This window comes from Glycine soja, chromosome 8 (assembly GCF_004193775.1).
Source record: "Glycine soja cultivar W05 chromosome 8, ASM419377v2, whole genome shotgun sequence".
In the NCBI taxonomy this organism is placed as follows: domain Eukaryota; kingdom Viridiplantae; phylum Streptophyta; class Magnoliopsida; order Fabales; family Fabaceae; genus Glycine; species Glycine soja.
The window spans coordinates 13,774,981-13,918,518 of record NC_041009.1 but is presented as its reverse complement, the minus strand read 5'-3'; the positions used below and the strand labels follow the sequence as shown (position 1 = coordinate 13,918,518).

Genomic DNA, 143,538 nt, shown 5'->3' with positions numbered 1-143,538 from the left:
AGATGTGACTTTTATGGTTAATGATTTCTTCTTAGTTATTTTTTCTTGCTGAAACATCACCATTTGTATCAATATTTTTTAGATTTGACTACTAGCGAATAAAAATTGTTCCTACAATCTTTAAGTTTGAGTATCAAATCAATTAAATTTGTTCCAACATTTTTTATGAAGAGACATTTTTAGAATCTAGCAATCAATCGTCACAACAATGACACAAGACAGACATTAAGTATTGTCACCATGTGTGACCCTCTAAGATGTTGGTCATAAATTGATGGACATTTTTATTTTGATTTATCACCAAATCGAAGGAAGGACTAAAGTATGTGTTAGATTAGAGTTGTACAAAAGCATCAAATGCCTTGTAGCGTAAAAACACGAAATGCAACCTACAAACCCTATATTATAGGCATGAAATGCAAATTAATGAAACCAAATAGTAAAAAATAGGATTGGAACAAAGATGAATAAGAAAAAAATCCTATAATACTTAGATGAGAGAGTGAGAAAGACTAACCTCTGAGATACAGAGAAGCTATGTTTCATATAAAAAGTTAGAGTCCTTCAAGACAAAGATTGAGTGTTGTTGCAAGAGAGAAATCAAGTGTTGTTACTAGAGAGATCCGAGAGTGAAATGAAGGAGAAATCATCGTTGAGAAAAAGAAAAGTGAGAAACTGTTACAAGTGAGGAAGGAATGAGACAATGAGTAGATTGTATCCTAAGTTCACAAAAGAATTTCAAATTCATTAATTTTTAAAAGAATTTAAAATCCTATTATTTAAGATAATTAAAATACCTGAATAAAATATTGAAATTTTAATTTTTTTTTCAAATTTTTTATTCAAACACCTTATTTAACTAACAAATAATTAAAATCTTTTAAAAATTTAAATTATCTTATTAAATTTCTCATCCAAACTGACCAGTTTTAATCATAGAGAATGAAAATTCAATTCCTAATTGAAATAGAGCAAAGTGGACTTCATTCATTGTATTTTCTGAGTAGGACCAAATTCATGACCCAAGTTTCCACACGATACAGATTCGCACCTAACTCCAAGTGTGCAGTCTTTTCCAGGTGCCTAAATCTTAGGTACTAGGCGGTGCAGGACAAAAGAACTTAATTCAAATTCTTCTTCGTCGACCCAATAATATGGATACAGGATTTCTCAAAAGTTATTTTATTATTTGTTTTAAATTCTCAATATTTATAAGTTAATTTACTTTCAAACTAGTATAAGTGTTGCCAAATAAATAGATTTAAGAGGACGAACTTTAAATTATTTTGTTTACCTACAAGACTTAAATTTAAAAAGCTTTTAAAAAAAAATTCCTTAATAATTCTTCTGATATTTAAACTACCTGCTGTGCATCTTATTCTGATACCAACTATTTGTGAAGAAGTCAACCCATTAAAATGCCTCATAGCTGCACCAAAAATGTTCTTCTTAATAATTAACACAATTAAAAGTAAAATAAATTAAAATATTGATCTCCCAATAATTTTAAATTTATAATTTTAATTTTTTTATTTTTAAATCAAAACTTTTAATCTTCTTATTCTAAACAAATAAATTATTTTAATTATTCCCTTAATTGATTTTGATGTGAGATATTGATACTTACAACTCATAATCTTTTATTCATAAATAAAGTAATAAACTACTAAGACATTTGTTTTGTTTAGTGAATCATATACATATTATTTTCTATATATCACTAGTCAAGAGTTATTATTTTTTTTTCAAATTATCAAAACTTACAAATTAAAGATATTTAATATATAATTTTTTTAATTTTATGTATATAATTAGAATAAAAATGATTTGTATATTAAAATCAATTTATAAACAAAAATATGTAAATAATTTACATGATAATTTATGAAATTTAATTATAAATTGGTAAATAAAAAAAATGCATAAGTTATTCAAAATAAAAACATATAAAATTATATAAAGTAAAATTAAAAAGATTTATATATATATATAATATTTTTTAATTATAAATTTTGATAATTTGAAGGAAATAAATTAATAACTCCTGACTAATGATATATAAAAAATAATATTAATTTAATTAATTAAACAAAACAAGTGTGTTAATAGTTTATTATTTTACTTATAATTAAAGAGTTGTGAGTTCAATTCCTATTAAGACATTTTTTATTTTTTGTTTTATTTAATCTTTTTTTAGGTAAGTATCATGTTAATAGCATGCATAGTTAAATGTTATGTGAGATTTGTTTGTCCAATAAAACTTGACACAAGTTGCATCCACCACATGTAATAACAACACAAATTGCTTCTTCCTGAGCTCCAGCAACCTCGAACTAGTTGTGTTCTCTGCATCCAAAGTGGCAATTTCCTTCTCAAACTCATAAATAACCTTAATTGTCTTGAACTTGGATAGTTGTAGGGTAGTCAACTTCCTGATAGCCTTACACTCCACCTTGTGCATTTTCTCAACCTTACTTGCTTCAAGTTGCTTCGTCAAATCCTTGAACGTGATGAACTTCTTTTGAAGATTATTCAAGGGAGGGTCACCCCTAGTGGTAGTGTGTGTGAGAACTCGTCAAACTCACTAAAAAAAGTTGGTGATATTGGCTCCAAACTCGTCGCCACCACCCTTTCCAACGACGACAACCCTTGACCTAATTCAAATCTAAAATGGTCAAATTCGAGCCTTTATGTCACCTTCGCATTGCCTTCATCCAACTCCGACACCACCACCATTATCCAGACTCGAGGGTGACAATATCATTCTTGCAACTAGGCTCCTCTAACATTGGTTTAATATTGGTGTTTGTTATTTTCAATTTATGCTTTTCATTGTTGTGCTCGTGTTTATTTTATATTTTTGAATTTGAGAAGAGGTTCCATTCTTGTATTTTTTTGTAACTTGTTGCGGTTTTTAACTCTATAAATAATTTTTTATATAATTTGTAGTGGTTTTTAATCCTATAAATTATATTTTAAAATTCAAATTAAAAAATAAGTAAGTTTGGATTCATCCAAACTTAATTTCAGGCTAAAAAACATTTTAATTTTGTGAATACCAAAAATGGGTAAAAATTTCACATGAACTAAAAACAAATTTTAGGTATTTTATTGGGATAAAAATTATATTTTAGCTTTTTTTCTTGTAGAATATTTTTCTTATTATATTATAGATAAGATATATTTATTAGTTTTACTTGATGATTAATTTTTAACAAAAATTCTAACCTTTAGTGAAATCTCTTTTATCAATTGCATTATTATTGCTGTGGCGAAAAAGTGCATGGATCGAAAATACTGAATGTATATACAGTTGGTGTAACCTATTTGAAAATATGTAATTGAAATTGAAAGTGAAAATAAAACTGGAAAGATGTAACTAAATGGGAAGTTTATAATTCTTGGGGACAAAAATATCCATCATAAAAGTGGACGCCAAATCAGATTTTATTTAGTAGGCTTCAATACAAAATCTTAATCTTATTTAAGAGATCCAAATTAAAGTCCATGAGAACTAACATAATGTCAGTTATTTAAAATGAATATAATTAACTCTTACGGATAAAATATAATAGTAGTCGTGTAGTTAGAAAAAAAAATATAATTAATCAATTTATTTAAACTTATTTATTGAAATAAAAATTTATTTTAATAAAATAAAATAAAAATTCTATTTCTCAATGTTTTAGTCTAAATTATTTCTACTTAAAAAAATATATTTTCTTTTATTTATTTTAAGAAACAAATCATTTTTAGTTCTTAAAAAATACATCTTTTAAAATTATTATTTTTAAGTTTAAACAATCTCATCCAATATAATAGTCACTAGTTAGAAATAGTTGAGATTGTATTTTATTTTAAATTTTGTTATATATATATATATTATTTATCAAAGATTCAATATCGTTATTTGTTTAATAAATGATTTTGAGTGTTTATATTTTCTAATTACATATTCTCACTTTAGGAAGCTAAATTTCTAAATAAAATGTCGATATTGTTTGTTTTTCTTAATAAAATAATAAAATGTAAATGCTGTTATAAAATAAACACAACTAGATCACATTAATCAGCAGAATAATAAATTTGAACTAAAAAATGTTATTTTTATATTTTAAACAAGTTATCAAAAAGTAATGTTTAAAAGCTACAAATCTCAAAAATAATAATTTAAAATAATTTCAATAATTTATCTATATATACTGCAAGAAATTCATATGACAACATATATAGTTCCGTGATTCTGTCAAATTCTTATTTTCCCCTTATTATTATAAAATCTTATTTAACTATTAACAACCATGTTTTTCGAAACAAATTTATATATCAGTTTTCATATTATATATAACTATTATATGATAATGTTTTTTTTTTTTTGCAGATGGCATTACCACCTTTTAGCAGCATTTATTATTTCAAACTTAGTTTGAAAATCCTTTTTCAACGAGAAGTCCCTAATAATCAATAAAGATAAGTATTTTTCTTTCTGGAATCTTATTCCAATAGAAATTTGATGAGTTGATCACTTGATCTACTTATTCATCTAACTTTTATTTTTGTTGAATAATTTTTGTAACTTTATAGTAAATAATTTGATAAACTAATGAATTTTTTCCATGTTTCATACTATGGGTTAACCAACACGTACGTGGAGTAGATGCAAAGAAGAATTGATTTAGTTAGCTGGATAGGTCATTGATTTTTTTAGCGGTTTAAAGTCAATAAATGGCTAAATGGCATTAATTGGATCATTCAATGAATGAATATGATTCCAACATGAACATAGAATATGACTAACTAATTGTCAATATTATCACTAAATCATTTAATAAAATTTCAACTTGAAAAATAAACATTTACATGCAATAGTCAAGATGCAAAATTTAGATTTATCCTTATTCAATTGTTTTTATAGTACATATGTGTGGAGTATTTCTTTTATATTTTATGAGATTACAATTTTTATTGGGCTAATTTATGTAAATTATTTAGATTTTTTCAATAGAAAATTGTACTTAGGTTTAGATAAAAAAAAAAAAATCAACGGCAAAAATACTTCAACCTAATCCTATGGCAGCACTAATTAAGACACCATACTAACCATTTCCCTCATTTTTCGTTTTTATATATACGGAAGGCAAAAACCAACATTCTCAAAATAAGTTCATGCTCACATTCTCAAAAGCAAGTATTGTACTAGGACTAAATTTTTCATTATCCAAAAAAAATTGTACGGTACTATTAATTAAAATAAGCCTAACAAAAAAACTATTAATTAAATTAATTAAATGTCAACAATTTTTATTTATGTACAATTTTTCTTTTGTTAATTAGGAATAGATATACAAATAAATAAGTTGTGATACCATCAACAACATGAAAACTCATATGAAATTATTTCATCAAATATCTTACATTCGGAATTATACAACTGTATTAAATACTTAAAAAAAATACTTTCTTAACCAGAATTTAATCACCCAATCCTTTTGATTTCTAAAACATGCAAATGGGGAGTTAACCATTTTTTTACGGAACATTAATAATATTCATATATATAGTCAGACTACTTGTGTGTTTATGGAGCTAAGAGCACAAGCCTACTAGCTATCACTCCAACGAAAGTTTCCAAGATTTCTAAAGATACACATATAATAATGATATTTTAACTTCGTGATCGCAGATAGTTTAAGCATTGGTGGTCCAATCTTTGAGTTAGGTCAAGAGTTATTTTCAAAGAATCCCATGCACTTGATGCATATAATACATACAAGAGAAAGCTTAGGTTCTAGTTAGACTTCGAGCTTCACATACCTAATCTAAGTTTTACTTTCAACGTTATGTTACAACTGCTCACACATGCTATAGGAGTATATCCTTGTTTGACATCAAAATCATACTAAGAAAAACCTTATCTTATACACGTTAATTAAAAAGTTTGCAATCACTACCAATCGTGCGCATTGAAAAAGAAACTCACCTCATGCTCTCATGTCAGACTGGAAGGACTTGACATTAATCTTCTAATGTTATATGCACAAGGAAAAATCGTGTGATATATGAACTTTTTGTTGGAAGAGCCAAGTATTTAGCTGTGTTTGTTTCGAAGGTTGCTCATGATATATGTACAGGAAAAAATCGTATCTCTTGAAAATAGAATTTCAGTCCTTTATTTGAAAAGTTTCATTTTAATTTCTTAATTTGAGTATTAAGTTGATTATTCTTTAATTAGTTTATCATATTAATTTAATAAATTTAGTGACACATGGCAATAATATCACGTCAATAAAAATTAATATCGTTAGCGTAAAAAACTAAAAGAAAAACCTAAATTTAGTCTAACCGATGATTTAAGGAACTAAGATTTTAAATTTTGAGAATCAGCAGACTAAAACCAAAATCTCATATGAGGAACCAAAATTTTATTCTAGCCGTTACTTTATTCTTAATTTTTATGCACTATTTGTTGGAATTAAGACCCTAACTCCCTAAGTATTTGGTTGGGTTTGTTTAGAAGGCTGTTCGTGCTGTAAAATTATATAGAGAAAAAAAAGAATGTGGAATTCTCTGCTAATGGTACCTTCATTTTATTGAAAAATGATGTTAACTTTAATAAAATTAATATTGGTAGTTTCAAAATCGATTAAAAATTGATATTGAAAGTAAAAAAGAATCAATATTAAAAATATATAAAATATAGTAGTGAGATGACAATCAACTTATTAATTTTTTTTTCCTGATGAATTTTATAATGAATTATGTATATATGAGGCATTTGATGTCAACTCATGAGACATAATACACTTTAGAGGGGGTTTGTACCTAACACTCATCCACTTGCGCTAAATATGGGGGATGTACATGGAGATAAGAATTATATTTTGTACGGACTCTAATGCGAGTGTAGAGAGAAAAATAGAAAATTAAAGAAATTATAACGCGAATTGATTATAAGTGTAATTCTTTTTATAACTGTTTTGCAGATTTCAATTAATTTCTAACTCACCTTTAATGATCTTGCTGCGATATATGTATACTCTTCTTTTTGTCTTTTTTATTCTTTTGTCACATCTTAATATTATTTTTACTTTAAAATAAAAAGAGATAAAAATTTTATGTAAAAAAACCATAAATATATGCATGTAATGCATTTTATAAATTTTAAGAAAATTAACTATTTTTTTTCCTGACATTGCATTCTCATGCTTTAATTTAGAACATGAAACCCTTGGAAGCAATCCTATGTATCTATCTTCTCATTCCAGCGTTCGTAACTAGAAACTTGAGATCCTTCACTTTTATTGCATTTTCACCTCACATTCAATATCCATTATCCATCCACTTGTTTCTTAACACTGTTTGAAATTTGGAACATGATTAATTGACTTGAGTTTATTTATTTATAGCTTGAAAATATTAATGGTCGAGGTGATTGGGTATTATTATTCTAAAAAGGTGATAACCAAGTAGTCTAAATTGTCGGTGGCAGTAATAAATAACTACTTTAAGAAATCTGACTATCGAAATAACACTGTATAGTACTTGAATTCTTCGCTTATCCTATTTCATTCCTCGTACACCATTTGTAAAACAAGCACATGATCGTTATTTTCAATTTCGTTAAATTATCAATTATAATAACTATATAGTATATGAATGTGTTTATGTTGATATGTCAGTTGTGTGAAATTCCTTTCTAGCTATACTTTCCAGTTTCCTCAAAAGGTATACGATGTCGATCGGTGTACTTATATATTGTTTAAAAAAACCAGAATTAGACTTTTAGGTGTTTTAGTACCATTTTTTAATTAAAATTAGAGTTTTACTTCAGCAACTTATATTGATCTTTAATGTAAATTATATTTTTAGTAATTACAAAAACTACCAGGATAAAGTTCCAATTTAAATTGAAAAATAACACGAAAAATATAGTACTACATGGATCTAAGTTTTATTTTCGATCGTTTTGTAAATTCTCAACCAGCTGATTCCTTTCTTGGGCTTATTAGGTGAATGTTATACAAAAATCATTTTAAGATATGAAAGTAGATAAAGTCTGACAATTATTGAATTAATTGTAAATTTTTATAAGAAAATTATATGATGCAGAATATTTAGGGGAGAATGGGGTAGAGAACAGTTAATAAACATTTGTAATATGTACATTACCCTGAGGCATTTTGTAATCTCGAGCGCATGATCCCAAATACCTTAGATATCCGAATACTATATATGTCCATTTGATTCATGCTTATGAAATAATCACAAACATATATCAACATCAAACACCTACTATTCAATTTATTAAAATGCTTACATATAACAAGAGCATCAGCATATTACATAAATTTAAACCCATAAGAGAATGGTAGATATCTAGAAATGAAATTGACTACATATTATTATTCATTATATAATTTCTTTTATTAGTATATCCTTTGTCTTTGTAGATTTTGATTATATATCCTTTCATTAATTTATAAATTACGATATATAATTTTTTGTATTTGTCAAGAATACGGTATGTTAACATTTTCTAGTTATTGATACATTATTATTTATATTAAATTGTTGAATATGATGTTCTGGGTTCTTGCTAGGTTAATCTCAGTCTATATAAGTAAATAAAGCAAACATGCTGATCCAGTGTCACGTAGGTATGACGCCATATTATCCATTATACAACCTCAACCAACACTTTGCCTCATTCAAACATGGCCCTCAAAATGTATTAGATAACTCCTATAGGCTCAAAATATTGGGTGATCATGATTGCCATCCGTCAATAAGTGACATTGTAAATCAAGAGATTCGACTTATAGGCACTTCTTAGTTCTCACACATCGTCACGTTTGAAACAACATTTTAGCTCAATAAGAGTCTTATAATTAAGTAATTAGCCTAATGAGCTTCAAGTGACCAAACCAAAATTTGGTTAATTTAAAGAGGATCGCCCAAAATTCTAGATTTTGCTTTGAATATTCCCCACTTTTGAACTGGTGTTGAACATACAATTATGTATATTAATTTATATGCAATTAACAACTTATAGTAATTTTGCTTATTTGGAAAAACTTTAATACAAAGCGTGTTTAATTAGTAATTCAAGGTGAATACCAGTATACCAAAATGGAAATTAAAAATCTACAAGTTCAATTTTAATGCATTTTAAGTACAATCTATATCTATAATCATATAAAAACTGTACAAAGATTAGACACATGTTACTATGCTAACATTTTTCATCCTGTATTTTTTTTTCTCTTTGCATTTTGTAATTTTTTAATATATAAATATATTTTTAGTCCTTATAATTTAATTTTTTTTTTTTAGTCCTAACAAATTATATTTATCTTTATTTTTATTCTTATGCTGTTTTAGATAGTTACTTTTCATCTTATAATCTATATCTATAATAATATAAAAGTTGTTCAGAGATTAGATACATGTGTGCGTTATAAGGAAAAATAAATATAATTTGTAAAGATTAAAAATAAAAAAAATATATGAAAAAAATATAAAAATTTTAAGGAGTAAAAAAGACTTAATTAAAATATTGAGTTACTTTATTGGATATTTGCATTAGATCAAAACCCTACGAATAGGAAAAAAATTTAAAGAAAATACCAAACAAGTCAGCGAATCCTTAAGCTGAGGTCATAGTGATTTAGTCTCCTCTCATTTTAATTGTCTCTTCCAATTAATCAGCCCCACGAAAACGACAGTTTCAAGATGATTAACTTTCCTTTGTTTTAATGTGTTTGATATTGCACTTAATACAAACTTTTTCACCTAAACAAAAAGTTAAGAACATTCAAAGGAAGCGCTATTACTTGGGATTAAAACATTAGAAGACAATATTATGGTTGAGGAAAATATCTTCTATGATTCCATTGCTGAACCTAAGAAGAAATATATATTAACATTCTATGAGCAAACGTGAAATTCATTATTTAAATTTAATTATTTTCTGTTCGTCTGAATGATTAAATTATATATAAAACGTCCGTGTACTACATCAGATTGGCACATTAGTTTATTTAATCATATTATATGAAAGCCTGACCTAATATGTTATGATTCATTTCCGCTATACTACTATTTTGAACAGATAATTACATCAAAGATTTAGTATATGAACAAAAAATTTATAGCTTACTCTTTATTAATTTCCCTAGCTAGTCCATTATTGTGGTGGTTGCGGAGAAGATTTCTATAAGAATTATAATATATTTTGGTCCATTAAAATGTGGCTTACATGACATATGATAGCTACTCCAACAAAATATGCATTTTTTTTTCAAAGCATTATAAAATTTTGTACACATTATACGTTTCTAGTATTTAGTGTATTAACATTAATTTATTCCGATGTTGTAAGGCTCACCACATCTAAAATAATGTTTACTTTAAGTGAAGAGAAAAGAGAGCTTAGACTTAGCAACTTCACGAGTAATCAAGACCCTTCATTGTATTGTTAAACTCACTGTATATGTATACGAGGTATTATTCGTTTTTATTCTCATAAGCCTTTATAGTTTTATTCTTTATAAAAAATCTTGATAGGTTAAATAAAAAGTGTTTATAAATTATAATTTATTTCGATTCCTAAATAATGTAAACTTATAATATGACAGAATAAGATTGTCTCGTGAAAACTTCTTCAATATAAAGATAGAGATTTGATTATCTTCATAACATCTCAATCCAACATCTAATTTAACAAAGAAGAAAAAAAAATCATCCACTAAATAAAATTAACTACAAATATTTATAAATTTAAATTACAAGTCCCATTTTCCTAATATATAGGGACACATCATGGATGGGTATACATTAATAGCTAAAACACCACAGGTAAAACATAAGTACTCACCATGACTTAAAACAATGGATTGATTTTATCTTCCCCCTTATACCTTTTTTTTTTCTTGTTTTTTTTTTTAAAAAAAAAATTTCATGGTGGCATAGGTGGAGGAGAGGGTTTAAGTACTAAAGTCTCACATCAGTAATTCCACACGTGGGGCATCCCCACTTCAGATAAATAACTCTCTGAACTTCCTTCTCCTAAGCTTGGTGACCCTTTTAGACTTTGGTTAAGTGGATTCCTTTCCATCTTTGTGATTTGATTCAAAACAGCTTTTAACATTTTTCTGTCACAAGATAAAGGGTCTAAGCAATAACCCAAATTTGGTGCTCCTCCATATGTTGTAGTTGCATGGTTGAGAGGGAACTTAGGCTCCATAGTGGTCATGTGGTTGAAAATGGGGTTTGTTTGGTTCTGAGAGAAAATGGAGAAGCAGGGCACTTGCTCAAACTCATCTGCATGGGTTTGAGTTTGGTCAAAACTTATGTAAGAGTCCATTAACGCAGGAAGAGATGAAGATCCCGTGTCCTCATAGCAGCTACCCATGCTAGGTTTGGCTAAAACTTCACTGTTTTTGTAGAACACCCTACACAAAACCCAATCTTCCTGCATGTACACAAGGTGTAAACATTTTAAGCTAAGGTCCTCAATTAATATTTGGATGAAGCAAAAAGTTAAGCAAAAAAACACTTTTTGTTTGTGTTAAGAGCTGACATAGCATATACTATCTCTCTCTGGTTCTATATTTAAGAAATATGTTATGTCTGCTTTTGACACAAGAAAAAATACTTTTTTTTAGAGGAGAAAAAAAAAAACTTTACACTTGGAAGAATGGTGCTTTCATAGGCTTACATTAGTATTCAATAAAAAATTCTTAGAGGATCTTCTTAGGTAAGCTACCCAATATATCTTATGTAGTCACATTTTAGCCAATAGTCAGGTGAGACAAATTTAGTTTCCGCACAGAGCAAAAACATATTCCATAAAGTCAAAAGTCCTTAAATTTTTTATTGCAAATCACTAGTTGCCTCCCTGATTCATGCAAAGGAAACCAAACAAGGCTAGTACCAAAAGTCTATTTATAAAGTAATATTCTATATATATTGACCATTCAAAGTGGTTAATGGAAAAACAAATCCCCCATTACTAACTCGTTTTGGTCCAATACACGTCGGAATATTATGCTATCATAACATATCATAAAATACTTTGGATAAATGTCTATATTTGAAATATGTTTAAGAAACAGAGAAATTAAATCATAAGTATATAAACAGTTTTTATATTATTATCTAATCACAATCTATCATATCTATCAGATTATTAAGTTTTATAATAATTATTTTAAAAATTATATGATGGATGATTTTTAATCGAATGATATTCATCATGCATAAAAATTAAACTTCTAAATGCTTTTTTTATGTATACCTTGGAAGAAGAAATTTTAGGAGGTCCATGAGGTCCTTCGATACGAAACTCATGCATGACCCACTCAGTTTTTCTCCCTTTGGGTGCCCTTCCTTGATAGAACACCAAAGTCTTCCTCATCCCTACATGGGTGCCCTTGCGGAGGATAGGCCTGTCCTTCCCTGTGGCCTTCCAATACCCTGAGGCAGTGGCACGATTTGTGCGTAACCCTGTTGCATACTTACGGTCTCTTTGTGTGTAGAAATACCACTCCTTCCCTCCAACACATGCTGTTTCTGCACAACCATTACAATACTATTAAGAATCTTGTGCTTCAATTATATATACCATTGCTTAAATTAAGATACATTACTATGTAATTAAGTTGCAGAAGAAAAACTGGTATGTTTTGTGTTCTAGTCAACTATCACTAGTTAAAGCAACGGTTCATATTAACAATATTACATTACTATGTAAGTTGAAGAAAAAAGTGATTCAAATATATCATATATATAGAAAAGAAGGGTCTTATTAATATTTTTTTGGGTGATATACAATCTCTTGTTTCAGTAAGACGAGGAACGTGTGCAGTTAGGACAATTAATTTTTTTTGGGTGGAAGTCAACTATGACTAGTTAAAAATAACTGTTAACATTAACAATATTATCTCTTGTTTAATTCAATCCTAAAATTAAATGTTCATGGCTTTCTTTACTTTGTCTTATTAGAAGAATTGAACATTTTGATTATGGAAGAACAGGGAAAGAAAGAATAAAGAAATTAGATTATTTTAGAAATGCACATATATAATAAGAATCAGAGTACAGTTTAAAGAAAAATACAAAAAACAAATAGTTATTGATGGGAAGCAATTATTATTATTTGAATGCAAATTATTCTGGTTACTATTCGGATAGGCCCCTATTTATAACTAGCTTAATTCTTCCTTTAATTGCTCTTGTTTCTTCTCATTCGCCTATTCTTATCAGTTTCTTTTCATATATGACATGCTTATATAAAATACAAAACTAATTATGATGATTTCATAATCAAACAGTTGATATTATTTCCCAAATAATGTAAACTATGAACCCATATGGCCCAGCACACCAAAGCAATGTTGACCCATCCTATCAGGCCTAGAAATCTTTTTTTGTCCTTATTGAGATAAAATTGTTAATAAGCATCTCAATAATTATGCAGATATTTTAAGTATTTTTTTTAAAAAAGTAAAAGAGAAAAGCATTTAAAAATTAAGAATGAAAAAAATCCTAAAATAGTTGTTTCAAATTATTATCCAACCAAGGAAAAAAAACAATAATCAATAAGACAAGATAGTTAAACAGAAGGTGTAAAAATTTAATTGTCTAGCTTATGATGAGTCAAATCTCACAGCATATTTGTTTTTGACATGAAAGTACGATAAACATGGTGAGATCCAGCTAGAATAGTGATAAGGCTTGAGAGTTCCATCACTTTAACATGACATGTAAGGGCATGATGTTCATGTATGTGCAGGCGTGTTGTTGCAATGAAAATCAATATTTTGAATTATTTTGGTGAAAATCACTGTCAAACCCTTCATAATAGGACAAAATTCAATGAGTCAATTTATTCAAAACTGAAAAAAAAAAACTACGAAGGTGATATATATATCTTTCATTAACCGTTAGATAATATTACAAATATTATTGCATATAACCACATGTACATGCATATACATGATTTTTAGAGCTTCCCATTCAAAGTTGCCGACCTAACTTCGTAGATCCCTTTCAGGAGTACATGTATCCATATTAACATTTCATAACATTATTAATTATTAATTACTATTAAGTACGGATGACAAATTCAATTTTTATTTTGAAAAAAAATCTAATATATTTATCTTTATTAATATAGTACAGGAGTGCAGCCACCTGTACCTTTCTGTGTGAATGTGACTGGGGTTGGAATTAAAGTTATGACCCACATGAAAATGCAGACTGAAAATTATGATATCTGTTCTCAATTATTCAATTACAACGAAGAAAATATTCAATTATCATAGATCATACATCATAGATGGAATTATTGATCCCAGAAAAGAAAGAAAAAGAGGTGAAAGAATAACGGTTTTGATCTTGCTCCTTTCCACTAATTGGCATATGTATATATAAAACAGTGGAATCAAAATATATCATATCATATCTAATAATTATTGGGTTCAAGTTCAAAGGGTCAAAACTTCATGGACTCATCTCCATGACATATATTTTCAAGACATTAGTATTGAGGTATGGCATACCCAAAAATGGAATTCAACTTAACTATCAAAGTTGCAATTAATTTTAATTTCGGATGAATTGATAAAACTTCTATAATGTCTCATTAGTCAGAGAGATGACAGGTACCATAATTTCCCTATCAAAGCACTCAGAAGTGCACGTATAGATTGGGATCTATACTAGCCATTGCAGTTGCTATCATCACCTCACCCCCACATAATCAATTTTACCCCTCATCATGCTTTCAAACAGAACAAGAATTCAACACAAACGAAAGTAACAATCAACTTTGTACTTTGCAATCCGTAATAGGAAACTGAAATGAATCAAGCATGCTGCATGTCCATTATTAGTATCATGTGGGGTGCCTTTGGCTCTGAGTGCAAGATGATTAAAAAACTATAGGAAATTTCTGGTTCACTTACCCCCCACCCTAAATTAATTTTATTTATTTACCGGAAGAGAATTTAAAGTATGAATTGTGTGATATTCATTTCTAAAAATAATTTTTTTTATCTGTGAGAATCAAAAATAATATCAGAGAACTTATAATATTCACGAGTCAAAGATAGTGAACTCTAATGATCATATATAGAGAAATTAAGAAAGATGCATCATGTACATATAAAGCAACAATTAAATTTATATTAGAGAATGCATGATATGAGGAGAAAGAGTAAGCACTACATTACTTACCAGGAATATCCCATGGCTCACACTTGTTAAGGTCAACATCTATCAAGAGAAGGGAATCATTGTGTTGCACCTTCTTCATCAAGTAATCACACACAAGCTCTTCATCTCTTGGATGAAACCTGAATCCTGGTGGCAGCTTTGCCTCTACCATGCTTATGTTGCTCATTTTTTTTTTCTTTCAATAAAAAGGTGAAGGAAGATAAGAGATGAAGAAAAAGAGAAAGATAATAATAATAGAGAAAAGAAGTTCAAAGTTGAAGTGAGAAATTTTGTGAGGTGTAATAAAGGGAGGAGGAGAAGAAAGGAGTATATATATAAATGTTAGAGGGATCACAAGTGGGTAAGTCAACATGTAATTGCTTGCAAGGAGGGAGGGTATGATTGTCATTTGGTTGTGTTTCTCCAGTGAATGATGACGTGCACAAACCAATCACTACCAACTCGTTGATTTGTACTCTTTTTTTTTTTTTATATGACTTGTACCTCTAATTCTATGGAACTATATGTTACAAGATTAAGATAAATATTAAATGTTATATATAAAACAGGATAAATATTAAAAAATATATATTTTATCACAATTTTTAAATATATTTCTAATTATGGATTAAAATTTATTAAGTAAAAAAATGATCACATAATTTTTTTTTAAAAAATCATATTTTATATGAAACATAATCTTGTTTGAATCAAAAATAAATATTATGAGTAATTTTTTAAATATTTAATGTAATTATATATTTATAACTTAAACTCAAAATCATAAATTAAATTAGAATAATTTTTTATTTGCATATTTGTAAATCTCTCAACATTATTTTTAAGTTAAATTTATAATCTGATAGTTTTTAATAAATTTTACTAAGATTAGCCTAATAATGAGAAATTTAGGTAGCTTGCATGGAATTCTAGATTTTAATCTCAACTATAAAAAAATGTAGCAAGATGTGTAGTTAACAAAAGTAAATATTCTTATATATTTTTTTATCGACAAACAACATATAATTATCATGTTAAACAAAGGTTAAATTTTCTTTTATATATATATATAAATGTAGATCATGTTAAAAACTATGGTAAATATCTCTCCCTTAGTATGTCCCCTTAAAAATATCTCCCAACAAAAATCTCTCCCTCACTCAGAGAGATAAACATAAAATTTCAATAAGACTTTATCATATTTAACTTTAACACGATTACTATTACGCTTACATTAATTTGGGATGGAGAAAATATGATAATAATTAGAGAGTGGGCACACGAAGCAGCCAGTCTCAAATCAACACAGGGTGATGAGAGCTGACATAGTCATTTATTTTAATTTTGTCCACTTGTGCATGATCTCTCTCCATTCTATTAATTTATTTATTTTATTCTCTGTTTTGTTATTTATCTTCGTCATGAATTAATACACTTTTGTACATATATATGCTTTGCCCAAAACTAGTACTAATATATAATCTCTACGAGCCTCTCTCTCTCTCTGCCTTTTACTTTTTAATTGTATTCGTATTGGTTGTTGATAAGCTGGCATCCATAAGAATTTTCTTGAATGGCCTTTATTTGGAACAAAACTATGAGTCATTATATTCATTAATTTTGTTTATGGGTTATGGTGAATAATTTATATATAATGAAGACAAATTAAGGAAACGCATAGCCTAAAGAGTATTTTGTGCTGAAATGTGATAGGAGGGCAGGGGAGTTAGGGCGTTAGGTGATCAATTTCGTCATAAGATTAAAATAATGGGTAAACACAAACACTAATGGTTTGATTGATTGATTCATTCAAATCTTGCTGTTAATTAACCCAGCAGTTGAAAAGGGTTACTCCTCCTAAATTCTTTAATTCAACTATTAGAAAATGTATTTTTTATCAGGTTAGAAAATGTAATTTAATTAGGCATGTGATATTAGTGGATTATAAATTCAGATTCTCTTATGAAATGGAATAGAAATTATGTTCTCCATTTTCAAATATGTATCATTTATTCATTTTGGTGATTTTTCAATTACATGCCACTTTTCAATAAATGCGTATTTAGTTCCACATATTTTAAGGAAATAATTATTGTTTTACTAGTTTTCTTTAAAAAAAATTAAAACAAGTACTTATTTTTCTTACAAAATAGCCCATACATCCATTAAGAAAATATTTTTGTTGTTTTTTTTTTAAATTTTGTCCTTCTCTTTCTCTAATCTAGTGTTCCTTTACCAAAAAAACTAGTGTTCAGTATTTTTAATTCTTTAATATATATAAGGATAAATTTGGTGCTATGGTCATTTTTCTTTAAATTTAGAATTTCTTTAATCCTTGTGTAATATTTTAAATTGAGACTTATTTCAAAATGAAAGTAGTACTATTTTGAGCAACTCTTGGGAACGAGAGAAAAACCAATACCTTATTATGACTGAGTTTTTTATTCGTAAATTAAATAAACTAATTTGCTGATATTACCCACCAGTATGTTGAATAGTAGAAAACCTTTTGTTTCATTTAAAACTTAAAAGGAAGAAGATTTGAATATGTTTATATATACATGTTATTTTTTTATAACAAAAATGTTCTATCAGAAATTTTAAGGTAATATATGGAAATAACCTTTTCCCACTTTTAATATTCACCATAAATTAATTGAAATTTAAATAATTAATGTATAGACGTAGAAGTAATTGGAAAAATTAATTACTGAACTAGTTGAGAAATAAAAATTGATGTAAAGTGACTGGTTTATATATATATATAATATAAATTGTATTTTCTTGGACTAAAATATATTTTAAGGTAATTAATTTTAGATTTTTTAGTTAACTTTGAATTCTTATCATTATTACTATATTTCAAAGACCAAATCATTTATTAAAAAAATAAAACAATTAAAGTAAATAATTAATTAAATGTATAGGAAGGGATGATGGTTTCTTGAATTAAAATGGGAGGAATTTTGTTAAAACTTTGAAGAAGAAAATGAAAAGAAAAATAAGTTTTACAAAAATAAACACTATAAGTTAGTGATGAAAAATTATTCACTAAATACTTTTATTTTAATTGAATGAATTTGTAAAAAAATGTCAACACTTGTTATCACAAGTGGTAGTAATTTGGATTTATTAATCAAATGATCCACAATTCAAATCTTGATCGTATGTGCATTCATAATTTCTTATAGATTCGGAGATTAATTACTATCGATAATGAATATTTTATCACAGTAAAAAAAAAAGTATGTAAACGAATTAAATAGTTAAAAGATAGTTGAAAATTGAAATGCATGGTGAAGGATAACCTTCATTTTAACCCTTCGTACATGTTAAATACCTCCTCATTATGTCATTGAAGGTTAGATGCCAACAAAACATATAGTATATATATATTTTCTGAATAATTGTAGATAAACTGGGCTATGAGGGCAACATTTATCCAATGCATAAAGTAGCATGTGTATCGTAACCATGAAAGGAAAACCCTACCATGCATGAATAATCCAATCTGCAGAAGTGACACCTTGACAATATTCACTTGGGTAGTAGATTCAAACCAAATGAAAAAGTTCCTTCATATATGCTCTCAAACTAGCTACTGGCTAGCTAGTACCTTTGGTGTAGTAGGGGATTGTGATCATGAACATATAAGCCAGGTGGATCCAGCCACACGTGAATTTGATTGTCAATGCAACTAATTTTTATGTGTTCCTCCAAGTCAACCTAATTGACAATTTCCTTCTACCGTGATTTCAAATTCAATCCATTAACAGTTAGAGGAGAAAATTGCATGTAGGTATTATAATTAAAGTCATCAAGAAAATAGGGATATTGATGGAGTAATGTATAATAATAACAATGGTTGAAAAGAGGCACACATTCATGGGGTAGACTAAAACCGTGTGGGATGTCACAATCATGTAAAAAAACAAGGAATAGTGAAGGGTAGGGAATTTGATGACAACGTTTGGCAGATGAGGCAATTGATGGAAATTTTGACTATTTCAAAAAAAAAATATATCTTTTTTTCTGGTTAGGTAAATACAGGTTCCCCATTTTTAGGTATTGAATTTCGGTGAGAGGCTCACGTGTGTGCCATAAATATCTCCATGGAAAGGGGGGGTGGCGGCCAGAGTGGCCTTCTTGAGCAGTTTAGTGTTGAAGAAGAGGAAGGGTAGCCTCAAACCTTGAATTGCAATAGTGATCATGTTTTCCCCTAAGTGAAGATATATATGATTTTCCAAATACCATATAATTGACAAGGTTTTAAATTTTTTTTTTAGTTATAAATTTGTCACGATTTCTAACATGGAAGAAAATTGTAAATAGATGCAACTAATGTGTTCGCAATTATGATCACAGAAACTCCAAAAACCTTGACAGTACAACTATAATTGTGAATCATGTTTTAAAAACCTTGGAAACAAATAAATAGTTTGTTATATAATCATCTCGATTTACTAATTTGCTTATCCTATTTTTTCCCCATAGATAGCTAGGTATCATTTTTTAGCAGGTAATCAAGTTTCAAACATTGTCAAATATTAAATGTAAATTATCTCCCCGGACAGGAATTTGAATCTTGATTTATTATGTTGTATTTTTACCGCCTCATGTTAAAAAAGAAAATAAAAAGTATAATTCTACCTAGAGTTTGAATATAATGTTGCAATTGCATGTCTTGGTTAACTAAGTACTAGCTGTTTCTGAAGTGTTGAATTGAACTTTTGACACATTGAACATATTTTCTCTGACTTGACATCAATATATAAAGATCCAAAATTCGGTAGTCGTACTACAATGCATTTTAGTATAGTGCACACGTTTGGCTAGACTTGGCCTATTAATTATACACAGTGGAACTACATTTGCCATAATGATTCAAGAATGCTGGCTTGGTGAACTGTTATAAGGGGAAGAAGATATTTGAACACAAATACGGAGTTTAAATTGTAAACATCATCTGTATGGTACTATATATGAAGAGTAAAAAAAAAAAAACTAGCTAGGCCTAGTTTTAATTATATATAACCCTGGTTAAAAGTACTATGGATTTGTTTATAAGAATTTTGAACACACCAACCTATTCTTAAATCATATATAGGCTACACAAGAAACCAAACCTTTGTCTCAGCTAGGAGACACACCCCTTCATAATAATGTGCAAGCAAACTCATCATCAATGTATCTGTCTTAATTATGTCAGGCCTACCATTTGCATGCGAGCATTATCAAGATGGGAAGAGGAACAGTGGTTTTAGTTTTGTCAAAGAAAGTAGGACATGGCTTCATTAAATTAGTGTATATGTGCGTGCACATGACTATATATTATATAGTCCATAATAAAATTACATATTACAAAAATGAAGCATGTTCAACGTTCTGATATTTTAGGTGAAAGACTGTCATCCCACTAGTTAAAGTCCAGAGAAAAAAAAAGTTATACAGTCTAAAAAGTTTTATATAATTAGTTAATTATAATTTATTATATATGATAAATTTATTAAATTTTAAAATACTTTAAATAATAATTTATGATTAAATAATAATATAAAATTGAGGAGAGATTAAACTTAGCCTAATGTTTAGGACATAAAAGTCACACGCGTACATATAAGAATCTCTTGTGTACTTGGATATTTGCTGGGAACCGTGCACAATATGAGTTAGCACAAATCAAACTTACTAATATCTAATAATCTAATGATAAAATGGGTTAACTTTCCATGTTAGGGGGAAAAACAGAAGTGAGTTAATTTGAGCCTCCCTTGTTCAATACGACTCTTGTTTCAATGAATGGTGACTGAAGTCAAACCTCTGAACAAAGTTCAGATATGTAAGAGTGTTAGCCAATCAGAAACTGGCATCCAATACAAAGCATGGTGCTTTTAGGCCAAAAGAATCTTGGTTTAAACAAGGTCTAGATTCTGGAATGTGACAGAGGCAACAATGTGAGACAAACTAAACTCCCATAATAATGATTTGATTTCAAAGTAATCACGAGTCAATGCAGTATTTGTGTAGCCAACCGTGAATAATATTTAGAATAAAATTTGAATACAATTTCTTGTGTGTTTCTAGAAGTGTTTTTCAATTGAAATTAAAGTTTCACGTACGTAAATACATGTCTAAAGTCGATTAAGATATTTGGAGGAAGTTCTAGTTAAGTTAATTTAACAAGATAACTGAGTTTTTTTAAAATTCTCTGATATTTATTTTTAATTTTTATGGATAAAAAAAATAATGCTTACACATGTTTAGTTAGTTAGTATAGTATACTCTTTAGAGTATTTACTCTATATCGTACATAGGTATTAAAACTAGGTTAGTTATCCTAATGCAAATTAAGTCTCTGATGAACGATTATATATTGTTTTCATGTGAGAAAGGAAAATGAAATTGTCAACGTGAATCTTTGTGAGTGTATTTGTGATGAACATAAAACATAAATAAGATACATAAAATGATATGAAAGTATAAATAATTTTAACATTTAAAAATATAAAAATTAATAATATATATTCAGTTTGATTTGGTTTTGAAAATGTACTATATAATATCCAAACCAATTGACATCAATTCTAATTGCTTAGGTTCAGGATGAATTCGAACTAAGAAAAAATTAAAATAAATTAAGTTGATTCGAACTCATGAACACCTCTAAATTTTATTTTTAACTTTGGTATAATTCGTTGTATACAAGTGCATGTTAGTTCTTCTATTTGTGTTAACTTGGATGAATACTTATGATTTTGGGCTGGCTCAATATTTATTTTGGACTATTCTTAACAACTTAGGTAATCTGTATAATAAATATTTTGTATTAAATATTAGCAATAGTTATCAAAATGAAACTCTAGATTAAAAGCACCCAAATTCAAGTTTAAAAGGTTATGACATGATGCTAAAGAAATTTAACTCAATTAATTAATTAAGTATGATGTGTGAATTATTATAATTTTTTTGATATTATTTTTTATTTGTAAGAATAAAAAAAAATTATGAGATGATGTCCAATTTCCAGTTTTGGAGAACAACGGTGCACATTTATCTGGGAAATGATAAGAACATGCTAATGTGTCCAAATCCAATCGCTTTATTTTGAGTTTTGAAAGTCTAATTCACTTGGTGCTCCTCCAAACTAAATCCATTGTCTACAACATGCAAATACGGTTACTTTCCATTCAAATCACCATGATGAAAATTTGACCAATTCATGAAAGTGATGTCGTGCCTATCTGAAACCACTAAGGAGCCTTTCTAGTATATATATATGGTACTGTAGTTTCTGTCACTCTTTCTTTTTGTTGATAGTAACATTTCAATGTCATTTTGCATCGAAATGAAAGGGAAAAACATTCACCAAAAGCCTAAAACGACAAGTTTGGAGCACGTGGCGTGGCTTGTGGCAAAAGGTTCAGTTCATCAAAATCAATGGCTAGACGTTTAAACTTTAAACTTGGTGTAATACCAAAACACTTTGTTTCTTTTCCTTAGTCTTGGTCTTTAAAATTGCCTTTCCAACATTACAACCACTATTGACAAAGAAAACACTTAATAGTTATTATCACCCCAGCAATTACGTCTTTTGATAGAGAAACACCACACATATTAATAAACCAAATGGGGTTTAATATTAATGTTTCCTAATTGGTTTGGATCACTTAAACACGAATGTATAAACAAGAAACTGACGTGGCTAATCACCACGCGCGCGCAGAGCACATGAACAAATTTGACTGGCTATTGTACCACCTTGATAGGGAGTTGATGAGACAACTGTTGGATAGGATGAATGGACATAATTTGAAGAAGGATGAACTGGTCAAATTGTGTAGGTTTAGAGGATAGAATGAAAGTAAACTAAATATGATAATATCATATTTTATTGTTTATCTTAATTTAGCAATATGACCTTCGTTTACTAACATGTCATAATTGGTAGATAATATTTTTTTAAAATATGTGATCATGAATTTAACGTCTGTCTCATATATGAAAAAATATTTATTAAAAGAAATTAACTCCTTAAATGAATATTGATACCTGGATAGATTAATCATTGACTTTCAACTAAGAAATACTCTAATTCACACCAAATTGCTTCTCTTTACAAAAAAAGTGGATCAAATGATATATTCTAACAATAAAATGGGAATTTTATTTTATTATTTTTCATTCTAGTGCATTCCATTCCACCAAATCTGTTCCTATCAATTCAAATATAGTCTTAACACTCTAGTATGTATCGGACATACATGTAATTATATATATGTTTAGTTATATTAGCCACCCATGCATTTATCCATTTCAGCCATCAACTATCACTATCAGATGAGGAGATCAGGATTCAACGGAATATACCCCGTGGCACATAGCAGCCCAACCAGAATATACAAAATGATCTAAGCCACTCTTTCACGTCTTTTTTGTATTTTACTCGGAAATAGTTATTGAACATATAATCTCTTCCTCATTATTATTACATGACAAAATTGCTGATAGTTCCACTTAGTCATGAAATATCTCATTCGAAGTTTGTGATATTTAGGTAAAGAATTTATCTCTTTTTAAGAGCAGATTCATTATACTACAATATCACCATCAGTACAAAACAGTGTTTTCCTGGCTGCTTTCAACTTTTCGGATTCCACTGCATCTCTAAACTATGTTGCATACAATGATTCAGATATCATTTAAACTTTAAAGAGCTAGTGAAACTAGCAGAATAATCAGACTATCTCACCACTTAAAGGATGAAAATTAATAGAAGAACTTAATAATTCTTAAAGGATGAAAATTAATACAAGAACTTAATAATTAAGGAACCATAGAAAGTGTTGAACTATTCAATAGCAGCAGATGAGCATCAAAAAGAAAGTGATAAAAAAAGAGAAGAGAAAAGATAACAGAATATCATTCCTTGGATAAAACTAAAAGGACAAAGCATACTTAATTTAGTAACCTTTAGAAAAAGTTACACGAAACTTTGAATAATATCAAACTAAAAGCCAAATGTTTTGCCAATTCTATTGCATCATACACTATATGGATTAATTAAACTTCAGAATGCCTTGAAACTTCTAATTAGGAATCCTGAAGTAATTCAATGTCAAAAAGAAGGAAAATAAAGTACAACGGTATAACAGGAAATAGCAGCTTTTAGCTAACTTGTGCAACTCAAATTATCACAAAAGTACAGAACCCAATTCCAAGTTCAACCTAACTTAGCACACAAGGTCACAGGTTTTATTGTTGTTTCTGACTATAACACAAGATGAAATCCCTAACTCTTTGACTTTTCCTTGGGAACATATAGGGATCCTAACTTAGCATGTTATCGACTTTTAGAAGGGATGAAGTCTGTCTAACAACTACACAGTGATTTTCTAAAAATTTGAATCCGAGAGATTAAAATTAAAATTTAAGACAAATCTAGTAGCACAGTAGTGAAGTTGGAAGCTGATAAACAAGGATGTTGCGTTTTTAAAGGACAAAGTTACTAAGGTTGAAAGGAGGATCCTGCCTAGGCAAGAAGAAGAATGAGTGTTCATGAACATTAACCTATTTGATACAGAAATGACCTTCCTAGTAAACTAGAGTAAAAAGATACAAATGAATACAAAACATCAGAGTAAAAACTACATAGGAATTCAGGCCAAATTATCAGCTTTTCCAAATACCATACACACTCATCCCCATATCAATTACAATTTTCAGATTGTTAAAAATATACTTCTGGGTATTTATTTTAGAATAATAAGAAGTTTCCCAATTAATCAGTCCAACACTCCTTAGTCCATACCCCACAGAAGAAAGACAAAAGAAACACAGTAGCATATGTTCTAGTAAGCTTAAAATCATTACAAATATTGTACTCACCATATCTACCAGCTTGCATCCTTAAGATATCTAGCTACAAAGGCCAATATAGATGATAAAAGTAAATACCAAGATATGCACTTGATAGCACTGTTTCCAATCCGTATCCAACTAAGTGCAAGGAAAGCATAGAGATATGGCTAACACATCCTGATTGAATGAACGAAATCACAAGTTTTGAATCCAAGAATGATTTTAAACTCATAAGTGTTTTTATTTACTCCTATTGCTCTGTAAAAACAATAACAGTTTAATTGTTGGTGCTCTAAAATACAGCTAAATAGATAGTTTCAGAATTGTCATTTTCCATTAATCTTAGCATTCAAGAAATAAAAATTCAAAAACTACACAGAATAACACTAAAAAAAATTCAGCAAAACAGGTACCTAATGTAATATGAAACAAAGAAATGAAATTTAAGGTAAAATTCTAGATTACATAAGGAAAAAAGAAAAAAAAATAAGCAGTGCGGATAAGAGGAAACAACACTCAACCCATTGAAAGCATTAATCTGTTCTCAGCATTCTCCTGTCATTTCCTTGATACACTTTCACTTAGTAAAACACCAACTTCTCATCTCAATTTCCAAGTCGATCTCCAACAACATGCAATATCTAAATATCTTTAGTATACTAAACTTGTCGGGATGCAACATTTAGATTTTTACCCATTTAACAATCATTCTAAACCTCAAGTATAGTAAATTTGAATTAGAAATGACGAACTGAACTGACACAACACAACTACCATAATAATGTGGTCTAAAACAAAAATCCGCTGGAGGTTCAACAAGCAGAACCACACAAGCTTGCACAGAGCCACATCAAGCTGCAATTTCTAACATCAACCACTAATCCAACTCACGCAGCCTTCTTAATTTTCTTAGCCTTCACACCTTTCGTAGCCTTTACACTTTTAGTAGCCTTTGCCTTCACTTCCTCTCGCTTCTTCTTCTTCTTCTTCACTCCTGACTCTTGATCCTTAACAACCAACTCACTTCCACTCCCCTCAATCGCATCTCCCTTAACCCCCCCAACAGACAAGCCCTTCTTCTTCTTCTTCCCCTTGGCAGTCAACTCATTAAACACCAACTTCTTCAATTGCTCAACACCACTCAACTCACTCGAACCTCCTTTCTTCCTCTTCTTACTCACCATCTCATCTTCACTATCATCGCTGGCCAATTGATCTTCAATCTCATCCATGTACCTAACCTCATGAATCCTCCCCTTCTTCTTCTTCGAATCACTAACCTCACCCTCACTGTCCTTCTCCTTCGTTTCATTCTTCTTCTTCGTCGTCGTCGTCGCCCCCTCCTCGACTTTAAATCCATCAATCTTCAATTTCACATCCGGAACCGTCTGGTACACCGGCAGCGCCAGGCTCTCCAGCAGCTTCAAATGCAAGGACCTCACATTCCCCCACTTCTTCGGGACAACCTCCACAGCGCCTTCAATCGCGGCAACGACATTCTCAACAATCTCATCCCTCTCCATCCTCACCTTGGCAACCCTAACAACACTGCAGGTCCCAGTCCTCATGAACAGCATCGCGGACGAACATGCCTTCTCCACCTGCTCCTTCCAGTTCCCCTTCTTCAAATCCACCGGCACCGGAATCTTCCTCTTCTTGAAGAAACTCTTCCCGAGAAGCCGCGGAAGGAGCGGCACAATGCTCTTCTCAGCGAAAAAGAGATCGTAGGAGTCGCAGAGCTTCCGCTTGGCCTCGAAGGGGCGGTAGTCGGAGGCGAGCTTGGAGAGCTTGAGGATTTTATTGACGGGGATGGATTCCGACTGGATGCGGGCTTGGGCCTGGGCTTTGGTGACGCGGGCCTTGTTTGGGCGGTCGTCGAGGATGAGGCACTGCTCGGAGAAAGGGGAGAAGAGGGAGTGGGGGAGAGGGATCTTGTGAGGGTTCACGCGGGATTTTGAAGGGATCTTCTTCAGCGTCAGGATCAGGTACACATATTCCTCGTCTTCGTCGAAGAGTTTTGGTTTTAGGGTTTCAGATTGGGAGCGACGCCATTTCAGGAGAGCGTCGACGGCTTTCGACACCGTATCGGTGCTTACGTTCTCGGAAGCCATGGGCGACGGGTAGGGTAGGGTAGGGTTTAAGGAGGGAGATGAATAAGAGAAGAATTAGGGTTTAGTTGGTCAGAGTTGGGGTATATAAGGGGTTTGACTTTTAAGTTCGGCTTTGTAAAAATGTTTGTAGACTTTGGGTCTTGGCCCAAATATAATGGCAAAAAAACAAAAAAATGTCGTATGCTGCTGAACTAAACTAACAATTGTATGAAGGTTGTTGCTTTCTGCACCCTAAAAATTTCTTCTTGCACAATTTTAAATATGAAGATAAAATTATATTATCCTAAATATAGATGAGCAATACATACATGTTTTTTTTTTAAGGTATGTAACGACAAAAAAAGCATATCAAACATGCATAAAAATCTAAATCGCTTGCGAAATCAAAGACACGTTCATCTAGGAAATGACTAGACAAAAAGAGTCTTATTCATCTAGTTCACCTCCAAATCCTTGTCCGTAAGACGTCAAAATACAGTTAAGATTCCATTCAAACATAATTTTTTGAAAAATTAGACTAATTCGTGACAGTGATCTTGTGTCTATCTGAAACCACAAAGGAGTCTTTTCTCTGATCTTCTCAACCTTATGCACATAACATACCAGTCATTCTTTTTCTTGATGGCAAACTTTCATAACATTTTTACGTGGAATCACCATCAATAAAGAACATCTAGCAAAGGTCACATTACCAACCTCACACAAGTAAAGTAATAAAAATGACAATTCTTTCAATGGGGCATGCCTTATGGACCTAACATTTGTAAAAGCTGCCACATCCGATAGGCAGAAAAAGTTTAGTGTGTTTAGGTGAGTTTAGAAAATTGATTTTGATTAACGTTGTGTAATTTATGTTTGGATATTTTTAATCTAAATGCAAGTTGGTAGTAAAACTTGATACTCGTATAAAATTCTAAATTCAGAATCAATTCATATTAAACATAAAATGTGAATGAATATTTATCTAAAATCACGTTAATTGATGCTTCAAGATCATTCTAAATCATCTAACATGAATCCAACCATGCTATAACTCGTTCAGAGTACTTAAAAACATTAAAAAAAAAAAAAAAAAAACTGGTGTGGCTTATCAACATGACACAAACAAGTATGCCTAGCTGTTGCAGCATCATGATAAGAATTGAACAGTTGGTGAAAAACTCCGTAGGATTCTTTATTTATACCATACAGAATACAATTGTAACTAGAATAGCCAATTATGGATTTATCTACTTCAACTATCCAATCAAATCTGATTCAGATAGAAAAGAAATATACCGCACCGCACACAGAGCATATAGCAACCCAACCCCGAATTTTACTAAGCTATTTGTTCACGTCTTATAAATATCTTGTACTCGGATGAAGTTAAATACGCATAATCCCACCCCTATTACGTAACATAATTTTTTATTTTTCCGATTAGTCTTGAAATAACTTGTTCAAAATTTGTGATATTTGAGTAAATAATTTATCTCTTTCAAGAATTTCTTTTGCAACAGACATTCTTGGACAACCAATATCGGTACACGAAAGTAAACATATACTAAACATTAATCCCAAACTTTCCTAAAAAAAAATCCAAACCAAACCAAACCATATTAAAAAAATTCAAATAATATAAATCTGTTTTTAAACTGATTCAGTTAACTGGTTTTAAAATTGGTCGAGTCAAAACTGGTTTTAAAACTAATTTTGGTTAAAACCTTGTTTCCTATATTTCAATTGATTTATAAAACTAGTTTTGAACCAAAATCAATTTAGAACCGGTTTTGATAAGTAAAAGTTATTTAGTTTAGAAATCCAATCCATATAATTAAATCTAAAATTAGATTTGATTTGGGACTACATGAAACAAAACTATGCAGAGCCCTAAAAGAATATACACCTAGATGCAAGTGAATTCTCAAGTACTCGGATTCCAGAGGATCTCGAAAAACATGAAGCACATCATATTTCTGATATCAATGAACCAGCTACAGTGAAATTTGTTGGATAATTAATCTAGGGCATCAGTTGTAAGTAAAAATAACACAAGAACTTAAGAATAACCGCATCGTCATTTCATATACCATACCATATTTTACAAAGAATATTATTACTTCCAAGCAAGCACAATATGATAAAACCACAAGACAATAAATGACGGAAAGAAATGCAACAGTATAAACGATTTTGGACCGAAGTATCAACTTACTGAAAATTACTTCTAGCAATGTATATTGAGAATACTCAACGCTTAGCAAGAAATGACAAAATCGGCATGCTCACAGAGGAAAGACACCGAAAAGAATGATAATATACAAATATTCTGGAAGCCTAATAATAATTAATACAAATAACACAGGTGCAAAAATTTTACAAGCTTGCATCATTTAAGTGAATTGCCCAGCTAGCTACTCAGAACATTACATATGATTATGATAACAAAGTAACTTAGCATGATGTTGGAACCTGAGTAACAAACTTTCACCAACAAGAACAGAGGAAAGCAGTCAGCAGCATTGTCTCCTTGTCCCAAATGATCTTGACCTTCACCTGCACCGATCTTGAGAATCAACACAACTCATGAAAGACAGGCATTGAATTGTAGATCATTGTGACCTTGTCCCATGTGAAATTGACTTTCTTCAACTGAGGGAATCTTGACAATCAACTCAACTCTCAAGAAAGTCTAGCAGTGGAATAGGGAGAAGCAATACCGTTACTTTACATGGTTTAACAAATTTAACAATATCAACATGTGACAGAAAAATCATCCAACCAAGAAAAGGATCTCATAAAGAAACTCCACTCCAACCAAGCAACATTGAGTCATTCATGCTTGAAGACAGAAGCTGCATTGTCTAGCTTCACACCTTTGTTTTTTGGAAAGAGAAGATTGGGATGTATCCAGTTACAGAAAGACAGTAATAGAGTAATAAAATGAAAGGATATTCAAAGAGCTGTAATTGGGTAACAGTATTAAATGGTAGGGATACACATAAATGACACGTGCAGCCACTACTTACCTTTTAGCAACAGGAGGATCTTAAATCTTTGTCGATCTTTTTTGCAATTATTGCCACATTTCTTGGTGATATTTTTGGATCAAATATCGGTAACAAGCAGGCTTCTAGAGCACTGCCTTGCTCTTGAAGAAACAATAACCTATCAAGTATAATAAGAGTTTCCAAAAGAGGCCCTAAAGCAGCTCTGAGAGACCAATAAGGTCCTACAAGGTCCTGTACATAAATTGTTTCATAAGTACTTGAAAGTTTTGCCTTTTGACTTGGATTATAGCATAAACATATGTAACTTCAGAAAAGCATGTGAAGATTTGTGTTCATTAATTCTAGCAAACATCTCTGTAAATGCAGTTCAAGCTGATTATTGTAATTTAGCAGAAAACATTATTTTAAGACCAAAGGTATATTGACATGATGGAACCAATACATACTTCCAATGGATAGAAATATAATGCAGAGATGGGGCCAAAGTATCAATTTACACAATTGAATGCCGTTCATAATCCTTTTTATATCTCTTTTACTCCTACTCTACATAAATACCTATAATTTCAACAAATTAAGATCTACCAAAGGCTTTAGACAATAAAAAGGTTTTACTCCCTCTTCATGCTAAATATTCAACAATGTGCAGCAATTAGATTTTTTTTCTAATAAATCCAACCTTATTAACTAATCCTACTACCTTAGGTGACTAGAAACATCATAATTAATGTGTGGGCAGGACTTACAATCTCATTTCTTGCATGCCCAATTGCCCATTATAATCTAACTAATGATGCATCCAACCAATATGTCTGCCACACTATATCCCATTCATCACATGAAATTTGAATTCTTATGTTTCAAAAAAGACATGTTTGAAGCTTAACCAATCTAAATAACATTTAAGTCGAAATATGAAGGATATGCAATATAAGTCATTAAACCAAGCAATGCACTCAATCAATCATTTTTGCCTCTTAAAAAAATAGGCGTTCATAATCAAGCAACCCATTCATTTTAATCACAGTCACAGGGACACATGCAGCACCAAATTCAAAATTAATTGATTATAACAATATTTTAAATGTTAAAGTTACATACAAAGTAGAAAAAGAAATCATAAATAAGAAACAAAAAAAACTGCTAAAAAGAAAATAAAGTCCTAGACAGTAAAAATAAGATTTATGAGCATTATAATGACAATAGTTTGAAATAATAGAAGAAATTGAAATTGACATACGGCAAATGGTTCTGCTTCCTTCCATATGCCTTGAAGGTTTATATCCTGTGAATGTTTAATTCCAAGATGAGACAATCCAGACTGGCAGAAATTCTCAAAATGTGAAAGTTTGTCATCAGATTTAATCACTTCACATCCAGCCCTTTCATTAGAAGGAATTTCACCAGGTAAGGTCTGTATCTCAGACATGGAGCCCAAAATCCCGTCTGTAACACATTGAAAACAATTAGTACCAGATCACAAATCATTTTAATTGAACAAGTGCAAGAGCACCGTAGTCTGGTTTTGTAGTTTCAGAAATGGTTTTACCTAGTTTTTTTTACAAAAAAGTTATTAAAGAAGAGAGAAACAAGAACAAACAAAATATATCCTCCTAAAAGAAAACAAAAAAATGTAAGAACTACACAGCCAAGACAAACTAATAAACAAAGTAAAGATTGTCACTCTCTCTGCATATCCAGCATAAAAACCCCATTGAAATAACCATTAGCTAGCCATAAAAGTGGCTAAGACCTCAAGTGTTTTCTTTTGTTCCACCAGTTTTCAGTGCTGGACAAAAAGTAAACAGAAAAAGGGGTTGCCTGTTTCCAATCATAAAACCCATAAACTCTCAAAAAGGACATGATTCAAAATTTCAAATACCAGTTTCTGACTCTGAAGGAACTACAGAAGGGAAATTGTGTCTCATGTGGCAAGTACTTCCTTTAAGATGCAGCTGGGATTCCGCAGATCTCCTCTGATGTCGCCGACGAAGAGCCTTCCCTTTACGCCCAATTGAAGGAGTACTCATCACAATTTCCGGATAATATTTAGAAAGAACCTTCAGGAGCAATATATATATAATTAATGGAAAGGATGTGAATTAGGGGGAGATGCAATGTTTATACAAAATACTGGATCAGAATACAATAATAAAATTAGTATTATAGTGATCTTTTGTAATGTGTACATTGTGTCTATCCATTCTAATTTCTAAGCATGCTGGTCTCACTAGTCACTATCACTTCCCTATATTCTTGCAGGATATAATACAAAATGCCTCTTCACCAGGATGGCTGTAAAGCATAATGCAAGTGTAGTGTAGTAATAGAACAGTTGTATAATTAATGGAAAGCATGTGAATTAGGGGAAGATGCATTGTTTATACAAAATACTGGATCAGAATGCAATAATAAAATTAGTATTATAGTGATCTTTTGTATTGTGTGCATTGTGTCTATCCATTCTAATTTCTAAGCATGCTGGTCTCACTAGTCACTATCACTTCCCTATATTCTTGCAGGATATAATATAAAATGCCTCTTCACCAGGATGGCTGTAAAGCATAATGCAAGTGTAGTGTAGTAATAGAACAGTTATATGCTCTTTCAGGTAAAAAAAGGAAAACACAGGGTAAACACATATTGAAGATGGCTAAGCCCCAATCAACATCTTTATAATTTTTGCGTCAAATTTAAGTTAATTAAAAAAATTGAAGCTAAATTAAAATTACAATATGAAATTTCATTTTTTTCATTCAATCCAAACTAGAACAATGTTGTCTAGCTATACCAAAAGTATGAGGAATATATAAAAGAAAAGAAGCAGACAAGACTTTATTATCTTTACATGTAAGGAAGACATGAAAAAAAAGTAAATATTTTACAACGAGAACAAGACACACTTCTAAATGCAAAATAAAATGGCATAGAAGAAGCAAATAGAAAATCCATCAGTGAAATGGAGCACTCTAATCCTTTTGAACATTCGTCCAAGAAAATGTATTTAAAATACTGGTGGACAACATAAGGTACTTAAAATAAACAATCTCCCAAAACAACAAAATTGGTAAAAATGTTTTCTTAAAGTTACATCTATTTTCCCCTACACTCCAAACACAAATATTCAAAAGCAAATTAGGGCAGACATAATCACATCTTTTGGTGCAAGCATATTGGATATCACAACCATCAAAAACTTTTAAGCACTTTAAAAAAGACTCAGTGATGCAAGACATAATAAATACTGGAATGAAGTTTCAGAAAACATGCATTTCCATGATTTCATCTATGTACATTAACCAAGGTACAGGGGTAAAAGTATAAAAAAAAACTTCGTACCCCATTGCCCAGAGGCTCTTCGTTATGCGAAGATATGGGAGAGGGATGTTGTACGCAGCCTTACTCTTGCATATGCAAAGAGGCTGTTTCCGGATTCGAACCCATGACCAACAAGTCACCAAGGCACAACTTTAAAAAAGTATATATCAGTTTAAATTTCTCAACATTATAATAAATTTTATGAGGGGCAGAATAAGTGGTAGCCTTACAATAATCCCTTCATATGCCATCTACAATAAGATTGATAAGCAAAGTAGATTGGGTCTGGTTGGATAAAACAGATTTTAAGGTCTCATCTAGTAATCTAGTTATTTAGTTGTACATCTGAAAATTATTTTTGTCAGAAAAACAATCTTCAGTAGCCATCTACATTTTTTGCTTAATTTCTATATGAAAAGCAAGATGAGGGTTGAAAAAGGAAGTCAATTTACAAACATCATATAACAAAACAAAGTTATAATTTGGTACCATTTGAAAAGCAGCCCGAAAAGCATGCAACTCAAAGTTGTGAATGCCAGCATGCATGTCCAGACTCCTCCATCTCTCAGCACTCTAACAGGATAGAACACAGATAGTTCAGTAAATTTCTATAACATTACTTTTTAATAAGAAAACTTAAACAGTCAGAAATATGATTAAGAACACAGTATATTCATGAAAATCAGATTGCAGGGAAAAGTCAGGACCAATTTACATAGAAATTGCCTCTCCGTTGATAAATTAGCTACAAGAAGAGTTATATATATAATTTCAAGATATTGAAAAATTTGTGTTCTATTTTGTCTGTAAGGCCCAAGGATTCCTAATCACATTGTGTTACTAATAAGTATCAAATTTTGGAGTTGTTTACATGTTACTTCTTTCTTGTAAGTTGTGCCTAGGATGTTAGTATAATAAAAGTATTTTAAAAGTCCTAAGAGAATAAGTTAGAATGTGATGAAATTGAAAAGTTTTAAATTGCACCAGGCCTTTGTATGCTATACCCTTTTCTGTAAATATCAAACCTATAATTATCAAGAATTCTTTTTATTTTTTCTGTTACACCAAAAGGTGAAGGGCACCAGGGGGTTTTAATGCCTTAAATCAAGAGGCAACAAAAAGTTGGCCAATGAAAAGCCAAGAGAATAAATTCAATGTAGGAGAGAATAAATTGTTGCATTAGGTGAGTGGATAATTATACTGGACAAGATAGGACTAGGAACAAATGTATTAGAAAAAAAGTTGGGGTAGCACCTATTGTAAAACAGATGGCACAGTCTCGTTTAGGTGTTTTGGGCATGTGCAGAGAAAACTTGTAGAAGCCCTAGTAAGGGGTGTAGATCAAGTGTCACAATAGCTAGATGTAGCGGGAGACCGAGAAAAACTACAGGAGAAACAATTAATAAGGATCTAGAATAAAAGTCAATAACTTGTCTATACTCTCTAGACATGATTTATGACAAAACATTTGGCATCATTTTATCTATGTAGCCAACTTCAAGAAAGAAAAGGTTTGGTTGTTATTGTAATTTTTAATAAGTACACACAACATTCATAATAAAATGGTGTGTTCAATTTTCAAAACCTAAGATGCTTGGGGCCAAAAATCCCAGAGATCAACTAATTAAATTTTGACATCCTGACCATTTCACCCTCCCTTTGGCATGCTTAAAAGTAGAAAGGTAGAGCGAGAAAGGGACCAAAAAGATCATGTACCTGGCAAGCAAGATCACGTGCACTTTTTCCAAGTGATAAACCAATGGATCTTACAGCGTGACTCATCGGAAATCCAAATTGAGATTCACCATCCTTAATCATTTCTTCAGATAATAAATTGTAACAGCAACCTAGACTAACAACAGCTTTAACATCTTTACACTCTACGAAAGTCCTAATAAAAAAACAAAGGCAAGAATTACAAGTCTGCAGAATACGGGATTCTATACATAATAAAATAAAGTAACGTGCACAAAAACACTGGTAATGTCATAAAACAAGTGGTTAATCATTAACATTTTACATGGAGTAAAGCCAATAATAGAGTCAAGTAGTCAACAAAGTAAAAAAAAAAAAAAGATGATGCTTTAACATTAGGAAAAATGTACTGAATCAAATGTTAGCCAACTATGACATCCTATACCTGCTTTAAGACAAGACCCAATAGAATTTCATTAAGGTTTAAATAAATTAGAAACAACTATGAGTTGAAAGGCAGGGATGGAAACAAAAAACATATTTTGAAACTCACTTTAGCATAGTCACCGAAAGGTCACCACAGGCATGAAGCCCAGCAAGAACAATTGAAGGCTTTTTGTTTGCATCACTGAGCCAATGTAGTTTCCCTTGATCTTCTTGATTTTCGACCTTTAACATGGATTGCTCAACATCATCTCCAATCAAAGATGTTTCAACCAAGGTTTTTAATGTATCAATGGACAATACACGACATGTGATTGTCTTTGGCACATTCAAACTCCGCATGCCTGATCTAGAGCAAAACAAATCAACACACAAATAAATTCTCATAATGATAATAATAAACTGCTGGTGCTGAGATCAAAATCACAACAAGGTCAACTTTGAGCAACTACAAAATTTGAAGTGCAATTATCCACCCAAACATACGCATACTAACTACTAAGTACTAACATCCCCACATTGATTGTTTTTACTTTAATAAATTCATGGTGTAAAAATTAAAACTTATGCTTGAAAATCCTGACCAGCAAAAAGTTCACTTCTTGCCTTATAATACAGTTAGACAAGTCTCTAATATAAGGTCACATTGCAGTAAATAAGATGACAGTTGAAGAACATACTCAGATTTTATCATCTGTGATGTATAGTATTTTTTAATTCGTTCTGCCCGTGCATCAGTAACCCTCCCATGATGCGAACATGCATCAATAGCGATTACAGGATGCTGATATTGAAAGGCAAGTACTTGTGCAAGATAACCCTAAAAAGGTAAGGTGATATGAAGCACATATAAATAAAAGTAGGAAAAAGAATATCACTTGTTTAAATAAGAAGACAAAAAGAAGTAAATTCAGACAACAAAAAATATCCCTAATGCAGGCAAAATTTGTCACTTCTCAACCAATATACAGAATTTCATCTCTGATATTGATGGATCTGACAGAAACAGCAGAGCAGACCAAACTATCACTAAATGAAGTCACATTTTAAGCTTGTTACTAAAAAATATACATACTTCCATTTTCTACATTGAAGGATCTAACAAAGACCACAAAACATTAAGTGCATCTGCCCAAAGCATCACCAAATAAAGACATAACTTATGCTCACTTTCAACCAATATTCAGACTCTAATTTTTGACATTGAGGCAAGTTTCACTCCAACCTTAGGATTCAAAAGAAGGCAATTACTTCTAACCATTCAACATCCCTCAATTTGTTAAACAGACCTAGGTTCAGTATCTTGTCTAACAGAAATGTGAGCAAAAGAAAATGAATCTACACCTGACCAGCACCAACATCAAGAATGGCATCAGCTCTGATACTGTTTGCAACTGTATTTGTAACAGCAGAAAGAATTTCAACCTGCATACATGAAAATCTTTTCATCTGATATATTGAAATCCAACAAATTTCTTGATTGAAAGGAAAATGACATCAAGGACACAAAATTCACTAGCCTAAAATCTCAACCCAAAACAACATCTTGATCTTGTAAAATCATAAAGGCAATTATAATAATTTGATAATCAGAGACTCACTTCATGTTTTTTCTTTACATTCATGCCCTGGGCAAGAACAGTGTTAAGTGAAATTGTCTGCAGGCCAGGTAATGCCTGCAAAACAAAACAACTTTATATAAATCAAGACTTTCCCATCCGAAACCCTCTCAAGCAGAAATCCTGGATAAGTATAGCTTGAGTAGAAGAGGTATATAAAATCTTAAAAATGCTTTTCTTATTATTAAGTTCATAAAAAGTCAATTGATTATTTTAAACCTGCATAAAAAATTATCATGGAGCAAAAGTAAAGGCCAAAATCTGGTCACATTAAATAAACTGTGCAAAGATATAAAAAGATAATTAACAAGAAGGATTGCACATAGGATTGAAATAACCAACCAATTGAAAGATTAAGGATACTTCGTTGTCGCTGAGTTTTCATTAGCTCAAACTCAAAAGGAAAGGACATGAGAGAATTCAGTGTAAACTAGTCCAATTGAGATTCTCACAATCAAGTTGCAGTGTTGCACAAGACAAATAAATAATAATACCCCAACTGTAAATCTGTATTCCTGGGATTTTCTAGACCATGATATTATATTAGCAAGAAATAATCAAACAGAATGTGCAATCCTTCTTCATTAAATATTTAAATGTCAATCAACAAGATCTAGTCCAGATTTCACAAAGGCAAATGTGAATGACCAGAAAAAGATTATATACCATGTTTATATCTGCTTGTTCTTGACAAAATACCATAGACCTTATTTTTAGGATGAACTCCTTCAAAGAAGTTGGCCATTGATCCTGCCACAAAGTTTTTATTATATACACAGAAAATAAATTATTTTAACAAAGGAAAAAATAAGCATAGAAATGTGGAAAATAAGGTATCCCTTCGGAAGTAGGGAAGGAGCAAACATGAGACAGAGGAAAAACATAAAATGAGAAAGATTTGAATGCAAAAAATGCATCCAATCCTGCAGCATATCAGTCTAAGAAAACCCCTAAAAATAACCATGAACTGAATACCATGAAAGCCAAGTTCATTATTCTGTCCCAAATAAGTGAAGAACTTCGACTTAAAATCTATAGCTGAATATTTATTCCCCGGCCAAATCCAAATACATCAAACGGGACAAACAAAGCACAACAAACACATCCTTTTTCTATCCTGATCCTACCAAAACCAAAAGTGACAAAGGGACACTACATAAAACACGCCAAGTTACCTAGGAGTTTAAAAATAAAAAACAACTACTTTCAGGATAATAAAACACACAATGCACAAATAGCAAGTACTAGCAATTATCCAATTAAGCAAAGCAGTCCAAATTAAACATTAATTTAAACCTGAAAAAAACAGGAACTCTCAAAACAGGAACAGAAAGAAAGAATTTATCCCTGTTCCAAAGCAAGCTATCTTAATAAACCAATCCAAACAACAAAGGTTGTATTTTCAGAATTTTCAGCAAATATTGCTAAACAGTGAATATAGATTGCAGATAAATAAAAATAAATAAACAGAAAATTGAATTAAAAAAAATCAGCAAAAGAAAAAAAAAAGATTCGAAAGCAACCTGTACTGCACCAGAAGGTATGAGAAGAAGATTTTGAACAGATTCTCGGCGCAGGCATTCGATCCATTCGGCGTCAACATTCTCCCATAGCCTATCCTGAAATTCAATCATCACTGTTTCCTTATAACTAAATTAATTAGTTAAATTGCAAATTTAAAAAAAAAAGGAATGAGTTTAGTGAAGAAAAAAAAATGGAATTAAGAGGAACCTTGAAGAAATTAACGACGTGAGCATTGATTAAGGAAGAGTAAGGCGTGAGGAAGTGTATAATTTCGTTGATCCATTGAAGAGTTTGGTGAGCGCTCTTGCATGAATACCTAAACTCGTTCATCATGTGTGTGTGATGACACAGTATCACTGTCACCCTTTTTCCATTCCACAGTTTAGGGCAAGGGCTGTGCAAAATTTGGATTTTTTTAAAAATCCGGATCCATCCATTTTCGATCCACTTTATAAAACAAGTTCGGTTATACCGATATAAACTCGATCGGTTCAGTTTTTTTTTTTCGAAAGCTTTCAGTTTTATTTAGGTTCGATCAATTCGATTATCCATATATGGATTGGATTATCCAAAGAACTGAATTGGATTGAACCACAAATCTCTTTTTCAAAATGATTCAGATTAACCAAATTGATTTCAGATTCAATTCTGTTTTTTCTCAAAAACAATTTGATTTTTTCAAGAAGTTTCTGATCAGTTTTTTTTTTTTTTTTTTGCGCACTACCATATAGTTGGACATGGAAGAATATTTTTTATTGTTTACTTTAAAAAAAAAGTTACAGAATAATTCAAAGTAAATCATTATTTATAAAAATTGAACTAATATTTTTATCATTAAAAATTTGAACTAATATTATATTTATTGAATCTCAATTTTTTGTTTAGTTAGTGTAAATATACTTTTAAACAATTAAAATAACTCTAAATATATTTTTTAAATAATTATTATAAAAATTAGAACACTTGTCATATATAATAATAATAATATGTAATTAAATGATACTATACTTTTTTTTTACATTAATGTGTTTTAATTAGATTTAGATTTGAATGATGAAATATAAAACAATTTTATAATAACATATAATTACAAGTTAATGTTAGTGTGACTTTTAAGTTAGACTTAATTACATTTTTTTCCTCTAATTTTTTATTTTTTATTGAATTTTATATCCAGACAAAATAATTTGACAGATTTTACTTCAGTTTTTGTTTTAGAACTTGCAAACTTTGGTCTTCAATAATATGTTAAAAAAGTTTACTTCAGCTTTATCTACAAAATTCCATTTTGACATCTTCTTAAAAAATTGACTTTAGTTTTACTGGAATCAATGATATATTGGTTAAAAAAATATTATAATAAATATATGTGAATTTTTACTTAATTAACTTCTTTAATATATTTTATTTAATATGCAAATCAAACCCTTCAATGTATTTAACTTGATTTTAGTCTATAGAGTTTTTTATTTATAAAAATAAAAAATAATATTAAAAGATTTATAATAATTCAAGTAAAATTTCTCAAATACCTTAACTAACTAAATTAGACTTCGATTCACTTTTATGTATGTTATTATGATTAGAAAAAAAACTCAAGATACAATATATAAGGTGAAGAAAATTCTTACTTTATAAATTAATTTTTAAGGTTGAATTAGACCAAATTTTTTCTCTCTTTGTGAATACCTACAAACTACCCACTATGTGGTGAACAAGCCTTAGCATTAGGCAAATCCTCACTCTATTTCTCCTACCATATTATACTTTCAAAATGTTAATTATGTTCACAAACATTAAGATGTGCATTGTGTACTACGTTTTATTGTCTGTCTATTTCTGCATGTGCAAATTCTTTATCGAATAATGGTCACGCCTGTCTCCAAGTTTTTTTCAAGTCAAACTTGTTCCGCCTACATTTATTGGATGAAACATATCTATAAACAATCATTTAATTAAGTACAAAAGTTACTTGAATGAACAAAGAGACTTGACTGGTCAACAAAGATTTCATCTTGAGAATGAAGCTTTTCTACACACTCGACGTGAATTCGAAGACTGTGGGAGAAACGTGGCTTCCTATAGCTAGCTCTTCCAATGAATGTCCAACATAATTATGCTTTTCACTTTTCACTCATAATATATCTTATATGGGGCCAAATAAATGTGTGTGTAAGCTCCTCAACCTAGTTAAGATTGAGATTATATCATCACTTCATTGCAAAACATAGAAAGAATGTTTAATTCTATTTTTCTTTCAGCTGTCAATCCACTAATGCAAAACATAGTTTGTCTTCTCTATGATACAAGTAACCAAAAGTATCCTAAAAACAACTATTAAGCAAAAGTAATTTTTTATGGGTTTCATTAATAAGTGTCTTTAACACATTGATTAAAAACTTAAAAATAAAAAAATATTTAGCGTGAAAATCCTAAAAAAACATTAAAAAAAAGTATTTTATGTATTCCAATAAAAAAAATACTTCATTTTAAGTTTTTAACCAATGTTGCAAAGACATTATTGATTAACGTTTTTTTTATAGCTAAAATACATTTTTATTCCTCGTTTTTTTTTTGTTTCAAATTGATTTTTTAAGTTTAGTATATTTCACTTTAATCCCTTAAATTGCGTTTAATAGACCAAATTAATTTATTTGTCAGTTTTTTTGTGTTTTTGATTTTGAATGTCATAACAAACATTTTATTTGACTTGATATCTTTAACAATTTGTGACCTGTTACAAAGTTCACTAAGTTAGAATGATAAATGGACAAAATGACTAACTTAATCAAATAAATATACTTTAAAAGTCTGAAGTATGATTTTTTAAAAACTTAAAAGAACAAATTAAAACCAAAAAATATAATGAGGACCAAATTTATATATATTTTAGAAAAAACAATTTTTTATTACCATGAAGTTTTTAAAAAAAAAACAGCTATGAGAACCAATTAATTCATTAAAAATAAAACTTAAGCACAAGTCGTGTCTAAGACTCAAAACAAATACATAAGAAGTTAAAGTTCAATTAAGTATCCCAATACATTCCAAATACATGAACAAAAGCAAATCTTTCCATCCGCCTATGCTACCCAAAGAAATTGATATGCCAGTATTTTAGCCAAACAAATTGATATATTACCATGAAGTTTGTTTTTATATTAATATTTGGATGCAAGAAAACCATTCAGAACACATTTTTTATCACACTCTTTTAAACCCTAGATCTTTTATTTGTAAAGTTTGTTTTTGATATTGATATTTAAAATATAAGAGAAATACTACTATAGTAAAAACATCCTCTTTGTCACACTGTTTGATATTACCCCTCTTCTATAATGTAAATACTTTTTATCTATGTCTATTTATCCAATTTCCAATCCTCTGCCACTTGTGTTATCAGCAATCTTGAAACATCTCTTTCTTCATCATCCTGTGTGCACCCTAAACTAGTATTTACAATAAGTCCAACTAATTGAACAGGAGAACATAATGCAAAGTCACAAATGCTACATTGAAAAGACGAGAGAATCCAAAACAACGCATTTTAAAGTCATTCAATTTAACAAATTGCTTATCAATTGAAAATTAATAATTTTAAGATTTGTAAGACTTGTCACATTTTTTGCTGTTGAGTTTGTAATCAATACAAGTCTCTATTTTCCGTTTGAATTTCAAATCGTGATTAAAACGCCATGGAAAATTCATATACAGATTTGAATTTTACTCATTAAATTACTTCTTTTTTGCAATAATTTTAATAGAATAAGCTTGTATTTTAGTTTTCTGTGTACAGTGTCCTCAGAGTTGTTAAAAACAATCAATGTGTAGAGCCCCGCCTCCCCCCCTCCCCCCCAAAAAAAATAAAATAAAAACAATTATGTAGACAAAACGCCAAAGAAGCTTTAGGTATCCAATTAGTTGCATAAATGTTGTCGGAATATTGTCTAGTAAAAGTTCATTAAATGGCATCAATATTTTGCATTATTACTGTTTTGTTTGTCGGTTTCACTTTTGTATCATTATTTTTATTTCATGTCTACTCCAAATCACGATCATATGTTATGCTGCAATGCTCTTTCAATGTATATTCATATTCATTTTTACATGAATACTTTGCAACATATTCAAATCATGCTCACTAAATTGTCAATTCACGACATAACTGATTTCTATTTTTGGGGGGAGGTGGTTTATGATTTAATGTCTCCAGGTGTTAATTAGGCTAACGGACGGAGTGAATAAGTTTTGATTTGGATTATAATGGATGAATTAAAAACAATCTATTAATTTGTTCATATTTATAAAAAAAAAACAATTTATATATGATCTATTTAATAAAAATTCATTTATTAACATTTTTTATATGGATGGATATATTCATCTATAAAATTGTTTTTAAAAATTAATAAAAAAATATGACTATTCAAAAATATTCTTTTTCAACTATCCACAAAAATATTTTCACCTCAATCCTAAGAAAAATATCTTTAACTAAGTCTTAACTAGACTAGATTACCTTCAACTCAATCTCCAACAAATTGTTTTCAATTGGTCTCAATTATAATAATTTGATAATGACCTCAGCTAAAGTAATTTCACCCCAATTTGCAACATATCTTTATATTGGCCTTAGTCAAAGCAATTTTGATTCATCCAAAATATCTTCGTATTGACCTTAATCAAAACATATTTGATTTACCCTCAGTTAGAGATGACAAAATGAACTGATTGACTTGACATGGTCTGGTCTAATGGGTCAAGCGTTAAAAAGGGTTGGACTAGCTTGACCCAAATTCCATATGGACCTTATTCTTTGTGGCACAACTAGATCGAATGCTCTGTCATATTGATCCACTTTACTTTTTTAAGTTTATATTTATATAAATTCAAAAGAAAAAAAGTTTAAAAAATATCGGACCAAAATAGATTTGGTTGAATTTGGGCCTATGCTTCCTGAGTCCAACTTGGCTTGATGGACCCATCAAACCCTAAATTGGCCTAGTTCTATTTGAGCCAACATTTTTAGTCTAGACACACCTGATTCATTTTGTCATCTTTGGTCTAAGCCGAAGTACCATTAACTTAGTCTTGATCAAAATATCTTTAACTCAATCTTGACTAGAATATCTTTAACTTGACCTTAATTAGAATGCATAACTTCATCTTGATTTTGAGTAGAGTATTTCAATTTGGTATCACTCATATTATATTCATCTTAGTCTTTTTTTGAAAAAATTTAATCTCTATTAATGAAACCAGATTACCCATAGAAAAATGTGAGTAATTTTTAAAATAAATTTGTAATTTAAAATATCAAAAAATATTTTGAATTGATTTTGGTTCATTAAGTATCAATTAAATGATCCATTGGATTTAAAAATAAAAAAAGGATGAATTATTATTTATCCATTTAACAATATGATTCATCTGATCCAATAAATGTATTTTTATTTTTATTTTAACAACGGGATGAACTGATTAGATTTTACGAAGAAATTAGATGATAACAAATAAATGGATTGTTTTGCCATCCCCAACTAAAATATTGCAAAGTGGCTTATTTGGAATCAAATCTAAAAATTAAACTACTTTTAAAGAAATTTAACAAGGCAGCAGGTAAGTAAGTGACGAAATAGAGATCAGGGACGATAAAGAGCAGCAAAAATCACAAGCCACGAGTTTCTTTCATTATTGTGTTAACTTGATCAGTTTAAAGATTAGCATGAAGATACAATACAACCATTCCCATTAACTTTAGCTGGGTGTTTTGCCATGGCTACAAACAAAGAGACATGACACTGACATTCATTATCTTATGTTATTTTGTACATTCCGATAATCAGCATTGAATCATATGGCCAATTGTATTGTGTAGTTTCACAAGGATCAGAAAACAAACGATGGGTTAAAAATGCTTTGTAACTGACAAATAATGACAAATGCATAGTACCATGAAGAACGTTTCAAACAAAACATCTAGAGTTGGTGAAATTCAGTTGTCTAAACTATTTCTGAATCACACTTTACAAACTTGTTATATTTTAAAAATCTTGGTTGTTAATGAAAACGCGTGATAGGTTCAAATGCTATTGTGTCCACAAATAATAAAACTTATTTTATCCTAACCGACCTAATTCCCATAATATTAATTTTTTTTTGGTAATCTAATGTATTAGATTCTGTTACCGTTAATGTTGAAGAAAAAAAAAAATATTTGCGAAAGTAAATGTTATATATACTGGGGAATAGTCTTAAATGAGATAACACAAACAAAATCTTAAATAACGAATAAATTAAATGTAACTACATAACTCTAAATTGAAATAGAAGTAGTGCATTTGAGCATTAATTATCATGTTCATTCCGGTGGGTATAGTTGAAATTAGAAGTGGGCACATGGTAGTGTCATGTGTCTTTGTTTGTACTCTTGGGAAAACACCCAGCTAATGGATATTTTTGTATTGTATCTTCGTGATAATCTTTATTCCAACCAAGTCAACACAATAATGAAGGAAATTCGTGGCTTGCTTCTTCTTGTTATAAAACCTTGATCTCCATTACACCATTTTTGTCTCATAAAATTTATTTGAAACTTGTTTAATTTTTAGATTTGATTCCTCATTAAATAATTTAATTTGACATATATAATTAACATACTTTTTAAAAATTACAAAATGTTGATTATCGGATTACATAACTATAAATATTTATTCATATATTAGGAGCATATTAAGTGAAAGACCTTTTATCATGAGAGAATGAGAGCGAAAAATCTTAACCGTAGGATAAAATTATGAAAAGTTATCACAAAATCATGGGATCATTAAATAAATTCATTATATATATATATATATATATATATATATATATATATATATATATCAATCATTTAATACACTATCCCTGTCTTACAACTCTCCTCCCCTAAAATACATATATCTTCAGAAATTAAGCCATAATTTATTTGTTATTTATATACCCACTTAATTAGATATGAATTTTGGTTTCTAACTCACAGATTTAAATCATCTCAAAACCCAACCGAATAGGATTAACCTCAAAACCCACGAGGGTCGGCTTAATAGTAGGAGTTAGAATTAATCAAGATTATAGATTCAAAACTAAGTACAACCATTATACATTTTAAAAAAAAAAAAAAAAAACTCAATAACCACACGGGTATCTCATTCTCTAGCATTAAACTTTAAAGCTTGTGATTTTGAGACAGTTAGGAATTCAATACGCTTCATCCAATTTTTTCCCCTAACTCTGAGTTGCCTACGGCTATAGTGCTACTAGTATTTTATAAGGAGGACCACCCTCCATTCTTAGGCACGTGTTATTTAATTTTGTCTAATGCCATTTATTTTGCTAATGTTCAAACTCACTCGAGCATTGGAATAGATTTGTAGGAATGTTCATCCAATTTTTGTCTTTTTTTTGGCGTATTTTATGAAAACAAATTTTATAACCTGAAGTCATTTTATAGTTTAACTTATAGCCTAAAATCTTATATAATAAAAAATTAAATCATTTTTTAATTAAACTATTTATGAAATGAGTCCTTAGAAATCCCTCAACACCAAAGTTAGCCAAAATATGCCTTATTTGATTTAAAGAGTTTTTTTTTAAATATCTTTTATCCTCATAAATGAAAATACTCAAAATTCATTTATGTCAAAATTGATACATTTTTCATTCTAATAAAATTGAAATATATTATTTTTTTTCCGAAACATGACTTGAACATCCGAGCATATATGCATTAATTTTTTACACTAGTTATATTCATATGATGAAAAAAATCACATTTTATATTAAAAAATCATCATCATTTATTTGGATTTACCTGAATCCAAAGTTGTGGCTACCACAAGACGAATTAGGCATCATCCTTAGGCATCATCCTTGGGTCTCATTTTATGTTGTTAAATTTTTACATTAATTTTATATTTTTTAGTTTAAATTATTTGATACTTTTTTTAGTATATTATATGTACTTATTTTATTAGTGAAATTATGCAATTTTAATATATGTACATACATAAATATCGTTACAAACTATTTAAGAATTTTTATTTATTATTTAATATGTTATAATAAAAATTAGTCTATATTTGCTACAAATCCAAACAAAAAATGGAATTAAGACGAATATAAAGACTAAATTTTATAAAAAAAATCATTTTGATGAAATAATAGTGACGAGGAAACTTAGTTAGTTATAGATTAATTATTTTAGTTTTTATTATTTTATATACACATCAAATGAATTTGGCATTAATTTGATGTTATTGGTCTTCACTTTTTTTCCTCCAAAATTGGAGGTACTAAAAATATAGTAACAAAAGAAAATAATGTCCTATTAGAAGTATTAAAAATGACATATTCAATTTTATGAGAATAAAAATATATTTTGATTTTTTTAAACATTTTATTTAAATGTTAACTCATTGACAAGTGCACCAAATTTGTCACAAGTAATAAATTAATCGAAAGTCTGAGTGTCGAATCCACGTGACTTTATTTGTACTTAAATTAATGCAAACCCAATTTATAAGCAAGAGATAATAAATTTAAAATAACAGATAAAGGATATTAGAAGACAAGGTAAAGGTTTTAAAAAAAGATAAAAGGTTTAAAGATAAAAATAGAAGATAAAGAAAAAAGATAAGATAAAAAAGTGAAAGATCAGAAAGATAAAAGATTAAGATAAAAAAAATTAAAGATATGATAATGTTGGAACTTGATTTGCTTATCTGCCTAGGATGTATGAGTTTGTAATTTTTCTTTATCAAATTGGATCTATTACACCCACATGTATTCATTTACTTGTCCCTGTTTTTTTTTAAGAATGGATGGAATAAAAAAGAGTGAAAGGAAGGGAGTAAATGAAACACGAGAGGATTCATGCTACTAGTTCCGTGGTCTGTTTCTCTTATTATAGCGGTTGAAGCAAACTCGAGTCTGATGATAAAATCTTTCTGTTTGATATTTTTTTGATCTTTTTCTTTTTTAATTTATCATTTTCATATCTGCAAGCCATAAAATAATAAAAATATATCAATTCTTATTATCTAAGTAAAAAATAACTGTTAAATGAATATTTTAAAGATATTTCGATATATTTTTATTATAAAAAAGAATTGATATTTAACCGTTATCATTAAACAATCGAGGAAGACTGTTCTTGAATCGGGAGTACTTTTTTTATTTAATTTGCAGATATTAGAAGCATCTCCATGATCAAATAAAATAAATGTTTGAAACGAATGAGAAAAAATATTCTGAATAAAAATGACCTAAATGAAATTTTTACCGGCAGATTCGACTTTTTGCTGGTCGTTCTTGGGGTGGGCTTGAGGATTTGCCGTTCAAGTCTCTTAGCCAATAATATAACTTACAATGGAAAAAACTAAAGATAAAATGTATGCATATACTCAACTTTACAGTACTCCAGACGTAAGTCATTAACCTAGTGGACTGGAAAACTTAAAGACTCATTATACTATTTTTCATATATTTGTATTTAACTTTCCATTTTTTTTAATGTATTCTCTATTTTTCTTTAACATTTTTCTGGTGATTTATTTTTGTTTAACTAAATACCTTTAATATGTACTTAGTGAATATTTGGTTTGTATTTGAACGCAGATCCAATAAATAAACGCAGCCCTATGAAACATAGGATAGAGAGAGAGAGGGGGAGACACGTGGCCCTAGTTTCCATGTAGCTGGAGAGAGGTGTTATATATGCGTCTCCGCAGCAACCAAAGTGAATCAAAACATTGGTTGCATTGACAATGGCTTCCCTGGCCTGTGTCAACCACCTCCCTCCCTGGCTCTCCCCTCGCCCCGGATCCGACCCCGAACCCGACTTCGAGTTCCCCTTAGACCCTCCCACCACCATGCTCCCCGCCGACCAGCTCTTCTCCGACGGCAAACTCCTCCCTCTCCACCTCAAACCTCTTTCCACCACCACTCCTCAAACCCCCAAATCACCTTCCTCCGCTTCCGTTAACACCGTCACCCCCCCCACCACCACCTCCTCCTCCTCCGCCGACCCCTACCTCTTCTCCCCCAAAGCCCCCCGCTGCTCCTCCCGCTGGAAAGACCTCCTCGGCCTCAAAAAACTCTACCAAACCACAAACAACACCAAAACCACACCTTCCTCAACCTCAGCCAAATCCCTAAAAATCCTCCTCCACCGCAAAACGACGTCGTCGTCTACCTCCTCCTTCTCCTCGGAAAACGCGCCTTTGTTAACCTCAATTTCTTCCGACGCCGAATCCCTCTCCATCTCCTCCTCGCGCCTCTCTCTTTCCTCCTCCTCCTCAAGCCACGACCACGATGACCTCCCTCGCCTATCCCTCGATTCCGATAAACCTAACCCTAACCTTAGCCTTAACACTAATCAGATCTCACTCCACCGCAACCCTAACCCTAGAATTCGCCTAGTCAAAAACCGCACGAACTCATTCGACGCGAACAAGCACTCGTCGGACCAGCCTTCCCAGCTTTCCCGCCCGGGGAGGAGTCCGATCCGGCGGGAATCGGAAACGGTCACGTGCAGGGGAGTTTCCGTGGACAGCCCTAGAATGAACTCTTCGGGGAAAATAGTGTTTCAGAGCTTAGAACGAAGCTCGAGTAGTCCAAGCACTTTCAACGGTGGGCCCCGCTTCAAGCACCGCGGAATGGAACGCTCTTATTCCGCCAACGTTAGGGTTACGCCGGTGCTCAACGTCCCCGTCTGCTCCCTCCGTGGGGCATCGAAATCGGGTTTTATCGGCTTCGGACAACTCTTCTCCTCGCCGCAGAAGAAAGAAGGAACAACAACGGGGAAAGGGCACAGGAGCATTCGGAATTGACGTAAATACCCTTCTATAAAGAAAGTAAAAAAAAGGGTAACATATTGTTGACTAGGTTTTTTTTTCTTCCTTTTTTTTAAACCTTTTTGCCACTTAATCAATTTGTGTTATCTAATCTCGGAATGAAAATATTGCAGGAAGAGAGGACGTGTTGTTATTGATTGAGGGGTTTTGGTTGGTTGATTTAATTTGATTTTCTTAAGTTTTTTAACCTTTTTAGGTTAATTTATGTAAATACAGCGAGGGTGGGGTTCGATTTTTAGATGCTGTTGTTTGATGATGAATTTATAAAAGATCCAGTTACTTGTTTCTAACGTGGTTGATTCAGGGTATTTTTCTTACAGTGCTGTATTATTTTTTTTTATTTGTTAAACTTAGTATTTTAATAATGGTAAAATGGAAATGTGCTTTTTTTATATTAAAATCAAATAAAATGTTTCGAGATCTGTGGAGGAATCATGTTGAGCTTATCATGTGTGTCTGCTTGCGAGTTTTCTTTTATTTTTTTGGGGGGTTTTGAGTATTATTTTTTACTGTGTTGTGAATTGTTTTGGGAAATGATGCCAAAGATTGAAACAGAGGCGCCAGCGCTGCTGAATTACTATTTGCACGTCAGTCTGATCCCAAAACCTTCATGGTTTGCAATTAATTAATTAACCAAAGTTTTCATTTTAGCTTAGTGACAAATTAATGTGTTTATTTTTTTTTGTGTGTGTTGTGATTTGTGAATTGTTTTGGAAAATGATTACAAAGATTGAAACAGAGGCGCTAGCGCTGCTGAATTATTATTTGCACGTCAGTCTGATCCCAAAACCTTCATGGCATTCAGTTATTTAATTGACCAAAAGTTTTTATTTCAGCTTAGTGACAACATGAATGTGTTTATTTAACTTTTTTTTAATTTGTGATGTATGATAGTTGTATATGGATATATTATGTTTTTTTTATGGGGTGGAATGAACTACTATGTGGCTGTGGGGTGAGTGGTCCACACATGAAGTTCTTCAATGTGTCACCTTTATGGAAGATTCAATTGGGTGGGGGCAGGGTTCTTTTTTCTTATAATCAAGATGTGTGTACTTTGATTGGACATTGAATGAGTTTTTTTTTTCCTAGAACAGATTATCAAACCTTCAATGAATAATTTGCCCTTTCTGTGCGTCCAAGATTTTGATGGAGGAGTGGAAAAGAACACCCACAAATTGGGTCATCATCTTTGTTGTCCCTTTGGTTTTGTTGGATAAACTTGTTCCTTCACTCTTCACTTTGATGAATTGAATGATAAAAAAGATCCCACTCCCTCCTAGACACTTGATTATTATCAATCAAGCCTTATGGGTCCCTCCCTAATTAGATATGGTAGGACCATTTCCTGTTTGCCGCAACCAATTTTGATATTTGCTATATAACCAATATGCATAATTGAGGGAAAGGATATGTTCAAAAGTTCAATGCCTTTGGACCCCCACCCTTTTTTTTTTTTTTTATCGTATTCTCCACATCGTGATAGAAATGGTTCTAGTTCCGTGGTACTATCACGGGTCTTAGTCACATTGAAATCACATATACTTTGGGGATTAAACTCGTAATTAGATAGGACCCTCTGTCGGTTTAGTTGCCTCGGTTCATTCATTAATTAATTCACATTTCCAAAACCTAAACTAAGATAGTTGAAGTTTTTTAATATATATAATACGCTTCCTTGTACTCTACTACTCGTACCACTAAGGTGCGAGCAAACAACTCTACAGCAACGGAAACGAAAAGTGTACCAACCAATAAGATATTATATAGTATAATAATGATGTACCTTTTTTCTTGTGTTTTTAAAAAGGTGGGAATATGCTAAAATCACGTGGCTAACATGTTGCCATACTTTCGGCCTCTGGCCACCACAAAAGCCAAAACCCATGTGAGAGAGCTTTTTTTATGTTTTATTTTTAGTTGTCTAAATAAACAAATGAATGTTGTATGCATCAGTCTCTGTAACGGATGTGGATGGGAGGGAGGAGACAAGGTTCTTTCCTATCTGATATAATCTTATTATTTTATTGATACAAGTTCTAACGTCCTTTATTAATAAAACAATATGAACTTTTCATGTGAAAATTCTCAATTTTATGTGTGCCCATTTTCTAACTGTAACTTTCTAGTGCCTAGACTAAGCAATAGGGTTGGCTTTCTTTTATCGGTGATAGTAATGAATCACAAACAAAATCTCTTATTCTCTTATAAAGTGGATTAAAAGATATTTGTGATTTCTGAACTGAGATAAAAAAAAAGTACTGGCGACTTTAAAACATCTATGAACCCAGTAATAGATATTCTTTGCCCCTTATATTTTCGACCAACATGTTACTGACAATTTAGGCAATAAATTAAGAGTGAGTTGGATTATATTTGCAAGTGTTGGTATAAAATAAAATGTGATTAATTGGTGGATACATTATATTATAGACGTGAGTGAGTTGGATTTACAGAAAATTCAGTTGTCGTTCTTGGGCAAAGTACCATGGGGGGTTTTGTCGAGTGGCGTCCCATCTTTTCATTTGCGCGCATGCTTTGGGGTTTGAGGCTCTGTCTCTAAAGCCCTCCCTAATCGATTTGACATTTTCTCATTCACACCATAGCTATTATTGCTATTCTATTCAAATAAATAATTTTCAGTCTTTGACTCTTTCTGGACTATTCGCTGATGAAAGATAATTTACTCTCATGGTCTTGTAAAATTATACAATTGTTTGAAGAACATTATACTGGCCTGTCAATGTAATAATGGTCTAAAAAATAACTAGAGTTTGTGTAATTTCATAAAAATTTAAAGGTGTTTAATATGATTTTACTCTAAAGAATATAGTAATTATGAGCGTTTTTCTTTTTCTTATATAAACCTTTTGATATTTTTTAATTTATTTCAAACTATTTATTACTTTAAAGAATATAAATAAAATTGATTTAGAATTAAAATTGTCTCATTAAATCATATCAATTTCTGGTGTAATATATTATTATTATATTGACTTCTTAGAAATGTTGTGTAATATAATTATTCTAGTTTAAATATATAAATTATAAAAAAAGCATTTAGAATAACTCTAATATTTCTCGGGTATCATAGATGATGGCATGCTACAGCACACTTTCTACTTTTTACATTGAAGCAATTTATTGCGCCCCATAGCATAGATAGAGAAAGAGATCAAGTACTAAACCGTGAAGCTAAATCTACCTAGGCAGCATTTGCAGAGCCATGAACCATCCTATCATATCCCCTACTCACATTTTTTTCTTTTATGTATATTTTTTTATTTAAGTTACTTGAATAGAGTGTAAAGAGAGTAAATTAAGATGAATATTATAAATTAAAATAAAATATAAAAATATAAATTTCACATTATTTTATTATTTGTTTCTTTTCATTTTTATCATTTTTCTCCTCAAACAAATGAAATTTTAATATATATTAAAACAAAACAATTATTAAATATAATAAACTAAAAGTAATATTAAATCTTCCCTTCCTTTCCTGTATGTATATTTTTTCCTTTAGGCTTTTGCGTCCATACTCGAATTTTGATGCATTTGATATGATATGGGTCTGGTGTTTGACCAGTTCTAAGTGGGTAGTCCCCATTATAATACCACATTTGTTCCCATTAGAGTCTGGGCTTTGTGACAACATGAAAATGGATGCACCTACCAACAACACTTCTTTTCATAGCCATGCTGCTGCCAATGTCTGTTTACTGTGTCCCAATACAGCAGGGCAAGAAGGGTAGTTCTGTCTTTTCATAACCTTTTGTGGAGGGAGGGAAGTTTGTATGCAGGGTCACATGCCCCCAAAGCGATTCCCTAAATCCAATTAAACCCTAGATTCTTGCCATTGCTTTGTAAAAGCCTAGTCAGGATGGTGTGACGTGACTTATAATACTTTGGCGAGTAAATAGTGTATTTAGTCGTTAAATTTGTATTTTTAGTTATTGTACAACATGTCTCACTTGTGATGTAAAATTACATTTGAGATAAAATAATTTTATTAATGTTCAAAATTTTTATTTGTTTTTATCTATTGAATTTACATTAAAATGTGTGTTACAATGAACTAAACATATACTTAGTACGTGAAACTATATAAACTCAAATAAGTCTATGACTTGAAGGTCTCTTTTTTTTTTTTTCCTAGGCCGAGGACTTAAATGATAATAATAACAAAAAATGTAAGACCAAAATAAATAAAAAAAGATAAATTTTATGAACTTAAATGAAATCTTAATTTTATTTTAAGAATTTATCTAAGCTTTTGTTATTTCAGAAACTAAAATGTCAAAGAGCTACAAATTTAAGGACTGTATTGACTACATTTACCCTAGTTTGGTTGTTTTGGTTAATGAGCTCAACTTTGTCATTACTTTCTCTTAGCTTTATATGGAGTTGAGGATACGTGCAATCATTTCTATCTTGCGAGGTAGATCAGCTGAAAAGCAACACCAGGTTAATTAATGGAAGCACAAAGTCTAAAAGATTCTAAACTAGCCAGAGGCTCCCATTAATTAAAATATTCAGTAGGAGGGAGGGGGGGTGTATTTAAAGCATGATATCTCCTTGATCTGATTTTCTGTGTCTCATAAAGAAAACAATTTGTCTGTTGAATAATAATAAAAAGGTAAATGCTCACCATTGTTTATTTTTCTCAAGAAAGTGGTTAAGAAACTATAAATAATTTTTTAAATTAGAATACACAAAATTATTATAATTTTTTTATGTTATTCTATAATTTTTATAATAAATATTTTTTTCATTTTAAATCTTTTAACAAATATCCTCAAGACACTAATTACTAATTACTGATTAGCAAAATCCTAATAAAAATAATGATAATAAGAGACCCTGCAAAAGGCTGAGGGGTGAGTTTGGGGGCATCAAACAGAGAACGTGCTTATGTACAGTCGGGTCTCTGCACAGATTCCTCCTCATCTAATCCCTTTTACCCTATCATATATGGCATCACTGCCAATGCCAACCCCATCTCTCTCTTGCATAGGGAGTGGGTCAGTGCACAAAAGGGATGAGAAAAGGAGGGTGTTGTTGCCAAAATGCTAACGGATAAAAAGGGGTGAGGTCAGTATCTAAGATCAAGAGGGCAGACAAAAATAACAAAGAATTTCTGTATAGTGAAAGATAAAAGAGTTAAAAATGAGTTAGGATATGATTAAATTAATCACTTGATCGATCAACAAAGTGAATCAAACTTAGATAAATAGTTAGAGTTTCTTAAATATGACATTTGATTTCCTGGTTGTATTTATGAAAACGATTTTGTTGGAAAAGTCAAAATTCATTTGTGATTTTTACACTTTTAAGATTAGTCTCATAATTTATAATTGTGAAATACTTTGATATCCGTAAATTAATCACTTGACTAATAAAGTCTAATACAATTAATAAATGAGCATTTTAAGCATGTTGACGATAGGAATTTAATTTCCTAACCGAGTGTATTGAAAATACTTTTTTAGAAAACTCAAAAAATTCATTTTAGTAATTTTTATGTGTCGGAGGTTAATCTCATAATTTTTAGCCATGAAAATGCCTTTCTGTAAATTAATCACTTGATATCAATTATTAGTTCCTCTACTTTTTGACATGAAATTTGAGGGGGGATATGACTGACTTGGGAACATATCTCTGTCCTCATCTTCATCTACATTGCAGTGTCCCCGTTATAAGATTCAAGGCCAGGTGGGTGGGTGGATGTTTTTAGAAATAGAATAATGCTTACTACAACCTGTGAGGTCCGTACTACAGTGTGGGGGCATGTGAACTACTGGAGTTTCACATCACAGTATCTTCATGAGCTGGACTGCCAAGGATAATTTGTTGTTGTTATGTTAGAGTATGTCATAAAACTGCACTGGGTTTTGGGTACCTTTGGAATTTAGTACTGCATGGACAACTAACTTTTTTACGGTTTTACTGTAGCTCAATACCAGAGGTGGTTGGATGGAGATACTTGTTATTATTTCCTTTCTTTTTCTTCTTCCTTAGGGTCCGTTTGATTGAGTTAAAAGAGCAAAAAATAATGAAAATGAACACTAATATGAGGTGAAATTCACACATATATTTTACTTTAATTTAAAAGTTTCATATTAATTTATTTTCATTTTATTTCTTTCTATTCTACCGAATGGACACCATGAGTGGTGTAACAAAACGACAACAGCAAACAAAGGCATGATTCTGGCCATTTGCTTCGGGTAACAAAATCTGGTAATGCTTGGCAAATTTTGCATGTGTCACCGAATCGTTCGAATCTTATGCATTTTATATATAAACATGCACGGCCTTTGTATATTACAAGTCTATATCACCTTCTAGGCATTGGGTTGCATGGTGGACCCAACAGTGCAATGGAATTGGGTTGCAGACTTTGTTTCAGAAGTTCAATAAATAAATTAAACGAGAAGAATTACTGCACCAACAAACAAAGAATGCAAATTTAGATGGCACCTGCTAAGTAGCCCCACCATGCTATGGGTACCTGTTTTCCTCTTTTCTTTTTCATTTCCTAAATGCAGGGAATGGGATATATATGACAGGTCCCCTGTGGGATATGTATAGAAAAGCATAAATTGGAAATGAAAGGACTTGTAAATACTATCAAATGCAATAGAATATACAAATTCTTAAATGCAACAGAGTTATTTGTTAATAAACTAAACTTTGTCATTAAAGACAAATTTTCAATTTAAAATAAGAATTCATCAATGAATGAAATGAATTTTTAGTTGTGAAATTTCAAACAGTGATAATCAAAAGTAACCTAAATACAACTGGATCCCAATTCTTGAGTCCTTAATCCTTAACTGGCACCAAGGTGGTATGTGCCTAACAAGAAGAATTCAATTTAAGGGGTTAAGGGGGCATTGCATAGTACATTTGGAAAGAATGGAGGCTGATTAAGCTGATGACATTTCACCCAGAACCTTCAGTGGTTGTTTTTCTCTGCAAAATTACACACAAAACAAGTTGGTACTAAGAATATGAATAAAAAAAAAGGTTGAAGTAAGCAACAAATTATTAATCATATAAATGCTAACTAGTGAGGTATGGTACAACTACAAGCCATTCATCATTTTAACCTTGGAAATTCTTTGACAAAAATATTTATCCAACTACTAACCATTGTAATTCAAACAGTATCACTATCTTATCTGCTTGTTACAAAATATCTTATGCACGCTCGCTCGACCTTCCTGTCATCTACAAAGGCATAGTGTTCACTTTGGCAAGTTATCAATATTCTAACTCAGATTGCCACATGCTTGGGCATCTGATCAGTTGTGTAGGAGTCAATTCTAGTAAGCTCAAGGTGCCTTTTTATTTTTATTTTTTATTTTCGCAGGTAAAGTACCTCAAGACCTATGGTTCTTGTCAGAATCATATCGTAGATATCATAACTGATATGGATGTCAAAATTTTCAGTGGCCCTAGAAGCTGATTTAGGCATAATGCATGCAGGCCACTTTCCTTATCAAGCCAGAGCAGCTATGATGCTTCTGGGCTAAACGATAAGATAGCTATCACAAATTCACAATGACTCCATGATTGATCTGCAATATGCCAGCTAGAGTGATCGATCCCATTCCCAGTGTTTTCTCATGGCAAGTGTATGTGGGTTCAAGAGTTCCTCTTTATGCCTAAAGGATAAAAATCGATTGTAAAGTAATGAAAAAGTTGTCAGGGAACTTTCTCCAACTAAAAGAAAAGCAGGTCACAGCTAGGCTAAGAGGAATCCTCAAGTCACAGTGATGGACACTCACACTGATGTAGTTCAGCTTATAGCTTATTAGCATGAAAGTGATGAAAGACAAGAATTTTAACTACAAATACATAGCACAGAATGTCAATTTTCCATGGTATTAATGTGGAAGGGAGTTTTTAATAATTCATTTGATAGAGAAACAAATTTGTAGTCATGGTTCCAGTGTAGCTGACAAGACTAAATTCTGACAGTTGTCAAGCTAGTAAACCTGGACACCTCATGCTTGAACATCTTAACAAAATCACTAAAGCAAAATCTAGTTGAGATAATAAACGTAACAATCATACCTATAAACTAATCACAATAATAAGGTGATTTACATAAAATAAAACAAATATTATGTTATATATAACAGAACATATGTAAAATCATTTTACTAGAGTCACTTGCCCACAGTTAAAAAGAAGGGAGGAAATTATAATAGGTCCGATCAGCTCACATGCCTCAATTTTGGATTTTGTCATGATGAAATAAGTAACAATGAATATGTAATTTAATCTGGAGCCTTTCAGATATAGACTGCTGACAAAAATGGTGAGATAGTTGATCAGTGTAAATTTTATTTAAACAATGCAGAGCAGTAAAACTGTATACTGGTTAAAGAGATAGCATATGAGTGGGGAAACACACAATAAAAAAAATCCAATACTCATAATTACTAATTATTAGAAAATAACTATAAAATAAAGTCTCTGGTGGAGACATGCCTATACCATGAGTGGTGCCAAAAGACAGCATACGATCTATATTATCAATCCGCCCTTGTATGGATTTTAGAAGTGAATTCAGTGATGAAACTCTTTTCCTAACACTAGAAATCTTGGCAGCATGCTGCATTATGAATGGCAAAGGTGCATCTTCAAGTAACTGATCAAGTTCTGCCAAAAGAAAACAGGAATTTCAGGTCAGCAAACTGGAAACCTAGAGTACTAAGAAATTAAAACATTCTAGAGAAATAGGAGAAGCTTTAGCAGAGGCATTAACATTAAGCATAACTGAAGTACTGAACTGAAAAACTGAAATTATTGCATGTTAGCAAAGGAAACCCTAATTAGTATACTATAGCAGCAAGTTTGAAATGCTAACGAAGAATGCCAGAGAACAAAGTTTTTGTAATCATGCAGACACAGATTAGTTGTCTTGGGAGGAGTGTAGTTTATATATTTTTAAAGTCTGTGGAATATTGAATTGGATTTATGGCACATCTAACCTTTTGGCTCTGGTATTCACACTTCATAGTAAAACAGTATTTGCTGGAGGCTAAGAAATGCATCTTTCACAAAACTTGCTACACCATACCATATAGATGCTTAGTTCCTTATTCCACTGAGATGGAAATGGAATGAAGTCTGTTCTAGTTTTTTAAAATAAAATGGTTAAACGAAGGCATTAATTCAAATTAATATTCACTTTTCTTAGTAAAACATTCCCACACCAGGAGGCTATGAAATGAACCCTTTACAGAACTTGCCCATATGGACCATATAGCTTATCAGCATAACTTATACCAATATAAGAATTTTATATGAGGGTTAAAACAAAGGCATCATACCAAATTAATAACAGAATTGTCAGTTGCAAACAGTAATTTAAGAAAGAAAAAACTGGAAACAATTTGCCCATCAGGACCATATAACTTGTCGGCATAACTTACTTATTCCAGTATATGCATCATATCAAATTAATGACAGAATCATATTGCAAACATTAATTGAAAGCTTCCAATAATTTTATCTGGCTGCACCACAAAAGAAATCCTTCTTCCAATAGCAACTAAAGCACGTCAATGCCTATAATTAGCATTTATTAGGTTATCAAAAAAGATACAAAGAATGCCAAGACTAGAACCGCTGTGCAACTTTAGATACTTGTCCGAATCAAATCCCCGTGTACCTCCAGTACACAAGACAATGCATCTTCATAAATTGCACATTATAACTTTCTTCCCAGTGTACATAGAATAAAAAATATTTTTTCATCTCTTTATGCCTTTTCCAAGTTTCCAAAATATGAAGCTTAGAAAGACTCTGGCGGAATCTTTTGACCAAGTACTAAAGCTGCCTGCATTTCTCACTCAAGGCTCAGGTTTAAGTTGTTCCCAAAGCATCTGGAAGGGACAAACCTAGGAAACACATGCAAAATAGTGGGATTAACTGTTTCTCTCTCATGACCTCATAGCAAATTAATAGTCAATAGCGCACTATAGTGGCAACGTGGAGCGGCCTTGGGTCACTACGGGATTCCAATAGTGGAGCAGTTTTCAGTAGTGGCTGTCATAGCTGAAAGCCTGAAACTGAGGCCAAAAGTGCATTATTTCACTGCACGGCAGTGATGGGATTCAGAAACCATGTTTGAAGCCTTGTTCAAAGCTTTATTCCTGCAACATGAACTGCTCTCACCTGTTTTGACACAAAGTCACAAACCACCAAGTGCTCGCAGGATTGTCTCTAACATGGGTGTTAAGGGTTTGTTTTTTTCAAAAAAATCATTTGAACCAAACAAAAATATATATGGTTCAATTTGGTTTGATTTGAATGCAATATTGAATCCAAACTAAACCAAACCGATCTTTTGCGGTTCAAATTGGTTCAGATTGAATTTTTTATTTTTAACTTATTTTTATGACTTTTTAAATTGTTTTCAATTTAACAACTAACAAATTAAAGTAGAATCTAATAACCAATTGAGTCCTGATTAACCCTTGAAAATTATATTTACATAACCATAATTAATAGAGTAGTAAGAGACCACTCATGATAATATTTGCGTTACAAACTTATCATAAAAGAAAGTGCATTACAAACCATTCATAGGCAATTAATCATATACTGTCAATGTCATTGTCCAACAAACATTGAATCACATACTATCCTTATCAAAATTTCAAAATACTGTTACATAATGCTACAAATCAATATATTAATGATGTGGTTAGGTTTAGGTCAGTTTAAACAGTACTACAATAGGAGGTGAAAACCAATCCAAACCATAGTAAAATATTGTTGTTTTTCCAGTTTTTGGTTAGATCAATTTTTAACTTCTTTTTTATTGGTTAGGGAGTTCAAAGACAGGTTGGTTACGTTTTGGACATCTCTAATTTCCAGCCAAGCTAGTTATTTTCAGAGAAGCCCAGGCTTACCCACTTTTCCGTTTTGCACATACTCTTTTTTGTTGATTGTTTGCACATCTTTTATTGCTATCAGTTCTCAGAAAAGTCTTAAGAAAGGTCCTTGCCATTTCCCTGCTTCTGTTCTGTCATTCACGACCCACTCCTCTGTTTCTTTTTTCCTGTGTCCTCCTAAGTTATTGTTATGTTCTATTGCTCACCCCCTCTGTCCTATCTTTGTGTTTGGTTCTGAATTATTGTCTGTTTGTTTTTTGCATAAACTTCATTTTCACCCTTGAAGTAATCATATGCCTGAAGGCTTACACTTATTTTCTTGAATTTTGTTGTTATTGACTTGTGTGTTTAGCTTAAGATGCGAATTTTGATTATTGATTATAAATATCTTTCACTTGGTAATCTTTTATTTTTGAGCATTTATATATATTTGATAAATTATTTAACTAGTATCTATACTTGGAATAGCACCCATTCTGCTAACCACTATCCTGTTAAAGTGTTTTTGAAACCAGCTGCTATGTGCCACATCCGGTAGTCATAACTATGAGCAAAACCTCACAAGTGATAGTCGTACATTCAAAAAAAGTTAATAATCCTGTATTAGATCCTTCCACAGAATATGCTCCTTTGATACAATAGTAGGTTGGACAGAATAATGTTACAGTTTGATGCCAAAGTTACTACTTCACAAGTTTATAGAGTAGCACACATAATGATTTTCTCAGCATGTGCAAGTTCACTTGATCAGGTCAACACAAACAATATACAATTTGACAAGGACTTCAATTCACCAAGTAAATTAATTTAGTCTGTTGGGATTAGATTAGCTTATTTTAAGGTCCAAACAAAAGCTTTAGGAAGGAAACAAAAACCAGTAACCAAACATGCTCTAAGCCTATGTCCACAAGCAAATTTTTTTCAATTTCCACAAACCATAACACAACTCACTCTTGTATACTAAAAGTGTTAACAGTGATATGAACAACAGCAAATTCTTCCGATAATAATAGTTTTCGATAAAACATGGTAGAAGAGTCCAAGGGAGAAAAAAAATCAGAAAAACTATAGAAGTATTATTGACGAAAATGATGAGGAAGACTATCCATTAGACATAAGTGACGCTCTTTTTTAGGTTACCATGTTATTGGTACGAAACCACCGGCTTTGCTGATGACTAATCTCCACCGGAGAACTTGACTAACCACTTTAATTGGATTTTTCCTCTCAACCAAGTTTTTCCATCCACAAGGCTCAAACCCGAGACCTTGTTTAAAGGAACCGAATCCAGTATTACTCGTCGGACCAACGAATTGTTGGTAGTGCCTTTCTTATATTCAACTAACTATAACCAACCATCTAACTAAATAACTTCAATTTCCCAACCAATCCAACTAACATATATAACAATGATAATAACAAAAAGGAAAAGAAATAACCTACTTGCAATGCACTTCATACAAATCGAATCTAGGAATAAATTCCACAAAAAAAAAACAAATAACACAGTTGATAATGCTGAAAACTTAGCACGATGTCGTAGAATCAACAAAGAAAAAACGGAGAAATCGAAAGAGAAACCTCCGGTGAGACGATCGATGGCGGAAGAGAGATGGTTCTGGCTTTGGAGAGTTTGCTGAGCTCTGAAATCGAAATCGTTAATAACCGAAGAGAGCATCGAAGACAAGCCTTTCGCCAACACGTCGGAGCTCTGCCGGAGTTGATCGTCGCCGTCGGAACCGTGGGAACTCGAAGGCTCCGTCGATTCGACTACGACGCTGTCGTTTTCCTCTGCTTCCATTGTCGTTTGGTTCAGTTCGGTGCGCGGAAGGAAGTGATGCTGTGACTGAGAAGAATTGTTCATGTGCTTAACAACCGAATTGAACGGTATCTTTACTGAATCTTTTTTTTTTCTTTCAAAATGTTTACTGAATTTAATATGTTTTTACTCCTTTAAATTTGCGGATTTGTCTTTATTAGTCCCTAGTATTAAAATTTGTATTTTTAATATATTTTTTTAGTTTCTCTTATCGGTCTTGCAATACAAAATTATCTATTTAAACTAAACTGTAAAAAATAGTGAATAAAAGATTAAAATAAATATTTGCAAATTTAAGAACTAAAAAAATACAAATTTTAATTTGAAAGACTAAAAAGATAAATTACTAAATTTGAAGATTAAAAATATATTTATGTTGAAATGTTATATAAACATTAAATGATAAAATGATAAAATACAACTCAAAAGTGTGTATCTCATTTGATAACATAACACATGTAATGTTTCTGAGAAAGAGATGAGTTTAATTCATACAAATTATATTCTTTAGCAGGAAAAAGAAAATTTTAACCTTTAGATATGTTTAAACCTAAATTAAAGATTAATTTCATAATTAAATTGATTAAAACCTATAAGTATATTTTGAGTCTCATTGTCATTGAGAGGAAAAGATCATAATTATGATGATAAAAATAATAATGAAATACAATCCACTTAAAAAAAAGGATAATTCTTAAAAAATGAATTTAATAACTTTTTTAATAATTAAGTTAACCATCTTTTATATATAAAAGTAAGATTATTTTAGGTATTACAAATATTTATGTACACTGATGAGTAAATAATACTACCATTGATACATTAATGATTACATCCTTCCTTTCCCCTTCCATTGGTTTAATGTCTCTCACATACCTCTTCCTTTCCCCTTTCCATTACTCATCTAAGAAGTTTTTATTCCATTAATTCAGAATACAAATCGATGGAGGTTTTTGTTATGCTTCTTGTGGATACCTTATTTAAAGATGCACACGTTCATGCTTTGTTTTATTCTTCTCCACACTAATATGTTTCTCATTCAGTTTCAGTGTAAGGTATGTATGTTTTATTTCTCTCTCTTCAATTTTCTTTCTTTTGTTTCTTAGTAATGACAGTGGGAGAAAATAAGAAGCAAATTGCTATAGACGTTATCTGGTTTAGGTCTTATGAGGTATTTTTTTAATAAATTTTGAATTTAAAAATTTTAAACATGTTCATACTTCGTTTTATTCCTCGGCATTCTTTTTTTTTTTTTTCCTTCGACTTATGCAAGCTTTGTTTTTTCCCTCTCTAATCTTCTTTTTCTTCTGTTTTGTTTCTTAGTAATGACAACATGGAAACCAGTGACATGAGATTTTGGAGCACTTGAGCCACTAACATGGGAACAACAACCGTTACCATGGCTGAGGTTTTGCTGATCAGCGTCAACGACTTTATCATGTTCGTGGTCAATCTGTGTCGTCAGTCACATTATTAGGTCTTTATAAATATAGGAATACATTAGCCTTTAGATGATATTTGTTCTTTTTTTGTTTTTGAGCACTTTAAGAGAGAAAAGGAGTGTGTGAGTTCCTTAGCAGGAACCTCGAGATCACGATGGAGATTGATTCTTGTAAAGTTTATTTCTTTTTCTAGATTTACGTTCTTTATTGAGTTTTCTACTTTTGTCATGATCATGATCATATTCTTGTAACAGATTATAATGAATTCTCAATGCTATCAAGTCAATTAAATTTCTCCTCTATCTCTATTATTATTTTAGAATTGATCACTCTATATTATATTTAATTGTTTGTTGATAATTGTTGTTCATAATTACAATTTCATTTTAAATTCACATAAACTATCTCACTTTCTTCTTATTTATTGCTATGTTTGACTCCATTTAGTTTGGATTTACTTATAATTAGGAGTAAGTTTTTATAGGAAATTTTATTAGGTTTTTATGTGTTTTTGCATAGCCTTAGTGCACCTAGAAGAGCATATGAAGTTTCAAATTTAAAAACGGATCGCTCAACGAGTAACTAAGCAAGCAAACCTTGTTGCCAAATGAAGAATTTAATTTAATTGTAATTTTGCTCAAGGAGCAGTTGCTTGCAAAGCGAGCAAATTGGTCTGTCTGAAGAAGATATTGGAAATTATTGTAATTCACAGCGAGTTATGCTTTTATGCAGAAAAGATGAAGCAGATATTCTCATCTTGTTTCAGACACTTATCATTGAAGCCATCAGGATTGACCAAGCGACAAGTAAACTTAAAACAAATATAAGATAAATGTTTTACTATATTGGGCCTTTGTACAACATAGAAGACCTTTTTTTCTAATAAATGTGTCCTTTTTTACTTTATAAAAACAAAAAAACATTTTTTTCGGATGGTAAGCTTAAAACTTAAGTTTTAGTTGTTTTATCCTCTAAAATGCACTTACGGCCTCCTTTTTACCACCATCTATTAAAAATATCTTTTATGAACACTAAGTTTGAAGTTATAAACATTTGGGGTTTTGTGTCCATATGTCATGAATATAAACATTTTCTAGATAATAAATGTTTTGATGGATTGTGAATTTATAATGGAAAAAACAGACAACCAAGTCTTCCATATATTTTTTGTTATTAACATTTATTTTTAAAAAATTGACCGTATCTAAATCTAATCTAAATTGTATGTAAATCAAAATATATTTATAAAGTATATTGGTATGATTTAGGATCTCTTTGGCCATAGTCTAGTACCCTCTTGACCATGGCCTAATGTATGTTCTTGACAAAATTAGAACTCGAGTATTCGACCTAGCTGAATACTTGAATCCTCAAGATTGTGTTTGACAAAGGTGAAACCTCGAGTACTCGATTAAGGCCAAATATTTGAACACCTCCAACCCTCTCAGACAAGACAAAACCTTAGTTCGGCCACAACCTAAGACCCCTTTAGCCATGATCTAGTACCCATTCGGCCACGGTCTAGTATCCACTTGGTCATGGTCTAGTACCTTTTCAGTCATGATCTAGTACCTTCTGGGTCACAACCTAGTACCCCTTTGGCCATGACCTAGTACCCACTCAGTCACCACCTCATAGAAGTTAAGTAATTTAGCTTATCTTATTTTAATATTAATTAATATTGTCAGGTAATCTTATATTGCATCCCCTTAATTAAGAAATAAAATCCATGGATCGTGAGACCTATAAATATGTGTATATAAAGAGTTAGATTCTCAAGGTAACATAGATTATTCTATTTACTATCGTTTACTACGCTCATTGTTCTCTCTCTATATTAAGACCTAACTTGAACGTCAGAGTATCTCTTGTAAGTACCTCGTCCTTTAATGAATTATTTCACCAAGTATTAGAGAAGGACATACTTAAGAGAAGGACATAACAAGAAGAAAAGAATATTCCGTCATCTTTAAAGAGAAATATAAAGATAATATTTTTAGAAACAAATATTTATCTATAACTATTATAAAATAATAATTTCATTTTGGATCATTTTTTCTGTTAATATTTTCACCTTAACCAACAAGAGTTACATGAAAACTTTTTTACATTGGTATAAATAAAAATAATATGAGAGATACATTAATATTTTAACTATGTTAATATATTTTTAAAATATTTTTATGCATATATACTTATATATAAATATAAAAATAATTAAAAAATACATTAGAAACATGAATTATAAACTTAACATACGTGCAAGACATTAAAAATGCATCGCACGGGTCTACGGTCTTGCTATTATAAAAAGAATTAAGTTTATGAAATTTTATATGATTAAAAAATAATTAATACTTCAATATCGTAGTATTTTTTATTTATAAACATTCATTTAAAATATTAAGTATTTTTATTATTAAATAATATATCGATAATTTATAAATTTCTTAATTTCAATATAGAAAATCAATTGAATAATATCATACAACTTAATTTTTGGATTAATTAAATTTATTGTTTTAAAAATAATTTTGAGTTTTTACAAATTAAAAAACAAAAAATCTGATTTGAATAACCAGTCTTATAGAAAAATGTTTTTTTATATTTTATTTTTTAAAGCTGAAAAATAAAAAATCACAAAATGTTTTTCTTTATTGGTTAAATTATTTTCTTTCTCTTCTAATTTATTATTTTTGTTCAATTTGGTCTTCTAATTTTTTTTCATGTTTAATTTGGCGCTTTAATTTTTAAAATTGATTCACTTTTATTATTTGGTCTAGTGTTAGAAAATGCATTTTTGTTTACTGAATAATAAGATCAAATTAAGTCAATTTTAAAAATTAAAGAATCAAGTTAAACAATCAAATTAAATCTAAAAATATAAATTAGATGACCAAAAGTTAATTTAACCCTTTTTTTTCTCTTCCACGAAAATGAAAATAATGGAACCGGATAGGGGATGCAAGGTGATGCTTGGGGTTGAATGTTTTTTATTTTCATTTTTAAAGAAAACAGAAAATAAAAATGTTACAAAATTAAAAAATATTTTCTCTGAAATATTTAAAAAATAGGTCCAAAATTTAAAATAATAAATTAATATTTTCAATCTTTTCTTGAAAAAATAAAAACACAAAAATACCTTAAAATATTTTCTTATTGATACATGTTTTTAAATGTTAGAAAATTGAACATGAATTATTTTCAAAAAATAAAAATAAAAAATAAACATTCAATCTGAGCGCCACCCTTTGCGTTTGAGAGATCATTTTTTTTTTCATTTTCTGAATGTTTGTTTTTACTTTTTATTTTTTTTTGTTTTCCCCAAATGGCATATTCGTAATTTCAAAAAGAAAAAAAAAACGTTTCTTTAAGCCCAAATGTTCGTGGCTTTGTTCGAAATGAGTCTGCGACTGAGAAGTGCGACGCTGCTGCAAAGTGCAAGCGGATTTGGTCTTCTTCTTTACTCCCAATCATTTCTCTGTAATCTCCTATCTCATTGTCGTATCGAATTTCAAGTATTGCTCTTCTTTTCCAATTGTTTTGTCTTCTCTGTTTTGTGTTTGTTTTCCCCTAATTTAATGCACTTTGTAGATTTTGTGTGAGCGCTAGCCTGATTTTTTTTTTCTAGTTGTTTTCATAGTTAGAGTATTCTATCGTGGATTAAAATTGAAAATTGCAGAAGCACAGTGCATGCAAAGATTTGGAAGATGAAAAACATACCAAGTATAATTAAGCCTATAACGTGTTTGTAAAAATGCTTCTGAGGAAAATAGTTGGGTTGGGTTTCCAAAACCAAAGTTTGTGTGTTTAAAACTGGACAGCCACCTATGTGGTGGACTTGTGGGAACAATGCTGCTGTGTGTGAGAACTGAGAAGCAAATATTTGCTGTGGAAAGTTTGAAATTGACATTTAACAATGACAATTTCTTGTTGGCTACACAACCTCCATCTGCTAATAATTTTTTTTTTCTCCTCTTTGACTCAAGTTACCTTACCTGTTTGCTTTTTATTCAACCTTCATTTTCAGTTTTTAACTTTCAAGAATTGAACTTCAAAGTTTAGGTTTTCTGGGGTGTAGCTTTTCTTCCCATACTTTGCATATGGGAGATTGAAGTCTAAATTAGAGTACACACGGACTGGGTGGGAGTTAAAGAGATCAGAGTTGGGAAGTGCAGAATAACACAAGAAGAAATATTGAAAGTGATTAGAGAATTAAAATGAAAGATGTTTTGTGTGTTCGAGGTTATTGAGCCGTAGGGGAGCTCTTGTTCCTTTGTGTGACAAGTATAAAATAGGCAAATAAAAGATGTCAAATGTACGTTTACTTGGTTGAGCTTAAAATGGGCAGATAAAATTAAGAAAATTTGTAAACAAAATTATCTTGCTCTTATTTTTTTTTTTATTAGTGAGCAGTGCCTTAGGCATATCATTTTTGAGCTTGCACCAGTGCAACCTGAGGCTTGGAATCTGAATTTAGAATAGATTGTCCCATTTTGGAAATGCAAACGAGATGTTCAAATTTGGTTGGTTGTGTGTAAAGTGTGATTTGCTGCCTTGTGTTATTGGGAGAGCCAACTTCCAATAATTATACTATTTTATGGCCACAAGTTTTGAGAGTAGAAAAAAGGCCTAAGCCCTTATAATAATTTGTACTTAACGAATTGGTTGTAAAGCTTACGTGGTCTAAACTCTTAAGCCCTTATCTGGAGAAAGAGTAAAAAAAATGAGGGAGAGAAGGTTTTTTCTGTTAAAAATAAAGAAAAAAAATGTTTTTTTTTAAGTTTTGTTTCTTTATTTCTCTCTCTGCTTTCTCTTTATTCAAACAACAAATATCTTTTTAACTATATTTGTTGTCTCTACTGATATCCATGCATTCAATATAGCTTGTTTGTTACCTATGGACACATGGTCACATCAAAGTGAACTGTGTCAGAGGACCAAGTTGCCGTGTGGAGCCCTGCCTCAACTACACTTGAGATAACAAAACTCTATAGAGATTGAATAAATTGTCTTTCACTTAATTATGCATCACCCCTTCATGGCTCATTTAGTCAACACTAGTGTTTCAAAATAACTAACGTAGACATGATTGATTTGTGAGTTGTGGCATCATAATTTTGCTCTACCAGATTTTAGCTGGTTCTAAATGTGTATACTTAAATTTGTTTAATTGATGTTTTGACCCTGAAACTAATACAGGTGCAAGGATAAGTGTGTTATCTATCTAAAAACACAAGATGTCAGCTGGGCCTGGACTTGAATCTCTAGTAGATCGTAAGACACCTTTATATATTTATGTTTTGCTTTGATGTTTGGAATTCTATGCATTGCCATATTATTTTTTGTGCTTATTAAGTATTAAAAACAACTATTTAAGTTAATGAAGCATTAGCAACTATTTCTTCATCAAAATGTGTTTCCGTTAGATATGCCTTAAACCATGCTAGCAGTTGCTATATTTTACTGAATCTTTTGGTTGTTGACAGAGACAATTTCAGTCATTACAAATGATGGACGAAATATAGTGGTAAGCTTTAGTATATGAACAAAATTACTGTTTGTGTGTTAATAAGTGTCATTGCTCTAACTTCTAATTACAATGCTTTTTTGTTCAGGGAGTCCTGAAAGGTTTTGACCAGGCAACAAATATTATTCTTGATGAGTCCCATGAACGGGTTTATTCTACAAAGGTATGATGAAGTTATGCAGTTGCAGAAAAATTCCTTCGAAGATTCATGACTCATAACTTAAATGAACTTAATATTTATATTTAGCTTTGAGACTTGGCCCCCTAAAATGAACATTCTCACTTTTGAGGGTAAAGTTAGCTCACATCTTTATCATTCAATGTTTTCACGGCTAAGATTGTCAGTTTTCATTATAATGTTCTTTAAAATATTAAATATAAAACACATAAAACTTATACCTCTTGCCACTTGTTCTCTCTCTATTAGATGACATGCAAGGTTACCATGCAGCATTAGATTCTGCATAAGGCGATGGGTGCAAGATCCATGTCTACTATGGTAGATGTTAGATATATCTGAAACCAAGAGGCATTTGTCTATGATTAAGAAAGACCATTTGTTGCGAAGCTGGTTTGTAATCCCAACAACAACAACAGCCTTATCTTCTTACGAGAGTCAGTTACATGGATTATATTATGCCATTGAGTTTGCTTAAAAACCAAATTCTCAAGCATACTATTCATCATATGACCCCTTTTAGTAATTTGCTCAATTGTCTTTCTTAGTCTCCCTCTACCCTGTTTCACAGGGCTAAAATTCATGCAATATACTTCATCAATGCCTCTAGTTGTCTTATTTTTTCTTGCCCAAACTACCTTAAGTCCTTAACTGTCATCTTTTCCTCAATAAGTGCCATACCAATATCCTTCATATATAATCCATTATAACACTCATTTTTGCTAGGGTTACTCCCTTTTTTTCCCCCCTCTTATTGTCCCTTTAAAACCCATCATTTGCTACTCTAGAGTATAGTGATCGTATAGCAATATGATAAAACTTTCTTTTGAACTTAGTAGGTAATTTGCAATCATAAATTGGCCTATGTCTTTCTCCTTTTTAACAACCCAACTTGTATCTTGCATATAACATCATTAATTTTTCCATGATTTTGTGATGTTGATCTCAAATACTTAGAAATTTGTGGTATGACATTCCAAATTTTACCTCGAAGTCACTTTCTTTTATTTCTTTCTAAGTTGAAATGTATATCCTCACTCTTACTCTTACTAATACTTAAGTGAAAACCCTTTGGCTCTATAATTCCAACTCCCAAAAATTAACCCACTTTTTCAGGCATTAGAAGTTGTAAACTTCCATCCATTTGATTTAAAATTTTTTACTGTCTTTTGCATTAAATCAATGTTTTCACTGAGTTTTTTTTGTTCATTTGATAAATATTTGTCCATTATTATTGCTACTTCTATCTTGAAAATTTTCTGTGCAATATTTGCCTCAGCTTCAGCAATGGTTGTAGCATTGTTTTTTATTCTGTATTGTGCTCTTCTCTATTTTGTATTATAATTGGATCCCTGAGTGCAAGTGACTTTGTGTTTAAGGGAATTATAGTGCAACAAATGTGAAGAAAAATGAAGTGGAAGAGGGACTGTTAGATTAACAATGAGTAGGATGCACTAAAGCCTTTTGATTTTGGGGTAACAAAGTCTATTGCTTGGTTGTCTCCTGACGCCTCATTGTGTAATGACGGAACATGTTGGAGAATGGGTAGGGACTGGGGTGAAGGATAATCTTCATCTGTGCTTTTTGAGAAAAAATTAAAAAATTACAATGAAAAAGTGGTGATCAGTGCCATTAAAACATCGAACAGGAAAGATGGGTTTACTTCCTTTGGAAGAGTCAACTTTCTTGCTTTGAACAGATCGCTATACTAGGAATTGTCAATTCTTTCTTAAATTCGCTCTACCATCTCTCCCTATCATAACTGTGGCTTTGAATCTTTGATTCATTTGAATTTTTATATTAGCTGCAGATTTTTTTTCTTTAAAGTCACAGTTTAAGCCTTGCACAATTTTTTTCTGTCTGATGTCATCATCATTCTTGTTTCTAACTACAGGAAGGTGTGCAACAACTTGTTCTTGGTTTGTACATCATCAGGGGTGACAATATGTATGCCCCCTTACTCCATTTTTCAATTTGTGTATCATATATATTTCATATCGTGACACTATTTATATACACTAAAACATGTATGGTTTCCCTTTGGTCATTGCAGAAGTGTTGTTGGTGAACTGGATGAAGAACTAGATTCTAGTCTGGATTTGTCAAAACTCAGAGCTCATCCTTTGAAACCTGTTATCCATTGAAGTGAAATACTATGTGCCGGATTTAATGAATGTATGCCTACTTGGTGGAAACAGTCTTAGATTTGCGGCATTGTATACTAGAGTACGTTGTGAAACTCTATAAGAATATGCAGACAGCATAATATTTCTAATATTCTGATTCTGTTAGCATGTAAGTCTTGTCAAACAAACAAATTCTGAGACTATTTGATGTGAAAAAACTATCTTCTATTTGGCCATTGTTTTACATATAGATATTTCTTTCAGTGGGAGACTTATATGGTGGCTACACGAATGCATCTTATATAAGAAGTTTTTCAATCACATCGGTCAGGATGTGAGATGAAAACATCTAGTTTCAACCCCTTACAAAAAATATTCAACTTTATTAGACGAAGAAAAACTTAGGGAGTCATCCCCATACATGATTGATGATATGCCATAAAAAAGAAACAAAGGGCAGAACAAAACACACAAAAGTAAACATATTTTATAAGGTTGTCTATATTATTGCCTTCAAAATTTATGACCCATTGCTGGAGGAGCCCCTTTTGGGGCTATCCAGGAGCTCCAGTGGTGAATTCTTTAGAACCCCCTTCTTGTGTATCACGTTGCATCTGAGATTGATCACTAGTGTTTGAATCCATTGTTGTTTGGCCACTCTTTGGCATATTGTGTGCACTTGAAAACAAGTCAACTGGTTGAGAGTCAGCAATCTTTCCTCCTTCAAGGGGTGAGCCATGCTCGTAGGCCACTCTCACTGCTTCATCTTCTGAAAGCCTTGCTTGTGATGTTGCATAGGTTATGTCTTCCTTGCTCTTCGCCATGCTTGCAAGCAGTTAATTCAACCCCTCTTCTCAGTCTTTGGTGGTAGTGAGTGAAGATTTGAATAGGGTGGTGAAAAACAGATGGATTTATGGCCCAAAGGGTGTTGTGATGCGTGGCTGGCTCTTTGCATGGTTAAGTGACAAGTGTGTATAAGCAAAGGTTTAGGACGTCGTAAGTGATGACAAGTGTGTATAAGCAAAGGTCTAGAAATCAATTTAAGTTTGTTCTAGAGCTAGGAAACGTGAGATGTTTGATATTTTTCTTTTTCTAATAATGTATCTAAGATAATTAAGAGCGGTAAAATTCTACTTTTAAACATTTAATATAATAATATATTATATTTAACATTATTGATTGTTAAAATAACTTTTGGTCATGTTAAAGGTGTAGGATTGCATTCAGAAGAATTACATATAGGAATTTTATAAACAGAAGATTTCAATGTTCTTAAAAGTATTGTTTTCTAAATTCAAAATTATTAAAATAAAAAATATAAATATAAATATAAATGATAATTGAATTATAAAGTATTTTATATTTTTCTAAGAATGTAATTTTACCACTTCTCATCATAAAATAAAACTATAGCACTATTTTAAGCTCACATTTCCGACAATAAATATTTAAATGCTGAAACGAATACACCCTTAGTCTTACTTTAGGCTTTATTTAATATGCTATTAGCTTAAATTATTTTTTAATCTATGTAATATATGCTTGCTTTTGTTTTATTTTAATTTTTTTTCTTGTTTCAGTTTTTATAATTTATTTATAATATAGGGGTGTTTTTTGACAGTTATGAGTGGACGTCGTGTCCCTAAATTTTTCAAAACTTATATATTACGTCATTTAATATTTTTTAGATATTTTTATTTTCAAAATTTAATATTAAATTAAAAATTTATATCACATAAATTATAGATGTAAAATTTTAGATTAATTTAAAATGATTTTTAATATCATATTAATATACATGAAAATTAATTTAATATATGCTTTTTAAAATCACAAAAAATAAAAACCACTCAACTATGCTATAAATAATATATATTCTCATACATCGATGTAGATCTCCAAAATGAATGGCCCATGATACATAAATAAGGCATTGCACCCATGACAGGTGTTTCTAATTTTTTCTTGATTGAATATGCCCATGAAAGTACTTAACCTTTATCTGTTTCATAACACACTACTTTGTCTTTATGGATAAAGTATGAATGATCTTATAGGAAAATATAGTTCCGTATTAATTAAAAACCAATCGGAAGAATCTAATACTAATCTGCGTCAATCGAGCTCAAGGTTCAAGCCTTATCTGGTCACTTATATTTTCAATAACTCCTTTTTTTTTTCCTCTGATGCATATAAATAATTTTCTAGCTCTGTGGTTAACTGAACCAGGATTCATGCATATATATGATATGTCCAAATTTTTATTCATACTTCCGTATTATTCGAGCTAAAATGTATAAATTGCATTTTTTTATCAGATTTTTTGTTAAAAAAAATCCCTAGATTAATTAATTTTAGATGCAAGCCTTTTTTGTCTTCATCAAACCGGGAGGCTATTTTGTTGCACTGAGATTTGATTTGAACTTGAACCCTTTAAAGTGAGTTCACACTTGAGTCAAGAAGAACGTTGCACAAGAGTGACAAGACAAGGGTCCATTAAGTGTTTTATAAGATTACATGATAAAACCAAAGACCAAAAGAAATAGAATGATAATCTTTTAATATTTAGCAATTAATTGACCTAATGGACCAAGATACAGTTTTTATATTGAATATCTTGTGAATGATAGAGGCATGAGGAATATAGGATGGCTGGATGGGGTTTATTATACTCGTTACTTCAGAATGAATCCATCAAATTTCTTGAAAGCAAAAGAAACATTAAATAAATGGAAGAAGATTGAAATGGTTAACGAAATGGTCCTACTCCTATCGATAGGTTGATTGATTAGTCACTCGCGGAGTGCTACTTAAAATTAGTTTAATGATGCTCTAAATTAGTTATGTTTTTATCCATAAGAATAAAAAATAAAGACAAATAAGAGAATTTATAATAATTTAAACATCTTCAACAAATTGAATTAGACTTTTTATCTCTAAATTAGTTGTTAATTTAATAGTAGAGATATATACTATTATATAGAATTAAAATATAAAATATAAAAAAAAGTAAAATAAATAACATCAAATACTGATGGTTATTTTTTATTATATGATTTATGACAAATAAAGGTTTAAATTTTAGTTAGGAGAAGTATTTACATTTAGTGTTTGATAGTATTTGAATTGGATTATTTTGGAAGGATAATATATGTAGTGAATAAAAAATACTACATTTAATATGTTTGATAGTGTTTCGAGAAAGATTGTTTTTTATGAAAAATTCTTGTAAGAAAGAACAAATAAGGAAGATTATTTCTATAAAAAAAACTATCTATTTTATTATTGAAACTAATCAAAACAAACTATTGTACAAGACAAAGGAAATGATTGAAACAATCATGATACATTAGCCTATTCATTATATATATTGAGAAAAAATTATAACTCAGCATGATACAAAGTATTCCAAGTAGCAAAATCAAAAGCATTATTAACCAATGGAATTTAGTTCATTTTTTGTTCTCACCTTATCCACACTTCTCTATGGCAAGTTCTAATTTCAAACCATGTTCTACATTTGTTATGTGTTATATATCTCCTTAGAGAAATTTACATTTTGAATTCCTAACACATTTCCATGTATGCAGGTGCTTATTCAGCAACATTCACAGTCACAAACAATTGTGCATTCACAATATGGCCAGCAACTCTCACAGGAGGTGGCACCTCACAGTTACCTTCAACAGGCTTTGAACTAACCTCTAAAGCCTCATCCACAATTGATGTCACAGCTCCATGGTCTGGCAGATTCTGGGCAAGGTCTCAATGCTCAACAGACACACATGGGAAATTCACTTGTGCCACTGGTGACTGTGGATCAGGTCAAGTGCCATGCAAGCTGGTGGAACCCTCCAGTTTCTCTAGTGGAATTCACTTTGGCCTCAAATAAAGGACAAGATTTCTATGTTGTTAGCCTTGTTGATGGCTTCAATCTGCCAGTGTTAGTGACCCCCCAAGGAGGCTTGAGGGGTTGCAACACAACAAGCAGCCCTAGTGATGTGAACAAAGTTTATCCTCCAAGTTTTTCTGTCAAAGGATCAGATGGAAGTGTCATTGCTTGCAAGAGTGCATGTTTGACATTGAACCAACCTGAGTATTGTTGCACTGGACCCTTTGCTTCAGCTGATAAATGCCCACCAACCCCTTATTCAATTATTTTTAAGAATATGTGCCCTCAGGCTTATAGCTATGCCTATGATGATAGGACTAGCACTTTTACTTGCTCTGGTGGAGCGAACGATTCCATCACATTTTGCCCCTAAACCAAAATGGTTAGAGGAAAGCATCCAGATTGTAATAACTAGAGAGGAAAGATCCTCCTCAGTCATTTTTTTTCTCAGTAAATGTTAATTGTTAGTTTGTTAATTTTTTGTTGGCGGGAGGATTTGAACCCATGACCTCTTTCTCATGCCTTCTCCCTTCACCACCAAGTCAATTTTGTAACCCCGAAACATTCTTCCTCAGTCATTTATTGTATTGTGTGATTGGAATTCGTATAATTGTTTTATCTCCAAGGAAATGTTATAATTCTTATAGTTGCAAGAACTGTTTAGATGAATTTGTGACAATGTTATGGTTTGTGTTTATAAATAAAGGATCAATTCACCAAATGCATTTTAGTATCTATATAGGTGGTAAGCTATTGATGTTTATATTCAATAGCATAATTTTGAATTTCAGTTTCCTCATGGACTGTTTCGCATTTTTCTGCAACATTACTCTGCTGTTTGCAAGGTGCTAATATACCACTTCACATGGAACTATTGAGTACTGAAGGTTAAAGCATATCATGTATCTGGTGTATAGTGTATACACACACTAACAAGAGTTCACTAACTAAAAGAAAAATCTACCACTTCACATTGAAGTATTGAGCAATCACATTGAACTATTGAGTAATGAAGGTCAAAGCATTTCATTGGTGGTAGATATCATTATATACTGTATACTGCATAGTGCATACATACACTAACAAGAATTTCCCCTGAACACTCTATTTATGAATCACTTATTCTCTTTTCAATTGTCACTTTCTTACACATACAACATTTCAGTTTGATCATGTTAGTTGAAACATGCAAGTAGCATATATATATGTGTGCGTGTATTTAATTTTCTATTTCACATTTTTATTGCAAAGTTCATCTGATGACCGATGTATTGATATTTAGACAACTAATTTGGCTTGTCATGGCTTGTGCAGATGGTGGCCTTGAGATTTAAGTTATAACCTCACTACGTTCTCTACGGAGAAAGTTTTTGGTACAACTTCATTTCTACATGTAGTCTTGGACAATCATATCCCCTGGCCCAACTGAATTAGTAGCTTTATCTAAAAGAATGTCACAGTCAATTTCAGAGAAGCAAATGCAGTGCATTAACCCAACGATGTAAAGCTACGCTAGATGTATGATGATTCTGTTAATATAATGATAATTGCTTTTAATTACTTATTAATTGAGTTTTTTTTTAAGGCTATTATCTTTCTTTTATCCTTATTTTGAATGATGTTTAACTCAATTTGTTTTAAATTCGTAAGTAGTTAATTTTTGGTTTAGTTGTTTAGTTTCTTGGTTACATCTTATCATTTTGCCTACATATTTTGTAGAAAGGGAGATTGGAGATGACAATCACATTGTGGAGCTCAATTATGAAGTTTTGAAGCCTTAAATGGTTGCCTTGAACAACATTTTTGATGAAGAAGCAAAATTTGTCAGCCAACTAAGCTAGAACCAGTGGCTGTAGCGAAATTGTGAGCGCAAACACCAGAGTGGAAATTGGCCTAAGCAACCTCAGAAGGCTAAGCCAGATCTAGTTTTTGTGCTTTGAACTTTTGTAATTTCACTAAATCACCTGTAGTGGCTGAGCGAAAAGTCACTAAAAATTGTAATAATTTTGGACTAGAGCACCAATTGGACGGTTCTATTGAGGAGAGGAGCTCCTCCTTGTTCCGTTGGAGCATCTTCTCCCATGGTTATGGATAGTTAATTTCTTCCATTGATTGGGTTAGGTGTCTTCCACCATGTGAAATAATTTTATATTCATTAAAGTTTGTAATTGGAAATACAATATATCGTGGGCAAAGATGTGAGCGATCAAGATAAAATTTGTTTCTTTATAAGAGGAGTGAAATATGTGAGTCTTCTCGATAGAGTAAAAAGTGGAATGCATGGTCGTGCTAAAATGAATCAATATGGAATATTAACATGTTTATTGTTATGTATGCTCAATTAACAACAAATAAATAAGCAATGTCATGTTAGATATAACTCACTATTTATAGTACAACCTCTAGTTCTTATTATAAGGTATAATTAATTAATTCATTAGGATTAAAGAATTTGGTTAATTTAGTTGAGAGTATTAAATTTGTCCTAAATTAATATTATATTTTTCTTCTAAAACTATCCATGTGAACAAAACTAACAAACATTAATGGGTTATGTTTCTCTCTCCCTTTTAATGAAGGATATTGGTGTGAGAAAATAGTTAATGTAGGAGACATTTTAGATTGGACCTTATAAAAAGGATTAAATCATCCTTTTAATTTGAACCTTATGATAATAACAAAATGTAATATTAAGTAAGATTTAATATTGTTACCCATGTTATGAGAACCTATAACGTCATATGCATAATGCAAATTATAAGAGAAAATAAATATTAAGTATGACTATAATATTTATTTTGGGTTTAGACTCATTATGTAAGTACATGTGAAAAGAAAAGTTAAAATGACAAGGAACTAGTATGTTCTCATGGGCCAATCACTTATTGCAAAAAGTCCAACATTGTTATGATAAAATGGCTAAGTTCTTCTATAAAAGGCGGTGCCTAAAGCTCCAAAAGACATTCTTTTATACTTTAGCCACATTCTGCACTCAAATTGTGAGTGAAAAGTCATTGTTGTTGCGATGCTTCCTCCTTCACAACTAAAACTATACAACTAACTTTTCTCTCTTGAACGTGAGACATTTCAAGATTTTGTTTGTGTGGACTTTATAAAAGTTTGATTGTTGTTACTCAACTACAAGGTTTCCGTACTTCAAAGGTAGTTTTTAAACATAATGTTATGCACTTTCACTTGAATCCTTTGATTGGAATTTTTTTCTCGTGGATGTTTGCGATTTGCTATTCCCAACACAATAATATTCTTCCAATTTGAAAATATATTTCATTAAGCATAATTAATTATATTTATTATAATTATGTTATACTAGATTGTTAAATTTTGTTTTTTTTCTCTCCCTTCATTGATCAACTAGTTTTCTTGTCATAGAACTTCGTAGCCTATCTTTTTTGTATCCCTCCACTAAAGAGATTTTTTAAAGAAAAAAATCCTCTAGTTATAAAGTACACACACACACATTATTTTCTAGGCCACAATTTCTTTTTCTTTTTTTCTTTTCCAATTTTACCCTCAAGCAAGTGAAACATCTTTTTAGGGTTCTTTACGAATGTTCACAATTCGGTTTGGTTCAAGTTTTAGTATTTTTTTTTACCTAACCCAAACAAAACCAACCTAATGATGAACGGGTTAGTTCGGTTTGAATCACGGGATATCCAACCTAAAAAATTTTAAAAAAAATGTTTTTTTAAACAACATGGTTTTGTCTCAAAATTTAATAAATAATATCATCATAAAATAATGTAAGCAACATTTTAAAGTGTAATTGACTTATGTCAACTAAATCATAACATAAATTATAAAATAATAACATATAATTAATTGATTAAATCACAATACTCCATTAATATACAACAATAAAAAGGAGATAAACAAAATTATCTAACACAAACCGTGATTTTGAAGGCAAACTAAAGTGAAACACAAAAGGATTCAAAACGAAAGACAATAGAAAGTAAGTTAAGCATTTAAAAAATAAAACAAAAATATATAGTTGGTTTGGTTCAAGATGGTTTAGGTGTGGAAAGTGTGAACTCAATCAATGTCAAATTTCAATTGGTTCGGTTAGGGTCCAACCCAAACAAAAACCAATCTAATTAGTTCAGTTCAGATTGTTAGATTCATCAAATTGATTGGTCAATGAACACCCCTAGGGTTCTCTATGTTGAGAACAATTCAACATCTTATCCACTGGTTCTTGAACATGTTCCACGACTCTCATCCCGCACCTTTGTCTTTTGGTACGTATTATTGATGTGGTAGTGTATGTCAGTGAGAAACCACCAATGACGTATTATTTTTTTGATGTAAGTGTCATTTCAATGCTTTGCCTTCTCGAACTCCTTTAATAGGTTGTGCCATATATCACGGACTTGGTGGGAAGACAATCAAAACATTTCTTTTGCATCTTTGCGTATATCTAGTTCTAAAAGTGTTTGTTGGAATTTTGGGTGTTAAAGAACACGTCCATCTCACAATGAAGGCCAATGAGAGAGCATGTTCACGTTCACCTCAGGGTCATTGTCATTACTCTCATCGTGGATCACCACTGACAATGGTACGTGATATTGCTACAGCGACAATGGGAGGTCATCATTGAAGACTACCTTGATCATCAGATGTCACACGTCCTTTCTACTTTGTAGAAATCAATGGGATGCAATTTCTCTGCATGGTTAGTTGTTTGTGTGTACCCACTCTTCAGTTAAAGGATTCAATTGGAGAAGAAATGAGTGGTAGTGATTGTAAAAGTTAGGGATTTGATTTGAAGAAATTTTAAAGTGATGGTTTGGTGAAGGTGATGATGCACATGGGTTGCTAATGGATGCCTTTCATGTGACATTGTTGGTGAATGTGGAATCAACAATAGAAGAATTGAGTGGAGAGAGATTGAGACTAAAAGAGAAAGGAGGGTAAATCATAAAAAAGATGGGGATAATAAGAAAATGATTAAATTGTAATTTTGGTCTCCTAGTTTCTCAAATCCATGATTTTGGTTCTCTTGGATTTTAATTGTAACATTTGGTTCCGTTGATAGATTATTAACAAATAATTATGATTAATTGAGTTATTAACTTTTTTTTTGAAAGGCATTAAGTTATTAAGTTAATTAAAAATTAATCAAAGCTATTAAATATTAAAAAATTAAATAAAAATTAATTTTTCACAACACTATCATTGTCTTCTCCGCAAATACCTCTTCTACCTCGACTGTCGTAGGCGACTTCACCAATAGTAACACCATATTAAGATTAATAGTTTTTTATCAAAGTTTTTTCATGATTGGTAATTTTTATTTAATTTATAATTTAATATCTCTAATAATCACAATTATTAATTAATAATCCATCAGGGGGGACAAAAATCGTAAATTTATAAAACTAGGGGGACCAAATACTATAATTGAAAATCATTGGGACTAAAATCATGGATTTAAAAAACTAGGAAAACAAAAATTACAATCCAGCACAAGAAAAAAGTAAAAAAGATTAAAAAAACATCAATGAATTTAATAATAAACAAATCTGATGACTCAAATCTGTCTCTCACCATGCAAGACTTGTTTAGGTGCTCCACCTTAGACATCGTCATGTTATCTAGATTATCACCCTCATTCTCGTTTCCAAATATTTTCTCTAGCATCCGATAATAATATGTGCTAAAATGTAAAGTTATTTATTATGTAATGAGACTTGCATTCATGAATTTGGGAGATAGGAGTCAAATGTTGGTTTGCAATTGACAATGACAAGGTTTGATATGTAATAAGGTAGTGTTTGTAAGTTAGAATGGTCCAAAGAGGTTCATAGACAACAAAATACCAAATAAATTATCATTTTGAATTAATTGATTTTTTTACTCCAAACTCATTACTTTCTAAAACTATTTAGTCCAACTTTTTTCCACACATTTTGTCTTTCGTTTTTAAAATAATATGAATTTTGCCCCTAATGTCATGTCATCATGTTAGTAACATGACATTGCTATGTCATCTATCCGTGTCAATGTCAGATGCATTGTCATGTTAACAATCAATACAGTCATGTCTATGACCACTTAATGAAATTGAAAGACAATTAACAAGAGTCAAATTCGTGATATTATAAAAAAGTAGGGGGCAAAATTGTGTGAAAATAAAAAGTTGGGAACAAAATTTTCGAGAAAACAACAAATTGGCAGAAAAATATGTTTTTAATTCCTTGTTAAAGTTTGATTTTTGTCTCTATTTTTTTTTTCATTTTTGGTCCCTCAAAATTCAAAACATGTTGATTTTGGTCCAAATATCTAAAGTCATTAACAAATTGTTGATGTGAAATAGAGTGACACACCAACATGACACACATGGATATTCTGGATGAAGTGAATTTATTTTGTCCCTAAAAAAATTAAAAGTTTAATTTTAGTCTCTTTAAATTTAAAATTTAATTTTAGCCCTTATAAATTTTTAAAATTTGATTTCAGTTCTCATAAAATTCAAAAGTTTAATTTTTAATCCTCATGAAATATTATATTTTCATTCATTTTTAATATAATATTAAACAAAAATAACATAATACTCATGCATGGATGGGTTGTGACAATTTTTTCTCTTGTAACCTAAAATTTTGTTAAGGTCTTATATGTGATATCAAATTCAACCCAATCATAAATTTTGTGAACACTAAAATCAAAATTTAAATTTTTGAAGGATTAAAATCAAACTTTTAAATTTATAGGAATTGAAATTAAACTTTTCTTATGAACGAAATAAGTTTACTTGCTACATGGCAGTCAGATCATCTTTTTTCTAGAGCAACAAAATTAAGGTATTTCATTCATAATAGTTAGATAAATACATGAAAGAATATAATGATAAACTTTGAGTCTAGCATGATCTATTGTCCTCTTTGCAAGCAAATGTGCAACATAATTAGCTTGCTTCTTTACAAATTCCACTCTAATTTTGATTTTGCACAAGTATGTCATTATATTTAGAAATGATATCTCTATATCTCTATAAAATTTGCAATCAACCCCCAGAATGACATGAGAAAGACAAAGATCTGTCATCCAAAATTGAGAGCTCTGAACACACCCAATACTTCTCCTTCGAAAAAGAGATCTGGTAGTGTTGCCATCTTTAGAAAAAGAGGCATCCACATTGCATTTGATAAAATTGATGGGAGGGGGCAATCACTTCATCTAAAATGTTCGCTTTTATCATATTCACGTGTCACTTCATCAACCACCTTACCAATTTGCTAATGATGTGGTGTTAGACATATAGATAAAAAAAAAACATGTTTTAAATTTTAAGGAATAAAAAATTGATAAAAAAGCTTTAAAAAACAATCTTAATTTTAACTATTTTAAAAGAACAACAAATACATTTTTTGTTGTTTTAAGGGAATAAAAATTGTAATTAAACTAGAGATTTTTTTATTAAATGTGTCACTAGGACAATGATAAATCGATTAAACTTAATGTGGACTAAAAAACATAATCAAATAAATCAAAAATTGAGAAATCATAAATTTTTATTAGATTATATCGAATTTTAGATTTGAATTTAAAAATTGATTCAATCCCGTCAAAATTGAATATATTTTTATTCATAAATTTATAATGTCCCTCATATTTTTATTTTTATTTTTTATATATTTGTAAAATTATCATATAAATTATATCTATGAAAAATACATTTGATTAAAGAACTTTTTTAACTACCTATTTGAATTAAGATGGATAAATATATTATTAGTTATACAGTGATATATAAATGAAATATTTGATAAATTAAATGATTTTTATTATATATATATATATATATATTATTTAATATTTTCTAAAAATCCCGGAACACCGCATGCGTCACCGTTTCTATGCACTCTCAATTGTATTTAACAAAACTATATGCACTAGGAAAACTCTCAGGAAAAAAAGAAGAAAAAAACTGGGGAGATATTCTGATCAGAAAAATTGGGGTTTGAACTTTGAAGCATTAAGGAACTACGAAGGCATCAATTTCTCTTTCTTCTTGGGAAGAATTTTCTTCTGCGCACCGAAATTGCATCTTCTACAGTGGTCCATCTGTTCTTCTTCTTTCTGCTTCTGGGTTGGTTTGTCTTTGGTAAGTACACATTCTGCACGCTTTTCCATGCACAAGATCTATGCTTTACACTTAACTTCTAACAAGGCAAAGAAAATGGGGTTCATTCAAACACACCCCACATGAATAATTATTCATAAAATGCGTGAAAAATGTAATTTTGCTTGATGGGCATTAACGGAAAACCCCGAATCTAGAGCGTATTTGGATTGAATAATTTGGTTTGGTGGGTACCTGTATATTAGATGATAATTTTTTTTTAATGCTTTCCATTCTATCTAATTTTGATTGATACCTATTTTTTTTCCAGTTCGATTACTCTTGTTTGTGTTCTGATTTTAAGCCAGTCTTCTTTTTTTTAAAAAAAAAAAAAAAACTGCTGTTAATTTTGTAAACAGATTCTGTTTTGGTTGAAAAGAAGTAATTGGTTGATGACTGTTGAGCATTGATTAATGTTTTATGTTAGATACTCAAATTAGCTTACTAATTTTCTAGCTTTGTTTATTACTTACTGCACTTGTTTACTGATACATTGTTGCACTTTTCTCCTGGCATCAGTATCCTTGATGGAATGGAAGGAGAAAGTGTTTCAAGTTCAAGTAAGTCACAAAATGATGTCATAGAGAAAATGTCTCTCAATGAGGGCATGGAGGATGGGAATGGGGAAGCGCCAGAGCACGGTCTCCAAAAGTTGGTACAATTTAATGAGGAAGTTGAAGAACCTAAAGTTGGGATGACTTTCCCTTCTGAGCAGGAGATTTTCAATTATTACACTAATTTTGCTCAGCATAAGGGTTTTGAAGTGTATAGAAGAACTTCGAAAATGGAAGAAGATGGGAAGAAATATTTTACACTTGCTTGCGTTTGTTCTAGGAGGTCAGAAAACAAGCGAAGCCATCTTCTGAATCCATATCTTGTTACAAAAACCCAGTGTAAGGCAAGAATTAATGCGTGTTTATGTCTGGATGGAAAGATCAGAGTTTTAAGTGTTGCGCTTGATCATAATCATGAGCTGTGTCCAGGCAAAGCACGGCTTATTAAATATACTAAAAAATCTAAGCCTCAAAGAAAAAGGAAACATGATCTTAGCAATCTGGCTGGGATCAATGGGGATGGAAGTATTCAATCTCCAGGTGTGGAAGCTGGAGAACATGGAAGCCTAGGATTTTTTGATAAAAATCGTAGGATCTTCATTCAGAAAGCTAGTAGCCTAAGATTTGAGAGTGGAGATGCTGAAGCAATTCAAAGCTATTTTGTTCGAATGCAAAAGATAAATAGTAGCTTCTATTATGTGATGGACTTGGATGATGACTGCCGACTAAGAAATGTTTTTTGGGCAGATGCAAGAAGTAAGGCTGCAAATGAGTATTTTGGAGATGTTGTAACTTTTGACACCACATATTTAACAAACAAGTACAACATTCCTCTTGCTCTTTTTCTAGGAGTGAATCACCATGGACAATCAGTATTACTTGGTATTGCTTTGTTGTCAAATGAAGATGCTGAAACTTTTACATGGTTATTTCAGACATGGCTGGCATGCATGTCTACTGGACATGCGCCAATTGCCATCATCACAAGGGAAGATAGAGCAATAAAAACTGCAATTGAGATTGTATTCCCAAAAGCTCGTCAGCGGTGGTGTTTGTCGCACATAATGAAAAGGGTATCTGAAAAGTTGAGAGGATATCCTCGGTATGAGTCAATCAAAACAGATTTTGATGGTGCTGTATATGATTCTTTTAGTAAAGATGATTTCAATGAGAGTTGGAAAAAATTAATTTATAGTCATAACCTTCATGACAATGAATGGTTGAATAGCCTGTATAATGAGCGCCACCGATGGGTTCCTGTGTATGTCAAAGACACATTTTGGGCTGGAATGTCTACAATAGATAGAAATGAAAGTGTGCATGCATTTTTTGATGGATATGTTTGCTCAAAAACAAGTTTAAAGCAGTTTTTTAAGCAGTTTGACAATGCTATGAAAGATAAAGTTGAAAAAGAGTGCTTAGCAGATTTTAATTCCTTTAATAATTTAATTCCTTGTAGAAGCCATTTTGGTATTGAGTACCAATTTCAAAAAGTTTATACCAATGGGAAATTCAAAGAGTTTCAAGAAGAGGTAGCCTGTATCATGTATTGCAATGCTGCCTTTGAGAAGAAAGAAGGCTTGGTTTCAGCATATTCTGTTGTGGAGAGTAAAAAGATTCAAGAAGCAATCAAATATGTAACTTTCAATGTACAATTTAATGAAGAAGATTTTGAAGTGCAATGTGAATGTCATTTGTTTGAGTTTAAAGGTATTTTATGCAGACATATCCTCTCTTTGCTCAAGCTCATAAGGAAAACAGAGTCAGTGCCATCTAAGTATGTTTTCTCGCATTGGAGGAAAGATTTGAAGCGGAAACACACGTTAGTCAGAAGTAGTTATGGTGATTTAATTGCTAATCCTGAAGCAGAACGACTTGATAAGATGTGCAATGCTTTTCAGGAAGTTGCTTGTATGGGGGTAAATACTGATGTTGATTTCAAGAAAGTGATGAAATGGATTGATGACTTAAAAGTTGAATTAAGTTGTAAAAAGACTTCTACTGGAATAACTGAAACACTCCCTATTGCATCAAACATGTCATGATTTCTGATGATATGACACTGCTGCAATTTTTAAAGAAAGAAGAGCTTGATCCTACAGGTATTAATGTTTTAATCTAAGCATGTTAGTAATCCTGTATGTCATACTCTATTTTTATCACATGCATTTTCAATATGCACAAAGCCAATATGAAAAATTGGCTACCGTGCTTCATGAGATTGACAATTGTTTCCTGAAAATAGTTGAACATTCCATATTTAATTCCTGAATCCTTGCTCCCCGTTTTATGTTACCATGGCATAAGTTGAACTGAAACGTAAATACCCTTTTCCCCCATGATTCCTGTTCCAATTTAAAGAGTGGAAAGATTCATGAAACGCCATCAACATCATATTTCTGTTTCAATTCATCTTGTAGTTGGTACTCGTGATCAAAGAAAGACGAAGAGGACCATTCTTCTGCTGGTGCTAGGGGGAAAGAACCAACCAACGTCAGTGGAGAAATATTTTGCTTTTACAATTTTTTTCTCATTCAGGTGCTATTTATTCAATGATATGTTTTGAATATGTTTGATGTTGGATGTGTATAACTGAATGTTAAATGCTAGTGCCAATTGCCAAATGTTAAGGACAAAATCTTATGACCTATTTCACTTATTCTAGTTCCATATATATTGCTGCATTATTTCATAAAAGTAGCAGAGACAATCATGCAGTCAATCTGTAATTGGAGATGCGTGTCTAAGTTTGTCCTGTTTGGCTCCAAGCCTCAACTTTGACAAATTTATGAAAGATTTTTTTATTGGGTTTATAATTCTCTACAAAATGAATTCTTGAATTTTCTACCAGTTATGTGTGGTATGCATGTCTCTTGCTGGCCATTTTTTGTAACCAAGAAGTGATACGCCTGTAACAGATATCCTGCAGGTATGGCTAAATATGAGGTGGAGCAGGAAAGATGTCAATAAACTATTTTTGAAGCTAGCATTGGCCTCTCAACAATTTGGTAACTGAGGATCAGAGAAATATGAGTATGATGCTTGTGGATGAAATGGAGTAGATTGAATACAGGTTTTTGGTTTGGAGGCACTCTGAAAATATCACCAACTCTGCATGAAGATTATGAAGCTGGCAAGTGTTGCAACTATCAGAACTGTAGAGGAACAGCTTGCAGTTTTCAATGGCGAGAGTAATCATTGCGGTACATCAATCCTTGTGCTAGTCTAAATTGAGGCTGCTGTAGGATGGCTGGCTTTCAGTCAAGGGGAAATTCTGGCAGCAGAAACTCTTTTTCAACAAGTAAATTGTGCCTTCACACCTGAAGTGGAAGCATTTCGGGAAGCTACTAAATGGTCAAAACAAGAGTTCTATAGTGTGGTTTGCACTGGGTATAATCTAGTCTTGACCTCTTTGCCCCAATGAGACTTGCTCTGATAGTGATAGGATAGGACAATTAGGTCTCTTCCTAGATGCATCTTTGTAGAAGAATATTGGTATCTTTTTATCAGAGTTCAGTTTGCTGGAGATTGATACTGTACATTCGTTCACTTTGTGTAATATTTTGTAGTCATTAGCAGATTCTAATATTTCACCTAACCCATCATATGAATATATTTAATTTGTTATATCTAACAGACAATGCGTTAAGTGTAAGCAGTTGCCATATTTTTATTCGATTTTTCATTTTAAGCACTAAGTGGAAGGGGTATTTTAAAATAAATAATTTCATAAATTTTCTCACGATTCTTTGCCTTACACTGATCTTATACAAATGAATTTCTTGCTTGCCATATTTTAAGTAGGAATACAAAGTAAATTACAATGAAGTTTATCATTGAAAAGAAGAAAAAAAATTCATTCTATTCTATTCTATTCATACAACTGAAGCAATCAGCATATCTTTGTCACAAATTCCGGAGAATAATCAGAAACAAGCTCCTCTGATATCATTTTAACAGCTAGAATGCGTAGTGCAAGCATCCCTATTAAGATATTTTCTTGAGAGAAATTTGGTTTTATTGCTAAGAATCTGTAGACATTGGTACATTGACTGATCAAACTGCAGGTGGACCCAATTTTTTTTAAAGATCATAAAACAGTGTCATAGTTACTGTCTCCCATCTCACAACAAACACATGAATTGTACTTTACAATTGTATTTATAAGTTTACTGAAATTTTGAAAAGACGCACTCGGATAGGATTTTTGTCACCACTTAATGCCAGTAACATGGTTCAAATAATCACCTCAAGTCATGGCAAGAACAATTTCCATTTCTGAAGTGATGAAACCTCAAGGAGTCTCTAACAATGATTGACACACCAACAACTTTAGAAATGTACTTAATGGCATTGTGACAGTCACCCCAAATTCTCAGATTCTTGAAAACCCATACAGATGACTATCCATTCAAATTTAGTATCCCAAAGGCAACAGCAAGCTTCTCACTGTGGCTGCAAAGACTCTCAGCTTTTTCCTCTTGGTCAACATCTTGCTGAACATAATCAGTGTCAGGCTTGTATCCAGCCATTTTCATTTTCTCACCCAATTCATCCAAAAATTTATAGATTTTATCACTCTCCATGTTGTTTTTGTCTCCAACAACAAAAGTGTGAACTTTATTTCCCACTTGAAGCCAACTACAGCCACGTGTTTTTGCAATTCCTCTCCCTTTCATCAATATTCTGGCTTCTTAAGCTTCACTCCACAATTTGGCAGTGACAAGGATGTTGAATAATAAAACATAGTTTCCAGGGTTGTTGGGCTCAATTTCAAAGAGTTTATTGGCTGAAATTTTTGCCAACTCCAGATTCTTATAAACTCTACAGGCACCAAGAAGTGCTCCCCAAGCACTGGCAGTTGGCTCCATAGGCATTTTCTGTATAAACTCGTATGCCTCGTCAAGCCGACCAGCACGACTGAAGACATCAACCATGCATGCATAGTGATTAGCATCAGGTTCTACTTGATGATCCCTACTCATTGAATTAAATATGTGGAGTCCTTCTTCTACTAGCCTTGAGTGGCTACAACCAGACAAAACACCAGTAAAAGTGACTGAATTGGGCTTGATCCCTGACTGAAGCATGCTCTCAAAGACCAAAAGCACTTCTTTTCCATTCCCGTGCATTGCATTTGCAATGATCATCGTGTTCCAAGCAACAACATCCTTTCTGAGTATCATATCAAAGACATTCCTTGAAAGATTCAAGTCACCACATTTAGCATACATGTATACTAGCGTTGTCATGGTTGTTAAGTCCCCAATTAACCAATGCCTAAAGACATAGCAGTGTATCTCCTTGCCCATCCTCAAGCTTTCTAAAATAGAGCAAGCTGGTAAGAAACTACTAATTGTGATCTGATTAGGTTTAAATCCCATATTTTGCATCTTGCTAAGCATCTCCACTGCCTTCTCTGTTTGCCCATTTTCCATGCAGCCCCCAATAACAGCATTCCATGTAGCTTCATCTGGGAAAACAAGGCAAGACCCTTCTCATATGAGATGTTTGTGAAGTATGCTGTTAAAACTCCATTCCAAGACACAACATCTCGATGAGACATCAAATCAAATACTAGCCTAGCTTGTTTCACACTTAAACATCTTGCATACAGGTTCACAAGTGCACTGCAAACAAGCACATTTTCCATCATCTCATGTCTCACTGCAATTCCATGAATAGCCCTTCCAGACTTCAAAGCTTTCAAAACCGAGCACGCGGGCAAAATGCTAGACACAGACACCAAATTCGGCTTCACCCCATTTCGCGAAATACAGTCAGGCCTTGCCTAGGCAATCCAAGAAACCACATCTTTCACAACTAAATCATCAAAAGCCTGCCTTGCACCTTCGATGTATTTACACTTCCCATAGGCATGAACCTCCTTGACTCTCAAGGCATCACCAGAGGCACCACAGGCCTTGGCAATGGCCAAAAACACCGAGCTGTGGGTTTCGATCCCTCGTGCCCGGAGCAAAGCATAGAGTCTTATGGACTCATTTGGAAGTCCACGGGTGGTGAAAGCTGAAATTAATGTGGAACAAGTGGCGGGGTCTGGTTGGGTAATATTATCATACAGTTTTTGGGCACGCCTGAAATCACCCACATTTAGAGCTGCCTTGAGGAGCCTGAGACCTAAGTAAGATGGGATGTTAGTGGGCACAGAAGGAGCCACCTTTGTTGAAGGTAGCTGCTTCCAGATGGAAGAGGATTTGCTTAAGAGTGTGATGTGAGTGATGCTGAAGAAAGGTGGCAAAACAAAACCAAATACTACTAAACAGCTATACACTCTTCAATTGGATCCATTTTTTTGTAGTTGGATTCGGCGTTCGGGTCGGGTAAATTTAAAATGATATCATTGTATTGTGCCAGAAAATTTAAAACAGTATTGCTTTCTAAAAAGGTAATTGCTTTTTGTTCAAAGTTTTTCAGAAAAAAACTAAGAAGATAATTATTTTAAAAAAATCTAAATACGTTAAATGAGAATAATGTAATTTATTAGAGTGTACATGTATATAATTTTTTTAGTAGTCTTTACAATAATTTTTTTAATGAAATATAGAAGAAAATCAATCATTAATTTGTAAGTGTCTTCTTATATTTAGGAAAAAAATATCCACATTTACTTCTTATATATAGAAATAAATGTAAAATTTGTTATCAATCTAGTAACACTTTCTCTTATAAACTTATGTTCGATTTGGGAGAAAAATTAGCTTTAAATGACTAAGTCTCAAATTGTGAAGTAGTCTCCTAATCCATCTAAATAATTAAAATCTGTAAAGATATTTTGAGATCCCAAAAAAAAACTTAATTACAATGATTATCAAAATTTGTCTTTGTTTTCAATAATAAAATAATCTTTACTTTAGTTATACCTCCTCAACACACCTTCTCTTGAATCTCATTTATTTATATTATTCATCTTATCATTATCAATAAAATATAACATAATTGATAGATAATTTTATCATTTGAGCATATAATTTTGGATTTAATTATTAATCTTTTCATATGAAAAAATATTTATTAAAAGATATCAATCTTTTAAATAAATTTGAATATCTTAAGAGATTAAATTTTAACTCTTCACTAATAATATTCTTGTATTAAAGATTCAAATATTTATCATCATCTCACTGTCAGAGACTAATCCCTCAAAATGGAAAATGGATACTTAGTAGTCCTACACTACTACTAGTGGTTTATTAATGAAAAAAAGAAGTCTAGGTCAAATGTGAAAATAACGCAACCATTTGGGTTAGGATAACACAAAAAAAAACGTAGTTGTGGTCGGAACGAAGATGACGCTTCTGAATTCAAATCCCTACTTCAAAATTCCTCACTGGTACCTCTCTCTCCATTCTCACTCGCTTATTAATTCTCTTGAGTGATCAATCCCTAGTGTTAGCATCACAGTGAAACTAGTTGCAACATTGCCTAGTAGAACCAATCCACAATGTTTCTTGATTTTTGTTCCAGGTTGAAAACTTGACTAACTAGGATTCATTCACAATCATTGTTCATCACTGCCTACTTCAATCATGGCTTCACTTCTGAATACGGTGTCACCAGCCGCAAATTTGTCCCCCAAAACAAAACGACCCACTTGTGGCGGTTTTTTGCACTCCCAGTTTCCAAATCTCCGCACTTTTTCCCTCAACAAGGGTTTTTCTAGGGTTTCGGCATCGACCCAGATTGCCATATCCCCAAAAGATACCATTTTTAATCTCCCCAATTGGAGGGTTGGGAGGAATGACCAAAAGGGTAAAGAGCTGAGGATCTATGATGCATTTCTCCATTTGGAGTATTTGGTGGGTAAGGGCCAAAAGCCTGAGGTAAATCAAGCAACTCAGCTTTTGTATGATCTTTGCAAATTCAACAAGGCTAGAAAAGCTGTTAGGGTGATGGAGATGATGGTGGGTTCAGGTATTATACCTGATGCAGCCTCTTACACTCACTTGGTCAATTTTCTGTGCAAGAGGGGCAATGTTGGGTATGCAATTCAGCTGGTTGAGAAGATGGAGGGGCATGGCTTTCCAACTAACACTGTTACCTATAACACTCTTGTTAAAGGGCTTTGCATGCATGGGAATTTAAACCAGAGCTTGCAGCTTTTGGATAGGTTGACGAAGAAGGGGCTCATCCCAAACGCATTCACGTATTCATTCCTTCTTGAAGCGGCATATAAGGAGAGGGGAGTGGATGAGGCCATGAAGCTTCTGGATGATATAATTGCCAAGGGTGGAGAGCCTAATTTGGTTAGTTACAATGTGTTGTTAACTGGGTTGTGCAAGGAAGGGAGAACCGAAGAGGCTATTAAGCTTTTCCAGGAATTGCCTGTGAAAGGGTTCAGTCCTAGTGTTGTGAGTTTTAACATTTTGCTGAGGAGTTTGTGCTATGAAGGGCGGTGGGAGGAAGCGAATGAGCTTCTGGCGGAGATGGATAAAGAGGACCAGCCTCCCTCAGTGGTCACTTACAACATATTGATTACTTCGCTTTCGCTTAATGGAAGAACAGAACAAGCTTTCAAGGTTTTGGATGAAATGACAAGGAGCGGGTTCAAGGCGAGTGCTACTAGCTATAATCCGATCATTGCCCGCCTCTGCAAGGAAGGGAAGGTGGATCTTGTTCTCAAGTGTCTAGACCAAATGATTCACCGACGCTGTCATCCTAATGAAGGAACATACAGTGCTATCTCAATGCTGAGTGAGCAAGGTAAGGTGCAGGAGGCTTTCTTTATTATTCAAAGCTTGGGTAGTAAACAAAACTTCCCTATGCATGATTTTTACAAGAATTTGATTGCAAGCCTGTGTAGGAAAGGGAACACATATCCAGCCTTTCAGATGTTATATGAAATGACAAAGTATGGATTCACTCCAGATTCTTACACTTATTCATCTCTTATAAGAGGAATGTGTAGGGAGGGAATGCTAGATGAGGCTCTTAAGATATTCAGGATTTTGGAAGAAAATGACCACAGGCCCGATATTGATAACTACAATGCACTTATACTTGGTTTTTGCAAAGCTCAGAGAACAGACTTGTCAATAGAGATATTTCTGATGATGGTTAACAAAGGATGTGTGCCTAATGAGAATACCTATACCATTCTTGTGGAAGGGCTTGCTTTTGAAGAGGAGACAGATATAGCAGCTGATCTGATGAAAGAGTTATATTTGAAAAAGGTTCTGAGCCAAAGTACTGTTGAAAGGCTTTGTATGCAATACGACATCAAGGAATTAATAGCAACAGGGCAGTGACCTGTACTCCCAAAGTATATAACAGAAAGTAAGTAGAGGTACATCACTGACTTCATATATGAATGGAGTTGTTTTCTCAACTAGATTGCCTTTAGATTTTTTATTAGTCAGGTAAACAAAAGGTTCCCGTATGCTTGGAATTTTGGCTGAATATAATGTTTAGAGATGAATAATGAAAAAGGTTCAAGCATATAATTTAATGCTGACTGCATTCTCTCCCATGCTTTAGATTTAACACCATTTTGGAGAACTGAGTTCTTTTAATGATTTTTGTATTGTCCATTTGTTGATTTGTTTCTTGCTTATAAATTTCTTTCCATGCCATTCTGATTACCTTGTGAATACATGCTCTTATCCTCTCCAGTTGAAACTTATCACTTACTGCAAACTATAAATGAATCTCAACAGGTTATTATCCCCTGTTTTCCATTATTTTCTGGTGATTTTGAAATGTCTTAAAACCTAATGTAATGTTATTATTTACATATAACTCAGACCTCACCGTGACTTCGAATGCGTATCATTTTAAATTAATTTCCCCTTCTTTTCGCTTCTTAATTGAGTATGCAGCAGTAAATAGACACATAATGAACCACTTTCTTGTGTCATTTTCTATACATTAAGCGCTGGTGTATAGTTGCACTGAAATTCAAATCTATGATTTTATGCATACTATCCAAATTCTACCATGAAGACGATCCTAGGAGTTTGCCTTGGCACTTATTATTCATGCTATAATCAACAACTGAAATTTGAATTTGTGACCTTATACATACAATCCAAACTCTACCATTAAGCCGATCCTAGGAGTTTGCTTTGGCATTTATTGTTCATGCTATATAATCAACAACTGAAATTTGAATGTGTAACCATATGAATACTATCCAAATTCTTTACCATTAAGCCAATTGTAGGAGTTTGCCTTGACATTTATTGTTGATGCTATAATCAACGTTGTAAATTTGAATGTGACCTTATGCATGGTTATGGTCGACAAAATTAGTTGAAAAGTTAGAAGCTGAAAAACTAGTTTATTAAATTAGAAGTGTTTGATAAAACTAGTCGTTGAAGTTATTGAAAAGTATAAAATGACAGAAAAATAATAATATCAAAATTTATTTGAAAAAGGTAACAAGAAAAATGAATAAATATATCGTTGATAAAAGTGAAAGAAAATATAAAAAGTTAGAAGTTAGAAATTAACGTTTTAAAACTGTTATTTCAAGTACTGTTTTAAAAATGCTAGAAGTTACTGAAATTTTACTAAAAAAAAAATTTTATTGAATATAATCTATCTAAACTACCATTAAGTCAATCCTTGAAGTTTGTCTTGACACTTATTGTTCATGCTATAACCAACAATTGAAATTCAAATCTGGGACATTATGCATATTATTCAAATTTTCTACCATTAAGCGCATCCTAGGAGTTTGCCTTGACATTGCCTTGACACTTATTGTTCATGCTATAATCAACAACTGATATTTATGCGAGTGATTTGCAGGATGTAACTTCTGGTATGAGTTGTTGAACGGTAGAAGAGATTTACAAAGGCAATTATAAAGAGTAAATTGGGATAAAAAAAAATGTGTATATCAAAACTTGGTATTTTTTTATATGTAATTATAGATAATATTATTCTTAGGTGTATTTAAATTTACATTTGGTTAAGTTTTGATATTTTTAAGGATAATTTTGAAAATTCAAATTATTCGAATAAAATAACAGGAATAGAAATAGAAGTCATTTTTATTTTCATGATAAGGAATGAGAAAGTTATATATTATGGGAATATGAGAACTTATTCTAAAAACTCAATTATAACTTTCACTTTTATTCTTTTTTATTCCAATTACTTTTAATTTTAAAAAATATTAAAATTTAATCAAATACATTTTTAATTTTTGGAATATAGTATCTGTGCGAATATGTTTCTTGGAAATGTAATATTATATTTTAAAACAAAAGTTACCTAAGTTTATGTTAATAATATAATGAATCAATGTTATTTATCTTTATGTTTTTTTTTATAAAGTGATATAAAATATTTATTAATTTTCAAAGACGTAAACAGTTTTTATCGCTTAGTTTGGTTTAATACTAATTTTATATTATTTCCAAAAAATAAAATTATATACATAGTATTATGTATCTTGTGTTCAAAAGTAGGGTTTAAATCCAATTCAGAAAAACTGCAAACTGATCTAAAAAAAATTGATTAAAATTGATCTTTTCTAATTTTCTTTACCATTTTTTGTTTAACCTATCTGTTGAGTTTTTTTAGTATTTCTAAAACACACAGTTTAAATATAAGTAAATTTCAACTAATTTAATCTACGTTAATGTCATTAATCCAAAATTATCTTAAGTTCAAATCTAAGCATCATCTAGAACATATGATTAAGGATACTTTAGAAAATAGTTCTTTTTTTATGAAATCAAGAAAATTAGGTACTAAATTAAACAAGGAACCAAGTTTTTTTTTAAAGAAAAAAATGCTAAATGATTCTTGAACACGTGTTTAATAGACTGGAGATCACTCTTCAAGCTTATAGTAAGGGACTAATATCTAAGAAATATGAGTGTGCCTCACATAAGGAAAAAAAAATATGCTAAAAAGTAAACGTGAGTCTCAAGTTCTTTTCTAAATATGATAATATGCAACATGGTTGCTGATGCTTTTGGGTGGGAGAGTGAGCGTGTTTGAGTTGAGCAGCTTTTGAAAGGGGCTAATATGTTGTAAGGGTATATTGGTGGGGGTGATTTACATATTTTATAACGATCCTAAACTAATGATTTCGACCTGTTCCTAACCTCTTTCTTTGAAAAATATTCTTAATTAATTATTCTTTATTTCAATTTTTTTTTTACATTAAAATATTAGTTCTTGTATAAAAACAATATAAAATACAATTTATTTCTTATTTTTCAAAATCAATCATATCCAACTTTATGCCACCACTAAATCAAACGGGGAATAATTTTGTTTGGTTGTGTGCAAAATATATTTTACATTCATGACACCCACTTCAGCGTAAAATTCATTGATACATATCCTAATACAAAATAATTATGCATAACTATCTCAAAAAAGAAATTATAGCACTACATAAAACTAATTACACACAAAACATGATTTAATATGAGCTGATGATTAGGATTTAGGCGTCGTCACATAATGCATAAAAAGGATCAAATTTTCATGCACGTCTCAAAATACTAATATTTAAGCTATTAAGATAAACCAAAAAGTATACAAAACGTACCAGTACATAATTAGATAACACAAAACTCTCAATATCATAACTTAACCCACACTAAAACAGCAATCTTTAGACCAGTAAAGCTAAACTAAAGTCAAGATGGAAGCTCCCCTCGCCACTAGACCTCAAGATCATCATAAGAGCCATGACAGCATAAAATGTCATGAAGCTGGTAGCAGATGGAAAAGCACATCATCTCCACTCCTTGTTCAAGCACCTACTTAGATCTTTGTCTCATCTTTCGGCGCTTCCTCTTCAACCTCCTCATGCGCTTCTTCTTCCACTGATACATAGCAACATGGTGTTAGTCTTGTAGAAAAAGGCAAAATATAGAACCTTGTGGCAACAACCACAATAGGTAAAGTACAAAAAGATCATGCATAGAATGATACGAAACAATTTTAATACTGCTGATGAAGCAATGTCTATAGGACTTCACACACAAACTAATGCCACAACTGACCTACTCAAAAAATCACACATGGCTAAACTATATCGGACATAATGCAGCACCCATCTTTAGAATTTAGCTCCTCTAGGATAAGACACTCAAGCCAGGGGAAAAAAGTTATGATTTACAGCCATTGTTTGAAAAAAAAAAACAACTCTTTAGTTTTAAACAACTGCATAGTTTGTTCTATATGTGCATGGGTTTACTTACAATCCCAACCTTTAATGTCCCTGCCAACAATTATAACTCATCACATTAGAGGAGCCAAATCCTTCTTTTAATACTCTCCACAATGACAAATCCCTCACCATTCCTTTACAGTGAATTTGGTAAGAGTGAAGTGGAAAGGAAGGGTGGGGAAGGGAAGAATTTTTACATTTTACATGGTTTGGTTAAAAAATTTAGAGAGTGAAGGAAAAAAAGAGGGCTAAAATCCCTACAACCGTTTTTAACTCCCTTCGATATTAGGGGGAATTAAGAGCGAAAGAAAAATTATTTATAATAATGGAATGTGTTGACAAAATTATCCTTAAAATTCAATTTATCATACCCTCCCCTCCATTTATAATCAGAAACATTTGACTTCAAATGCATAAATACCAAATTCACAAGACAGACCATGGCATTCTAGAAATGTTTAATTAACCTAAGTTTGTTCCTTATGAAATCAAACACTTCCGCCGATAAAGGCAGCACAAGAAAAAAAACGGGGCTTCCATAGGGAACAACATTGCCTATCTATCACATCACATCAAAAACTAATCTAATCAATTTCAAATTAGATAATTGTGACAATTCACTTTCTTCCAACACCCAAATCAACACTATCTCATTTTAATTCCAAAATCAAAGAGTGCATCAAATTCCTTCAAATCGAAAACAACAACAAACTGCAAAGATCATATCAGTCCCATTTAACAATCGAGTGGACTAATTAATTCACGATTGTACTCAGATCCTGAAAAGCTCGGAACAGGTAAAGTAAAATAAAAATAAAATTGCGATAATTAAAACAAAAAGAAAATCAACAAAAACAAAAAACAGAGGGCGATAATGGAAGAAAGATGAATAATAATGAAAGGAAAAGCGTTTAACCTTAGCTCTCATCTTGAACAACGAAGGCTCTCGCGCTTCCCTCAACGATGGCAAATTTTCTGAAGAAAACGATTCCTGAATGTGAACGTGTGGCGACAAACCCCTTGTTTGGGTATTTATAGTGGAAAATGCGAAACCCTAACCCCTTTGATGGGTCGGGTCGGGTCGGGTCTTGCAGGAGGGCAAAATTGTAATATTGAAAAATATATTTGAGGCAAAGTGAATAAATATACTGCTATTTGATAAGAGAGAACTTGAAAAATTTCTGGATCCCCCAACACACTTCTGAAAGTAAAAAATAACAATAAAAATAATCCCTTCACCAATAAAATAAAATAACATAAAAATAATCATAACTTGTCTATTATTATTTTTCATTGTCTGTTACTTCTCTTTTTTTTAACTATTTTTTTTTTATCTTTTTCTTTATAATTTGTTTGCTAAAAGATCATGTTATATTTGTATTTTATTGCATTCCTATATCTTGAATATCAAAATAATAGTTGTAATAATTTATAGTAAATATCAAAATTAATTGTGGTTGATTTATATATTTTATTTATTTAGTAGACTAACATAGGGTTCAAAAAAAAATGTGTTAGATAGTATATTCTTGGCACTCATGATAAAATAATATAAAACAAAGATTTTCGCTTAATAGTGAAATTTGTGTCTAATCGAAGACATAAAAATAATTAAATTTGTGTGTGGCTCTTGAAGTTTGGACATCATGTTATGTGAAATAGAAACTAATTAAATTTTGGATTAATGGTATTTTTAGTTTCAAATTCTTTTTTTAAAATTTGCTTTTTGTTCCTTACCTTTTCAAATAAATTTTTTGAAAAATTAAAATACTAATAGTGATATTGTTGGACTAACAAAATGATCATTTTCGGTAATCTTAAAAACTTAAGAAATCTAAGATGAAACTTTTAAAAAGTAAATGACCAAAATAGGTGTTACTAAAAAGATAAAGGACCAAAAATGATATTTCAGTGCATATTTTTCTGTTGGACAGTTTTAAATGAATAAGAGAAAATTTATTTTGAATTTCAACTAATTCACTTTTAATGTATTTTTTTAATATATAATTCACTAAGAGTATGTTTGGATAGAGAATTTTAACTGAATAAAGTAATTTATAAGAGAATTTGATTTATGTAATTTAGAATTTATTGTTTGGATATTTTTTGTAAAGAATTTACAACTAAAAATATGGAATTTCAATTTCCTTCTAAAAGGTGAGAAATTGAAATTCTCTTCTTACCGTCTTCTTCAAGAAACACCGTTTGAGATTGTGGAACATCGATCGGGCCTGAGAACATAGAGGAACACGTATAACTAGCACACCAATCATATCTTTTCTTTTTTTTTATTCATTTTTTTCACCCTCGTAATTTTAACTTTTTTTATCCAAACACAAAATTTTAAAAATAAAAGAATTTCAATTGAAGTATTTGAAATTTTTAGAATTTAAAATTTCTCATAATTTTAAATTCCTCCATCCAAACACACTCTAAGAGAATTTCATGTGTCGGCCAAAAGTTGAGCTAAAACACAAAACAAGCGCTAAATTGACTTTGCATCTATGAAACATCTAACGCTACAAAGATTGAAGCTAAGCATTCAATGTCCAAATTCCCCCAATGATATGTGACGTCAACCAAAAATGAATAGCAAATTGGTAGCTAAACAAACAAAAAAAATAGTCAATTCTACGTTTAGCGTGTAAGTGGTGGAAGTTAAATAAGTGCAACTTGTATCGACCAAGGACAATGTTATATGTGCCACCAATCAAATCCCCCCAACTCAAATCTCCCACCCCAACTTGAATCTATACCCTTGTTGACCAACCTGAACAGTTGCTTTTGAAAGTAAAAGGTATAAGAGTAAACAACTTAGTCGTGTTCGGAAAAAAAAAATTGTTGAAAAACAAACTTTCACAACCACTACAAGGACAAATTATCATACTCCACATGCCTAATGTTCCTCATCAAATGTTTCATCTATGGGGTATGGTAGCATGGCAGCATGGCGTATCTCTTTTTGGCCAAATATGATCTGATCACCCCTCATGATATGTACTAAATGTGCCATTAGGTTGACATTGATATAATCACATACCTAAGTTCTCAGGGGTATGAAGTAACATTTTGATATGCCATAATGCCTTAATCCATGAATATCAGAGGGGGTGCAAGTAGCTAAAGGATAAAAGGCCCTCACTTTGACCTAGGACATATAGGTTAAGCATTACACTTCTCTTGAGTGTTATGGATTAGGTCGCCTTCATTGCAAGGAAACATTTTATAGAACACTTTGGCACCCACTATAGGGCTCGATTAAATCCTTTTTTATGACCTTGTTTGCTTTATGCTTTAACTTTAGCAATGGCAAACCAATGGAGGAGATCCAATCACGACGACAACAAGTGAGATCCAATCGCAATGATGATGAGTGAGATCCAATCACAACAACGATGGAGGAGATCAAATCACAGAGGCAATGGAGGAGATTCAGTCATGTTAATGCGTGATATCCAATCACAACAAGGATGGAGGAGATCCAATCACATCGACGACAGAGGAGATCCACTCATGACGATGATGGGTGAAATCCAATCATGATGACGATGGAGGAGATCGAATCACGACAACTGTAGAGGAGATCTAATCACATTGACAACAAAGGAGATCCAATCACTACAGTGATGGGTGAGATTCAGTCACATCGACAACGAAGGAGATCCAACCACAATGATGATGGTCGAGATCCATAGCTTAAAAAGTTATACCATTGGGAGTTGCACATGTTAGGAAAATAATAATAATAATAATTGTGTGTACTCATTTAGACTCGCGAATAAGTCTGTTCATACTCCACATAAACCAATGGCACAACTAACCTACTTTGTCAATTGAGAAGACTCGATTAGGGTTCTTCTTTTTCACTGTCCCACACCTTTTCCTCCGCAATCCTTCTTGGTTTCCTTCTCTCTAAACTTTTGTGATCCTTTCTGTTTTAGCGGTGTTAACTTATTGCATTTAGGGTTTTAGATGTCTTTCTTTATCTTTGTTTTGTTTTGTATGGTTGGGCCTAATCTGTTTGAGCCCTACAACTTGTTTTTTTATTTTATTTTAATATTTTTTTATTCAACCACCATAATTAGGATATTTGACTGCCGATGGGACCCTGAAGTATCCCCATAAACTTCGACTCTTTAGGCCGATTATTAGATTAATTATCGGTCTACAACTTAATCACACTTTAAGCTATTCACTCCTCCCCAAGAGTATATTGTGCGGGGATGAAACTCGATCCTCCACCACAAACTTAGAGTGTGTTGCCTATTGAGCTACACACATTTGGCTCTATATTCATTAGTCTTTGTAGCATTTAGTTTTTCATGTACCACACCAATAATAACAATAACCAAATGCGAGGAAAGTCTACCAGTGTAAATGGGTTGAGTATGTAATAGAAGATAAGGGAATTGTTATTCCTACTTCAAGTGTTGTTATTGATACCTGTTAATTTTTCAAAATCTGACAAAAGGACACTAGATAAGTAATCGCACTTATGTTATTTTTTTAATTACGCAAACATTGGAAACAGATATGAGCTACATCAACTCTAATGGCATTACTAATACAATGAGGAAGAACCTCAAAAACTTGAAAATGGACTAAAGCCATAGCAGCTTGCTTGGCCAAAGCATTCGCAAATTGATTTGTCTCACGAAGAATGAGATTTCAAGTGATATTCCTTGGATAAGAATGAACTGCATTAATTTCTTGAACAAAATTATAATACGGGTGAAGCATGCAACAACCCCAAATCTACTTACTTTTTTATAATTTGGTTATTTTAAAATGTTTTATAAATTACAATAATTATAAATAAGGCATTTATGAATAATAATAATTAAAAGATGGGTTTTAAATAATAATGTATAATAATAATCTATGGTTTGAGAGTGATGAGAGTGGCTAGTTAGGTTTTTGCTTTGCGTGCAGAAGGTGAGCCAGTGGGTCTTGGGTTTGGAAAGAATTTTGGGCTTTGAATGGGCTGAGAATGTATAAGATAAGAGAGTTGCTATTACTACTTCAAATTTTGCTATTCCCACCTGTTAATTTTTTAGAAGCAGGCACAAAAGGGCACTTTGCTCTCCTTCTATTTCTGTTTTGATACTTAACACGGCCAAATCGCGACGTCTATATTATTAAATTGTGTAATATATATATATATATATATATATATATATATATATATATATATATTATTTTTATGCTAAAATAATTTTTTTAGTATAGATAAATGGATAGAATGTCATTAAACATATATAAAATAAAATTAGGATTATTTTGAGTTTGCTATCTAAATTTTTTATTTTATTACTTTTTCTTTATTTTAGTATATGTTGTCAACTAGGGTTTGTTAAGTGATGATGTTATATTCTATTAGTATGTGACATCATTTTTTTATTTTGCTACCTGAAATTTTTATAATGTTTTGGATTAACTAAGTTTTTAGTTTCTGATTTTTTTTTAATTTTGGATTTTGGTCCTCCAGCAAATATTTGACTGGTCAAGGCCTTTTATTTTTTCTTTTGTTAACACTTTTGGTTCTTACCATTAAGTTTTATCATTAAATTATAATGTGACATTAATTTTATATTACATTTTGAAGCGGTTTATTTTGTAGTATTTTTAAACACCCAAAATTGCTTTATAAGTGTTTTTAAACAAATATTAAAAAATTGTGGCGGTTATACGATTGATAATCGCCAGAAATTGTTTCTACAATCTTCAAAGTCAATATTAGTTCCAAAAAGAAAACGTGAGAAGGAACCAAAATTCCAAAAACGTGTTTTACATCCACTGATTTTGAATAAAAGCCATTGAAGAACACAAATTTTCTTTCACTAATTTGAGAGAATTTTAAGAAAAATGATTTTGGGGTTGTCCACAAAAACGTGTTTTATTTCTTCCTTGGTTTCTACTCCATTCGTAAACAATTTGTAAAATTGATTAAGGACCTCTGTAGATCAATCAATTTCAAGCAGAACCCAAGCTAGAACATGAATTTTCATTCATAAATGATAGAGAATTTGTAGAAACATCAGGAAAAATGTTTGCCAAATGTGATTCTCCTCTACGCCTTCTTCCTCGATTTCTCTTTGATTTTTGAATGAAATCTAAAATTGATTGAGAGATTTTATTCTCCTTATATAGACGAATCAAGCACATCATTTCTCGTTAATTTTGGTTGATTGCTTTGGAAGAACAAACGTATCTTGTAGTGGGTCAAACACAACCCATTTTCTGATGGACAAAGGAAAATCACATTAAATAATTAAAAAATGACACATGTCAAATACAAAAGTTGTGATATTTAATGGCACACATTAGCTATAAGACTAAAAATGATGACGGAGATTTGATTAGTCAAACTAAAATTTTAAGGAGTAAAAATCAAAATTTTAAAAAAGTTAAGAAATCAAAAACTTAATTAACTTTATTTTTTTCCATTTTACTTTGACGTAGAAAGAAAGAAAAAAAAAACAAATTCCTATCCTCTGTCTTTCAACCCAATCCATATAGAAAGTCCGAATTAATATGTTTGGCAACGTACGCGTGCAACTTTGAAATGAGCAAGGATAATAAATTCATGACACATTGCTTAGAAACTTCAAACTAATTGAGACACCGTCTTTTCTTAGCTTTCTCCCTTTGATTTGATCCAACGCGTTTGTCCCACACGTTCTTGCCTATATAGACACATATTTGCATCCACAGTTTCTCATCATCATCACTTCTTCAGCAGAAAAGAGAACAACTTCATATCATCACCATGAATCACTCTAGCAACAATCAGCAAGAAACCCCTTGTGAGTTCTTCTTCTTAATTACAAACCTTATGCAAATGCTTCTATCTCCAAATGAAGATGAATTGGCTATGTTTGCATGCCCAATAATAAATAATGTTCTGTGTTTTTTTTCTTTTTAAATATACGTTCAAATTGGTTTTTGAAAAAATCAGAAAATAAAACTATACACTAGTTTTACAATTTCATTTTATCATAAATTATTATTTATGATAAATTTATCGACTTATATAAAATTATTTCAAAACTCATACAAATCGTGATTTACGATTGAATGATAATGTTAGCGCATTATGTTAAATTCTTGATTTTTACTTAAGCTGAATATTTTTGTCTCCAAAATCAATAAAGATTATTAATTTTTTCTTAACCAAGATTAACGTGACATGATATTATATGATGGTGCAGTATCATATCTACCAGAAGGCCAGGCCAATTCTTCAGCTCCATATGTCACTGCCCCACCACCTATGGGTTATCCTTCTAAGAATGGTTCTATAGAACAAAGGGTTCCAGAGGAAACCACAAGCAGGGGTGATGGCTTCTGGAAGGGATGGTAAGTTCATATATAGCCAAAATCACTAAACATATTAAATTCTATTTCTTTTTCATAACATTGAATTAATGTTTGTTTTGACTTTTTCTTTTTCTTGCAGTTGTGCTGCTTTATGTTGCTGCTGTGTCCTGGATTGTGTCTTCTAATTGAATCAAGATACAGATTTGTGTTTATTAGTATATACATTTTTTTTTCCTTTCTCTCATTTGGATTGTATTCTTTGTAGTGGTAGAAGAATAAGTATATATATATATATATGTGTGTGTGTGTGTATTTATCCATTTGATGGAAGCTGGAAGCTGTTCTTTTTTTTCTTCTCATCTTACTTTGAAATTTTCGTGATGTATTTGTTAATTGCTCATTATTATATTATAATTTTTAAAATTATTATATGGTTTTTATGGTTAGTATTTTTTTTCCAGTCTCATACACACCCTTGTCATGAATTAAATTAATAATACTTCAATGCCATAATATCCATTAATTCATTGAAGCAATTCTTGCACTTCCGCAGAAGATTAAAAAAATTGATCCCTTGAAACAGAACAACTTTATCATTGCGTAATGTATATGAGCAAGCAAATGAAGACATCAAATGTGGTTTAATTGTTATGGATTCTATTCTATCACGGCAAGTTAACACGCATTACGTAAGAAGAATGGAAAGCTGTATATAAGAGGAATTTTATATCTTCTTACGAATTTTCTTATCTTGAATATTTTAAAAACATTTAAATTTGCACTAAAACTCTAATTAAAATATTTTTTTGTCATATATTTTGAAACGTGAATAAAGAAATGTTAACGTGGAATAGTGGCTGAACACTATCTCTTTTGTAATAAATGCAAAATAGCTCCAGAAACTTTCTTAGGCCTTTGTGAGCAAATTACCATCTAAATAATTGCCTTTGATTTCGATCGGATATGTATTAAAAAATAATAATATATTTTTATAACATTATTTTTATTTCGTTGCATTACATCTATAATTTTATTTTACTTTACTAATTTTCTCTTCTGATAATATTCCTTATTTCATAGTCTTTTATACAAAATTTATCTATAAAAATAATTTCTCTATTATAAAAGGGCAATTCTATTACTTTATCCATTTTTTTAAGGTTCCACGGTTATAACTTGTGCAGTTGTAGCGCTGAAATGAAAATTTAACCCTTGTTTGGAAATCCATCCAATGTTACAAGCATTTATAATTACCATCTAGTAACGGAAAAAGTATATATGTATAATTCTTGTGTGTATTCAAACACACATATGAAATATGAATGTTGTAAACTTTTCAGTACCATTTTTAATTTTTATGAATAAAAAAACACATACTAATAACATGTTTGTTAACTCCTTTCTTATCCTTTAGCATGGATCCAACAAAAGCTACAAAAGAATTTCTTTAAATAAAGTCTCAAAATTCAAATATTATCAATGAAAAAAATGTAATGGGAAGATGATACTCCATTAAAATAGTCAACCAAATTTATTGACACAAATTAGAAAAACAATTTGATTTATTGTTAGATACTTTATACAAATGTTAGATAAAAAACTTTATTTTAGTAAAAATATAAATATTTGGTTTATTGTTAGATAAAATTGATTTTGTCTCAAAGCTTCAATTGGACTAGAATGATAAAAAGTAATTTTTATGTTTGGTTGAAAATTTTATATTAAATTTTAAAGTAAACATGCTTCTAGAGCAATCTTTTTAATCTAAAATGCATTTTTATCATTTACATTTGTTTATCAAAATTGTTTTCTCACATAATACACGCTTTTTAATCCACTTCAGAACTCAAACTTTAGAACTGAATAAGTAAATAAATTCATAGATTCGTGGTGGTGAAATTGGCCAAAAGAACAGGAAGAAAGTAAGAAACATTGAATTCTTTCTTTAAAATGATAAAATAAAATGACTGAAATTACAATAATATCGCGAGACCCGTTTCCCATTTTCATTTCCCTATCTTTTGTTCGTAGATATCTCTTTTTGCCGCGACAAATGCTACCATCATCCACTGTCCTATCTCTCGCCGGAACCCGCGCCGGCGTTCCGGTGAGCTTTTCCGGCGAACTGGGTCACCTCGAAACCAAGTTTTCTTCAAGACCCAGAAAGGTTTTCAGCCGTTCGTGCATAAAGGGGATTCCCTTACAACAAAACACCATCAATGGTTTGAATTCGAAGAACAGAAACTCACTTTCGAGCTTCGCATTCGGTAAAAAAGCCGAAGACAGCTTTTTCTCGGTATAGTATAATATTATTCTTTGCAATTTCCTTTCTTTTATGTTGGTTAATTTAATGTACTTGCACAACAGCTAACCCATAGAGTTGGCGAAGTAGTGTAAGGCTCCACTGAGCGCAGAAGAACTCGTGTTTGATTCTCACCGTGTGCAAAATTTCCTTAGGCTAGTGGCACGCATTGTGAGCAGAATTAGTTTCTGACCCAATGAGTTAGGGGACATTCATAGATCGTGTTGGGAGTTGGGAGGAGAGTATCCATCTTTTTGTGCCTTTCGGCAAGGCTATTTTACATCAATATCATGCTAAAAAAAAAAACTTTTTGTATCTATATTAAAAAAAGATCTTCTGGGTTCAGTTTAAATTGTGGGGTTCAAAGGAGGAAAAACTTAGATGCAAGTATTATCTTCTTTTCAAATTTGGAGTTTTTACCTTGGTAAATTATGTTGATTACCTAGTACCAACCTTTAATGCAAAACTTTATTATGGGAATAATAGGATGTAAAACTTTAATTTTGATTGGAGAACATCAAATGTATCTAAGGAACTGTAGCTAAGTTTTGTCCTCTTAGAAAAGTGAGGTACTGACAATTTAGAAGCATGCTTTTATAGAATGTTAACTTGTGCAATTTAGAAAACCTTGAGGAATCCCCCTTTGTCTGATATAGTTTTCTTTTTTGGTAAACTTTATATATATATATTAATAATTAATATTTATCTGGTATGTGTAGATACAGAATGAGACGACAGGTTTAAGGTTTTTTGCTTAGGTACATATCCACAGACAATGATAAGGTTTATAACTTATTACGAAAATAATTATAAAGGAGTGTAAGAGGATGTAAAATACTTACAACAACAACAAAAACCTTTTCCCATTATGTAAAATAGTTACTTTGAAGTTTTAAATTATACAAATTGAGTATCCCTATTTCACCCCAATTTTGTTGAAAACAAAACCTGTTTTTTGAGGGGGGGGGGGGGGGGGGGGGAGAGAGAGAATGAATCCCTATGTCCTTTGTCTTCCTGTCAACAAGTGAACCTTGTCATCTTCCCCACGGTTCTTTACTATTCCCCTCATCACCTGTCATCAAAACACAGTGTTAAGGGGAATTATCTAGGAATTTTGTTCTTTTGTCATCATTTTGTTGTGTGTTGACTCTTAGAAACAATGTTATTCATCATTATTTATTCTAGTAATGTACCTTATGAACACACCTGGATGTTAACTGCTAGAATTGACTCAATTGAGAATACAGGATTCAGTGTCTTTTATAGGACTGTTTTTCATATTTTATTTGTGTGCAGAACAAATTTATAATTGTGACGGTTCATGCTTGTATCAAATTTCAATTGGCTCCCCTTCTAAGTAAATTTAGATACTTCTGTAAATTCTGTCAAGTGAATTGTGATTGATGATCATCATTTGGGGTGCTTAAGTAACATAAATTGTATACTTTGCAGGATGTAAATGGAGACACCGATGAAATGTATGATGAATTAATTAATAATTATGGAAAAGTGGTATTTAGTAGAAAAGACAAAAAGCCTGCTAGCGCAGAGATTGATGATGATGCTGAAAGCCTGTCATGTAAGCTAAAAGAAGTTTTGTCAAAGATTTTGCTTCCACATTATTTACAATTTTGTTCTTTTCAACATTTTGGATTATATAAGGTTTCTTCTTTAAGAATAATCATGTCAGAATATCTGATGGATGATAAATTAAGGTTTTTATTGATATGTTTTTCAACTAATAAATGTAATTGTTATCATGTGTGTTTGCAAACAAATCATGCTATTTCACATGCCTCCATCTGAGTTTAGACGGCCACTCTCCACCATATTGTTGAGTAAGTAGCTGCTCTGTAAAAATATTATGTCATTATGTGAACACAGTTAATACATTGCACTGCTTGCAGTTTTTTTATCCCGTTAAAAACTAGGCAAAAACAAATATTGACCATTTGTAGCCAGGAATGAATTTTGATTGTATGTAAATGAGATTAGGTTGAACTCCCACCCTCCCTATACCTAACCCACAAAAGGGAGAGAGACAAGAGGCGAAGCACAGTCTTAAACTTACATCCTTGAATTTTCTAAGGTTTAAGTGGTTTAGGAATTAGGAGCATGTAATTTGGGATTCAACTGTGACCTATATGATCTTCAGAGACCAAAAGTGCAAGATAGATGGAAAAGGTTTAGATTGATTATTCATTCAGAGGAAATAGAAAAAATGTAAATTATGTAAACCTCACATGGAGGTTTCCTTTACCTGAGTACTGAACCTAGACCTCAATTAATGGCAAACATTAAAGATAGTGTGTAGTAGATAGAAAGATGCTATTATGTTCTGGCCATTGGTCCTTTTTGGAATCAGGCACTGTAACTGGTTGTTGCTTTCTTTTTTGAATTGCATTTTCATTTGAGAAATTTATTTTGAGTACATCTATAATAATTGTCAAAGAGAAATATATAAAACATTTGAATGATATGGTGGAAACTCTATTAAGGACGGACACTTTAAAAATAAGCTGTGCCCATGTCAGTTGTTAGAACATATTCAAGGAAACTTTACTGGGACAATTTAACTTTTGTCATTTATTTGTGTGATTTTGTTCGTGCTTCTCAATGGAAAATCCTCTCTGCTGAAGACCTACTTTGTAAATATGTCTTCTCAGTTGGGGTGCATTGATTTTTACTTTTCTGTTTAATTGCTCTGTACCATGGAATCCTTTTGAAAATATTAGGTTATTTTCCTCTGAAATCTGAATACTAACATACTATCTCTAGGTTTGCTCTTGTTATCATACTTTTGTGTGTTCAACAGTTAGAAAACTAGTTCAGTTACTTTTTGTTTATATGAATCTATTTTAGAGAGAGAAATATACTTTGCCTTAAGTATTATCTAAGTGTTAACTGTCATGTTTGTAGTTGCTGTGGAATTGGCCACGGTTGCAAGTGAGGTTAAGGCAGGAGATATAAAGGTCTTGTTTGTGAAGCCACTTGTTTACTGGACTCGATTTTTTATCATAGCTACAGCATTTTCTCGTCCCCAAATTGATGCTATCGGGTATGGCCTGTGTCATTGATCTTTTTATTTTTAGCAGGTAATGTTTGAGGATGTCTTTTTGCCGTGCTGAAAGCAGGATATATTCATGTGTTGATATTTTCATTTTAGGTCCAGAATTAGAGATCGAGCTGAGAAGAAATATGGAAAAATTCCAACCGGAGACACAAAACCCAACTCATGGACTCTGTTGGACTTCGGTAAGTGATTTTACACCGTAATAGCATAACCTGCCTACAGAAATTCTTTAATCACAATTTCACTCAACAATAAAGTTTTAGGTGCCATCACATTCCAACCGCCCTTCAAACAGGTGCTATGTGGTGCTGCCACTCAAGTTGACCCAGATGGGTACTTGCCCTTATTTTACACTATAGAACATGTTTCCAAGTTCTCAGTCACAGATTTCAACCTAGTTTCTTTTATGATGAAAAGAAGAAAACTTTTACAAAAGGAGGAACTGTATTTCCTCGAAGGATAAAATATCTACCTGAAGTACATCAATACAGTAAAGCCTTTTAATTGCCTTACCAAAGAAATCTCTTGAAGTTGGCCATTATACTTCTACAATATGTATCAAAGATACACCTGCAAAGACAAAACTAGTTAAAATTACATTGTACTCCAACAAAATGCATAGTCAGCATTCTAAATACAGCATACCTCAAGAAGATTTTACCCTCTTTGATCCCACTAAAACCGTTTTAACCAATCAACCAAAATTTGCTTCCAATTCCCAAAAAGCCTATATATATTAATGGAAACATGGCCTCACTAGTTCTGCATTTGGCTGTAATATCCAGAATGTATGGTTTGGTAACATTGTTAAGTACTGTCTGATCCTGGTTGGCCTTGTGAATGTTTCTTGATAACAGGTGATGTGGTTGTCCACATCTTCCTTCCCTCACAGAGAGCTTTCTACAATTTGGAAGAGTTTTATGGTAATGCCACACAAGTAGAGCTGCCTTTTGAAAATCAACCGCCACCATATCGCATTTGACGGAGCCTTTGGTTTGTCGGTAATGAAAAATTCAAGATGGTTTAGACATATGATGACTATCTTTGAGAAGGTCATTAATCACTGCCAGTCTTGGTTTGTTTACATGAGTATATTGTAAACATTCGAATGTGCTTATTAGCCCAAGACTTTGAGCTTTCTTTTAGCTGGGATGAGAGTGGAGAATCACTCAATGGGAAGCGTGAAGGCACAATTTCGTCGCATTCAGAAATTGTTTTCTGAACTTGTACATTAGAGTGGTAATTCCTCTATAAAAAAAAACTGTTGCAAATGGGAATAGAGACGATTGTAGTTGTCTGCCTTATATTTGATTTCAACTAGTTTAAAATTAGGTGGGGTTTGTGAAATCTTGTATTTTTTTTTTCTTCTAACATTTCAAACGAGAAAGAGAACACAAGAAAGTTTATGATTTAGAGGAACTTTTTACTTTTTCTTTTGTTTTCTAATTTTAGTTTAGACTAAAAAGTCAACTATCAAGTATTTTTCCAAATTTTGCCAACGCCAAGAAATTGTAAAAATAATAGTCATCTAGGTTTGAAGGTTGATAAACAAGCAAGCTTAAAAGTTTGTGTACGTATGATGAATTTGGTTAAAATTTGATCGACTATTATTGATTGATATATGTTGATAACTGAATACGTTTGTAGGTAGTTCTTCGGAAGATAATATATTCGAGTTGTGTGAATGCATTTCAGTGTAATGGTATCAACCGCTTCTGATTTCACAATTATAATTACGCAGCATAAGTAAACACGTCAATCTACAGCTTCACATAACATTGTGACAAAATGCTATCCTGTTTACACTTTCAACCAGCTTGACATAACTTAAGGACAAAAAAGTTACAACTAAACTTGTTGCAGACCATGTGACAGTGACTGCATTCCTCCATGACTCGTGCATGTTCATGACCAAGAGAGGCTTATAGTCTTCATTTTACATATGGTTGATACTAGTAAGCAACACCTCCATCAGTTGTAGAGCTGAGTCTACCATTCATTTTCATTGGATTAGCGTCTCATAATCCTAAGAGCTTCAAAAGTTGCATATACAGACAGCAGGTATAAAACTCTAAAGCCTAGCTACAGATAGATTCAGAGCCCCCTGAGAACTATATAGGGCTATCTTCACAACTTGATCCATTGTCGCCCATACGTTGGAAATCAGGGGGACTGATTCCTGCAGACACAAAAACATGAACATAATCTGTTAAACTTAATTGTTAAATTTATCATTAATTAACATAGACAATGAACTCCTCAGATGCTAGTGGACCTATAAACAAGTGCATCACAATACGTACTATTCTGCACAATTCAAGAATACACAGGCAATGTATATCATTATATCAAAGTTAGACTACCAAAACATTAGTTCTGGTTCTTCTATCAACCACCGATCATTATATAACTGGATTTCAGGTGCCCATTAGCAAGCTTCTACTTCCTATTTTTTATCTTTCACATTACACGCCTACACTGCTGGAATTTTATGTTCTATGACTGAGATGTATGTAACTCACGGCAATTTGGTTACTCCAGGTTAAGAAAGGATACAGTATCTAGGGAAATTGGCATTGTTGCAAGTCTTAAGTTACTAGGTAAACACAAAAGGATGTGATGAGGCAAGGATCACAGATTCACAGCCTTCTGACGAAAGGGTATGACAAAGGATCAGCAACCTCCATGTTTCTTTCAATATGTAATTAAATGTGTTTAACATTCTTCATGTCACTAATCATAGCATTAAACACATTGATTGGCTAATGAACATATTTTGCCTAAACTACAATTATGTAAATTAATCATTTATGTTAAGCTTCAACTTCCCTTAACCTTTTCATCACCCTGAAAAAAATATATAAATTCTCGGCTTTAGATACACCACAACTATTTTATCATATGTACATGAAACTTGCAAAAGGAGAGTTACAGTTAAAGTTAGCCGAGTGTTGACTAGCCTGTCTGAGTTTTGATGGGCTTCTGTCCAACCAGGTTCATATGCTTCTAGAAAACCCAGCTTTGCCTTGTTAGGTAAGTCATGAGGATGGACAAATGGAACGCCAAGTGGCCACCCTATCTCCATTCGTATATTTGCACATGGGCTATCTACGCTGTGAATGTGACTTTCACATTCCTTAAGATTACAGAACCGCAGCTTGATGCCTTTCTTATCTGCAATATCCTGGACCCTTTCTTTCAAAACTCTCTGCGCCTCAAGCCTTAACCTCTTGGATGGTGGCAAAGGTTTGCTTTTGGGATTTTGCTTCCTTCTCCGCATCAAAGTCTTCATAGATCCTGTACCAGCATTTCATCGATCCAAGGACCTGCTGTTAAAAACTTTCCACTAAGGACTACTCTCAAAGCAGAATTGACACTGATTCAATCTCAATACAGTCATACTCATAAAACAATGAAAATTTTTCATGAAACACCAAATACAGAAAAGTAAGTTTAAACTTTAAACTTCAGACAATCAGGAAGTGATAAGGTACGGTTCTGCCAGAAAAATAATCTAAGTGCAAAATTTATGAATTCTTGACCTTTTCCTTATTCTTATTTAGGCAAATAAGCATTTTCCTAGAAACATCTGAATATGTTACCATCTGGTCATTCCTTTGAGCCTAGAACTATCAATAATAAATGAAAGAATCTAACTGCAAATTGATCAAACGATTATAACTTTTAAATTTAGCTTGCAGTTGAGTGTGACACTTTGGAACATTTTTTCATGAATAAAACACCTGAGATGTAAAAATGGCAATAAACTATAGAAGAGAATAAATGCAATGGAAGCATGCAGCTTAAAGAACACCACCAGTTATCAGTTCAAAATGTTTTTTACTCTACTGTCAACACTATGTAAGTCTCAAATGTTGACTAAAACAGACATCGAGCAGGATACAAAATTTTAATATACTTATTTTTGTTCACCCAGTATTTCATGGACAGTATCCTTTTATTCATCCCCTAATTTACGAATCAACAAAGGCATCATCCAAAATTAAACATGTTCCTAAATGAAGTTTTGAAGAATATAAACAAGTGCCCTATCATCCTATACTAGTATACAACAAATCCTATATTCCAAATATAATTAGAATGTTATATACCATCATGTGTTGGTTGGAAATTGAAGCACTGAAGACTAGGCCTGTTAAATAGATGATCTGTTGGATGAGATCTTTGCATAAAATCATCCACTGGGACAGGAAGCTGAAACTGAGCTTCAATCCCGTAACCTGCCACTCGCATTTCTGAACAATCCAAATTGGTCATCGATTTAGGCAAAAGTTTGAAGGCTAAAGAACATCGTCCATACATATTAGCCTCCATATTAATCTCAGTTTTGTGCAATGCAGGGTTTACATATCCTGCAGTTGCTTGATAAAGAGCAAGCCCAGGATAAACAATAGCTTCCTGAGGTCCCAGATCTCCGTCCACAAGAATCCACCGGCCTTGAAAGTCTCTTACATGTAAACCTGCCCTGTCAGACTTAACAAGTGATAGCAAGCTTTTATCAACTTGGTGGTCATGGTCAGGATACATAATCAATGGGCCATCCTCTTGAGTAGTTATATTATGATGCTGTGGCCCCTGGAACGACGGCCTTGCATGACAGCAAACAGACAAGACTGAAGATGAAATTTCCCTATTTCTCAGGGGAACATTATCCAGTATTTCTACAAAAGGAGAGCTTCGCAAATTCAAATGGTAGCTAATTGCATCCAGAATATCTCTGGCTGCTTTTCCGAATAAGGCAAATATGTCTGGCAAACCTGCCGGGGGGAACTCAATTGAATTATTAGGTTCTGAAGGAGTCAATCCTGGTCTATAGTCATAAGTTTCTTGCCACAAATGAGGATCTGCATAATAACCAGATGTTTTGCACCACTCACGAGACTCGCTAGTATGGATTATATCTGCAGGTGGATATGTTTCCCTTTGGTGGAAATAGAGGCGAGCAGATTCTAAACTAGATCTCAGAAGAGCCCCATCACTTGCTGGAAACTGGATGATGACCGCCGAAAACTGAGCCAGAGATTGTGACAAAATTGAAACTGATATTTTATAGGAATCAGATGGCAACCCGTCTGAAGGGACTAAATCAGTAAGCTTCACACGACCCAAAGATGGCAGGCCACTGCCTGCCATGAAACCCTTTAGTCTGCCAGCTACCTTAATCTAGACAGGTGCAACCAACAAACTGTCAGCACAGAAAAGAAAGAAAAAAGCAGCAAATCTGAGATAAAAAAAAAATATAAGCAATGCTTCATCTAGTAAGTTAAATCTGTATGTATGAGTGTAACATGAGCACTAAAAGCTTTGGAGCCAAACGAACGAAACCATCATCATATGGGTCCTCAAATTCTGACAAGACAGTGCAAACATAAAACATTAAATTGAGTTAAGTTGAGACAAAGAAAAATAGCAGGTTCAAAAATCAGGCTGGGACCTGAATTATCAATTCTTCTGCTGAACTATTGCACAGGAGACAACACTATGATCATACACACACTGCATATGGATAGGAACCTAACTGTGTCAGGAATAACCAAATAAAAATTTGAAGTTGTATAAATTTCAGTAAAATTGGAGATTAATCAAGCTCAAAATTTGAGGGGGAAAAAAGATATTGACAAACAACTAACATCCAAGCTTCAAGAAGGGCTTTTATATATATATATATATATATAATTTTGTGGTAACCCAAATTTTACCTCGTTGTGTCTGCCTTCTTCATTCTGCAATTATTAAGAGCTATGCGACGAGTGTGCGCTCTTCAACTTGTTCTCTTTGGAAGCAGCGATCGCGAAGAGAGAGAGAGAGAGAGAGAGAGAGAGAGAGAGAGAGAGAGAGAGAGAGAATTTGGGAAAGAGTATTATTCGAACGATGCTTCAAAATTGAAAACCTAAACGAAAATTGAAAGCAAAACTGAACCCTAGAGAGAGAGAGAGAGAGATGATGGTACTGGGAGATGTAGAAATGGATCGGGTCGAGGTGCAGTTTCTAGTTGAGGCTTGTTTGGATGCATTTTTCTAAAAGTAATTCTAAGAAGAAAAAAATTAGAAGAAGAAAAAAGAAAATAAGAAGACATGCAATTAATTAATGATTAACTAATTGAGCCATCATTTTAGCTTCTAGAAAAATTTATTTTATTTTTTTTCTTATGTTTTTTTCCTAGAAGTACTTTTACAAAAAGGCTTATTCAAACAGACCTTTAGATTAATGGTGATATCAATTGAATTCAACTTTTTGGATCCATGGTTTTTGTTCATTTATTTATCTTAAATAAGTTCAACATCAAGTAAAATGACCAGTATATTTTTTTTATTACCATAATATTAATGTAAAATATTCATAAAATTTATTGATGACAAATTTTTAATAAGAAATTTAGTTTGTGACCTTTAGTAAGATTTTTTTTTATTAATTTTATTTTTCATTTACAAGACTTTAATTCAGAACTTTACTTTTCAATTCCATGTCGATCTCCAAGTGTTGGTTGATCGTGATATTAATATTGTCTCAAACTCATGCTTTTGTTTTCTCTAGGAATTATGAGCGGTATTGATTTAGGTCACAAACTTTCATATGGTGGAGAAACACATCACTCCTTTAGGTATATGGCTATAGTTAAGAAAACGATGATCTGACAAAGATTAAAGGTAGGTCTTATCAAAGAAAACTTTACTAGAATTGTATATGAAGGAGGTAATCCCTTAAATTTATGGTGTTTATGACAAATTCAATCTTCTAAGGACTTTGTGCGCTTTGACAAGATGCTATAGCAGTTAAATTTATGGATTTTAACTACGGGCCCTTTGTCAAAGTTCGCACTTTGCATTGAAATTAATCTCAACTCTCCGGTTATAGGTAAAGTGTAGCTATTTACTGAAGAGTTATAATTGAAATGCAAAGGATCCGGCTCCATGAAAGGTAAAGTTATGACTTTATCATTATTGAATCTTAATTAGCCACGTATAATACTAATTCAAAAAAATTGACAACCAATTTCAGCTGCCCGAATAAAAAAAGCGAACATAAATACACACTAACAGTTGATTTTTCATTTGAAGATCATAGTTGATCATCTATTTAAAACTTTTTCAATGAGTAAAAATTAAATATAGAAGCCAATCAGATTATTAGCATTTTCGGAACTTGAAATTGCACTCGACATCTGTTGAATGGCCCCCCTTGTTTTTTGTCAAAATTTGCCTTCACAATATCAGACCTGGATTGATATTAAATCATAACCTAGTTTAAAAGGAATTTCATTGTATAATTGTAGCAAGATAAATCTAGCTTACCTCAGTTTTGCATTTCGTGCTAATTCTAAGAAACTAAATCAAACGGAACATTTACTACTTTATTCGCATAATCAAATTTCTAAAGAAACTATAAGTTAAATGGATTTCCACTGAATTTCTAGAAATACAATAAAGCGGAGCACCTATCATCTTTCAAATTTTCCATTTTTGAGCAAAGTAACAGCAAAAGTAGGATCCAAACGAAAACGGAACGCCTAGTTTCCAAACAACATTAAGTGCTAATAAGAAAAGAAAAAAGTGTTAATAGACAACAATGAAAAGCAACATATACCCCCAAGCACATCAAGCTAGAACTCAGCCGGCACAGAATCTTGGTAAATACATAAACGGAAAAAGACAACAGATTTACAAGAATTATCTATGGCTTGCGAGGTGGAGGTGGTGGTGGTGGTGGTGGTGAACTGCTGCTGCTGCTGTTGCTACTGCCTCTTCCTCTCAAAGGCCTACAATTAGGAAATATATTCACATTAGCAAATAACTGAAATGAACTATAAAGATACAATTTTATTGCAACAACCAAAAATAGGAGTTTGTCCTTGAGATATATGCACTTTGAATAATCATCTAATATCTAAAATCCTATTGCTGAAAAATATCAGACTGACCAAGAGAAATTGATAAGATTTACCAATCCTATTTACATCAAGCATATCAAGATAGCATCCATGTGCCATTTGTGAAGCATAGATGCAAGGTGGCAGATTTTAAGGCATAAACAACTTTTGACCCTTCAATGCAGTGGGCAGTGTTTCATTTATGATATTTTTTAAGTGTCTTTCTTTGAAGGAGCACAAATCTTTAACTTTGTACCAAGGGAGTTAACAGTGGAAATTCTTCATGAAATTATTTTAATATTACTTTAGACTATAAATGATTGGATTAATTTGTAAGTTGAAAAAGAAGAAAAACACGTCAGCAATATAAAAAGAACAAAGGACCAGTGCTCTTAAACAAATCAAAACTTGCCAGGAAAATCAAACAGTGAATGTTCCGAAAAAAGAGAAGGAATCAATAGAAATATTTAACAAGAAAACATTATATCAAATACTGTATGCATTACCTTCTTGGGCTCCGACTCTTTGATCTACGGGATACCTGTCAAAGTTACAAAGGACTAAGCCATAGAACATTCCAAATTTAAAGAACTTTGTCCATGTAAATGAGAAAGAAGACACATACCTTGTGTGGACTTGGGGAATCAGAGTAGGATGATGACCTTCCCCGTCTAACCGGTGGTCTACCTCTGTCAATAGAAAAAAGTTTAAGCAGTATTCAAATATTTTCAAATTGCATTCAAGCATTCAATAAAAAATAGCAAGTCCAGAAAACTTCTCATGTTCATATGCATACAGATGTTAGTTATAAGATGTTCAAGAATACCGAAAGTATTCTGTGAAATAACATTTCTTTGGTTCTCCCTAATCAGCATAATAGTTACTCTGAAATCTCTTCTACTGCTGCTATTATTTATCAGGTAATAAAGTCATTTTTTAACTCCTGCAAGGGTAAACCCTTCATTACTAGCATTAAACATCATGTCAAATTTCATTAATTCTGCACATATATGATCATTCGAAAGGATCAGGATAACTACACAATCCACCAGCTACAAGCATTATATTTTCACATTCTCACAAGTATCTCACGGTTTTTTTTTGCCTTCTATCTAAATATTCTGTTCCACAAAAACCAAAAAAATGGAAAAAAAATAAAATTAAGACATATAGGGAACCAAAAAATACAATGTAGCTTGTTTTAGCAAACTGACTACTGAAACATAAGCATGCTAGAAAATTACCTGCGAGGTGAGAATGACCTTGAGCGTGAGCGCGCAGACCTACGTATTGGAGAGCGAGTACGTCTACGACCAATTGGAGACCTTCTAGGAGGACTACGTGGTCGTCTAGGTGGTGATCTGGAGGGAAATATTCATTTTTTAAAAAGGCAATCAATTGAATGTACAATCTATTGCAAAATGCAAAGTGATAAACAAGGGAAATAATCAGTAAATAAAATTACCGGCGCCTGGGAGGAGGTGGAGGTGAACGTCTTCGACCTGGGCTTCCACGCATCCTTCTAGGTGACAGCCTACAGAGATTATATATAACTGAGTAGACTTGACTAAGGAAATTGTTAATGTGCGTGTGTGTGTGTGTGTTCAATTGAAAGCCAACCTTGCAGGGGATCTAAGGCGTCTAGGTGGAGATGGAGAACGACCTCTTACAGGAGACACAGGCCGCCTCCTAGGAGGTGTGTCTCCTCCACGACGATAAGGAGAGTCTACTCGGCGACGGACAGGAGAATCTGCACGACGGCGTGGAGAATCTGGTCGTCTTGGAGATCCAGCTCTTCTAGGTACAGGAGATCTCCTCCGTGGTGAGGGAGGAGGTTTTCTACGAGGAGAAGCTGGTGTCATCGAACAAAAGTTGAGTAAGCATAAAAGCCACCAATATTATAAATACAAACAAAAAATTCCCACCACCACATATATACATTCTCTTTGCCGTTTTGGTCCATCCTTGTCAACATCTGCGCTAGCATTATCAGTCCTGGGGATCTCTCTCTTTGGAGCAACAGCAGAAGTCTTTGGGGGTGGTGAAACTTTCTGCCTTGGAGGTAGAGTAAATCTTGCCTTGATGACATTGCCATCTATTTGGGCCTGCATTACAAAAAGAATAGGCATCAATTTACAAATGTAGCCGCCAGCAAGTTTGATTATTGATATCAGTCCTATTCAGTCACAGAAACCTACACCATCCATGTACAATAATGCTTTTTCAGCCTCCCCTCTTGTCTTGAACTGCACATATCCATACCCTTTTGGAAGATTGACCTGGAAATGAGAAAAAAATGACAATGTCATATCACATCAAATTCCTTTATAACTATGATGCCAAAGTAAATGCAAACTTACAGTTCGATCCATTGCCAACTCCACACTTATAACCTCACCAAAGTTACCTGAAAAGTTAATGCATAAAGGTGGATAACTAAAATGCCAACAAAAGCACGTGTACTTTGAATTTATAAAGGGTACTGAGAGCTTTCTTTCATTACTGATATTAATTCCTTAAGGTCACTAAAATATCTCTTTCCTTAATTAGGCAATAAGACATCAAGCCAATATGTCTCAACAGTTAATATTATTAATATTAAAATTGCTAAGTTGAAGCCTCAATGATTGAAAGTCATAGTTTGATGACAGAAATAAATGAAAATGGAACAAAAAGAGAGGCTGCACCAGGCTTAATTCATGGATTCTACCTCCATGAGACATTGCTTACTCCACAATAGGACCAGACCAATTACATGTGCTGATGTGCATTGCCAAATAATAACTCTTAAAACTATTTGGCAAATACGAGGATAATGGAGAGCCTATAATATATTATTGCATTCACAATGTAGGATAAAACTAGAAGGTAGAATTAATTAAGCATACTGAAAATTTCTTTCAAATGCCCTTCATTGACATTTCTGCTGAGCTTTTCTACATGAAGAACAAGTGATTCACGTACAGGAGAAGGTTTCCTGAGTTCAAAAACAGTAGATAAATACATAAGCAAGAGTACAAGTAACACAAAAGGGAAAAAAGTGTGTTAATAGATCACATCCAGAATTAAAAATAATATATATATATATTTATAATTATTACAACAGTTTGAAGGATATGATATGGACAAAAGGAACATGAGACTGTCAATACCAGACACTACAGAACTGTGTCAACTTGCACACAGTGTTATCAATAGTGGAAGGCCAAAATTGTCATATAAACACACCATTGCAGCCAATGGCACCGCCATAGCAGGCCTCCCTTCACAAATTGCCTATGGCAGTTGGCAAAAAAATCTACCATGGTACCACCATTTAACAACATTGCTTGCACAATATACCATGTTAAACTTTAACAATAATCACAAGCAAACTTAAACAAGAATCACAACCACAATGGCATTCAAATAACATACATTGACATAAAAATTTCAAGTCTCTATGACAACATATCCAAGAACTATCACCAAAAAGTAATACCGACAGAGAATTTGAAATCACACTACCTTGGGGGAGGTGAAGCTCTCTTAGATTGAGGTGGAGGAGACCGACCTCGCCTAGCTGCATCAGCAGGACTACAGAACAAAAAAATGAAATAGTAGTATCATATCAATGTGGTCTTCAAAACCAAATGGACACAAAAACAAAGAAAAATAATAGACAAAAGATAAAAAACAAAGTACTTCCACATCTACCACAGTCAAGTTTCCAACCCACTTTACCAACCTAATTATATCACAGGGCACAACTCAAAAAACAAACAGCAGAAAGAAAATCAAAGAGACCATGGACAAGGTTTCAAATGTCCGCAACCACAATTTCAGCACAACGTCAAAGATATTGGAGTCACTGCAACAATTTTGACTGCAAGGTCAAACGATTTTTTAGAGTCACCATGACCATGTGGCTAACGCAAGTGCAACCACATATGTCAGCAACTTATTGTGGCGAAACCACAACAGCAGCACAATTCAAAACTTTGACCATAAATCCTCTTCAGATACAACACAAAATGAACAATCAATCTCGCACACCAAAGATTTCGGCAGGACTCAACAAGATTCAATTTCCACATATCTCTCAATCACACCACACTCGAAAACTTCAAGCGTGAAATCTAAAAATTAAAAAAGAAAAAAAAATAGAGTTCCTAATTCAACAGCATCAATCACCAGCTAAGAGAACATCTTATGCTTTCTTGAAGAACAGACACGAATCCCGGAACGTCGAGTGCGGTCCACGCTTTAACAGACACGAATAGAAAAACTTTCAGCGTGAAATCCAAAAATTAAAAACAAAAGAGTCCCCAAATCTCAATTTCAACATCTATCAGCAACCAAGAGAACAAAGCACGCTTTGAAATCAGATTGCAGTAAGTGGAGTGCTTTTTCGCGCTCCAATCGCAGAAATTAGAGGAACCTTCAGAACCTCTGCGTTCTCTAATCACACCGCACTCAAAAATCAATACCACAGGCGAAAACATTCATCAGCAAGGAATCCAGAAATTTTAAAAAAGAATTCTCAAACTTCAACAGCCAAGAGAACATCGAACGCTTTCAAATTGAAAAAAAAAAAAACAGACACAGACACATTGCGCTCCGATCGAGGAAAAAAGCGTTACCTTCGGCGGCGCTGTGGGGGAGGGCTGCGGCTGCGAGAACTTCGGGAGGGAGACGAGGAGGAGGGAGAGGAGGATCTGGAGCGCGAGGGAGAGCGGGAACGAGAAACGGAGCGCGAGCGAGAGGAGGAGCGGGAGTCGGAGGGGGAAGAGGAGCGAGAGGAGGAGCCGGAAACAGAGCCGGAGTGAGAGCGACGACCTCGCCCGGGTTTCGCCATCGTTGTTGCAGAGAGAAACGAAACCCTCGATAAACCCTAGCTCGCGCCTCGAACCAGACTAAGGAGTGAATGTGATTGTGAAGGGAATCCAAAAGATAAAAACGGGAACAGTGTTTAGCAACGATGCGTACGGCGTATACGGTATACCGTATACAAAGTAATACGTCATACGATACGATTTTTTCATGAAAATTTGCCCCGACCCGGAATCCGGAGTATACCTTTGGAGCAGGTCAGATTTCGGGTCTTAATCGGATCGTGGCAATATTTCATGTCCGGCCTTTTTCCTTTTTTATTTTTATATATATATCATGATTAGTATTAGTATTTTAATAAGATTTTTTTTAGAAAGTGCTTTAATAAGAAAATGTTCATTTTTATATCATTCAAATAAAATAAAAAATAAATCATTGATTTGAGTGATAGTGAATTTGATCTTATTAAATAAGATCTCTAGTTCATGTATTATGAATAAAAAAAATATGATTAAGAGAAAAAGAAAAAAGAATAAATTTTAAATAATCAATAGAGTAGAGGAAGTACACATAAAATAAAAGCATAGTAATAAAAGAAAATTATAGGCTAATTACGAGGCTGGTATGACAAATAATCTATTTTGGATGTAGCTGGAAGATCCATTTTCAAAAGAATAAAATAAAACTCAACAAAGTAGTAGATATTTTCTCCCTTGAAATGTGGTTAATTCAGCTTTTTTTATATAAAAAAAACAATTAATTCTTTTTACTAACTTCACAAAAGAATTTCAACTATAAAAATTTACCAAACACATACTAAGTCTATTAAATGTTTTTTCTTTTGGAAATATCCCCCTTCTTTATTAGAGAAAAGTAAAGAACATATTTTATACACTTTATTATTAAATGAAACTTATTAAAAGGCACAAAAATTCTAAGTTGCACCTCTTATTGAATGAGTCTCACTCATGCTTGTGGTTTCAAATAAAGTTTTACCAACAATAGTATATCAGAAGAAATGCGTCAAAAGGGGCAAAATTTAAATGTAGTTGTATAGGTGTTGTTAGTGTTGTTTTTCAATCAAAATTGGAATTTCACCTCAGTAATCCGCGTAACAAAGGACTCTATTAAATGCCAATGCAGGTTACCAAGGTGAATTTCTAATTCTGATTGGAAAATAGCACCAGCAGCACCTATGGAATTACATGTTAAGTTTTGTGCATTAAAAAATTGCTAGCACTACTCTTTTTATTTATGTGGAAGGTTTTGCAGACCTAGGATGGGGGAAGCAAAATGACATGATAAAAATCCAACTCCCATCAGTTTCATCACAGCATATAAACCATGGTAATTGCCATGTGATGTGAGCAACAGTTAATTGGCAAAGTATGCCCATGTTAATTAAAAAGTGACATACTTCAGTTCAGAAATTTACTTGAACTTCAACGCAATGTGAACTCCAATCACATCATTGCACATTGTCAGAGTTGCTAAGCATAAACACAGTACCACAGTGGTCATAAACAACACATTCTGGGGTCATTAGACTTATAAGTCACTTTTTCCAGCTTATGCAAATAATCCATTTCACTGAGGTTCCTCGGTACTAGTGGAGGCTTCAGAACGCCTTCTCTTTGCTTCATTGTCACCCAGCTGCAGTGAAACACACAAATCTTCATCACAGTTATTCCTCAATGAAGACAAGTTCTCTGTTGCAGTTCTGTCCTGTATGCTGTTTTTGTGCAACGGAGACCGCCCAATGAAGCTCGGGATAAACTGGTGTTCGATACTGGGACCAACATTGATTCCATCTTCTAATTTAAATTCAGTCTCCATAATTGATGGTTTCATGTCTTGGCTACTAGGTACAACTCCTAAGGGAATGGACTGAATTTGAAGACCAAGTGGCTCATATTTGTCTTCAGCTTTATCTTTTGGAAGTACACCATCAGGAGGTGAGGAATCGCCCACAGTAGAGCCAATTACTGTGGCTGACACAGCTCTTTGTTCTTGCACCGCCACTACAAGAAACAACAGCAGAAAACAACTTCAGATTTTAGTAATAATCCTAATCAATATGAAGAACAATCTTTCAGCCCTGTCCCCATACTATTCCTACATGAGTTGTGTCCATATTTTCACACTATCTTCAATGTAAATAAACAGTACTACAGTAAATTGGTAATATAGTAAATGATCTCAAGAAAATGATTTTGTGTAGTTGGTTTTAGACACGCAAATAAAGAAACTAACCCTAATAAGATCACTAATATCCCTTCAAGCATCAACATAATTCCCAACCATCAATAGCACCAGATGTTTTTGTGGACTTCTTTTAAGCTTCATTTATGTAGAAGCAGCCTTTGGTATATCATAACTCATAAGTGAGAAAAGAACACCCTAATGTAAATTCTAATCCCTTATTTGAGAATGCTAAATTAAAAAGGGAAAAAAGAGAGAGTAGAGGAACCCAAGAATGATCTATTAGGAAACAAGTGACAAACCTTGAAGTCCTTCATCAGTTGTTATCAAATCAAGTTCAAGTAGATTGAGAAGACGCCCTAAATCCACCCCACTAGTCCAATTCTCAGGAGGTTGACCAACTTTTAACTTAAGGCGGCCTCTGTTAGCAGTTCCTCCCCATATTATCCCAATTGGTCGTGGTTTCTCACCATTGTCACCTTTTAACATGATGAGACTTCCACTGTCTCCTTCAAGGTCAAAAGTTTGTTGGTTCTCACCAACAACAAGAAGATCCGTTAGAAAGCATATACCTTTCTCATCATTGTACTCTAGGGCATAAGCCAAAACAACTCCAGTGGTCAAGCCAGAGCTTCTTCCAACTTTCACCACTTGTTTTCCAATAAGGCTACTAATTGGAGCCTGTAGATCAATTATTTTCACGTCACCAATATCTCCAACACCCCTCACTGAAGTAGTAACAGTGGACATGTCAAAGTCATCAGCAAAAGGAATGAATGCACCATCAGCTCTCACAAAAGTCTCTGCACAAGAAACACATCATGACTCATGACGAGTGAGGACTAAGGAGCATGCATGGGGAACAAAATGCAAGTAACCCAGGTAAATCAATTAGACTCCTAAATTTATGTTACCTGGGTTCATTCCAGCAAATATGCCATACCAAAGCTCATCCGTTATAAATGAAGTTGCTCTCTCTACTGCACCAAGATAAACCCCAGGCCCCAAAGTGGGTGGAAGAGGATGAAACATCTTTTGGTTCGGATAATCTAGGTCGACTGCTACATGACGATTTGTGAGAAAACCAACTTGCCGACTGCCAGTTTGGCTTTTCACGATGGCACCCAAAGTTCCATATGTCTCTTGGCTTGCCACCTAAACAAAGAAAGTAAGTGGTCAGAAGTCCAATATATTCAGCAAATAGAGCACTACAGAAATTTTCTACTAGAAACGCTTATGAACTGCATTGATTTCTGAAAACACCAAGTGAACTGTTCTCTCATACCAAGATAGCTATTTTAAGATAATGATGGATGACTTAGAATGTTGACAACTTGACATTTAGCTGACTTAAGAACAGTAAAGGTAGATGATGTATATGAAGGAAAGTTTTGCAACAATCCAGATTTATGGGGGCCTAGATAAGACTTTATATTTAACAATTTCATCACAAATTTTACTTATCAGGTGGATCATGGTCAAGTGAGAGTCCAGTAGTTTAATTTATCATACACATTGAATTTGCACACCATAATATTTTCCTGGCAAGAATGAGATATTGTTACTACTCTACCAGCTCAAAATCACAGGAGATTGAGGATCCTACTATTTCACACTTCAAATATCTCAAATAACTGCTTTCAAAGACCAACAAAACCACAAGGTCTGCATTTCTGGTTTTCCTAAATTTATAGCTACTTCAGGCCATAGGTCTGGCCATCGACATTCCAATAATGAGATTCTCAAATAAATGACATTCAGAAACAGATTTATGGTTAAATTCCATTTGAAATGGTTTTTTTTTTGTGTGCGCGCGTGAATTCCACAAATGCAAATCAGGGAGGAAATCAAATATTTAAACCATTGTTTAGAAGCAGAGAAATCCATCTACAGAAACTGGTAAAGAATTAAAACAAGGGAAGGTAAATAAAAAGTTTAACCACATAAGAAGTTTTAGATTAGTACATAAAAAATTATGAAACTTGAAATGTAAGATCCTGAAATTTAAAGAAGTCAAGAATCAAAAGTAGTTATATCACCAAGAGTTTACAATAGAAGATCAAGCCCAGTAACATATCAAGATATCAGCTTGAACTTCTTTGAGGTCAAAGTTAGTCTTTAGAAAACTTAAGATGCTTTATTGAATTTACAGCACAAACTGCAAAGTTAGACTCATGCAGAAAAGACTGACTAGAACAAACCTCCAAAGCAAATGAATATGATTTTGGATAAAAATTAAAGGACAGTAGTTACACTGGTTTTTAAGAGGAAAGGCTAAAAATGCTCCTATAATCATCGCATATACAAAATAGTCATTGAATCAAAGATAATCTTTTGTAAACCGGATTGGTCCTTCCATACGAAACATTAACTAAGAAAGCACAGAAACACCTGAGATCCTGAACCAATGCATGGATCACCCCCACGCAAGTCATCTACAATCTCTGTGTACAGCTGCTCTTTTGGAACTGGCTCAGGTGCACCAAAATATGAGAATTCCACCACATCTACATCGCACCATACTCCACCAGGCCCCTGGTTCACAAATTGAACATTGATTACAAAAGCATCCTAGGTACTAGAGAACAACCTAAAACTGTTTGTGATGTATAAATATTTCAAACTTCAAAATTAAATCAAGCGGGTTCAATTTGGACATCTCTGAGAACCTCAAGAGCAGTAGGTAGACACTGGATTGGACTGAGCCATTGTTTGTGAACTTTCCTGGAAACAAACACTAGAATGGCAGGAATATCTGTTAATACGCCTCGCCGAATTCGAAAACCAATAGCTGTTCCGAGGCTGTAACAACGTAGTATCTTGCTGTGAAATGCCCTGATTGTCATGAGTTCAAGTAATGTAGTTGCCTGATGACCCTTTGGCAGGCGACCAAGGGTTTCAGGTAGCACTCCCTTTTGTAGATTTAAAAAATAGTTTGCTCTCTCTTCGGCAGCATCATTCAAGCGGCTTGGCCATGAGAAGTAAGCAGCACTGCTCTCACAATGCTGTCCAGCTGAAGCAAAGGGTTGAAGCGTTGGTGGACTAAGTGAGGGCAGATTAGAATGACTACAACAGTTTCTTTCAAGATCCAGAGCAGATTCTTCTGAGGGAGTCGAACCAGAGCAATGGCCTCTCATGTTTAGCCTCGCGCGCTCCATCTTTTGATTAACCTGAAATAATGTTTTATTTAAACAGAAGGGGACTCAGAATGCAAAAAAACTGGCAACATATGAGACAGCAAATAGGACCTCTAGCTTAATTCAAACTTCAAAAGACAGTGAGAACAGGCATCAATTTAGGTCAAAAGAACTAAAAGTTAGCCATTAATTGACTAAATAAAATTCAGACCTGCATGGGATAGATTTAGCACATAAGCCTATAATATCTATATATAAATAAAAGTTATTTGAAATTAAGGAGAAAGCACAGAAGAAAACAACAAATCAAAATATCAAATTCTAAATTGCTTTTAGAACAAGTAATAGAAAGGAAAAGGAAGCAACAAGCAATGGTAAGGAAGATTAAAGGAAAAACCAGATTATATTAGTGTAGCTGTAGTAAGGTTACTCTACCACCTATGAACTAGTCCAATATGTAACACGGTGAATAAGAAAATGATCCCACGGCATTACTCTATACATAATATCTATGGTCAATATGTATGAAATTAATATTGCTTTAAATAAAACTGAACACAACACTACATAATCAGAAAAGCATACAAGATACAGTCACTACTCACGACCATGAATTGCACCAACAAAAGGAGTAATACACTTTTAGGTAGAGTAAAACCTCGACGTTCCCCACTCAATCCTTTACCAATCAACAAGTCAAAGAATGAAAACATTTAAAAACCTGATAGAGGCATGATAAAACAAATAACATTCCTCTAGCATGCGGAATCTGACATCCACAACCCTTCTAATTCTCAGATTCAAGCAAACGGAAAGTTTCAAGTTTAGCAATACACCATGATGAACAAAAGAAATTAAATCAAGCTAAGCAACGTTTCAAGCATCCCAAACAGTGCAAAAAGGGCATGATTAAAGTCCAAGACATTTCATCCATAAAAAAAAAAGAAAAAAGAAAACACAATTAGTATTCCTCCAACAGACAAAAAGGCATGCCCTTGTTGAATTCCCAACATGGTTTCATATCTTCAGTTCAACGATCAAACACCATAAAGCAAAGATTTTTCAGGTTTCCACAGAACCCCAGTTGCCCAAAACAACCAAAATAAAAATAAACAAGAGAGAGAGAGAGAGACAGACCAGTTTAAGAGCAGAGTGAAGAGTGGAAGAAGAGCCTCATTGAGACAGAGAGTTCAACCCAAATGAGAAAAAGTTGCAGAATTGAGAGGGTGTTTGAAGTCGTGATTGCAGTTCAATCCCATGAAGCTGCATAGGAATGGGGGTAGTAAAAGTAAAGTAAGCTCAGTGTGTATACTATAGTTGTTGGTGTTCGTGTTGGTGTGTGCGCGTGTGGTTTTTATTTTATATAAAAATAATGATGATGTTGCAATGGAAATTATTTCGACTTTCTTTCTATCATGAACAGTATTTTTTTTAAGGTAAATAATCAAATTCTTCTCTAAAATACGAGGGGTTGATCTTTTTTTAACAAATACGATAGGTGAATAAATTAATTATTAAAAGATAAAAAATTAAAATTTAATTTTTGAATAAGTAAGAAATGTGACAAATTAATTTTATAAATAATTTAATGATAAATAATTTTTAAATATTACAATTTAATGTTAAATTAATACTTAAAAATACATTTTATTGTTAAATTAGTTTTCAAATATTATTACTTACTAACAAAATAATTTCACAATTTTAATGATAAGATTAACTTGTCATGTTTTTTACACATTTAAAAATTAAATTTATATTTTTCATATTTTAATTATTAATTTGTCATCATATGATACTTTGTAAAATAAATTTAACTATTTATATTTTGTTATATTAACTTGAGAAAAACAACATTGAAAATACTAAATGAACATGTAATTTGTGTGACATGTTTAAAAAGATGTAACTAAAAAATGGAAGTTTATAAATCTTGAGAGTAAAAATGTATATTAGAAAGTGATAACAGATTATTTTTAAAATGATATGAGAAATATTATTTGTATAACAATTCTTACATTAGTTGAGAAAGATAGCTACATTTAATGTCTGAAATGGTTATATTTAGGATGGTGAAGTTAACTAAGTGGTGTATGGTGGTCTAGTTATTTTTCACTATTAGATTTATCAATAAAATATGAAACGGTTGAGATTAAACTTTTAACTAATTTTAGTAATTAAAATTATTGTTCACAATATTTGTTTTGTCCCTTATTACATTATTCCTTTTTCTATTATTCCCTGACCCTTCTTCTCCTCCCTCGTCAGCGTTCTCCACCGTGCACCGCCGCCGAAGACGATTCCCAACAGCGGCGCTACCTTCTTTTTCTTCTTCTGCTTCCCTCCACTCCTGCGTCCTCCGCCCTAACCCCGCACCAAGAATACCAAAACCTAGATTTCATAGAAACCTAATCACTAACATATAATTGATAGCGTCTTTGTGCGATGGTTTGGTAGATCTGCGACGGAGTCATTGATGACGGGCTTCAAATGGTAGAACGAAGTGGAAGCTTGTTGATTACAGAGAGAAGTGAAGAAAAAAGTTGTTGGTTGTAAGAAGAAAAGTGGGAAAGAAAAAAAACACTATTTTTAAAGATGAAATTGTAATTTCAATGGGTTAACAAAACTAGACCACCATAGAGCACTTATAAAAACATCCTTCCCTTAAAGTAGGGGCAAGTGTTTGTTATATTTGTTTCTGCTTTTAAAAAATGAAATAAATCTTTAATAACATAAAAAGTTAAAAAAATTCTTTATGTTGAAACTTTATTTTATACAGTGTTTAAGTTTATAATATAAACTATTGAGTTGTTTTTTCTTTTCTTTTCATTTTTATAGTTAGTGTTTTGTTATAATTTCTTCTTTTACTTTGGACTGAACTAACATTTCCTCTACTAAACTTTCATCAGAAAATTATAATTTGTTCTTTATGTCTCTTCCTCACAAATTCTTCACTCACTCTCACTCACAATTAATTAACACAATTGGAGCATGAGAGTCGTCAAGTGGCAAATAACACTTTTGTTTCGTTAAAAAAAAGTGTTAAAAATAACAGTTTTATTATAGAGTTAAAATAAGTGACAATGATTTATATATTTTAATTAAGTGGTCTAAAATTTGAATCATATTTTAGTATGAAATCATGGTTGAAGATTAATATTTATCTTTAGTGACGGTTCACATGTTGAGTTTGTGTATGTATGTTTTTTTTTTCAAACTCAATCCAAACAAATACAATCATAAATGAGTTGGGTCAAGTTAAGTTAATCCAGTTTGAATGTTTGAAAATTATTTTTTATTTTATAAAAATTAATTTTCTTAGAATAATAATTTATTTTTTACATTAAATTTTGTAAGTATATAATGACAAAATATACTAAAAATATCAAATTATGATTATATTTAACTAATAGAATTATTAATTTCAATGCTAATACAATATTTTTATTTTAAATAGAAATAAAGTATTGTATTAACATAAAAATATATAAACAAAATCAAGACAAAGATAAAAATAACTTAAAAAAGAAAAAATTCAAAAATGGTTTAATTTAATAAATTATGTGTGCAGTAAATTAGTGTATTTTTTATTTAATAATTAATTTATATAATAATAAATTTAGTTATATGATATAAATTTGGTCGAAATAAAAGAGTAAAATTTGTCAAAATACATATATGATCGGATCTTAATTAGATCGAATTTGATTCAAACACTTAAAAATTCAATTTAATATAATTAAACTTATTTAAATTGGATTGCATCATTAGGAAATCCAGACTTATAATTATCAACTTATAAATACCTCTACTCATGATTTTCGATGGAGATAACGTCCTGCCACATGAAAAAAAAAACTTTTGATTCGTTTCGGGGTTCCCTCACCCCGTTAATATTTTTACTTCCATTAGTTCTATATATTTGTCAATTAATGTTATATACGGCTTTATTTTCTTGTTTTACGTGGATGTGTATATTTTGAAAATTTATTTTGTGTTCTACCGGTTTGCATTATAACTGAAATAAAAGGGAGCAAGGAGAAATAAAAACGAATTCCATTCACTATAGTACGTTTATTATTGTATTTTAACGTGACATTGCAAATGTATAAAAAATTATCACAAAAAATTACGAACCAAATATTTAAATAACAACAATAAAAAAAATTAACTATAGAAAAAAAAAAAAAAGATGATGACCTTTAGGTGATTGGAGTCATAAACACCAGCTTGCATTGATACACACAATTCTAAAGAAATAGATCCTATTGGTATACATCAAGCCGGCCATGCAGGAGCTCAACGTACGTCGAATTAGAGGGCGATATGTAGGAGCAATTATATGGGCACATGTGCAAGGAACAAGTGCATTAATCAAAAGCATCATGCAACACTAGTAATGTCGGATTCTCCATCGTTTAGGGCTTAAAGAAAAGAAATATGACCTATGACAACGTACGCAACACTATCGAATGATGTATTTGTTTTCCTTTATCTTTTGTTTCTTTTTTTTTTAATTCCTATGTTCATTTTGTTTGGCAAAAGTAATTCATAAAAAAAGTTAAAGCTTTAAATTCAATTTAAATGAATGATTATGATGGTTTTGTAATTATTGACTTTATCTTAAGAGTATGTTTGGATGGAGAAATTTAAAATTTTAAATAATTTCATATGCTTTAATTTAAATTCTTTTATTTTTAAAATTGTATGTTTGGATACAACCTCTCTCTTCAACAATCACTGAATTATCACTAAATGAAAACCTTAGATTTCAAACCAAAACCAACAAATCCAACCCAAATTCTCCTCTCTCCCCTAATTATCCTTTCTTCAGTTGTTCTCCCAAAGCTGCAACACCTCTAAAGCCGGTAACTCTCCAACAAACTCAGGAATCACGCCGGGAAGCTTGTTCCGAAACAAGTTCAACAGAGTCAGATTCTTTAGCTCCGCAAAACTCGCCGAAGAGCATGTTGTTGGAGAGGTCCATGGACTTAAGGCTCTTGAGGCTCCCCAGCTTGGGGGTGAGCGAGTCGGAGAGCGCATTCACCTGAAGAAACAACGTGTCCAGATTCTGGAGCTTTCCTAGCTTCATCAGAATCCCGCTAGAAAGGCCGCAGTAGGCGGCGTCTAACCGGACGAGGTTGGACAGGTTTCCAATCTCGGGCAGGATGCCGTCGGAGTAGATGTTGTAGTAACCGATGTAGAGCTCGCGGAGGGCGGAGAGGTTTCCGAGCTCGGGCGCGATGTTGTTGGCGAGCTCGTTGCCGGAGAGGGCGAGGTGCTGCCAGGTGCCGTACTCGGAAGGGATATGGCTGGAGAAGAAGTTGCCTCTGAGGTGAAGGTGGCGGAGGAGGGGCATGGCGGCAACGAAGAGAGGAATTTTCAAATTCACTCCCTTGAAGATAACATTTGAAATTCTATTCTTTCAACTAACTAAAATCTTTTTTAAAATTCTAAAATTTTGAATTCCTTTTACTAAAATATGCAAACAATTATTTTTAATAAAAAAAATTAATTCCCTATAAAAAAAAATACATTACCTAGTTAAATCATCCTATCCAAATACACTCTAAGTTAATTCTCAAAGAGTATAAAATGGTGCTCTTCCAAAAACTGTTTTCAAAAGTGTAGGGAAATTGGGTCAACCTGGAAGTAAGAATATCTCACTTTTTTATGCCCCAAATAATCATAATAAGAAGCTAAAATATGTTTCTTGATGTGTTCCTCGATGAAAACGATGGCATTGAGGATTGCACCCTCCAACTTCTACGTGACAGTGTCATAGGGGTTTTCAACGTTGAGGATCGCACCCTCGAGCTTCATCATGTTGATTATCTATCTCCATGCCCAAACATTCCAAAATGCTCAATTCCATTTTCTAGATTTGAGTTTGGCTTCACGAAATTGAGGTGAGGGGTCTTGTGGATATTGGAAGTGGTACGATACTGGTCTATGGGTTTCGATTGGAGCTTCTAGTCTCAAGAGGATGGTTCAACAAATTTATTACAAAATAGGTGGCTTTGAATCTTGTCTTCCGCCTTTTATCAAACGCCAGGTAGGGGGTAATAGGTAGACACAATAATAAAGACTTAGGGAAGAGTTAAGGGCCAAATTTTAGCATTTTTAGTTATGTGTTACTTCTGGTATAAGTTATATTCGATTCGAGTGTAATTGCAGTGGGGTTCATGTATCATAGGAAGCATGCACTTTTTAGAAAGTTGTTATTGTAACCCGTTGTTCTCTAACTTTATCACTTTTCTTTATAAAAAAAATAAAAAATAAAGGTTGAGTGGGGGATTGATGGTGGTGGTTGGGTTTGGTTGCATGGTGGTCGGTGGTGGTTTCCAGTTAGGGGTGGACAAAGACAGTGGTTCATAGATGCGGAACTGTTTGGATGGAGAGGTATTGTCGAAAAAATATAACAATAAATGACGTCAAAAAATTTGTACATGTTTTCAAGACGTTATGGATAGGCAATATACACTTAGGTAATGATATATTTTAATTTTGTGAGGATGAATTTTTAATATTTTAATATCATATTTTAGTTTCACAAGAAAGAGGTACATAATAAATGACTTAATTATCTCAATTGGAGACTGGTACATAGAAAAATCCTATGTCCCTCTTGTAGCCCCCATTAGGAGAGTGGTGTTGTTTCTTTTTGTTTAATTTCTCATTTGTTATGTTAAAGTATTTGTGCAAAGACACTCATGCTTACCCATGTTTTAAACGTAAGTAAATAATAAAATGCATTCAATTTATTAAGGTTGTTGTTGTTAAAGACGTTATTTAAAATCCAAATCCAAATAATTGCTTAAAATAACCTCCAATAGTTACTTAATATCCAAATCCTTTTTGCCTAAACTCCCTTTCAAAATGCCTTTCATTATGGAAGACATGTATCCAAGTCTAGTCACTATATTAATGGAAAAAGGGCAAAGTAGATTAGGCATCATTAAGTCTTCCATTAAAATTATAAGAAATCATAAAGAACAAAGAATTAAGAATGTGCGAAAGATCCATATTATTGAATGATAAAAAATAACAATGATAAAATTTCTTGCAAATTTGAAAAAAAAAATTATGAGCAATCTTAAAAGCAGGTGTACACAAACATCAATGTGTAGCATGATGACACAACACTTGGATGTAGCCAAGTTCTTAATACTTCAATAACATGCACAATTGTTGCATTGCTTATGTCATCAAGCGAATCAACTAGAACTTCAAATATATTTTGAAATAGAAAAAATACACATGAAGTCAACACAATGAATAACAAGAAAAAAATTTGCACACACATATTTTAATACCCTCAAATCACTATTTGTAAAAGGGTGTTTTGGTGTCATTACCCTCAAGAATTCGGTGATATAACTCACAACCCCTGAGTTTGACATATTTGTCTTTGTGTTGGAGCAGCACACATGGTTTAACTATAGCAATTGCTATGAAATTCAATTGTTTTCTTACTTTCTTAAGACATGTATTGGATCATTGTTAGGCAATCAAACTTAATATGTAAACTCACTTAATCCAACCACCCTAGTTAGATTTTGTGAATTGGATTGGGTCATTGTATTGGACTAATTTTAGTTTAATGAATTTAATTAAAATTAAATTGGGTGATGGATTTAGAGTTTTAGACTTGAACAAAACCTAATCCAATCTACATACAATTAAATTATTAATTCATTCTTCAAGTAATACATTGTTTTTTTTAGGTAATAAATTGTCTTAGAGTTTATTTTTTTGTTTATTTTGGGATAATACATTATTTTTTGAATGGTACTATGAGTATATATTTATAATTTATTTTTATCATACGAATAATGCAATGTTTATGAATATTGATTTTTTAAAATATCTTTATTATTCCACCAAAAAAATATTCTTATTATTTTTGAGTTTGAGGATTATTTTTATTTTTTAAAAAATAATTAAAGAAGTGACAGTTTTTTAATGACTCAACAACAACTAACCCAATTAAGTTTAATTGGATTGAGTTAAAAAATAGATAAAACTCAATCCAGACTAGGCCACTTACACCCATGAGAGGAATTATGTATCAAAATCATTGAATATATTCTGCACCAAAAAATGAAGAATAAAATGGTTGAAAGATAGAGATGCAAACACTAAGTACTTTCAGAAGGTGGTTAATTGGATAAAATACAATGGCATCGAAAGGCTTGTGGTAGGTGGGGAATGGTGCGAAGATCCTTGTATAGCGAAAAGAGAAATCAAAGATTATTTCCAAATAAAAGATTAACTGAAGAGGGGAGAATGAGTGTCTTCTTTGATGGTGTTCACTTGAAAATGCTAAGCGTCAAACCCCTTGTGGAAGCAACATTGGAACCATCCCTCCCTCTTGGGAGGCAGATCTCGATGCCACTTTTGAGGCAAAACCCCTCAATCTTAGGGAAGAATAACTTTTCACTGTCTGAAGAGGCGTCGACTCATCATATTTTGCATAGGAAGCTGACGACTCGCACTCTTATCATAGAAGAAGCAACAACGTCGAAACCTGGCAGCTTGTTCACCCTCGTGGCAAAATAAGTGACTGCGTTGAAAGCATGCTCTGATTGTCTTATGTGTGAAAGAGAAAGGGATCACAACTTGACATCGATTGCAGAAGAGCATTAACCCATCTCCATGGAGGGTGGTGGAAAGAGGAACAACTTATGTATGAGGGTGATGCAAGGAGCAATGAAATGAAATTGGAAATCATTTTTTGCACAATCTTAACCCTTTTCTTGACGACTCATATTATTCTAGAAGCTTCTAGTATTATATTGAGCACTATTTACTTTTACTTCTATTTTTTAAAGTAAAGGATTTTCGAGGGAAGAAAATTGTGGTAGGCATTTAACATGCAAAAGTCACCCGATGGGAAAAACCAACAATGACATAGGAGAGGATAGATTGAGGTTCTACCTTGGTCCCTTTGGTCAAGAATAATATTGACATGGGAAACTTTATATTTTTGAAAATATTCCTCCTATTCTGTCAAAAAAATATCTTTATTATTTTTTAGTTTGATCTTTTTTTTTACAATAATTAAAAAGGTGATAGTTTTTTAATGACCTAATCCGATAACCAACTCAATCCAATTTAATTAAAATTGGATTAAATTTTAAAAATGGGGTTGACAAAATCCAATTACAACCAACATGCTTCCAAAAATTGATAAAAATGAATAAATTATGAAATTTATTCTCCACTGCCTATATGCTATAACCCCCCCCCCCCCCCACCCCCCCAATGTTTACACAAGGTAAGCTACCAAAATATGCCACAAATTGTATGCAAAGACAAGATTATTCTAGAGACAAAATCACTCACATCATACATTCGTCCATTGTTAAATTTAAAAAATATCCTTTAGTAACCTCTTCTATAACAACATTATCAATAACTACTTCATCATCACACAAACTGCCTCTCGGCTCAAAATGCAGATTACCTGTGAGAAGGTCCTCACTTATTTAGTTATAAAGACATACAAATACAATCACCCGTTGCAAAAATCTCATCCCAACAACCACTCCTAACACGTCCTTGCCACACTTTGGAGCCCAAAAAATGAAACTCAAACCCAACATCAATCAATTAAAAATAACGAAATTCTTTAAAATTATCCAACATCAAACAATTAAAAAATGAATTGCTTTAAAATTACCCAACATCAATCAATTAAAAAATGATTAACTTTTGATGCCTACTTTTCCTCCCAATAACGATGGACACCGTACAGTCTAACAAATGATCCAAAGTAGACTTAAGAAACACCATCTCTTCGTATTCATTGTCCACTTCGTTTAAAGTTTCTAGAGAATACCTTAAACGATTCACGACTTTTGTTAGATTAGCCTTACAATATCATTGATTATCCACTAACTATGTTGTTAATCGTTTTATGAAAAATGGACCTAAAGACCATATAATATCAATATGGTTCTTCCTATATCCGACCTGTCCAGTACACCAAGGATTGTGTTGTCATTGAACAATTTGAGGATGGTGTCGAGATTATTATATCTTGCTTGCCTTTCATCAATGAGATCCATATCCGACCTTCTTCTAGCTTTGAAATTGGACACAATATAATTTACTTATTATTTTGTAAAAAAAATATATTCTTATTATTTTTGAGTTTTATGAATTTTTAAATTTTTGTCAATAATTAAAGAGGTTACAATTTTTTAATAATCCCACCTAATAATCAACTCAATCCAAACCTTGGATCGAGTTAAATTGAGTGAACAAAAATAAATAAATAAATCCAACTTAATCCAAATCACTTACACATAAAAAGGTAAAATAAATCAAATATCATTAGAATTTTAGAAACCAAAATACATCATACCAACAGAGACTTGTGATTATAAACCCATGTTCAATCCGTTGTTTATCCGATGTGGAATTTTGATTGTATCCCAACAAGTCATTTTCTGTTTTATTTTTTAAACTTAGCTTATATATATTTTTCTTAGATGTGTCTAATTGAACAAAAGGACGATGATGCATATAATCTTGCTGCCTCTATCTTAAAAAATTGGAATGCTAAAGATAACAAACCGAAGAAATTTCTACTCGATTTCTATGACTTGTTCAAAACTGTTTTCTACGTCATTCTTTTACATCAACATTTAAAAGTTAAAAAGTTAAAATTATTTTTGACAAATGTATTGATAATTTGATATTCTTCTCTCTTTTTTTAATTTTAATATATTTTGATGGGTATTAATCTTGGGACAAATACTTATAATCTTTGACAAATGCATTTGCTTTTCCTGGTTTTCAGACACATGTTTCTGATTTATTGTGGTTCCATATTCGATTAATTTCATTTATTGATATGAGCAGTAGAGTTCCAGAAGGATTATTAGGCTCTGGGAACAAAGAGCTTGCTGTTCACACTGCATATGATATATTGCAGTGTTTATGTCATAAAACGAATCAACAAGAACTTCAAATATATACAGTAAGTCAACACAATAAACAGCAAGTAAAAAAAGAAACAGGCACACATATATTTCAATACCATCAAATCATTGTTTCTAAAAGGATGTTTTGTCTACGTGTTGAAGCAAACATGGTGTAACTAGAGCAAATTTTATGAGCTTGAATTGTTTTCCTCTCTATTAGGACACGTATTCGAGTCTAGTCACCACATTACTGCAAAGTGATTTAAGTATCATTAGTTCTTCCATTAAAATTATTAGAAACTAGAAAGAGAAGAGAGAATTGAGAATATGTGATCAGAGATCTGTATTATTACCGACTTATGAAAAATAATAATCATAAATATCTTACAAAATGTTATAAAGCAAAACAAAATAAAATTTAATTTAACTGGTGGACTCGAAAGTGGTCTAACCGGAGTTTATGGAAAGTAGAACGTGGCCCATAGTTTAATAGAAAAGTTGCTGTTCAATAATTATAAAAATACAAAAAACATGCATGGCCCAAAGCAATGCTCCCACATGTTAACAAGAACCAGCACTGTTTGACACTAACCCTAATTGTAATAACTGATGTTTACTGACAACTTTAATATATATAAAGATTTAACATAGTGAAAGGAATAATAACAAAACAAAATAATAATTAAATAACAAACAAATTCTAATAAACTTAATCATAATAATAATAATTCACTTGAAACATAACAAATAATTATTGTAAAATAAATGAAATAAAAAAAAACATATAATATAATAAACAAAAGAAGAGTAATAATAAAAAATTAAACCAATATGTTTTAGAGTGAAATTATATTAATTTATGATATGATTTTTTAACTCTTTTAAAGTAGGTTATAAAATTTTAATTTTTTAAATATATATCAGATCAACTAATGACATATTAGTTTGATTACTAATCTATTAACCTATTATCTCATCTCGACCAAGTCAATATTACAACACTACTTACTAGGTCTATCTTCAAAAATTTGATTGGAATACTAAAGATAACAAGCTTGAAAAAACTTCTCCTCCTCGGTCACTATGTCCAAGACTTGATTTAACATATATCAAGCATGCACTAAATATTCCAAATTTAAACAAATGATTTAATCGTATTATAACGAAGTATAAATACATTTGATTAGTTATTTCGACTAATCTATAATTTATTTAACTACTTTATAATTTTTATTTATAAATTAATCTCCTAACTTTCAACTAATTTATCAATCTTATTTGACCGAACATAACTATATGATAGTCTTCCCTAAAAAAACAACGACTATATGGTAGTCTCTTTGAACATTTTATGAAGCATGTGAAGTTCTTTTAGACGTGACTAGCTTGATCTGCATATACTTACGTGTCATCATAAAATGAAGGATAAAAATATAAAGAAGAAATATAGAATGAGAAATGTTGAAAGGCTGGATAATATACAGGAATCTGTTTTGTACTCTTGTCTTATTATGCTAGTCACCTAATAACGATAAAAGTTTTTAAAAGAAGATCTTATTAAATAGAGCCAAGTGTCTTTATCATTATAGTGTTTTTAATTTTGCATCCTGGTTCAGATAAGCATCAAAATTGTAAAGTGATACATTTTTTTTTTTGGTTGTAAAGTGAGATAATTTTGGCTTTACTCAACCCGTTTGGGTTGAATCATAGCTGGGAAAAATTGAGTCATGATGTTTGAAAGGAGTTTATGGTCTAGTTTATATTAAGCTTTTTTTTTTCCCTCAAAAATGTTAGACTTAGGAAATAAATTAGGTTTGGATTAATAAAAATTAAGTGTAATACATTGATTTATTTAAGCATACGTAAATAAAAATTTATGTTAGTATTATCTTCTAGTTATGTTGTGCATAAAAAGAGAGAATATTTTATTTATCAATGAGTCTCGAACAAATTACATAAATAAATTTAATATTATATTTTAGTTTAAATTTATAAGACTCAAAATTATAAATATTTTTATTTATTTATATGATGTTCAGATTTTTATTTTTATTTAATGTAAAATTTCACTTTCTTGTCGCCAGAATTGTATTCCAACTGTTTTTAATTTTATATGAACGTAGAGCTTTAAAATTTCGTTTTTCTGTGCTTAAAGCCATGCCTTAAAGATCAAGTTACGAAAGTGTGAAATTCATGTTCTTGTTCATGTGTCTACGTTAGCACCAACCAATCATCAATAAAAAAAAAATACAATTTTTTTTGTACGAACATTGAAACAATGCTTCAGATAGCCTTTCTTTTAGCTTAAATATAGCAAGACGCCAAGACCTTTACTTTTGTAGTTTTATAGTTGCCATGAATGTCACAGGATGATATTAAAAAAAAAAATGAAACATTCAAATATACACAGTTTTATATTAATTTTAAATTGTTCACTGAAAATAATTTAAAATATATTCAGTCCCTGCGGCAATTTTAAAAATACTAAGCATTGATTTTTTGAGCGATTTATCTATTTCAAATAATAAAAGAGCAACGGAGCAAAGAAATTGAAAAAAATATATATAAATGAGGTGAAGTTAAAGAATTTTTGTATTGTAATCCGTTTGGATTAATCTTAAACTATTTTCTTTTCGCTGAGTTACGTTAATCTTAAACTAAATATCACTTGGTTCATTTTATAGATTCAAGTATATATAAAGTTACACACATAAATTTAAAATTAACCCATTATACCTATATATACAGTTTTAAAAAGTTCATTAAGACATTTTTAGATTTGAAAATAATCCCTGGCCTGAAATCTGGAAGTATTTATTTTACTATTATATTTGGGAGAACAATATGAATAGTTTGAGAAAAATAATACTGACACGTAATGTTTTAAGTAATATATGTGTTCTCCCTAAAAGAAAGTAATATATGTGTTCAACACCAAATCTTAAAGATGGAATATTTGAATGGAATATACTTGAACAAGCATAAGCCAAATTTTTATGATGTATTTACTAGGTGCCTTGCTTATGTTTTTTTATGCTAAAAATATATATTTACTAACATTGTAACGGTTAATTCTATTAATCAAATAGTTTTAATTTTATCTTTTTTTAAGACATGCTGTCATTCTATATTTATAAGGAGTTAGACAAAAATAAATTATTCTAAAAAATATTTTTTACAAAATAAAAAAAAAATATTTGAGTCCAATTATCTTGATCTGACTTATCCCATTTATAATTAGTTTGATTTAGATTTAGTATGCCAATGAAAATACTCAAATCTATATGATGTGCGAAAATTTAACTAGATTGAATATCAAACATAATCAAATTTAATTCAATCTGACTTGCATGAAATTTTAGTATTTACAAGAATTTCACACTCAAGTTAATATATACAAAATACCGATGGATGGTAAAAGTGAAAAAGAGTACACCAGATTATATGATAAAAGTCATAAAGAGTACTTTAGATCATACAAGGTCTATTTTTTAGTAAAAAAAAAAAAAATCATATGAAGTCTATTTTATATTGTTGTGTTTTTGCAATTTTTTTATAAGCAACCACCTATTATGACATTTCTTCCCTTGAAATGGTGTTAGAATTGCTTCCCATGCAAGTATTAATAAGTTTAGGGGAAAAAATAATAAATCCTAAATTATTTGATCTTGTTTCCCTTAGACAAATTTTAATTCATTGTTCACTAAAGCTTGTTTGCTGATTTTATCAATTTACTCGCACAGACGCACAGTCCCTTCAAAATGAAAAATGTTTATTATGGTTTTAAAAAAAGAAAAATGTTTATTATACTGCATAAAAAAAAGATATTTTGGTCAACTTCTTAATTAATGATCCGATGTTAAAAAACATATACTAATTCAATTTAAGAGAATAATTAACGTTACAATTCTACATACCAAAATTAATAAATGCATTCACATAAGACTTTTTTTTTTCATTTAGACACATAGACTTGATATAATTATTAAAGTAGCCACGTCAAAAATCAATAATCCACTACATGTAATCATGTTTTTTAGTTGCATTTTCTTACCGTATATTTTTTTATGACTTTGATTCCTCAAAATGACATAGAAATAATTATCTTGTAAAGTTAATAAAAGTAGTCTAATATTGTATATATATATATATATATATATATATATATATATTTATCATAAATTTTAATTATAGTATAACTTATATATTCAATAATATTATGAATTTTAAATGTATAAAAATAATATTTATTCTATATAATACAATTTTAGATTTATAATAAATAACTTAGCTTATTATATACAGTTATTTTAATTGTAGATTTTTTTAAAAAAATATTGCAATTCAATTTAGTGATAAAAACTAATAAAAAATAGCTTGAAAAGATTGAGAGAGAAAAACATTTAGGTTAAATTGCTAAGTAAGTTCT

General features: G+C 31.8%; 14 protein-coding genes, 2 long non-coding RNA genes, 2 other non-coding genes and 2 pseudogenes across 33 annotated transcripts; 10 read left to right on the top strand and 10 right to left on the bottom strand.

Annotated features, from left to right (window-relative positions):
• Positions 1-10,662: 10,662 nt before the first annotated feature.
• LOC114422134 (NAC domain-containing protein 21/22-like) lies at positions 10,663-15,523 on the bottom strand. Its single transcript, XM_028388349.1, has 3 exons — positions 15,241-15,523; positions 12,299-12,573; positions 10,663-11,473 (listed from the first exon to the last, which is right to left on the bottom strand). The coding sequence occupies exons 1-3, from the start codon at positions 15,404-15,406 to the stop codon at positions 11,006-11,008; spliced, it is 909 nt and encodes a 302-aa protein (XP_028244150.1). The 5' UTR covers positions 15,407-15,523; the 3' UTR covers positions 10,663-11,005.
• Positions 15,524-25,494: 9,971 nt separating this feature from the next.
• LOC114422132 (ribosomal L1 domain-containing protein 1-like) lies at positions 25,495-27,254 on the bottom strand. Its single transcript, XM_028388348.1, has one exon. The coding sequence runs from the start codon at positions 27,186-27,188 to the stop codon at positions 25,965-25,967; it is 1,224 nt and encodes a 407-aa protein (XP_028244149.1). The 5' UTR covers positions 27,189-27,254; the 3' UTR covers positions 25,495-25,964.
• Positions 27,255-29,361: 2,107 nt separating this feature from the next.
• On the bottom strand, positions 29,362-39,397 carry LOC114422129 (protein RRNAD1). 6 transcript variants are annotated; one of them, XR_003668628.1, is made up of 14 exons: positions 38,989-39,397; positions 38,781-38,876; positions 37,924-38,007; positions 37,240-37,314; positions 36,983-37,063; positions 36,319-36,458; positions 35,748-35,987; positions 35,216-35,390; positions 33,989-34,072; positions 32,064-32,241; positions 31,422-31,627; positions 30,200-30,412; positions 29,953-30,046; positions 29,362-29,862 (listed from the first exon to the last, which is right to left on the bottom strand). XR_003668628.1 is itself a non-coding variant. In XM_028388344.1 (13 exons), exons 1-12 carry the CDS (start codon positions 39,112-39,114, stop codon positions 30,203-30,205), a joined length of 1,695 nt encoding a protein of 564 aa, XP_028244145.1. In that variant the 5' UTR covers positions 39,115-39,397; the 3' UTR covers positions 29,362-30,046; positions 30,200-30,202. The 6 variants fall into 6 exon arrangements, 4 of the variants coding, with proteins under 4 accessions (XP_028244145.1, XP_028244146.1, XP_028244144.1 ...); XR_003668627.1 differs by having other exon boundaries at positions 29,953-30,412; XM_028388344.1 differs by having other exon boundaries at positions 29,362-30,046.
• A 9,132-nt stretch (positions 39,398-48,529) lies between these two features.
• Positions 48,530-50,511, top strand: LOC114422127 (putative protein TPRXL). The gene is made up of 2 exons (XM_028388342.1): positions 48,530-49,688; positions 49,790-50,511. The coding sequence occupies exon 1, from the start codon at positions 48,588-48,590 to the stop codon at positions 49,650-49,652; it is 1,065 nt and encodes a 354-aa protein (XP_028244143.1). The 5' UTR covers positions 48,530-48,587; the 3' UTR covers positions 49,653-49,688; positions 49,790-50,511.
• LOC114424814 lies at positions 50,202-50,280 on the top strand. The gene has a single exon (XR_003669112.1). It is a non-coding gene; the product is annotated as a small nucleolar RNA Z122 (small nucleolar RNA).
• On the top strand, positions 50,386-50,464 carry LOC114424815. The gene has a single exon (XR_003669113.1). It is a non-coding gene; the product is annotated as a small nucleolar RNA Z122 (small nucleolar RNA).
• A 5,815-nt stretch (positions 50,512-56,326) lies between the features above and the next one.
• Positions 56,327-62,496, bottom strand: LOC114422601. 2 transcript variants are annotated; one of them, XM_028389044.1, is made up of 3 exons: positions 62,177-62,495; positions 58,182-58,352; positions 56,327-56,654 (listed from the first exon to the last, which is right to left on the bottom strand). In XM_028389044.1, the coding sequence occupies exons 1-3, from the start codon at positions 62,457-62,459 to the stop codon at positions 56,638-56,640; spliced, it is 471 nt and encodes a 156-aa protein (XP_028244845.1). In that variant the 5' UTR covers positions 62,460-62,495; the 3' UTR covers positions 56,327-56,637. The 2 variants fall into 2 exon arrangements, with proteins under 2 accessions (XP_028244845.1, XP_028244847.1); XM_028389046.1 differs by having other exon boundaries at positions 56,354-56,654; positions 58,188-58,352; positions 62,177-62,496.
• LOC114422602 lies at positions 62,369-64,156 on the top strand. 2 transcript variants are annotated; one of them, XR_003668704.1, is made up of 3 exons: positions 62,369-62,482; positions 63,347-63,469; positions 63,738-64,156. It is a non-coding gene; the product is annotated as an uncharacterized LOC114422602 (long non-coding RNA). The 2 variants fall into 2 exon arrangements; XR_003668703.1 differs by lacking the exon at positions 63,347-63,469 and adding an exon at positions 63,521-63,585 and having other exon boundaries at positions 62,380-62,482.
• A 3,083-nt stretch (positions 64,157-67,239) lies between these two features.
• Positions 67,240-71,953, top strand: LOC114422125 (sm-like protein LSM8). 2 transcript variants are annotated; one of them, XM_028388339.1, is made up of 6 exons: positions 67,240-67,339; positions 69,059-69,133; positions 69,346-69,386; positions 69,475-69,549; positions 71,459-71,511; positions 71,618-71,953. In XM_028388339.1, exons 2-6 carry the CDS (start codon positions 69,097-69,099, stop codon positions 71,706-71,708), a joined length of 297 nt encoding a protein of 98 aa, XP_028244140.1. In that variant the 5' UTR covers positions 67,240-67,339; positions 69,059-69,096; the 3' UTR covers positions 71,709-71,953. The 2 variants fall into 2 exon arrangements, with proteins under 2 accessions (XP_028244140.1, XP_028244141.1); XM_028388340.1 differs by having other exon boundaries at positions 67,255-67,374.
• Positions 71,954-72,045: 92 nt separating this feature from the next.
• On the bottom strand, positions 72,046-72,589 carry LOC114422126. Its single transcript, XM_028388341.1, has one exon. It carries the CDS (start codon positions 72,512-72,514, stop codon positions 72,245-72,247), a length of 270 nt encoding a protein of 89 aa, XP_028244142.1. The 5' UTR covers positions 72,515-72,589; the 3' UTR covers positions 72,046-72,244.
• Positions 72,590-75,214: 2,625 nt separating this feature from the next.
• Positions 75,215-76,250, top strand: LOC114422732 (annotated as a pseudogene).
• Positions 76,251-83,499: 7,249 nt separating this feature from the next.
• LOC114422123 (protein FAR1-RELATED SEQUENCE 6-like) lies at positions 83,500-87,918 on the top strand. Of its 6 annotated transcripts, none has more exons than XM_028388336.1 (4): positions 83,500-83,710; positions 84,248-86,384; positions 86,703-86,775; positions 87,212-87,918. In XM_028388336.1, exon 2 carries the CDS (start codon positions 84,261-84,263, stop codon positions 86,325-86,327), a length of 2,067 nt encoding a protein of 688 aa, XP_028244137.1. In that variant the 5' UTR covers positions 83,500-83,710; positions 84,248-84,260; the 3' UTR covers positions 86,328-86,384; positions 86,703-86,775; positions 87,212-87,918. The 6 variants fall into 6 exon arrangements, with proteins under 6 accessions (XP_028244137.1, XP_028244135.1, XP_028244136.1 ...); XM_028388334.1 differs by having other exon boundaries at positions 87,201-87,918; XM_028388335.1 differs by having other exon boundaries at positions 86,703-86,820.
• A 117-nt stretch (positions 87,919-88,035) lies between these two features.
• Positions 88,036-91,193, bottom strand: LOC114423931 (annotated as a pseudogene).
• A 308-nt stretch (positions 91,194-91,501) lies between these two features.
• Positions 91,502-93,872, top strand: LOC114422122 (pentatricopeptide repeat-containing protein At1g79080, chloroplastic-like). The gene is made up of 2 exons (XM_028388331.1): positions 91,502-91,633; positions 91,768-93,872. The coding sequence occupies exon 2, from the start codon at positions 91,830-91,832 to the stop codon at positions 93,546-93,548; it is 1,719 nt and encodes a 572-aa protein (XP_028244132.1). The 5' UTR covers positions 91,502-91,633; positions 91,768-91,829; the 3' UTR covers positions 93,549-93,872.
• Positions 93,873-96,724: 2,852 nt separating this feature from the next.
• LOC114422121 lies at positions 96,725-98,488 on the bottom strand. Its single transcript, XR_003668626.1, has 2 exons — positions 98,358-98,488; positions 96,725-97,094 (listed from the first exon to the last, which is right to left on the bottom strand). It is a non-coding gene; the product is annotated as an uncharacterized LOC114422121 (long non-coding RNA).
• A 5,558-nt stretch (positions 98,489-104,046) lies between these two features.
• Positions 104,047-105,192, top strand: LOC114424333 (cysteine-rich and transmembrane domain-containing protein WIH2-like). The gene is made up of 3 exons (XM_028391175.1): positions 104,047-104,247; positions 104,653-104,800; positions 104,901-105,192. Exons 1-3 carry the CDS (start codon positions 104,211-104,213, stop codon positions 104,944-104,946), a joined length of 231 nt encoding a protein of 76 aa, XP_028246976.1. The 5' UTR covers positions 104,047-104,210; the 3' UTR covers positions 104,947-105,192.
• Positions 105,193-106,742: 1,550 nt separating this feature from the next.
• On the top strand, positions 106,743-111,569 carry LOC114422119 (protein Iojap, chloroplastic). Its single transcript, XM_028388329.1, has 5 exons — positions 106,743-107,057; positions 108,516-108,642; positions 109,983-110,121; positions 110,230-110,318; positions 110,994-111,569. The coding sequence occupies exons 1-5, from the start codon at positions 106,815-106,817 to the stop codon at positions 111,116-111,118; spliced, it is 723 nt and encodes a 240-aa protein (XP_028244130.1). The 5' UTR covers positions 106,743-106,814; the 3' UTR covers positions 111,119-111,569.
• Positions 111,570-111,833: 264 nt separating this feature from the next.
• LOC114422118 lies at positions 111,834-116,151 on the bottom strand. Of its 3 annotated transcripts, XM_028388327.1 has the most exons (5): positions 115,857-116,151; positions 115,592-115,653; positions 114,249-115,320; positions 113,069-113,433; positions 111,834-112,315 (listed from the first exon to the last, which is right to left on the bottom strand). In XM_028388327.1, the coding sequence occupies exons 3-5, from the start codon at positions 115,288-115,290 to the stop codon at positions 112,208-112,210; spliced, it is 1,515 nt and encodes a 504-aa protein (XP_028244128.1). In that variant the 5' UTR covers positions 115,291-115,320; positions 115,592-115,653; positions 115,857-116,151; the 3' UTR covers positions 111,834-112,207. The 3 variants fall into 3 exon arrangements, with proteins under 3 accessions (XP_028244128.1, XP_028244127.1, XP_028244129.1); XM_028388326.1 differs by lacking the exon at positions 115,592-115,653; XM_028388328.1 differs by lacking the exon at positions 115,592-115,653 and having other exon boundaries at positions 113,097-113,433; positions 115,857-116,150.
• A 1,384-nt stretch (positions 116,152-117,535) lies between these two features.
• On the bottom strand, positions 117,536-122,955 carry LOC114422117 (serine/arginine-rich splicing factor SR45-like). Its single transcript, XM_028388324.1, has 12 exons — positions 122,647-122,955; positions 121,532-121,600; positions 120,913-121,001; positions 120,385-120,431; positions 120,223-120,303; positions 119,964-120,129; positions 119,645-119,876; positions 119,490-119,558; positions 119,269-119,385; positions 118,650-118,713; positions 118,531-118,565; positions 117,536-117,913 (listed from the first exon to the last, which is right to left on the bottom strand). Exons 1-12 carry the CDS (start codon positions 122,859-122,861, stop codon positions 117,829-117,831), a joined length of 1,269 nt encoding a protein of 422 aa, XP_028244125.1. The 5' UTR covers positions 122,862-122,955; the 3' UTR covers positions 117,536-117,828.
• Positions 122,956-124,054: 1,099 nt separating this feature from the next.
• Positions 124,055-129,511, bottom strand: LOC114422116 (protein NARROW LEAF 1-like). The gene is made up of 6 exons (XM_028388323.1): positions 129,313-129,511; positions 127,708-128,208; positions 127,430-127,573; positions 125,953-126,193; positions 125,341-125,841; positions 124,055-124,857 (listed from the first exon to the last, which is right to left on the bottom strand). The coding sequence occupies exons 2-6, from the start codon at positions 128,194-128,196 to the stop codon at positions 124,424-124,426; spliced, it is 1,809 nt and encodes a 602-aa protein (XP_028244124.1). The 5' UTR covers positions 128,197-128,208; positions 129,313-129,511; the 3' UTR covers positions 124,055-124,423.
• Between the last annotated feature and the right edge of the window lie 14,027 nt (positions 129,512-143,538).

Coding starts and splice junctions, on each gene's coding strand:
- LOC114422134 (XM_028388349.1), bottom strand. CDS start 15,406: ATGAGCAACATAAGCATGGTAGAGGCAAAGCTGCCACCAGGATTCAGG. Junction 12,574..15,240: donor TGAGCCATGGGATATTCCTG/GTAAGTAATGTA, acceptor ATGGTTGTGCAG/AAACAGCATGTGTTGGAGGG. Junction 11,474..12,298: donor CTAAAATTTCTTCTTCCAAG/GTATACATAAAA, acceptor GTGTACATGCAG/GAAGATTGGGTTTTGTGTAG.
- LOC114422132 (XM_028388348.1), bottom strand. CDS start 27,188: ATGGCTTCCGAGAACGTAAGCACCGATACGGTGTCGAAAGCCGTCGAC.
- LOC114422129 (XM_028388343.1), bottom strand. CDS start 39,114: ATGATGAACGAGTTTAGGTATTCATGCAAGAGCGCTCACCAAACTCTT. Junction 38,008..38,780: donor TACCTTCTGGTGCAGTACAG/GTTGCTTTCGAA, acceptor ACTTTGTGGCAG/GATCAATGGCCAACTTCTTT. Junction 30,413..31,421: donor AGGAAGCAGAACCATTTGCC/GTATGTCAATTT, acceptor ATTTATGTACAG/GACCTTGTAGGACCTTATTG.
- LOC114422127 (XM_028388342.1), top strand. CDS start 48,588: ATGGCTTCCCTGGCCTGTGTCAACCACCTCCCTCCCTGGCTCTCCCCT.
- LOC114422601 (XM_028389044.1), bottom strand. CDS start 62,459: ATGAACAATTCTTCTCAGTCACAGCATCACTTCCTTCCGCGCACCGAA. Junction 58,353..62,176: donor CATCGATCGTCTCACCGGAG/GTTTCTCTTTCG, acceptor TTCTTTTGGCAG/AACTTGATCAGTTACTTGAA.
- LOC114422125 (XM_028388339.1), top strand. CDS start 69,097: ATGTCAGCTGGGCCTGGACTTGAATCTCTAGTAGATC. Junction 69,134..69,345: donor ACTTGAATCTCTAGTAGATC/GTAAGACACCTT, acceptor GGTTGTTGACAG/AGACAATTTCAGTCATTACA. Junction 69,550..71,458: donor AACGGGTTTATTCTACAAAG/GTATGATGAAGT, acceptor TTCTAACTACAG/GAAGGTGTGCAACAACTTGT.
- LOC114422126 (XM_028388341.1), bottom strand. CDS start 72,514: ATGGCGAAGAGCAAGGAAGACATAACCTATGCAACATCACAAGCAAGG.
- LOC114422123 (XM_028388338.1), top strand. CDS start 84,261: ATGGAAGGAGAAAGTGTTTCAAGTTCAAGTAAGTCACAAAATGATGTC.
- LOC114422122 (XM_028388331.1), top strand. CDS start 91,830: ATGGCTTCACTTCTGAATACGGTGTCACCAGCCGCAAATTTGTCCCCC.
- LOC114424333 (XM_028391175.1), top strand. CDS start 104,211: ATGAATCACTCTAGCAACAATCAGCAAGAAACCCCTT. Junction 104,248..104,652: donor CAATCAGCAAGAAACCCCTT/GTGAGTTCTTCT, acceptor ATGATGGTGCAG/TATCATATCTACCAGAAGGC. Junction 104,801..104,900: donor GATGGCTTCTGGAAGGGATG/GTAAGTTCATAT, acceptor TTTTTCTTGCAG/TTGTGCTGCTTTATGTTGCT.
- LOC114422119 (XM_028388329.1), top strand. CDS start 106,815: ATGCTACCATCATCCACTGTCCTATCTCTCGCCGGAACCCGCGCCGGC. Junction 108,643..109,982: donor TGATGCTGAAAGCCTGTCAT/GTAAGCTAAAAG, acceptor TCATGTTTGTAG/TTGCTGTGGAATTGGCCACG. Junction 110,122..110,229: donor CCCCAAATTGATGCTATCGG/GTATGGCCTGTG, acceptor TTTTCATTTTAG/GTCCAGAATTAGAGATCGAG.
- LOC114422118 (XM_028388327.1), bottom strand. CDS start 115,290: ATGGCAGGCAGTGGCCTGCCATCTTTGGGTCGTGTGAAGCTTACTGAT. Junction 113,434..114,248: donor TTTCCAACCAACACATGATG/GTATATAACATT, acceptor ATGCTGGTACAG/GATCTATGAAGACTTTGATG. Junction 112,316..113,068: donor ACACTCGGCTAACTTTAACT/GTAACTCTCCTT, acceptor TTGTGTCTGCAG/GAATCAGTCCCCCTGATTTC.
- LOC114422117 (XM_028388324.1), bottom strand. CDS start 122,861: ATGGCGAAACCCGGGCGAGGTCGTCGCTCTCACTCCGGCTCTGTTTCC. Junction 121,002..121,531: donor AGAGCTTCACCTCCCCCAAG/GTAGTGTGATTT, acceptor TTTTGAACTCAG/GAAACCTTCTCCTGTACGTG. Junction 118,714..119,268: donor AGGTCATTCTCACCTCGCAG/GTAATTTTCTAG, acceptor TTCTATTGACAG/AGGTAGACCACCGGTTAGAC.
- LOC114422116 (XM_028388323.1), bottom strand. CDS start 128,196: ATGGAGCGCGCGAGGCTAAACATGAGAGGCCATTGCTCTGGTTCGACT. Junction 127,574..127,707: donor GTCTACCTACTGCTCTTGAG/GTTCTCAGAGAT, acceptor TTTGTGAACCAG/GGGCCTGGTGGAGTATGGTG. Junction 124,858..125,340: donor AACTGATGAAGGACTTCAAG/GTTTGTCACTTG, acceptor TGTTTCTTGTAG/TGGCGGTGCAAGAACAAAGA.